The sequence below is a fragment of the Leptonotus elevatus genome, chromosome 2 (assembly GCF_054856555.1).
Source record: "Leptonotus elevatus isolate MCC_2025b chromosome 2, RoL_Lele_1.0, whole genome shotgun sequence".
Lineage (NCBI taxonomy): Eukaryota > Metazoa > Chordata > Actinopteri > Syngnathiformes > Syngnathidae > Leptonotus > Leptonotus elevatus.
Window position 1 is genome coordinate 31,738,637 of NC_141240.1, and position 143,318 is coordinate 31,881,954.

Below are 143,318 nucleotides of genomic sequence, written 5' to 3' on the forward strand. Positions count from 1 at the left end.
AGGTGGCAAAATGTGAAGAAGTACATATAGCTTACTTGTGTTTAAAAAAGAAAAAAAGGAAAATATTCTGGTAAAAGTAGAAGTACTGATACACCAACATGAAGAAACCTCCATAGTGTTGTTGTTTTTTAATAAATAAAAAAGATTTTGGGGGAATCAAAATTTGTCATATTTTTTTCTGTTTTAATACTTACAAATAAATTATATATAAATAAATAAATCAACAAATACATTAATTAATTCATATAAAATCAATCATTATTTCAGTTTTCATAGCGAGTTTAATAGTCAGTATGAAAACCATCAAAGTGTTGATTCTGCAGTCGTTGCTGCAACCCGAGTGCGCGTGTCTTTGCTCCACCCTTGCTCTGACGTCACCACCCCCCACATCACTTTCAGACAGCAGCAGGCAGTCTCCTCCAGTGTAAAACAGTCCAGTGAACTGAAACTTCTGGACCAGGAAGAGAGATTTCATTTGATCTATCAACCTTGCTATCTTGAATCTTAAAATGAAGGAACGTAAAAACAAGAACAAGAAATTGAGGTGAGCAATTATTGTGGATTATTAGTTTGTCACAATGGACCGTTCTTTTTAGTGGTCAGTTGTTTACAATTATTTGAAATGTGCTTCCCCCACCACTTCTGATAATATAATTACAGTCAAATATGTTTATTTTTTGTTTTTGCTAGAACAAGTCCACAGTGTTCTTAAAATATTATAAATATGAGATGACTATGAATTAAAAATGTATTTACAATTAAAAGTAACTGAGTGTGAAGTGTAATGATAAAGATTTTCATTAATTTTTCCATCGCACTCAGCCTTGGATTAATTCAATCGAATTTGATGAATACCGTATTCATGCTTCAGCTAATTAGCAAGTCTTAGCCCTGCCAGTAAGGTCACCTGGTAATCTGAAAATCCTTAACTTTGCACACACACACACACACACACCCACACACACACACACACACACACACACACACACACACACACACACACACACACACACACACACACACACACACACACACGCAAAAGTTTGTTTTACTATCTTTGTGGGGCCATCTCATTGACATAATGCATTTCCTAGCCCCTTCCCCTAACCCCAACCATCAAAAATGATTGCCTACCCCCATTCCTTACCCTAACCTCAACCATAACCCAATTCAAACCTAAACTCTAAAACCAAGTCTTGACCCTCAAAAAGAGGTCTGGGGACCACCAAAATGTCCCCACAATTGGAAGTTAAACCTGGAAAAACACACGTGTATGGGCCCCACAATGTAGCAAAGACAAACACACGCACGCAGTTATATTACACGCACACACTGCCAAACACACACTCTGCCCTTTCTTGTATATGGTTCATTTTCACCTTCATGTAAGACTCACCTTCTTCTGCTTCTTCTTATGTACTGTACATATGTGTCACATGTACTAAATAAGAAGTGTGTGTGTGTGGCTACCACAAATTTGCGGAAAGTGCCAACATAAATCATGATTGCCTCACACATTAGTGGAATGCTGTCACACACACCACTGAAACACTCTGATACACACTTCAGAAACATTTTACACGCATTACTGACATTTTCTTTCATTCACACCCACTATTTATTTTTATTTTTTTTGCCTTTATATATGACTAAGCTCTCACACATTACTTAAACTCTCTCTCTTCTCTTAGGAATTGCTTTCACAGACACTACAGATTTTTTTTACGGCCACACGTACAACTGAAACAGAAACCCTCTCACATATATTTAAATATATTTCAGTAATGGGGACAAGTGTGTTATTGTGAACTATCAAGCAGTTGCGATGGATGTCTATTTATAAACACATCTGGATGCTGATAAATAATTCTTACAGATTATAAAATAATAACATGTCCACCCTGCTGTTATTTATAATCATTAAATCCCGACCACCCTTCCTTCCTGCCACCGATGTAACAAAGGGTTACGAAAGGAAAGTTTAAAAAAAAAAAATGTACACTGTAGTTTAGTGGGTTAAGGTTATTTTTCATGTAAATGCAAAACTCCATTTCAAACACCTTCTCATTCATTTACAGATGAAAAGCATTGAATGATTGAAGAACCCAATGAGGGTCGCTCATGACTGCCAATCGAATCATCAGCATGACAAGCAGCAATCACCTCCTCCCTCGCTGCAAGTCTGAGGGGATGCTCGTGGATCTCGGCGAGGAGGGTCCAGTCGGCCTCACACAAGTCAGAGGTCAACATGAAATGTTCTCTTCGGGTACGATCAATGTGAACAATCATTCATTTGCCCTGTAATTGCATCACACCAAGGGACTCTTGGGGTATACAAAATATAGAAAAGTATTGAGTTACAATGTGGCTATAAACTATTATGCAAAGTATCTCACTGGTTGAACTTCAAATGCTCCATATGCGCTAATGAGCTCAGCTAAAAATAGTACATTATGCGTTGAATTGCACACCTCTGCTGTTAAAGTTGTTTTTTCTTAGAGGTGCTTTGATTATGAAATTAATTACAACTTCAAAGGAAATTGTTTTCCCTTTTTATGCTAAGGAATACAAGCTACAACTGGAGGAAGCCAGGCCACATGCAGGAAGGGGGAATTTTTTTTTTGTTCTAAAACCATTCCTTCTTCTGCGAAGACTACATGACTTTAGAGTGTCTGTAGCATTTGCGTCCACTTTTAAAGAACACTAATGTAAGCTCACAAACACTGTTGTAGGTGATGAAGATGTTTCATCTCAACATCTCATATAAAAAGCTCTCTGCGATAATCTTTCATGATATTGCATAAAAAAAATTAAAGATTCCTGTTTGACATGCTTGCAACAACAGCCTCATCAAAGTTGTAGCATAAAGAGAACACTATTGACAAAATTTGCATATCATTGGCATTTTTTCTAGACAAAAATACAGAGTGTATGGAATATCTCAAAACTAGAGCCAATTCGTAAAAGCGACACAACAAAAAAGTAAAACCATTGAAACTTTCTTGGCACCAAAATGTGTTGACCAGTGTTATAGATACAAAGTAGACCAGCTAAGATATTCAGATTTACATGAAAACCTTATCTGAAACACTCACTGTCTAATAGTAGAATTGAGTATTGATTTGTACCATGAAAAATGTCCATATATATTATTTAACTATTATTATTGGCTTTTGCTTTCAGTGCCTTCTCCCAGTGCCTTAAGACTGGACACATCTGCCTCCTATGGAGCTGCACAGGAAGTGGTCGCCATCAAGGATTATTTGCCCAGAAGTTTAACCACCCTGAAATTCTCCAAAGGTGATCGACTCTTTGTTCTGGACACGTCAGGCGGCGAGTGGTGGTACGCACACAATAACAGAGAGATGGGATACATCCCTGCTGCTTATGTCAAACTGATCAACTTCAGGAACTGTTCACTCAGTGACAGCGGAATGATTGACAGTCTTGGAGAGGAAGAGAGGGAGCTGAATGACTTTGAAGGGTTAGGAGAGTGGACAGGTGAGACTTTTAATCCCCCTCCAACTAAAATCAAGCATCCATTTTCTGATAACTCCGTCATACATCCCTTAGATCAGAACTACAAAGAAGCAAGCGTAACAAACTCTTCAAATTTGACTCTTTTTGACACACTTGCATGCCCAAGTGGCTCCAACTTTGACACCAATAATATCAAGTTTAGTGGCGTCAGCAGTTATCCCAACCTTCACAGCGATAATCCTCTTTTAAGGAGTAAGCGTTCCCAAAGTCTTTCCCAACTCTCGGTTCTACATGCACAATCAAATCCAACCATACCTTCCTCTTGTTTCTTCACGGGCTTGAAGGCACCATCGCCAGAGCAGTTCCAGAGTCGTGAGGACTTCAGAACAGCATGGCTGAACCACCGAAAGCTGGCCAGGTCATGCCATGACCTGGAATCGTTGGGCCAGAGTCCAGGGTGGGGTCAGACCCAACCGATTGAGACCAGCATTGTGTGTGGGTTGGATAGCAGTGGAGGTGTTGTTCAACTGCCGGACACCAACATCACCATGCACATTCCTGAAGGTCACGTATGCCAGGGAGACCACCAGCAGATCTCCATGAGAGCCTTACTGGATCTTCCCTTGGAGCTCAACAATGACCGTTGCACCACTGTCAGCCCAGTGGTGGAGATCAAGCTCAGCAACATGGAGACAAAGTCTTTTGTCACTTTGGAGATTAAAGTATCAGTCACTGTTAACAAGGACAGTGGCCACTCTGCCGAGGTACTTTGTGTACGGAGCGACTGCAAAGATGGGCCTTACACACCCATTCCCGGTTGCTACGTTTATAAGGACATGGTCCAAGTACGCCTGGACAGTCTTGAGCCGTGCATGTATGTGGCGGTTGTGGTGCAGTCACTGTACATCAGTCACAACATGACTGTGTGGGATCACATGCAGAGAAAGGTAACACTTGGTGTTTATGGACCTAAGCACATCCACCCTTTCTTTAAGACAGTCGTGGCCGTGTTTGGGCATGACTGTGCCCCTAAGACTTTACTGGTGAGCGATGTGGGTCGCTTAGCTTGCTCCACCCCTCCAGTCACCCTTCAGCTGTGGGGGAAGCAACATTTTGCGCTGGGGTTCCCCCAGGACCTCCAAGTGGGGTTGTACCCCAATGTATCCAACTATCAGGTAAAAGCCTGCGATGGTGCTGGGGTGATCCGAGGATTCCAACTTAAACTGGGCAAGGTCAGCCGGCTCCTTTATATGATGTCATCGCATGACCCCAATATCATCTCAGACTTTACTCTTCGGGTCCAAGTCAAGGACACGCTGGACTGCATCCTCAGCCAGTTCTGCATCCAAACGCCACAACCTCCGCCAAAGTCTGGAGCAAGGACGACGGGACAAAGGAGATTCTTGAAAAAAAGAGAGATGGACAAGATCACCCTGTCGCCACTGGCTATCACCTCTAAATACCCCAAATTTCAGGACCGCTGTATCACCAGCCTAAAATTTGGCAAGCTGATAAAAACGGTAATACGGCAGCACAAGAGCAACTACCTACTGGAGTACAAGAAGGGCGATGTGATTGCCCTGCTCAGTGAAGAGAAGATTAAGCTAAGAGGGCAGTTGCGCTCAAAAGAGTGGTACATCGGATACTATCAGGGCAAGATGGGGCTGGTCCATGCCAAGAACGTTTTGGTTTTGGGAAAGGTGAAGCCCATTCATTGGTGTGGACCGGACCTAACGACAATGATGCTGCTGGAGCAAATCCTCAAGCCTTGCAAATTTCTTACATATATTTATGCCTCTGTAAGAACGGTTCTGATGGAGAATGTGGGAAACTGGAGGGCGTTCGCTGATGCGCTTGGCTATGGGAACTTGTCACTTAATTACTTCTGTCGGACCGAGTTGGACAATGAGCCGGAGAAGGTAGCATGTGTTCTGGAGAAACTCAAAGAGGAGTGCACCAATATGAAGAACAAGGAGAGGAAGTCGTTTCAGAGAGAGCTCATGATGGTGAGTAAAAGTGTCATCGTAGCAACAAGTTGATTGTGAAACAACTTTGTAACTTTTACGTGATCTGGAACGTTCTAAAACTACACTTCACAATTCACACAAGAGACTTTCACAGTGCATTCTGAGTGCATCACAGGCAAAACTCTTTCAGGGGAAATTCATCTGAGCGGTACATTAGCTAAACCAAAGTGTGTGTTTACACAGTCGATCCAGGATCCCCCCATTGACGTGTGGTGAGGTCGGAACAACAGCGGCAATTGTTTTCCACAAAAAGGGGCATGGACAGTGAATCACAAGTGTAAAACTTCACTCTGGTCATGGCTGTTAGCATTCTGCCTCTATTACGGTTCTAATACTACATCAGAAGCATGCACATTGAGGGGGTTGCATTTGATACCCCTCATCCCGCATGCGTACCTTATATTAAAAGCAACGCTGCAAATGCTGTCTTAGATGGCCACTGTGAAAGATGCTACAGTCTCCATTCTCCAGTTTTACTTTGTCCTTGATGGATATAGTTTTGTAAATACAGTATGTTGTTTGTTTGGTCTTCATTTTTACCAGCAAGAGACTATCTAGGTTTAAATAAAACTGAATTCACAGACAATGTTGAGCATTTCAATATTCCTGTGCTTTGGACTGTAGTTTAAACCGTCCTGATCTCATCCTTATCTGGCCTGGAATGTGTGTTTCCCAGTAACTTCGGGATGTGGTTCCAACTTCCTCTCAGAGGGGGGAACCATCACCAGGCTTACATAGTTATTGCTCAATCAAACATTTCCAGTCCCTGAAAGAAAATCCTTGACCAATAAACAAGCCTCTCATTCTTTCTTGTTGAAGCCGGATTATAATTTGTGAGCAGCTTTGGGCCAGAACCCGGTTGCCATATGGGGATTTTCCCATGAAAAGTTGTGGGAAGTGATAACTGATACTGAGAGAAGACAAAGAAAGTGGACGCACCCCCATCATGATCAGTTTCATCACCTCATTTAGAAACACACAAAATCTGTTTACTTTTTTTTCATCTTAAAAACAAGGTGAATGCTATTTCTTCATCTACCCACTACACTCACTAACAGCTGCAAAATCATATCAAATTTGTCATGATACGTCTTCCTTCCTCACAACAAGTGCTTCCATGTGAAATATGAGCAGGAGGCTTGCAGCGGCATCCGACACTGGTTAGGCAGATCTCTTCAAGCACCAGATTGGGTTACAACTGACAAGCCTTTATTAACAGAATCATGCACTCAAACACATCTAAAAATGTATAGATGGACCATTGAGAATTGTTCAGACAGATAAAAAGTTTTCCTTGATCAGCATGATCACTACTGACCGCCATCTAAGTGTATCATGCTGATTACGGAGGATAATGGAAACCTCAACAACTTTTGGTTGTTGGTCAGGTTCTGCCTCTTCAGACCTCCTGATCTTTGTTTTGAAACTGTTACCGGTTTCATGTGACGTCTTGCACGCCAATCCTTTCCGGCTTAAATGACACGACTGTCCAAAACAAAGCTGTTTCATTGCATGTAAGGCCATCGGGCACATGCCGCAGTGTACGTGCGTATGCGTTTGTCTTGCTATATTTAGAATCAAGCCTTCATGCAGCTTAAACAGCAGATTAAGGACCGCACGTTAGAAGAGTGCCACTATGCTCGGCCAGGTGGCAGAAGGAGAGCGTAAGCATGTAAGCGATCTCAGAGAGTTTTCCAAGTCCGTTCTCTCCCTGGGAGACATTGAGTTAAAACTAACCTTGTGGGTGTCAGGATTTTCGGGGGGTTTCCTGTACATTTTCATGTGTTGTTAAGAACCTAATTTGAGGTAATATTTAGGGAAATTTTAGGAAAAGCATCATATTCAAGCTTACATATAAACATTTTGTTTTGTCATAAGCAGAAGTCCATGCAAAATAATACGATGCATGACATTTATTTGTGTACAACTTCAGTCCAGTTTTTAATATTTTATTGACCCAAAAATTATTTAATGAAGGAACAAAAGCATGAATGTTGAGTTAAATATTACCATCCCCCCTGATCCAACACGTTCAAAAATTCAACCACAACAATTTTTTTTAAATCACTGCTTCCATCCAAAAATACCAACCTATTTCCATTGGAAATGTTAAATAATCCTGGAATTTTGCATCGCAAATCAGGTCTGACATCAAACAATGTTATGCCCTCTTGAGGTCACGCTTCCTTAACCCTACCTGCCACCCCATCAGGCCTTGCTCAAGATGGACTGCCAGGGTCTTGTTGCCAGATTGGTTCTGGACTTTGTCCTGCTGACCACGGCGGTGGAGGTGGCATCCCGCTGGAGAGAACTTGCAGAGAAACTGGCCAGAGTGTCCAGACAGCAGATGGAGGCTTATGAGGCACCGCACCGTGATAAAAGCGGCGTGCTGGACAATGAGGTGAGAACACGCTACTTGTTTATTATCATTTACGTCAGACATCAAAAATTATTTGCACTGCCGGCAACCAAAGCCATCAAATAATGTAGAGGTAATTCAGGTAAGTAGGGTTGCAAAAGGGTGTAATTTTTCTGGAACGTTTACTGGGGATTGCGTATTTTGGGAAATATTCCAAATTGGAAACTTTCCAGGAAAATTATGGGAATTATTTTACATATATGGGAATTAATGCCAATTTAATCTCACATACACATCAGTTTACACATCGCAATGTGTGACCAAGGCAAGTGTTGGTATGTAGTGTTACCTGGAGGGGTGATGATATTGATTGCCTTGTGAAAAGAAAATAGACAAACAAATTAAAAGCTTTTGGCCCTTCAATGTCATTGTTGCTTATTGAAAATACTGTATTATGGACCATTTCATAATGTTTGTGAACTTGACTATGACTAAGCTAACTTGAACCTATGACAATTGTGTTGTGTTTGGGCTTATGTCACCAGATCGACCTTAAAACTGATTTAGCTATTTTTTCATTTTCTTTAAAAATCAAAATGAATCCAGCAGAATCTATGGGTGAGGAAGATAAATCAAGTGGATGTTTTAAATAGTTGTACGGGTAATTTAGCCAAACACAATAGCTAGCCTGCTAGCTAATGTCAGCTCTGTAACATGCCAAGCATTGGTGTCAAAACTCAAAAGTGCACATCTGTGCCATTAATAAGAGCAACAGAAAAGTCAATGAATTACCCATTTCTTTAATGATCATGTTAATGATATGTGAATTTCCACCATATGGATTTTTGAATCAACTTACCTGCTAAATGTAAATTACAGCCAGCATTGCGTCTCTCTTCCTAGCAACTTTGTGTACCTCATGTCACATGTGACATTGTGGTGAAATTTACTAGTGCACACAAGAACAGTAGCAAGTTCTTTTTAATGATTGACCAAAGTTGCCTCTGTTTAACATAAACATTGTCCTTTCCCTGGATCCCACCAGTCTATGTGGAAACCAGCCTACGACTTCCTGTTAACGTGGGCAGCGCACGTAGGGGACAGCTATCGTGATGTCATCCAGGAGCTCCATGTGGGTCTGGACAAGATGAGGAACCCAATCACTAAGAGGTGGAAGCACCTGACTGGCACGCTTATCCTCGTCAACTGCCTCGACATCCTCCGAAGTGCCGCCTTCTGTCCCACTGGCTATGGCGACTTTGCCGTCTGATTTGCCGTGGTTACCAGTGACCAGGGCCAGTCAAGCATTTGCTCCTGCTTACACATGGACCTGTGTCATGTGACCAGGAAGGTCTCTTTTCCACCAGCGCAGTATTGAGCCTTTCTAATGGTGAACAAACCTTTCCTCCAAGGTCCGCATACAGAAAAATTAAAGGTTGCAAGGGCCACTTTGATATTCTTTGACTTTGTCAAACACGCTAAAACCAATCCATCAAGTAATTAAACAGGGTGCCCTAAAAGTCACTACTCACTTGCTTTTTTCAATTTGATTTCTGGTTGTGAGGCGAGTAGGATTTGATGCAGTTTTATTCAGCTTTGCCCATAGCTCGCCATTGACATCGGAGCAGCATTGCTAAATTGAAGAAAGATATTTTTCTGGTCACCTCCTCACAGCTATCTGAGAGATGATACCTGATATAAAATAGGAAAAGGGAAATGTTTAGTGACCTTTGGGACACTGCTACATCACAGCTTTGGATTTCTCAGGATTTGGGGTTGGCCGGCTACCCTATATCCCACTAGAATAGCTTAGCCTCTGCATTCACCAGAAACCAAATCACACTTCCACATTCAGAACCAAAATAAGAACACCCCAAAATAAAAATAAAAAGTATAATCGTTTTCTATTGTGTACTGCATGGCATGTCACTCATTGGCGTTTGTATGTCGACAAACTGCTGCTGCTTTTAAATCTAAATGTAAGAGTTTCTGAGAGAAAATTTACAATATGCATTTGTTTTTCATAATGCGTTTGTAAAATTCACTGCTGAATATGTAACTGTATTTCGTGTTTGTTGCTGCCTCTTGGCCAATACAATCCTTGATTATTATAATTTTTTAATCAATGTTATATTTCTGGTCAAATAAAGGTTAAATAAAAAAAAAGTATGGTGAATTTGCGCCCCCTCGTGGAGTTCAATCATGTCCCTGAAACGATTAACTGTAACTGGCCTCAGCGTCATAAACAATCATAGTTGGAAACCACCACATATCATAAAAGGATGATTTTGCCTCAAGGAAGGCAATCATGCTACATGGGATACAAAGTCAAAGGGTTAGTAAACCCTAACCCTGATTCATTTGATGGGATTATAAAGAAGGTAAATAATGAACTATTAACATATTCTTTTGCACACACCTATATGTATCTATTTGTTTACATTTGTTCTGCAGTCACAATGACAGTTAACATATTTGTGTTTGGAGAAAGGCCGATTCCATTTTGTATTCTTTAGGCTGCATAATTGCGAACCATGTAGTGTAAATCCAGCCTGAAACACTGCAAACCAAATTTAATGAGTGACCTTTGCTCTGTTGTGACCCACGAGCGCCACATTCTTACAAAACTCCACTGCCATCTCGTGGCTACAAAAATATAACGACCGCTTGAATTAAACAAGCCGTAAGGTAAAAACAAAAGTTTTTAATTGCATGATTAAGAATAAATAAATAAATAATAACCCATAACACACAAGGGGGGTGTTTGGTACTATTGCCTAGTGAAATTAAACCTTTCCCGCATTGCAAGGATCTGGAGTCTCGGATAGGATGTGGACAGAGGAAATAGCGCACGCAAGATTTCAGAACAAAAGCATTTGACTTTCCATTGTCAAGTAGCCATCATAATGGTAATGCGGCTTTTCTTTTGTTTGCTCCTGAAACCGGATATCAATTCTCATCCATCCCACTGCAACCATTCTGGTGGCTACATGTCTTTTTATTTTTTATTTTTTTTAATCCACGCGTCACGCACGCACTCGTGTGGGTTAGCAAACTCCGCACGACGACATTGCAGATACACGAGGGGGACATAATGTGACATTTCTGCGGTTTGTCGCTATGCTCGTGGAGTGACGCCACGCCACGACCATGCAGGGATGCGGAGGTTAAGGAGGTTGAGGAGATTAGAGATTGAGGCTGCCGGAGTGCCTCTGCGCCACCCTCCTGAGCCGCTGCGAAGGCGGCCCGGGGTTTCAGCATTCTTCCATCCCCAACTTCATGCCGTGCTTGCAGGATGGGGACTAGTTTCTCCAACCTGGCAGCCTTCCAATCCCTGCACATCGTCATGCTAGGCTTGGACTCTGCGGGCAAAACCACCGTGCTCTACCGGCTCCGGTTCAACGAGTTCGTCAACACGGTGCCCACCATCGGCTTCAACACGGAGAGGATCCGGCTGGGCGGCGCGGGCACATCCAGGGGCATCAGCTGCCACTTCTGGGATGTCGGCGGCCAAGAGAAGCTTCGTCCCCTGTGGAAACCCTACAGCCGCTGCACGGACGGCATCGTGTACGTCGTGGATTCGGTGGACGCCGAGAGGCTGGAGGAGGCCCGGGCCGAGCTGCACAAGATCACCCGCTTCTCCGAGAACCACGGAACCCCGCTGCTGGTCATCGCCAACAAGCAGGACCTGCCGCGGGCTCTGGACGTGGCGGACATCGAGCAACAACTGGCCCTGTCCGAACTGAGCCCGTCCACGCCGTACCACGTCCAGCCCGCCTGCGCCATCATCGGTGAGGGTCTGCACGAGGGCATGGACAAGTTGCACGAGATGATCGTCAAGAGGAGGAAATCGCTCAAGCAGAAGAAGAGGAGGCAATGAGGGAAGCAACAATATTCCATTTACCTGACAGCATGGGACACATTGCAAGTCTGTGTGTATGATCCTTTAGAATATTTAGAGATGTCAAATATAGCCCTAGGGTTAAATGCAAACGATTATTTAGTGCTTAACACATTTAGTGGACCATGCACCTGTCATGAAAGTCAGTTGCTGAATTTGAGGTGGCTCAATGGGCCTTAAGCATAACTTAATCTAACTACTAAAACAGTATTTTTTCCCCCGTTATTTGACATCTTAAGTCATGCCAAAAATAGAAAAATAGCCCCATGAGCTAAATGCAAATAATTATTTCAAGGGGCTAGTCTGTGCATACTTACGAGACCACCTGTCATGAAATCAGCATAGGAGAGCATCCGGCATAATGGAGCGCTTAAAAAAAACCTGTATAGCAATAATAGTTTGATATTCATATTAAAAATAGCCATCCATCCATCTTTGAGACTGTTTAGCCTGTTCAGGGTTGTGGACAAGGGAAGATTATCCTCGCTGAGGCAAAATGGAATAGACTAGACTACACTCTATATTTTGGTTAAAGAGATTCTGCAGATTAGTGAATCAATCATTACCGAAACTATTCATTTAAAGAAAAAAATTATAGAGAGAGATACTCCCTAAAAGTGATTGTTACAGCAGCATAAATCAAATTGCTAAAAACATATAATAAAATACATAATACGAAACTGTTATACACAATGATATTTTTGAGCAATAAAGTTGGATGTGTTTTTTTTATCTTTAGCTGAGCAGCAGATATTTGCATCTATAATTATGATTATTATTTACAACAAGTGTGTAGCATTATTATATTTGATTGATTGATTGATTGATTGGTTTTATTAAACTTATAAAAATAAACACATTACAAGTATAAAATATAAGTTAAAGTGAAAAAAAAAACAAGAATAGGAAGGGAAAAAAATCAGTAATTTTTACTGTTTAAAAGGGAGCAGATGTGGTATTAAAATCACATCTATTACATTTCTTAAACACTGCAAATCAATTTAACAATGTTTTGTTTGCAGGGAACACATTTCACCACCTCCAAATTAAAATGACATGCGTACGCATGAGCAATCTTAAACATACAAGATGAACAGTGACTGCAAGCTTCTGACCCTGTGGGAACATAAGCACCTCTTTCATCCATTGTGGATGTCAGACACAAGAACGTGGCGTTTGTGTCTCGTGGGGTCCCAGAAAAGACGATCCCTGCACCTGGATTCCAGGAAGACGAGATGATGTCAAGGTCTGAAGCCTTAAAAACAAAACAAAAAAACCTCGTATTAACTCATTCACTGCCATTGACGGCGAAAGGCGTCAAAAATTGATTTGAACTATTTCAATTAGTTTAACATTTGAAAACATAGACATTTTTTATTAACATTTGTGATTAATCAACTAGTGAAGTCATGCAATTAATTATGATTTAAAAAATATATATTTTCTTTTTTTTCTTTTTTAAAAAAAGAAAAAGAAAATATTAAAAATGTTCTTAATTAATCGCATGATTTCACTAGTTAACTCACACTTAATCACAAATGTTTTATATCTGTTCTAAATTTACAAAAAAAAAATCTCGGTTTTCATACTCTTGTTAACAAAAGTGGGAAAAAATGCTAAACTTAATTGAAATCGAAATGAATTTTTGACATTTATAGCCGTAAATAGCGGTGAATGAGTTAATGGGGACTTCCTACAAGGAATGAATGGAAGGAGGCCTGAAGGCCTTTTAACTTGAATGACTGTTATTGTAGCATCTCGTGAAAGCTGATTTTTAAGCGCCATACTTTCAATCAGTGAGACATTTGCACTTTTGTTGGCGGAGTTGTCATTTACTTCCACTTCATCTCTTCCAAATGTAACCAACAAGTAGCAAAAGATGCTGCATGCAAGCTAAAGATGAACGATGGCTGGTGATGTGCCAAATAATTTCATGTCTTTTCTTCATCATTACAGCTTGAGCAAAGTTTTAGATCAAGGTCCAAACTGCAGTAGCATAACAACATTTGTCTTTACAATGATGAATAAAGATAATTGCATTTCAGAAGTCAAAATGTTTTCTTCCACTTTCTGCTATGCGTCAAGATCCGATTTGACAACATATCCTCAAGTAACTGCCTTAAAAATGTCATCTTATTACATATTTATTTCTGAATGTGGAAATCTGCTTAGTGAAGGGGCGGATCTATACGAGTGGAATACAACCCCCCCATCCTGACAAACAAAACTATCTACCTCACCACCTTTGAAAAACATATAAACAATAAATAATCGCTTGGATTAGTTTAAAGAAAAATTTGGAAACCCCTGGTTTAGACTTTTAACTCACTTCTGTTGGTTACAAATGTTTACTTTTTAGACTGAGGAATTCTAACATTTTGATTGTCAAGCCTCTTGCATTAACATATTTGTTCTAAAATGACTTCCTATTCAGTTCTTAATCAACAAAGCAGGCTGGAGAATTGGTGTAATTATCCATACATATTTTACTGGACATCAGTGAGCAATAAGTGTCTTGTTGCCACATGGATTTTCAAAAAAACAGATTGGCTTTGCTCATAGTTGAATGTCACATGTTCATGCGGCCAAACAGCCAATCAAAATCTGGACTGGGGATTTCCACGTTTCGAATGAAGTGGAACTGCAGAAAGTTACACTATGAGGTCTTGAAAGTTGATTGAACGTAATTGTCAGCAAAACCGAATGTGCTGGGAGATGGCAAAATGCATTGAACAAATATTTTGAGAATTAAATGCTTTTTGATTGATTGTGGGGTTTTTTTTCATGTTAAACAATTCAAATCTAATAGCCCATTAGAAACGTTTGAGTACTTTTACGTGTGAGTACTTTTTTCACCTTTGTGTGCCCAATGTCCTGCAAAAGTACTTAGTAGAAATACAGATTATGGGGAAAAAAATAAAGATGAAGATGACCAGTATATTGATGGTGGCCTCACATACACACGCCATTGGTCGTCTGTTGCCATGCAGGGCGCTTCATGGTCCGCTGGGAGCAAATTGGGGTTCAGCGTCTTGCTCAAGGACACTTGGACATATTCACCAGGGGTGAGCATCGAACCCACAACCTCACCGATGGAAATGACTACTCTACCACTGGGCCATGCCGCCCCAAGACCCGAGGCCTGTTTTACTGACAGCTAAGTACGAGTGCCGCAAATCCAAATGTAGGAAGAAAGTCAAGCTGCATGTTTCGAAATTTTAGCAAAGGTCAAAAGAGAACACTTGTATTTTCACAGACTCCCTGAAATATACCATACTATACTATAGCGCACCACATTTGACCCCTCTGTCTATGTCCTGTGTTCGGCGGTGTTACATTCCTTTGAAGATGTTAATTTTTTTTTAGAAGATGTGCTTCGCCAGATTAATCCATTATGTTTCTTTAAAGGATCGTCGATTACTCGCGGCTGCCACCTCTGGCCCAAAGCGTAACTGCAACATCTGCATGTGTCAGGCTCGTTCATGGTGCGACAGCCACAATTGACAAACGAAGACATGATTTCGAATTAGGTAAGAACAACTCCGCCCCTCCCCTCCCCAAAGAAACTGTGGAGTGTGAGGGTTCGCACACTCTACTATAAAGGGTAAATAAAAGCTGATAGGTGCAGTCAGAGTAAATCAGTCAGGGCTCTTCATACTCATCTGGGCATTGGTGGAGCATGCATGATGTAGGAAAAGCTTTAATATTACCTTTTTAAATTGCACAATAAATTGTAAATTGGTTTTCGTCATTATCAACATCTTCTGGCGTAATACCCCAACATTTTAAACATACATTGGTGCAACCCCCTTTCAAAAAAGATGGTCTTGGTAGAGGTGTGCTGTTGAGTTTTAGATCGGACCAGACGTGACTGGAGGTACCGAGAACTAAGCGGAGGCTCAGGGGCGATTTAGCAAGCCGCCCTCTCTGTCCATTTTTAAAAATTGTTTTAAAACACATTTTTATTCTATGACTTGACTCAGCATAAGACATGGTTTTTACTTTTTACAATACAGTGATGGTTGTTTTTATGAAGTGAGTAAATTAAGTTGTGTTGATCTTCTCCATGCTGTCCCCGTTGTGCCTTATAGACCCTAGATCTCAATCTAGCAATCAAGATTTTGAAGTGGGAGTTAGTTTGCAGTTACACAACATGTCTTTTGTCCACATTTGCCACCCTTGTTTTTTCTTGGTAATGGTACATTCCAAGCATTAAAACTTCCAACCCATAACATTTCATGCTAAATTAACACTTCACTATGGATAAGTCATGCTACCAGCATAGCAGCCGTGGCTAACGTTGGCGTGTTTACTAGGGATGTAACTTACGAAAACATTACGATACGATATAATCACGATATGAAGGTCACTATACGATAATTATCACAATATAGTGGGGAGGTTGGCGATACAAAAAGTCACAATAGTGTAACAAAAAAAAAAAGCTCATACTTAAAAAAACAAAAAACAATATTGTGCTTTTGTACATTACAGCAATGCATATAAATAACCTAAAATCTCTAATAACACTTAATAGGCACATGCTTGCTAATGCATGCACATGTTGAGTCCTCCACATATTGACTCGGTTCCCAAGCATATTACGTGTCCCTTTAGCATGGATTTTAAACACAGTTGGGCCAAAACATGCCATTTGAAAATTAAACGGCACCAAAAAACTAGCCACCAGAGGGTGCTAGAACTGCAAAAATTTAAATTAACCTGACGTTTTAAACAGATGTGCTACTTTTACTATGGTGACCTAGTGTCTACAGTGCTAATTCTGCTTTAGTATTGCTATCAAGACTGTGTCATCTGGTTGGCCTGTGAACGCCTCTGGATCCCCACTGTAAGAGTTGAATGAATGGCTGGGGAGAGCGAGCTGTTGCCCCCACAACCCGACCCCGGATAAGCAGAAGTGACTGGATGGATGTCAAGCTTTCTGTCCCTGATCGGTTTCCTCCGACGCGGCAGTTTATATCAAATTAGATATATGCTCTTGGCCAGACGAACGACTCGCTGAGGTGGAAAGGTGCTGCCCTGATCACGCTTGATCAGTAGCGTCAGGATATAATGTCTTGTCTCAAACTGGAGATGTTATGTTTCTCTATCGGCAAGTCAAAAGGGAAATTCCATGACACTTGGGATTCTTTTCTAACCTACTTTCATAATACTCAAACCATATCATCATGAGGTGAGATTCGATGTGGCCCTAGGCATATGATACTCAAAGAACAAGCTTAAAATTACATAAGATCTAGTCTGTGAGATGTGCTGCCAATTGACCTTTTTTTCTTTTCTTTTTTCTGTTGTAACGTTGTTCAAGACTGTCGGGTCATTATTACTTCTGAATGCTATTGTTTGCTATGTGAAATGTTATGTTTTGTTTTGTTTTTTTGTTTTCCCTTCTTATTCTTATCTTAGGTTGTTGTCTCTTTTATACTTGTCTATGTGGGAATGTGTGTGAGGGGAAAAAAAGTTAAATAAAGATACTTGAAATAGAGGGAGTGAACATGTGACATGTTGCCCCACCAATGGGTAAGTTGTCACACTATATGAGATATGATGTCACACTGGATTTTGCAACTAATGAAACAAGAACAAAAATATCCTTTTTCTCCTGTTTTGTTTTTGTTTGTTTGTTTTTACAGCCAGAACAAAATGTTTGTCATTGATCTTTAAACAAAACCAATTTCTTCACTCTTCAGACTCTGAAGGGCAATTATGGCATATTTAAATGGAGTTGCCAGAAGTGTGTTTTTCATTGGCCCATACAAACTCCAAAATGACTGAGACAAGTTGCCCTAAACTACTACCATGTTGGCTAATACTTAGTTATAGTAATAGTAGACTGAGGCATGACAAGATGCCTAAATCTCTCCTCTAACGAGTCCACATGATTTGCTGCTAGAATTTGCCTATGTATGACGCCTGTTTCAAAATATATGAAGTTGAACATTTTTACTTTGGGTTGTGTCATCTCAGCTCACAATGTGCTATTCACTACACAACTCCTGACCCTTTATACAGTAGCCCCGGTCTCCCTATATAAAAAAAAAAACATACAGATAATAATAAATGAATAAATAAATAAACCCCACTCTCTACAAAGGAATTACACAAGAAAAATGATAAATAATAACAAAACACATAAATCAACAATCGTGCAGGGTGATATGAATATAGTTCTCTCAGACCTTTTTTTGCAGGAGACTGTTAAATGTCACGGTCTACTCTTTTGTTTCATAGGCCTATTGGTGCGGTTGTTAGATGAACGCCAAACACTAATTTTTTTGTACACTTACAACAGCTTACCTTCATACAAAGATATTCAGTTGAAAAACTTATAAAGTTGATGTAGAAAATGACCTTCGAATGGTGACCAAAATGCATAAAGCTGAGCTGCATGTCTTTTAAATTCTGCTGAATCACACTCAAGAAGATGAATTGTTTTTTAAGGAAAGATATCATGCTTGCAAAAGTTTCATGCATTTGCAAGTTGCTATCCATAAAACTGGGCACCACACTCGACATGTACACTCGGTCATCGTGGATGAAAAAAACGTTTTTTTAACATGTTAATATCTTATTTTAATGTGAAACCATTGACCTTCCGATTCAATTGTATAAAGTAGCTCCAGCAGAAGGATACGGTGAAGCGCAGTTGTTAGTCGTACCAGACTAACCAGAGTTTGACAGTTTACTTATTTAGTTCATTGGCCGCTATGGAGAAGAGCAGTCAAATGCGAGAGAGATTAATCATTGATAAAAAGAAAAAAATAATAAGTTGGGTAACAGTTGAACAATTTATCACACCAACTTGTGATATGATGGCTACGCCCCTGCGACTGAAGTCTGCGCACTGGAGTCACAAACATACGCACAGTTTTTAACTCTGTGGTATCATCAGCAAGGCTTATTGCCACATTGAAAATCAACTCGAACATTTCTACCGTGAAGATGTCCACAGGCACAGAAGGAGAAACTTTGTGCTTCTTTGTCAATGGAAAAAAGGTAGGTTTGTCCATTGTTTATCTTTTCCTTTTATTTTTTTTAGTCCCAGTGTATTGTGTTGGATTTATAAATGCATTCACTGCTCACTTCATTAAGTACACCTGTACAACCTAACAAGATCCCTCCTTTTGACCCTAATACGTGCACAAGGTGCACACAACTTAGTATTATATTAGCTTTGAAAATGCATTTTGGGCAGTTGTAACTTTAAACGTTACAATTGTAAATGCAATAGGTAAATAAAACATACACATCTGGATAGCTGTACAGTAGGTAGAAATTCGCTCGTGTCATTTCAACTAAACTTTCTTTAGAGGACTTTAAAAACAACCATTAAGTAGGTTTAAGTAACTTAAGTAGCTTAAGTAACAACATAAAAACAGTAAACACAACAAAACAGTAAAACAATGCCAAGTCTCAAGGAATAAAAATTTCTTGTAGCGAGTTCTAAAAATGGACAGAGAGGGGGCTTGCCTACCATTCAGTGGTAGAGAGGTCATTCCCTTTGATGTTTCTTGTTTGCCGTCACGCCAATGATTAAACAGACAACAATATTGTGAAGGGAGGCTCTCTTTATCCAGCTTCCTCCCACATGTACAGTACATGTGGGAGTCAAATGTGTACAAAAAGCAAATATTTCAAAACTATTACCGTATATCAAATTATTACACCAAAAATACAAATATGTTACACCCCTCAAAAAACACACACAAAAATATGAGAAACAAAAATAGATAGAAATATGCAATATTATAAGTATCCAGACAATTTTAATAACCTTTTTTGTTAGAAATATATTCACAGTACAGGCAGTGGTCACATTTAAGCGTAACTTTAAAATATAAGCAGAACATAAGTAACAACAATTTATCACTTTGCCAACATCAGATCAGCCTACTGACTTTTCTCAGAAATATATTTACAAAAGTTAAATAAGTTTATATATGTGTTTATATGTTGGCCAGCGTGTTGGGCACCATATAGTGTAGTTAAAAGTGCTATATAAAAAGCAGCCCATTTATCATTTACCAACAAAGACAAATACAGTTTAAAAAAATTTTTTATTCACAATAAATAGTCGGAGATCTTTTTTTTACTGGAGAGCTCAGTATTGTTCATTCAGTAATTTTACCGATTTGACATGTCATCATCATTGCGCGCTCTCTTTTTTTTCTTCTTTTTTTTCCTTTTGTATGTGGGTGAGAATGTGTATGTGCATGTGCGTGTGTGTGTGCGTGCGTGCGTGAGAGTGTGTATTCATTAGTTCACCAAAAACCTATTAAAAATCCCATACTGTTCACCTAAACCGAATACTTCAGAGTCGAGAGGTTGTCAGGAGACCCGAGGAAGGATCAAAGAAAAGAAAGGAAAGTGAAATCCAGCACCAACCAGACATTACCTACTTACTACCCACCGGGTTACCAACCAGAGTCTTTCACCAACCTCAGAAACATTTAAATTCCAACAATATTGTCATTCTGAGCATGTATTTGTTTTTCTTCTTGGGGGTCTCTTGTTTTTCCCAGAGCTGTGTGCATGCATGCTTGCATGTACAGCAAGTACAAAATAATTGACAAAATAAAAAATGTCAGCTTGCATTTTTCATGCCTTTTCTCCCCTTCCACGAAGTTGTATTCTTGCAATTGTAGAAGCGTGAAAGTGACTTGACTTGTGCAATCAACAGGTGACAGAGAAACATGTTGATCCTGAGACCACGCTATTGTCCTTCCTCAGGCTGAAGTGTATCCTTCTATACTGCATGCACAGATTACAACTAGATTACTGTATGCGATAAAATTGTTCATGTTACAAATCATGCGTTTGTCTTCCACATGTTAATGATTATTGCTACTTGACCATGACGGGAAGTGAGGCTGACCGGGACCAAATACGGTTGCGGTGGAGGAGGCTGCGGGGCCTGCACAGTGATGGTTTCACGCTATCGACCTGCCAACAAAACCTTTTGGTATCCTTCAAAATGAGACTGTCTTCCGCTACTTTTGTTCTATAGCCAAATAACATTTGGTTCATAATTTAAGTTCTCATGGTTGGTACAATTTGCTGCATACTACACTGAATACTGATAATTAATATGTGTTAATTGCAGCGTCGAGATGCAGATCAAGGTAAAACATTCTAAGAGAGGACAAAGGTGAAATACACTTGCCAAATTCAATCAGACTTTGGACATGACACCTCAGTTTGGATTAGTATTGCAACATAACCATAAAAATAGGCTTGAAGAAAAAAAAAGATGATGTACAATAATAGGGTACAATGACAGATAAAACTATTGAATGCAATGTCTGAACTGAAATGCTGTTAAATTACTTGAATTCGATTTTTGAAATGTAGCATTTGAGACATGAAGTTGGAATGGTTTGAATTGGCAAAGAAAAGTGGAAGGAGGTGATTAGTATGTAAAATCTATCTGAATTTAGGGGATTTTAGTGTCAAACAAACAGTGAATTTTACTATAAAAGTGGGCACTTTTCTGAATGGGGCAAAACATTTTACATCACATTCATTAAATTGAATAGGTGGAAAATGTGCAATTCTGGAATGTGTGAACTACTACCCGGCCAAATGCCCTGAATTTTGTGAATCATTTTATGTCGGAATTGAGAATTATGTTAGAGAATTGGAAGGAGTAGAACAATGAAAAGAATAATGATACATTTGTTGGGGTAGGTTAACATACAGTTGGTGTGAATTTTATTCAGCAGTGACAGGACTAATGATTTTTCTCTAATTGAAATCACTCACACAAATGGAAACTTTAGGACAGTGGTGTCCAACCTAAGGTCAGAGGACTGTGTGTGGTTCGCAGTTTTACTAGTAGGCAGCATGAAAATTTGAGGGTATTAAAAAAGAAGTGGGGTTGTGACACCCACATGCCCCCAGGGGTGTTGCCACAGTTACCTTATTAACTCATTCACTGCCAATGACGGTTATAGATGTCAAAAAATCATTTTAACTATTTCTATTAGTTTAAAAAAAAAATCTACTTTTGTTAACAAGAGTATGAAAACCTAGATTTTTTAAAATTGTACATTTAGAACAGGTATAAAATTTATGATTAATCGTGAGTTAACTATTGAAGTCATGCGATTAATTATTAGTAAATGATGCCCCTAATTTTTTAAATAATCATCTCGTCAGGCAATACATTTTTTTTAATTGTTATTAATCGCATGACTTCACTAGTTAACTCGCAATTAATCACAAATTTTATATCTGTTCTAAATGTACATTTCCATAGTCTTGTTAACAAAAGAAATAGTTCAAATGAATTTTTGACGTTTATAGCCGTCAATGGCAGTGAATGAGTTAAGCAGTATACATACATTTTATGAGACACTATTAAGATGAACACAGTAACGCAAGACAGTAAGCCCTATTTAACACTTATCTGTATGAGTCGAAATACCTTTACAATCACATCAAGTCATTACTCTGCCAACGCCTGCCTGCTTCCACTCTGCCAGCTTCATGGAGCCGCCATCACCACAGTGGAAGGCATCGGTAGCACTAAAACCAGGATCCACCCGGTCCAGGTCTGGCCTCGATGCCGCATGTGATAACTTAATGTACAATCATGGTAGCATCTCTTTGTTGTGTAGTGATGTTTTGAGTTGGCTCACTTCGAGTGTGATCATTGGGCTTATAGGCTACAGATCAACCTTGAACTTGGTAAACTGTTAAAGAAAGGGAAAAAAAGAAAATTGAGATAATGCACCAGGAGACTCCAAGCTTACCTTAAAATTATACAGAAAGATCCTAGGCTGCTTTCGAAACAACTACCGGTAGTTCATCAGCGCTACTGCAGGGCCACAAAATATGTCCAAACATTTGCGTATAATTGACCCATTGAAATGCATTTGGGAAAATTTGACTTTTTGTAACACCCCCCCCCCCCAAAAAAAAAAACAATGCTTCAAAAATGCTAATAAACTTCCAATATGTGTTTTTCACAAAATACTAACATTAGTAGAAGAAGAAAAAAATCCCAGCAAAGACATTTTTGAGAACAAAAAAGTGAACTCTTTTTGTGCCACCAGTTGCCAGAGAGTCTTACTTTGAGTAAATGAAGTTCCTCAACAATGCAACTGCAAATAGGCGAATTTGCAAATGCACAGATTCACTGTCCCGTACAACCTGTAACAACACATTCGAACAGAATGGCCAACTCAATATAGAGAGTAGCGACTGTATCGTGTGGGTTGGGAGTGATTCTGAATCTGAACACAGGCCATCAGCATTGCATGATGCGTTTCCAGGAGCGAATAGCGAAAGCACACGGCTCACAGTGCGGCTTCTGCACGCCGGGTATGGTGATGTCCATGTACACCCTCCTTCGGAATAACCCTCAGCCCAGCATGGAGGACATCACTCAGGCACTAGCCGGTATACTTCTTGACTGACATTAATGACGTATATTGTGCTTAACATGTTTCATTTGACTTTTGCCCTCATGGTTCAGGTAATCTGTGCCGCTGCACTGGCTATCGTGCAATCATAGATGGCTGCAGGACCTTCTGTCAGGTATGTCTGCTACCGTCCAAGTGAATTCATAGAAGAAGAAAAAATTGTAGGTAAACATTGAAACTGAGAAAGTGTTTCATCCAAGCAGGAGGCCAACTGCTGTCAACTCAACGGAGGCACAAACTGTGGCAGTGAGAAAGAAAAAAAGGATGTCAGTTGATGTGGTGACCTTTCGCTGACATTTCTTTTCATGGCATTTCCCATGAAAAACCGTTTGAAATGATTTCACTTGAAAAATGTCATGACATCCCTTGAAGCTAGCGTGATGAATTCTTTATTCATCCTTGGCATGTTTTACAGGAAACTCCTTTGTTGTTTGATAAGTCTGAGTTCCTACCCTTGGACCAAACACAAGACCTGATCTTTCCCCCAGAACTGATAGTAAGTATCTTCACACACAAAGAGTTCCATTGTGGACGAGTGGCTGCATTAGAATCTCCGCTTGAGTGGAGTTTGCATGCTCCAGGTTCTCTGGCTTCCTCCCACATTCTAAAACCATACCTCTGAAGCTAATTGAAAACTCTACGTTGTCTATAGGTTTTTCTTTACGAACCATGCAATTGGCTAGTCCGGGGTGTACCCTGCTTACCTGGATATATGTAGAGAGTGATGGGCCTCTCAACTGGCCTGATATATTCTTGTCCCCAGCTGATGGCGGAGGCCTCCAGCCCACGGACCCTCACTTTTCGTGGGGAGAGGATCACATGCGTGTCCCCTGTCCTGCTGGAGGAGCTGGTCCAGCTGAAGACCAGCAACCCGGAAGCTCCGCTGATCATGGGGAACACTAATATAGGTCTAAACGAAAATACCATCATCTGAGGATTCAACAAGCTAAGAAGAATCTTCTGTGCGTGTGCTGACTTCTGTATTCTGTTTTAAAGGTCCAGATGTTAAATTTAAGGGCGTTGTGCATCCATTGATGATTTCTCCTATCCGAGTCTTGGAGCTGTTTGAGGTGACGGAGACGAAACACGGTGGGTGATATCCATTAGACTTTGCTTTTCCAGCCAATGATAGTTCACGTCACTAGTCCTTGGTTCCTTGCAGGTGTTTGGGTGGGAACGGGCTTCACCCTCACAGAAGTCTGGGCTATTTTGAAGAAGATGTGCCATCAGCTTCCAGAGGACAAGACGGAGCTGTTCAGAGCGCTGATCCAACAGCTGGGGAATCTGGGGAGCCAGCAGATCCGTAATGTTGCCGTAAGTATACAACTTTCACCCACATGAATATGCTTGGGGGTTACTGAACAACAGGAAGAACCATGTGACAAACGTTTTGCTTTTTTAGACTCTTGGAGGAAACATCATGAGTGCATATCCAAACTCAGACCTGAACCCAATTCTGGCTGCTGGGAATTGCAGCGTGAGCACCATCTGCTGTGGTGAGATTCTGACAACTGGACCTTCGGACACTTTAGCTGATCTGTTCTGGCTGACATGTATTTCTATTGTCCCTCACCAGGAGGACGGCGAGAGATTCCTCTCAATCAGGAATTCTTTGTGACATTTGGAAAAACGGTGCTGAAGCCAGAGGAAATCGTTGTCTCTGTGTTGATCCCTTTTTCCAGAAAGGTGCAAATGTTTCCTTTGAGAATACCTAAAAAGTAGACACATTGAATTCAGCATAAAATATATGGTCCCATGCCATGTTTGTACTGCAGGGAGAGCTTGTTCGAGCATTTCGCCAGGCTCCAAGAAAGGAGAGTGCCTTTGCCACAGTAACAACGGGAATGCGAGTGTTGTTTTCTGAAGGATTCAGAGTAGTGGAGGATGTCAGCATATACTTTGGTGGTGTAGGACCGACAATAGCCAAAGCCACCAAAACCTGCGCCACTATAATTGCACGGTCAGCCATGTTTGATTTGGGACCACAAAATAAAGCAGCAATAATACCATACACATATATAATCAAATAATTATTATTCTTTATTATTGTTTTCTGATCTTTTTCTATAATTTAAACTATTTTGGCCAGTCAGCAAGTGTTCTTGAGGAAGTTCCACGTTTAAGAGTGTATTTATTTAATGGTGCCAATCTATGGATGAATCTTCTTCAGACCTTGGAATGATGAAACCCTCGACCGGGCTTATGACATGCTGATGAAGGAATTTGACCTCTCTCCATCCATTCCGGGAGGAAAAGCGGAATTTCGTCGCTCTCTGACTGTTAGCTTCCTCTTCAAATTCAACCTAGAAGTCCTGCAGAACCTCAGGAAGATGGTAATCGCTTGCCTCAAGGTCTATCGGGTTTACATTGCGGAAGTTTTAAATAATTGTATTTTCGCAGAATGTGATTAAAGACGTTGTTGTGGAGAAGATGGAGCCACTGCCCAGAGAAATCCAGCTGAGCAAGCAGGAGTTCCAGGTATGGTTTGGCGACATGACCCAAAAGCCTTGTCGAGGTGTTGGAGGAGTTGAGCTGGGTTTCAACCGTGTAGCAATAAGATCGTTATAATGTGAATAACATAAGCAATGAAGAGGGTGAGTCACAGACGGGAGCCTTGAAGCATACTGATGAATGGTGAATGATTTCGATGGAATGAACTGAGACAAATTAGGATTTAAACGAGTGATTTGACATACCATCGGACATGAGTCTATTGAAGAGAATATGGTAGGATATGGTGTTAAAGGTTGTACTCGGATGCAGGGAAAAAATTAGGTTGAGAAACTGACCATTTTTTTAATATAATTTTTGGGTGTTGCTTTTAAGAAAAACAGGTGAAACCATCTTGTAATTTCATTCATTCATTTTAATTTCAGTACGCTTTTCAGGATATTTTACATTCTATATTTTTCTTGTGTTTATTTCAGACAACATATCCCAATTGACATCAATAACAAAGACATAAAGAAAAGTACATATTAAATGTTGAAACAAAATGCCTAAAGGGGCGTGGGAAGAAGATAACTTTTTTTTTCTTTGTTTGATGCAAACCATCATATCTTTAAAACTATTGCTGAATAAAGCTATTGCAATTAAATAGTGTCAGATGTTGTGTAAATATGAATTTAGTTTTAGTTTTGCTGTAATTACAGTAACAAGGTTGCAAATCAAGGCTAATGTTGGAGTTTTTGCTCAAGAGTATATACTAGCTCTAGCTATGGTATTGTCTTTTTCTGATGAGGAACAGGGTTGCATTGTTGGATTGAGTGACACTCATAGAATAAATGACTTAATTTAGGTCTAGGGCCTACCCACAATTAAAACAATTAGCTTGATGATGTCATTTTTTCTGAGTCATGTAGCTCAAATAAATATTTTCAGAGCATTTTTTTTTAAAATAAAGTGTGTGTTATAAAATATTATGCTTTATTAATTAAAAGGAAGACATTTAAACAAAATCCTACACTAAAAACAGTTGACTTGTTATATTTTGGAATAAGGGATGGTGGGAAAAATTTTTTTTTTAGGTTATGCTCAAGAGCTATTTCGGATTCTAGATAATGGTTAGCATTCACTTTTATGACAGCTGCTATTACATTTCTTAGCATAACTATAATTTACACAACAAATGCATTATGTGTCTGTATTTTGCACTTGGATTATTTGTAATGTAATAAAGGGGACAGACAATGCAACCCAATTCTGGAATACCAATTCTGCTTCCAGGTCAGATTTTTATACCTTTCATTTCTCTTGGTCATATACTGTAAAACAATGGATACCTGTTCTTCAGCATGTGTCTGCTGGCCAAAGCGACCAGGACCCCGTGGGCCGCCCCGTCATCCATAGCTCTGCCATAAACCAGGCTACGGGCGAAGCAATTTACTGCGATGACCTCCCACAGACAGATGGCGAGCTTTTCTTGGCTCTGGTCACCAGTTCACGGGCGCATGCTAAGATCACGTGAGGAAAACAATCCTGGACATTTTCCCATCTTCCTCCTGCTTCACACAGTTTTGTCTTCTTTTTTTTAAAGGAATGTGGACGTGAGTAGCGCGCTGCTACTTCCAGGTGTTTTTGATGTCATCACCGCAAAAGATATTCCTGGGAAGAAAACTCATGTCATTTTAGGTTATGATGAAGAATTCCTCGCTCAGACACAGGTAAATAACAGGTGCCCACAGGCGTACTAAACAGTGGGCGGTTTGTGAATACTGCATATAGTTTGGGAATGAGTGGATTAGCGTTTGATTCAAAACATGTCAGAAATAGGCAGAAAGATTGTCAGCTGATATCAACTTCCGTCCAACTAACTAGCCTCTCATACACAACAGGGCTGCCCCCTGTCGCATGCAGGGGGGAAAGGAAAGGAAAAAAACAGCAGAGGGCGTGCACGAGAGAGGTGGACTCTTAACTGACAGTTGCGACATCCAATTAGCGCACAGAAACAACAGCGCCGTTTCAAACATTGACAGACCCCGTTTTTCATTGATACTTTTTCTTAGAGTGAGAAATTAAAGTTAAAGTTGCAATATATAATTTTTTTCCCCAAAAAAATAACTTTACAGTAAGCCTTTTATTTGACCATTTATGCCTGAAATGCCTTCTAATTAGTAGATTAACACCTGAGCTTTTCACAATGGGTACTCCTGCAAGCCTCTGGCCAATATTTTTCAGACTAAAATCTGGTTAGATATATATATATTTTTTCCACTCACACAAACATGCACGCAGACAAACATGGTCTCCCAGGCGGGGAAGCGAACCCACGCCAACCTGCATCCAAGGCAAGTGACAGTTCCACTCCCACCTAGAGCCCGGAATCGGGTTAGAATTTCCCGCGCCCTATCTGCGGATGTGCCTTAAAGTGCGTGGCGTGTATGTGAGGAACGGTATATGCAGTTTCATTTTTGTATCAGCAGGTAGCAGTAGCGATTCGAAATGGAATATTCTACGTTCAGTAGCTTTAAACTGAGAGCGGGAGAGAGGGAGTAATTGCATCATTCTCACGGTCAATGCGTGACTGTTGACAGCCCTGTGTTATCCTTGAATGTCGTTTTGCTTAAAACTCATAAGTAATTGGTTTGCTGTCATGGAGGACTGAGTAAATCAGAACATGTTAACGTTTAAAAAGCTGAAATAACAGGATTTGGTCTTCTTCAAATAAACATTCTTGCTTCAAATTCTATTTTGCTTATATGTGCGATCAGCTTTTTTCTTTGGCCTCTAATTGAATGTGAAAAGATTTCCCTTTACTCACAAAAACTGGCTGCCTTCAGAAATGATGGCTACTTCCCTGCATGTTCACATACTGCTTCTGTGTATGTGTCCAGGTGTCATGCATCGGTCAGATAGTGTGTGCTGTCTTGGCGGACAGTAGAGCTCATGCCAAAAGAGGCGCGTTAGCGGTGAACATCAGTTATGAAGACCTGCCAGAACCCATTTTTACTATTGAGGTGTGTTTACAGTAACCTCTTTCGAAAGCATTACAGCATCTAATTGACGGTGAAACTGAGCCAAGTGCTCCGCCTCACTGTGAAACAGGACGCCATCAAGAGGTCATCCTACTTCGAGCCAAGGAGGAAGATCGAGAGAGGAAACGTGGAAGAGGCCTTCAAAAGTGTTGATCTGGTTCATGAAGGTAAACGGCGTTCCACCTCTGGGCAGTAAATGACTTCTAAATGTCAACCTTAATTGGATTTTTGTTCAGGGATGATCCATATTGGCGGCCAGGAGCATTTCTACATGGAGACCCAGAGCATGCTGGTTATACCAGTGGGAGAGCATGCAGAGTTTAAAATTTATGCATCTTCTCAGGCACCGACATCACTTCAGGTGTACTTTAAATCTGTCTGCCATGCATTTCCTCCCTCACAACATCAACTCATATTTCCTGTCTTTAGATCGCTGTCTCCGAGACGTTGGCCATCCCAGCCAACCGAGTTAGCTGTCATGTCAAGAGACTGGGTGGAGGATTTGGAGGGAAAGTCGTTAAAACCACCATATTGGCTTGTATCACTTCTGTAGCTGCATGGAAGTAGGTCTTCATACATCAAAAACACACAAAAGAATGGATGTTCTTTAAGTCAAGAACATCACCAAAAAGGTTTGATGTTTTCCTCTTAGGAGTAATCGTCCTGTCCGCTGCGTTCTGGAACGAGGTGAGGACATGCTGATTACTGGCGGAAGACATCCAGCGCTGGGAAAGTACAAGGTATTGGACACATTTGCTGAAAACTGAAGCCTGGTGAAGTTTAGCTGCTTGTAAGCAAGGGTCTTTCTTTTAGGTTGGCTTCCAGAAAGATGGAAGGATCCTGGCGGCAGACTTCCAAATTTGGACCAATGCTGGCAACACAGTTGATGAATCCATCTTTGTACGTAGCATTAGTTCACTCCTAACCCAATTTCAACCAAGCAGTTTAATTCAGCTTAGTTTACATTTGCACATTTTGACAATACACATTTTCACAAAAAAAATACCAAAAAAGGATTAATATTGGTTAACAGAGAATATTCCAATAAGTGTGACAACAGGAATGAAATGGAGAAAAACACAAAATATGGCTTTAAATAAAGCTTAAATTCTTGTAATAAGCAAACACGTCAAAAAGGTAACAATGTTGGTTGTAAACATTCTTATTCATTGTTGCGCTCCTATAGCGTCCCAGTAATGATTATGATGGATTGAGCTACATGAATCAAGTTTACGAACAAAAAAATGAAATTATCTGTACCGCTCAGTGACAATGTTTTGAATGCAATACTCAAATGAGTCAGACCCAGATGTTGCTGATCTTGCAGGTGGCGGAGAAGATCCTGCTTCATCTAGATAACGCCTACAACATTCCAAATCTGCGTGGCCGAGCTGCCGCCTGCAGAACCAACCTGCCATCCAACACCTCCTTCAGAGGCTTTGGGGTGCCTCAGGGTGTCTGCATTGTAGAGAACTTGATCAACGATGTGGGGCTAGTGCTACAGTGTCCTGCACACCAGGTCAAATTATAAAATTGCATGTTCACAGTAGCATCTTGACTTACGAGTTCCCCAATGAACAACTTTTCGAGTTACGAGCCGTCCGTCATTCGATTTTTTTTGCTTTGCGCTGCAAGCAAAAATGCTACAATATAATGCATAACACCATGGATAGTAACAAAACTAACACTGATATTGTGGTAGTTCAAAACTTTCAACAACTGACATTGGAGTACAATTGGTGCGCAACAAATTTGGAATGTGCATATAATATGTACAGACGTATTCACCGGCTCTGAAGCTTGTAGCGGTCTCCTCATGTTTTATCATCAAAACCCATATGTACGTCAGGGTCATAATAATCTGGGATTTTTTACTTTAAATTTTTGAAGAAAAAAATTTGTGTTGTGCTTTTATTTTGACATGTTAAAATGGCAGGGAGGCAGGGATGAGTTGAACAGGTGAAACAGTCTGAAACGTTTTTTGAAACTGGAGGTAATAACAAAGAAAATCTATTATTTTGAAAATATTATGGGAGTCATGATGAGCAAAACTATTGGAACGGTTTGAATTGATCAGAAATTGTACAAATTAGAGGGAAAACAAAAAAAGGCGTAATTTCTGTCTTTTATTTTGAAATTTTGGAAAGAATTGTGGTAGGAGTGAGCAAAACGTTTTTAAAAAAAGTTGGAACGGTTGGAATTGGTAAAAAATGTGTATTAGTGGGTGAAACTAAATAAACCTTAATTTTCGACTTTTACTTTCAAATTTTGACAAAAAATCGTGGTAAGGATGAACTGAATAGTTTGAAGTTGGAATGGTTTATTAAATGAAATTTTGAAAAAAAAAAACATTGTGGAAATTAGAGGTAATAACAAACAAACAAAATTAATGTTGGGCATTTATTTTGAAATTTTGGAAAATAGTTTTACATTATTTTTATTATTTCACACATTTTTGGTTCTGAATGGATTAATGGCTTTTTCATTCACTGATTTTGTTCATACTGAATCAAAAATTCAATTCGGGGTAAAGTAATAACATTTGCTTTAATTTGTTTATTCCAAAATAAAAAGTTACTTGGATGTAACTTTTTTATTTGGCATGGTAAAAATAAATGTATTTGGTTTATATTAAATTGAAAATGATGCTTTCAACCAAATCCTTACTATAACAAGTAAACCTAAAAAATTCAGCTGTAAGAAATTACAGCATTTTTTTTGTTTAGTCCAATAAAACACATTTTTTCAGTGTTCCTTTCGATGAAAAAGGCTGACTTTAAATGCGAGTGATTTGGCACTGCAGTGTATATGACTCAAAGGTCTAAACAATGCATTATTGATAGGTTCGGGAGATCAACATGTACAAGGGGCTGTCACTCACCCCCTACAAGGTGGAATTCAGTCCAGAGAACTTGCTGCGTTGCTGGGACGAATGTAAGGCCAAGTCAGACTTCTGTGATCGCCGGATTGCTGTGGACACGTTCAACCAGCAGAACCGCTGGAAGAAGAGGGGGCTCGCCATCATCCCCATCAAATATGGCATAGCATTTTCGGAGGGTGTCATGAATCAAGTAAGTTGTTACTGTTGATGCGTTGTCTCCCAAAACAATGTGGAACATGTTCTGTGTATTTAGGCTGCTGCTCTAGTGAATATCTATCAGGATGGATCTGTTCTGGTTGCTCATGGCGGAACAGAGATGGGTCAAGGAGTCCATACCAAAATGCAACAGGTAGGGAGTTGATGGCTAAACAGCAGAAATTTCGGAATATTCTCTCTATGCTTGCTTGCGGGCAGGTGGCGAGCCGGGAACTTCACATCCCAACGTCAAAAATATACATCAATGAAACCAACACCAGCACAGTTCCCAACACGTTTCTCACTGCCGCCTCCTTTGGCACCGATTCCAATGGCATGGCTGTTAAGGTCTAGTCCCTTTTCCTACTTTTTATTCCTTACTAAACTAACACACTAAGGGTTGGATTTCAGATTTAAATAATTTAGACGTAGGGTCCCCCCATGGACGATGCAGTATGCAACTGCGCATGGAGTGGCGGCGGCCCTGACCCTTTACTGTTGTTTTAATTCAACTCTCGGTGATCTCGGTATGGTTCCAAGTGCACTGCAGAGCCATGTGACATGACAACCATCCTACCTCAGTCCTCTGCAACTTATATATGAGCTAATGTTGACCCTAAATAGCTCATCTTTTGTATTCTGTGATGCAACATTCGCTTAAAGAATATATTTTTGATTAACCTTTTTTAATGCAGAAAAAAAGTCAAGTCATCTTTATGTGAACGTAAAGAACATCCTGTTCATTTTTAACAGGCCATTCACATCTCTGTTCAATTTACCACTGATTCATGCACAGCCCTACATCATACTACACAGTATTTAATATGTTCATTATTTCTTTCTTTAGAAAGCCTGCCAGACACTTTACCAGCGACTGCAGCCAATCCGACAGAAGAACCCGAAAGGAACTTGGGAGAGTTGGGTGGGATCAGATGAAAAATGTGATTGATGCAGGCTGTGTCACACACACACAACAACTTTAAAGTACTTCATGACTTTCTCTGCAGGTCACCGAAGCCGTTATGGAGAAGATCAGTTTGTCTGCTACTGGATTTCACAGGTAAGCCTCTAACATATCATCCATTTATCATCTTTGAAATGCGACTATCAGATGTGACATTTTTAAAGATACACAACAGTACAGTACATTTACACACTGTTAGAGAAAACCAAGCCAATTTTAGGAGGCCAAAATGTATGATCTATGGTGCTAGTGGGAGACCATATGTGAGTAAATATATACAAAGCTTCAGATATACTGTAACATCGCTCAAATTAAGTGAAAATAATTGGTCTGCCGTAGTTGTAGAAATAATTCAGTGCCTTAGGAGTGGCACTATTTACTTCCAGAGCTGTTAGCTAGCCCCTTATTGTACTAGCTGCTAGCAGGTCGAAGCTAGCGAGGATTCCGAAGTAGCAATTGTTAGAGTAGACAATATTAAGTATTGTACTCTTTGCGTGTTCAATTAACTGAATGGTGAGATTCTGTTGAAGAAGTTCCTTTGCAAAGGTATTAATTACCAGAAGCTTCTGATCGCACAAATGAAGTCACCCAAGCAGTGCTCTGTTCAAATGTGTTCCTTCTCTCCAGCCCACATCATTATTTATTCACAAAGAGGGTTCATAAAAAGGTCAGCCCACAACACACCTGGTTACAACTGAATGAATACAAGAGAATCCGTTCCCATGGGTATAAATCAGATTAGAAAAAATACAATAATAATAAGCCTGACTCCCTTCCGACACAGCAGAATCCCAGCCCTCCCATTAGATAACGAATGAATAGACAGACCCGTTGCTCTTTCTCATGAAAGTAACACAGATAAAAATATAGGTCTATTCATACAGCCATACTGAGTTAACATAATTATACCTACATCTATACAGCTATAACTAATAACAAAATGGTTAAAATGTAAAATAAAACAGTAAAAATGTATACAAAGTTATCATTATACAAGAAGTGAATTATTCGTTTTAGCTTTAATCTACTGGAAACTGGGTTACAGCGCAAGTTATGGGGTAAATTTCCATGAATTTAGAATAAATAAATCAGCTCCATGTAAAACTTGGTGTATTTCTTTACAGTAGATTATCTTTTGTTTTATAAAGTTAGTCCTACAGTGCTGTTTTTCTTCATTAGTAAAAATGCAACAAAAAATTTGATTTTTGATGGCCTAAAACATTTTAATTGAGTGATGAAATAAGATTCCAATTTGAATTACAGTCCGGAACAAATCAAACAACTGTGCATTCGAACATACTGCCTTCCGCGTTTACAGGGGTCCAGACAGCTACATGGACTGGGAGAAGATGGAGGGTCAGCCCTACCCTTACTACACAAATGGGGTCTGCTGTAGTGAGGTGGAGGTGGACTGCCTAACAGGAGACTACAGGGTCTGTTAAGCACCGAGTATCACTCTGTTGCTATGTAGCAGACACTCACGTGTTGTCTTTTGGTCCTGGTAGACTGTGAGGACAAACATTGTGGTTGATGTTGGCCAAAGCTTGAACCCGTCCGTGGACATTGGCCAGGTGAGGCTGCCCAAGACTTGAAGCAACCCAGACCGGCCTGTTGTTGTTTTTCCTAAAGAGTAATGCAATTTATTATAGTTTGTAAAGTACCAATAATTTATTTTGTCGCAAATTGCCTCATACAGATAGAAGGCGCATTCATGCAAGGTTTGGGGCTATACACAATGGAGGAGTTAAAGTTTTCCCCCTGCGGCCTCCTGTACACTCGCGGTCCATCTCAGTACAAGATCCCTGCTGTGTGCGACATGCCGCTGAGCTTTAACATCTATCTCCTATCTGACTGCTACAATCCCCATGCTGTCTACTCCTCCAAGGTCAGAGGTTGTGCTGAACAGGTATATGTTTATTGGTGAACTGTCTGTTTTTATTCCTTTTCTGTTATCTATTCAGGGTATCGGCGAACCCATCCTGTTTTTGGGAAGCACAGTGTTCTTTGCAATTAAAGATGCTGTTGCAGCAGCACGCAAAGAGGTCGGCCTTACAGGTTCATTTTCATTGGACAGCCCAGCTACTGCGGAGAGGATTAGCCTTGCGTGTGCATCACCCTTAACCCAGGGGTGAAGCTGTCTTCTTAATATACAGGGTGATTAAAACAACTACTTGAAATAGTTGTGTTTTACTTGTGTGTTTGTTCTTTCATAAATGAGAATTGAATCTGTATTTTTTTGTTCCAATATCAAAACAAGCTGAAGAAACAATTGTCATTAATTTTGTACTGTTTTCAATAATGATTTATACTCTTTTTTGTTTGTTTGTTTGTTTGTTTGTTTGTTTGTTTGTTTGGTTGGTTGGACTTTCAGAATCAAGACAACAAAACAGGATGTCTCCAACCCTGGGCCATAAAAAGCTTAGTCATCTAACGTAACTGTGGAACAAGTTGCTAAGTCTCTGATTATTAGAATATGTACTCTGCTTACTTTTCGTTTAAATGTGACTATTATATGCTGTCTGCGATTGGCTGGCAACCAGTTCAGGGTGTACCCCGCCTACTGCTCGAAGCCAGCTGGGATAGGCTCCAGCTCTCCTTGTGAGAACAAGCGGTTAAGAAAATGGATGGATATTATATGCTGTTTTGACGCTTCAATATGATACAAATAAAAATTTGTGAAAATCCTTGTGCTTATCTACATCAACATGAACAATGAGAAGGTGTGTGTCAGCCTAAACCCAATAGCTTCTAGCATTAAATGATTCGTTCCCAACTGTATATTTACATGTAACAGCATTTTACCTTATTCTTATGGGCTATCACTACTTGCCACTAAACCCACACGTTATAACTTACATATGAAACGAAACGGGGAGACCTCGAGCACCCCTAAGAACACAACTAAAACAAAAAATATAATACAAAAATAAAACAATCCAAAGTACATGCCTTACATACACTATGTAACACAATTCTTAATATTACAGTAAGACTTGAAGTAAGTATTAATTCAAATTAAAAAATAGTTTGAATAATGGAGTTGATTTTTAGAAATGTACACTATGGACGTGAAACTTTCTCAAAATATACAAATAATCGTACTGTACTAATACCACAGTAGTTTCTTCGTTTTGTTTTTTGTTTTAATCCTTTAATTCAAAGACAGTGATTATTTTCCTCTCAACCATCAAACGTAATCTGATATTTTGTTTTGCACAGTATTCAAAATAAACAATAATAAAACATTTTGTCCGAAGCGGAAGTGACTGTTAAAAGCGCATGCGCAGAGGGTGGAGCCTGCGGAAGTCCTGACGGGAAGGTCTTTTGTTTGGAGTTCTCACATTCGCGACACTCCGTTCGACTTCTCTGGTTCATAACCGTTTTTTATCTGCATTCATTTCGGTGAGTACACGCGTGTGCGTTGACTTTGTTTGATGTCACACGTCATCACTTCATTAAAGACGACAAGGCATGTGATTCGATGGCGTAAAAAATTAAATATAATCGTAGTTACACGTTTAGTGTTGCCGTCATGGGCGACGTTCGGTGGCTCGTTACGCTAAATTAGCCCAATTTACGGATTTTCTCTACTTGCCTGGTACGTTGTAAAGATTGTTAGATGACACTACGCCTACATTTTTCACGTGAAAAATGCACTTGCAAATAAATCTCGCCATATAAATTCCGTCGGCCGTCTGTTTAGTAGTGTAGATTAACGAGCTCGTTCGAGGGCCCAGCTAACCTGTGCTAGCTCAGCGCATGGTGAGGCCCTAAGGGAGCTAAGGCTAACAGCTAAAGCCATTAGCCAGGTAAATTTAATTTCAATCGTGTAAGAAGCATTTAGCTTATTTCGCCCGACACAGTTATAGCTCCGTGTAATGCCTTAGCTGTTAATATTTAACTATGGTTTTACACAATTCAAGTACCGTAATTGCACCCGGAAACCAAATCGTTTGACTTCACGTTTGCAACCCTCTTAAACCTGGTGTCATCTTTTTTAAAGGTGTCTTTTATGAATAATCAAAAGCAGCAAAAGCCAACGCTTACAGGCCAGCGTTTCAAAACTAGGAAAAGAGGTTGGTGAAACTTCTGCATGCGTATCACTTGGGTCGTTCTGCTTTCTAACAAGTGCGCACTCCCTCCGCAGATGAAAAGGAGAGGTTTGACCCTACTCAGTTTCAAGAAAGTATCGTACAAGGCTTGAACCAAACTGGCAGTGACTTGGAGGCGGTTGCGAAGTTCCTTGATGCCTCTGGCGCCAAGCTTGACTACCGCCGCTATGCTGAGACACTCTTTGACATCCTGGTGGCTGGTGGAATGCTGGGTATATTTTGTGGACGTGCTCTGAACAATCCTTTTTTAAAACTGAGATCTGTTTTCTTAATCATATTTGTGTTGTCATGCAGCGCCAGGTGGGACTCTGTCTGACGACATGACCCGCACTGAGTTTTGTCTCTTTACGGCACAAGAAGACCTGGAGACAATGCAAGCATATGCTCAGGTAGGCAGGAAGTTTGAATATGAACCTGCAAGTAGGAGTGGGCGTTTTTATTTAGCTCCATGTTGCATTTAAGATTATTTTATTATAATGAAGAAGTTATGGTGTGATTTTTTTTTTTGTTGTTGTTGAAGATGCTTCATCTTTTAATCAATTAAATGTTTAGTGTAGAATCTCCATATTAGTCTCTGGTGGGTGTGTCCCCTAGGGCAGGAATAGGCAAGTTTGGTCCTAGAGAGCCTGCATGTTTTCGGTGTCTCCTGCCTCCAAACCCAGGTGTTTCAAATCATCAGCTCATCATTACGTTGTGCAGGAGCCTCTCAGCTGTGTGTGAGGAGGGAGACCTCAAAAACATGCAGGACTGCGGCTCTCTAGGACCGAATTTGTCTATCCCTGCCCTAGGGGGTGATCACAATAGGGTTGCTTTTGTTGGCAGGCGTGGCTGGTGAATGTCTATCCCGCATAACAACAGATCATTCACCTGACTTGTGGAGAACCGCTTTTAATGGCCGCTCTTTTTGTCGAATGCCGTTACCTGAATGACTGAGAATTGACACAGTAATTCCATATTGGATACTTTCCGTGGTAATTGAGAGTGCTTTTCAAGATATTCAAAACTTAAATACAAACAAAATGGATAGCTGTTCTTGCTGACATGAGATGGCATTACAGAACCTTAACTGCTCTATTCTTTTCACTTAAGCAGCAGCAGCATCTGGAGCTTGTTTCTCAGATTTTTGCTTGCAACACAAATCAAATAATCAACAAAGCAACAGTGCATAACTGACAGGGTTTAAATTCACTATGTAGCACTAACCTTCCATTTTGAGAATTCCTGGTTTATTATCGTTATTTGCTATGGAAATTTTCCAACTATAAATTCCCGCAACTTTACCCGTCTCCGTTGAGCGCTTACTATAAATGTTCTCCAAAACGTTCCCCCGCAGGTTTTTAACAAGCTGATCAGGCGTTACAAGTACCTGGAGAAGGGTTTTGAGGAGGAAATCAAGAAGGTGAGCACATTTTATAAAGGCTGAGTTGGTAGTGGATGTATGTAAAGGGTGCGTGGTATGGGTTGGACAAATGAGCGTGATTGTTTCGCACCTTCCGGTGCAACATTTTGTTAAGACAACAGCCTACACATTGGCAAAGTGTCTATTTTCATGTAACCATCATTTTATTGTGTGATTCTGCATAGTTGCTGCTGTTTCTGAAAGGGTTCACTGAGTCTGAGCGCAACAAGCTGGCCATGCTGACTGGCATTCTTCTGGCCAATGGCAACATATCAGCCTCCATCCTCAACAGCCTCTTTAACGAAAACCTTGTCAAAGAGGGTAAGGGGCCGGTGTGCCATGCTGAGCACTTGTGCGTGGACGTGTCCTTGTAACCGCCGCACTCTTCTGTTCAGGCGTGTCTGCAGCCTTTGCCGTCAAGTTGTTCAAGTCTTGGATCAATGAGAAAGACATCAACTCTGTAGCTGGCAGTCTCCGCAAAGTGGGCATGGACAACAGACTGATGGTACGATATTTTGTGAGGAAGTGTTCTTTTCTTCTTGCCTTTGCTGACGCTGGTGCCTCTTTCCCAAAGGAACTTTTTCCTGCCAACAAGCGGAGCTGTGAGCATTTTTCTAAGTACTTCACTGACGCCGGGCTGAAGGAGCTGTCCGACTTCGCCCGCAACCAGCAATCCATCGGTGCCCGCAAAGAGCTGCAGAAGGAGCTCCAGGAGCAGATGTCTCGCGGAGACCCACTCAAAGAGGCAAGGCAACCGACCCGGGAGAGACGACTTACTGGTTGTTGCGCCGGATCAGGGTTTAACGATGGTCTCCTGCCACCACAGATCATTGCTTTCACCAGGGAGGAGATGAAAAAGGCCAACCTCTCAGAGCAGGCAATGATCAGCATCATCTGGACTTGTGTGATGAGCTCTGTGGAGTGGAATAAAAAGGAAGAGCTGGTGACCGAACAAGCCATCAAACACTTGAAGGTTTGTCACTCCCCGTGTCCGTTTATGATTTTGCGCTGGTTCATCAGAGGTGATGTGAAGTGACACTCTTCTCGACAGCAATACAGCCCTCTGCTGAAGTCCTTCACCTCCCAGGGTCTTTCTGAGCTCAGCCTGCTGCTGAAGATCCAAGAGTACTGCTACGATAACATCCACTTCATGAAGGCCTTTCAGAAGATCGTGGTGCTCCTCTATAAAGGTCTGCGACATGCACACACCACATAACTGCAACTGTTACGAAGTGCGTGTGGCTCTGAAACTAGATTTCATGAAATGACGACCACCTGCAACTAGATTTGTTGTGATTGGAAAATAAAATATTTCGCAGCTGAAAGTTCCATGCTGCATCTTAGTTTGATAAATGACATTTCAAGGTACCAAGCGAAATCCGACAGCCACCGCCAAGCAATCACAATACTGTATTTACAGTAGAAATAGACTATGTTTTTTTCATGGCCGATTCTGATGTCGATTAGTCAATGAGGCCGTGAGACGATATTCATATTTTCTATTCTTAGTTGTAATGTCCTCAAGAATGTTTACTGAACAACTTTTCAAAATGACTTTTAATTTTTGTATCAGACAATAGACATCCTTTTAAATTCCTAACAAAATGTTCAGGGATTTCCCAAGGTTATCAGTACGTCTAAAAAAAAAAAAAGTCAATTGGTGACTTAAACAAGTAAATACCATAGTTTTCTACAGTAAATATTTATTTTTCCAAAAGTTAAAAATACCTGAAATCGTAAGCTTTAAAAAAATTTTTTTAATGTTTAACAAAAGGTTCCCAGGGTCAGCAAGCCTCTCTTATAAAGCTAACTAAAAATTTGAATAAGTAGTCCCCCGAGATTAAAATGATTTTAGATTTACTTTATAGCGGCCATCAGATTATTTATTTTTAAAGGCCGATACCGATATTCGTCAAAATGCCCAATATCAGCGCCTCTATCCCTAATTTACAATAGTTTTTTTCCCTTTTTGTTCTTTTTTTACAAAGTAATACTTAATTGTAGAATATTTATAATTTCATATTGTTAGTCCAGCAGAATCATTGCATCCCCCTACTAAACTATGTGAGAAATCAAAATGCCACATTACTTTAGTTATTGATACCTTATATTAATCTGTCTGTTTTGTAGCAACTGCCCCCAAAAAATCATGTTCAAACACGATTTTATTTTGCTGAAAATCAGCTAATTTAATTGGTATGCTGTAATTGATTAGAATAGTACGTCTCTGCTGACAGTTGTTACCATCAGTATGGGGCTTACTCTACTCGTGATGCAATACAAAAACCATGAGCTGACTGTGCAGTCTCGGAGGCGGAAATTAATGCATGCAAACCTCCGTTGCTGATGAGCTTCTTTCTGCAACAAAGCATTACGGCTATCGATTTTTCACAAGACAGGCCTACTCAAATGTATCTAACTAACCAACTGTCACCCATTGGCTAAAAACAAACAAAAACACCCAGACATTTTCCCGCAGCATCTAGAGGTGGCGTTAACATTTCTCACAGTTGAAGTTCCAATAGAGTACAAAAAAAAAGTGCTTTTTGCAACACATAAGATTGGTAGATAATTTGTAAATATAACAGACCATGTAGGGACTGACAAAGAGTTGGTAAACTAAATTTGTGACCAAATACAATATATACTTGTGACTTAAAAGTGAAATGTTGAGTTTCTGCTGCAGGAGTGCAGTCATTGAAACGAGGCTGTCGTGCAAACACACTCTCCTTTATTCTCATTGGTTTCCTCTTTTTATTATTAGCATATGGCTACAGTAGCTGTGGCAGTCAAATTTTTCTTTGACAATTGCACTATGATGCCTTTTATTTTGTCTGCGGTTCAATAATTTGTAGCGTCTCAAAGTGTTGTTTTCCAAGGGTATATTTTTGTGGTTGGGGGGCCTTAGTCTAGTTCTGTGTCAGCGCTCTGTGTGTAGAGACCTTAATGTCCTCTTATTGCCCCCAATTGATTTTTGCACCTTTTCCTCAGCGGATGTATTGAGTGAAGAGGCCATCCTGAAGTGGTACTCCGAGGCCCACCTCGCCAAGGGGAAGAGTGTCTTCCTCGAGCAAATGAAAAAGTTCGTGGAATGGTTGAAGAATGCAGAAGAAGGTGAGAAAGTAAAGTGGCACTCAAAATGAATGCAGACAAGTCCAAATGGGAAATATTTGCAGATTGTTTTCATTTTCTGGACACGGACACTTATCTAATTAATTATTATGCTGGTAATTGTATAATAACTTTGATTCCTTAAGCGTCTGTGTACTCTCAAAACTTTGTCGCTGTGTGTACGTGTATCACTTCAGTCTAGTTATTGAATTGCAGCTTTATTTTCACAAGCAATGCATTGGTGAGCGCGTTGCAAATTGCAATTCATGTGGCGGAAATAACCCGGCCGGATGTCACTTATTTTTTATTTATTACCTTTAATCTTTATCTTGAATGATTGTCTTATTTGTATTGATTGTTATACACAAACCTTTATATTTGTTAAAAGTAAAAAAAAAAAAAAATATATATATATATATATATATATATATATATATATTTTTTTTTAGACTACAACTGGTGAAATGGTATACCCCTAAATGTTACTTAAAGCACTTTTGTATTCAATTGAATTTATTTATTTGCATTTCACGGTAATCCTTGAAAATAAGTTTTACAATCACATAGTTTTATTGGGAATTTTCTGGCCACTCGATTTTGTTTCATTTTATTTGTTGTAATACATTTAATTGTGTGTTCTATACAAATAGAAAAAAGCTAATTGCCATTTATTTCATATCATTTTAACCCATTAAGGCCTAAAGTGCCTGCCAAAACATACTTGACTAAAACCTATGGGTTGTTTGGAAATTCAACAATCTGTTTCAATGCCTACTAAATAATTGATATCTCGGCTCCTGAAGCAGATCGAAACATAATTCCAAAATATTCAAGAGTTTACACCTGTGGCATAAACTTCATAAATCCGGGATTTATAAAGAACTAAAATAAGTATTTATTACTTTTTCTTTTTATTTTACTGATCACTAGGCCGAGTTTTTATTTATTTTTTTCTGCCAATTTTTTTTGTATCAACCTAAAAAAAATCCGTATGAGTTGTGCAGGTCCCTTTGGACATTGGTTATGGTTGCGGTCAAGTCATTCAAAACTTGATTTATTTTCCTCCCCCTGCAGAATCTGAATCGGATGAAGAGGAAGCGGACTGAAAATCTTAGACATCCTGAGATGAAACCCCACGCTAACCCCCACTTTTTTTTTTTTTTTTTTTAAATGAGTAGAAAAGGGATAGGTAAAATCTCAATGCCCTTCTGACTTTTCTACTTCCTATAGTTCTCACCCTCACAACCTGCACATGTTATTTTAGAACTATTTTATTTTATTTTTTTAAGGGCTAGGTCCTCCTTTGTAACTGGTGTGTTGTCCTCTTCAGTTATCACTCTTGTAGTGCCCTCTAATTTGGACAGCAAACATTCCGTGTGATCTTGTGGCTTCTGCTTGCTTCGGTTGTCACTCTGAGTTCACAACAATTTACCACAAGACTGTGAGGCCAACTGACAAATTTTTGCCAAAGTTCTTTTTTTCTTTTTTTTCTTGTCTTTTGTTTTCATTTATTTTCTGCCCCTAAAGCTTAAACTTGGCCCAGATGATTTTGGCTCTTCTCACTCAAACTCCGCCTGCCTTTTGTATTTTGTCCCGTGTGTTGTGGTCACACTGGTTAGTCCATTGAAAGACACGCCCCATATATTGCCTCGCCAGCAATCAGATTATTGGTTTCTACTTTCTTTAATCTGATGTAAACCAATTGACTTTTTTTTATGAAATAAAGCTTATGAAATTATCGCATTTGTTTTTAGTTGACCAAAGAAGCATTCAGCACAGATGCACACCACACCACTGATGTAAGGAAATCCAGGTTTTTCCTGCAATTTAGCATGCAGCATGTTTTTGCTCATTTTCTGTGCAAGACACTAGCTGAATGATGACACTTGTTTATGATACAAAAATATTTATTTTGCAGAAAATGATTTGATGTGCAAAGGTATCAAGCCACACAATACAGTAATGTTACACATTTGATGTTGAGGTAAACATGTTTGAGGTAGTGCAACATTTCTTAGGCGGATTATACATTTGTGTTCTAAATATGCACAATTTTCATGCACTTTGTATGAAAGAGCCTTCCTTGTGCATCGGCACACAAAAGTGATGTGAATTGTGCAAAAATAAACATTTGATTAAGTTAGACTTCTGCAGCAGTACCTACTGAGGGGGTTGGTGGGACCAAAATAGTGTAACCTTACACATGGGCTCAGGTTGCAGCTCAACCAAAACACAGGTTGGTTGACAGGCGCAAACGATGGGATCAGAAAGTGCTTTCCAGTAGTGATTTTTTTTACTCTCTAACTTTTAAGCTAAGAATAAATATATTTAAATATGTACAAATGTAAACTTGCATGACGGCTCCATGTGGATCTGAGGCTTTACACTTTAGTTGAACGCTTCCCGCTGTCTCTGAGCTGCAGAGACAAAAAAAAAACAAAGTCATTTATAATAAAGTGCAAAGCAACAGAACTGAAGTCACATGTTGAAATAATCAGTTAATGTCTACTGCAAGATGAAACATTTACTTGAGCACTCTAGTAAAATGTATGATTTGGAACATTAATGGAACTTTATTTTCAGATGTTTGTGTTCGGCTGGCTGCAATATCTTGGTCATTGGGAGAGACCAGTGTTGAGATTCATGTAATTATGTTAAAAACAAACAAACGTGGGCATGAGAAAAGTCCGGACACTGTTGGTGTACTTTTTGCAGGTATCTATACTTGAGTATTTCTGACAACTTTTTTGCATTCCATATATTTGAAAACATCTACTTTTTTACTTGTATAGGCTTGATTAAAAAAAAAATATTCAGCCTGTGTGGATGATTGCATAACTTAACAAAATATATATAACGAGAGAAGGAAGGCAAGGTTTTGTGAATAAGGGATAAGAGCGAGAAAGAACACAACCCATAATACAAGAGGCTAAATATTCCCCATCCGTGACCTTATTTAAAATAATTTGTTGACAACTGTTGCAGAATTAGGCCTACTGCATGTGTTTAGTGCCATCCTTAAAGCTACCATTTTGTGCCATTTTATCTGATTCCGGCGCCTTCATAATGGTCGTCCACTATCACCTTCACCAAATGCACCAAAAGGAATAAAACTACACTTCCTGTATGATAAATGCTAATGTAAAGGGAGATCTTGTTTAATTAAAAAAAAAAAATACATTTTAATTTTGTTTAGTGCTTATAGTCTCCCTGCATGTTCTTGGTTAATTGGCACCCGTGAATTCCCATATTTGTAGATATTTTGTAAAACTTTTTTTTTCATATTTGATATTTGGGGGATGAGCAAACCCCCGTTTTTTAAAAAATATATAAAACGCTCATTGAAGCTGCGATATATTTAAGCTAAATTCAAGGATCAATGGAGCGAGAAAAAAACAATGTTTTGGGATATATTTATAATATCTCATAATAGGTCTTCAACTGTTCGCGGATTTTCACTTCTCCCTGACTGGTCATTGTCCCTATATATATGCCCCGCGAATAACGGGGGTCTACTGTATAAATAGAGTTGAGTTGCAAAAAAATTCTACTCTGACGGGTTTTGACAGTTGACATTCATAATCACTTTTGTACTTAGACATATTTCACAATGAACTTTGTATCTTTATTTAGGAATACGTTTTAGAATAGTGTTGTTTTTTGTATTAAAGAACAGTGCGAGCTTCCCCCCCCCCCCCCCCCCCCCTTGGGGCATGATCCTAGTTGGCCCACAGTACACCCAACCACATCACTGACCTGCTTCCTCTGGTTGCTCAGACAAAAGGTGCAGATCGCCCGCAGCGGCGGCGCGCTCCGCTGCGCGGGTCCGTGCACGCCGGCCTGGTGGCGGAGGCACGGCTGCACGTCGCGGCTTTCCTCCCCCAGCACCAACACGTTGGCGAGGTGTGAGATGTAGCTGCACGCCAGACGCAGCGTCTCCACCTTGGAGAGCTTCCGGTCGGCAGGCTCCGTCGGGATGAGCGTGCGCAGGGTGGTGAAGGCCGTGTTGACGCTGTGCGTCCTGTCACGCTCCCTCGCGTTGGCCGCCTGCCTCTGTTTACTCGCGCCAGGTAGACGCGCCTCTCTGCCGCGTCTCCGCCTTCTCCTCCGCCTGGTCGGTTCCGGCTCCTTATCGCGACGTGGGCTACAACCACCGGTTGACTTCCCGTCCGATCCGTCGCTCTCGCTGTCCTGGTCCTCTGGGTCGGACGCGAAGCCGTCGGCGCGCTCGCTGTTGGCAGACTTCATCGTGGCAGCCTGACGTGTGAACGCGGCGTGCGCATCACTTTATCCTCAGGGGTGAAAATAGCACCGAGTGGCCCGAGCAGCTGCTCCTGATCCGGTGACTGAGGGGTCCGCTCCGGATCAGCATAGCATTTCTGCTGAATGACGGCTGCTTTCTGGGTCGCCAGCCCACGTCGGAGAAGGGAAGACAGGTGGAGCGTGCAGGAAGAGGAGGGGGTGGGGGTGTGTGGGGGTGGGGGTGTGTGGGGGGGACACCTGTTTCTGCTTTGCTGGAAGAAGCGGGTTTAAGTTGTGCTCTCGTGGTGGGAAGTAACATCAGATATAAATTAAGAAGACATAAGAAACGTAACTGAAAATCCTATCAATATCACCTATACGTGTTCTTTGTATAGCTGCTTTATATTCCACTTTTGTCAAACGAGGCACTGAGAGGCCTATGTGGTACATACTGCTACCTTATATGGAGACAGGGTTCGATTCCCGGTCAGTGCCCTAATAACAGCTAACACTGGTCCTATGCCAATTGGAATCTGTTCTACGTTCACAATAATCCGCCAGGCCGGACCAGTATTTCATCCCACCATCAGGGCCAACAGGTGGTCATCAGTTGACAGATCTAACCCTACTGTTCCATTAACTGAACACCGCTCGGGTTCTCGTCATGGATTAAGGGTGGGGAGGTTGCGGCTTACCTTATAGTTTCTCCAAAACCACGCCCTTCCAGGTCTCACCATGCCCGCACGTGAGCACTGAAGTCCCCCCAGTAAAACAATGGAGTCTACAGCACTGTTCTCCAGCACCCCCTTCCAAGGACTCCAAAAAGGGAAGGCAGAAGAAAGCGGCCCACTCGTCCACCAGGGTGAACCCAACAGGCACTGACATGGTGGGGCAATACTTATATACAGTGCTGCTCAAAAGTTTGTGAACCCTGCAGGCATGTTCAGACTTTTTGCATAACATATTAAAATAACCTTATTAAATGTTTAGTCATATCCAAATTTACAATGCTGACATTGAAAATAATGTACTTGAATAAAAAAAATGATAATATTGTCATTCATTCTTGAACAAAAGTGTCTAGCATAAACTGCCCGCTTCCGGTCCCTCCACAGTATTTTGAAATCATTTAAATCAGGATTTTGACTGGGCACATCCAAAACATGAATCTTGTTGTTCTTTAGACATTCCTTGGTTGTATTGCGGGAATGCTTTGGATTATTGTCATGTTGCATGATCCAATGTTCTTGTGGTTCTTGCTGATATTTTTAGAAGGTCGTCCACTTCTAGGCTGGATTGTAGTCATTTTTAGTGTTCTGTCGTTGCAGATGATCTGCTTCACAGTGGAATGATGAAGCTCTTAACTCTTTCTTTAATTTTTTAGATGACTTTATAGCTTTGCCAAGACAGATGTGCTGTCACTTCCCACTTCCTGAGGGCCCCTGAGATTTCTCTTCCTCTCAGCATGACTGACCCGTATGGGTTCACCTGAGTAGACTAAAGTGACGTGGTTTTGTCAGTGATGCACAATTTCTTTGCTAAACCTCTCATTTCATTGGTCCATTTCGGTAGTTAGTTTAGTTACCAATTTGTCTTACCTGATCCTGCTTGACTGCTTGTTTTAAGCAATGTAGCTCAGGGTTCACTTACTTTTGCACCTATACCGGTACATGAATTGATCAAAAACTCTTTTTAATTTAGTTTTGACTACAAAATTGATTTAAAAAACAAGAACAATGCATTGAAATGCTAAACCTACACCTGTTATTTCATATAAAATGTAATGGTTCAGATTGCACAACAAAATCAGGTTGAAACAATTGGAAAGTCAAAATTGCTCAAGAGGTTCACAAACTTTTGAGCAGCAGATGGCGGAGTGGAACCGTCACTTGCCTTCGTTGCAGGTTGGCGTGGATTCGCTTCCACGCCTGGGAGACCATGTTTGTCTGTTTGAAAAAAAAAAAAGAAGACCAATCATGGCTCAGTTGGCTGACCAAACCCAGAAATTATGTGAGCCATTGGTCGTTGCTTCCTCAGCACAACAGATGTGGAAACATGTACATGATAAATAATGAAGTTATTGATTCTGGACAAAATATGAACTTTTTAATGGCTCAATGGATCAAGTAGCCTATCCCTTCTCCAGACAGAGGGTGGCAGTGCAGTTGTTGTTGTAGAATCTTTTCCGATCCCATTCAAGATGAAGGACATACAATTAATTTTTTTGAACAAAATGTACCCAACTAAGGAATATCTAAAATATTAATTCAAAATTGGAATGGGGATGTGTGTGTTCTGTGGAATTGAAAACGAAGACTTTTAACATCTTTTTTTCTCTTTTGTTATACAATTCAGAGTTTTTGGAAGGATCTTCAAGGTTGGTTGCAACACAAGGGTATTCAATTTGCTGTGCTGTCAATTAAAGTGATACAATTTGGAATGAACATCAGCAATAGAAAACTTGACTTTGGTGTCAATGTTCTTCTGGTAATGAGTAAGCACTTTATTCACAAATTTCGTTAAACAAAAAATTAATCCTATTATGGCTCACCGGAAGAATGAGATCTGTCTCTTTGCAAAATCTTTAAGGTTTATGTTTCAGAAAAATGCCCATACTTTTTTTTTTTCGAATGACTGATTTAATTTAAAATATTTGTGGGATACTTTTCTTTTTGACAATTTATAACAATGCCCCTTGTTCTGTTTGTTTGCTTCTTTTTTCTTTTTGTTTGTGTGTGTGTGTATATATATATATATATATATATATCTTGAAATTGACTTGTAACATTATGCGGTGCTTACATTTTTTTGTATTGTTTTTTAGGTGTGTTGAATAAAAAAAAAGTTGTTTTTGTAGAAAATGTCCCTGCCACCAGAGGGCAGCAGATCTTATCTGAATTTTAGAAATAAACTTTCATTTCGAAATGCGAAACGTTCCCAATAAAAAGGCAAGTGACGCTCAAAGGATGGCCATCATATGGCTGGATTATTCTTGAAAGCGTTGAGTAATGACCTTTGGATCACCATCGTAGCAGCTGCACAAGCCTCCACTCTGGTCTCAGTAGAGCTCGAAATCAGCAACAAACGCTCCAGCAAATCTCAGCTTTCATCATTCACTGGCCATCACAAGTGTGGTGGAAGTGGTGCAGAGCTAATGTGGCCTCATTAAGCTTTTAATCCTCATTTCCTTGAGACCTGCTGGCCCTGAACCTGAGCAGCAAAGTCAAACGGTTCTCTGCTGCTGCCTCACTGCAGGGCAGGCCGTACAAATGACAAAGAGCAAAAGTGCACTTTTATTCAGCAAAATAAAATGCAAGTATAAAGGAGTAATCAGATATGAGCACAAATGTAATATTTTAAAGGATTTAAATCACAGTAGCCTATATTCATGCAAGACAAGTAAAAGTTACAACATTCATAACACTCTTTCTCTTGATGGAAACACAACCACATATTGTTATTCTTAAATGTTTTTATATATATATATATATATATATATATATTTTTTTTTTACAAAACAAGCACTACACAACATCATAAATTCAACTAGATTAAGATTATATATATATATATATATATATATGTATATATATACACACACACAACTGAGACCAGCAACAAATAAATACATGGAAAGCTGAGTTTAACAATGAAATGTTACTGACCCTTTTAAGTTAAATATGAGATTTTTTTTTTTTTAAGTGATGTTTTCAAGAATCGTATCAGCCTTCGGGTGGGCACAGACAGCGCGTCAAGCTAGCCTTGTTCAGCAAAGAGATAGCTGCTTTAATTCGACTGACACGCTCTCCTGGAACCGCAAGTCTTTTTCTTCAGCTGCAATTGGCTGAGAGACAGTGGAGGATGAAGATTCGCTGACGCCTCGGGATCGCCACAATCTTGACTCATTTTCTAGGCGGACAGCTGGAAACACCAAAATATCAGGATTAGAACTTTCACATTTTGTAAATCTTTTCATGGGACAACATTGAAGAAAATGACGCTTACTGACAGTGCATTGAAAGTAATCAGTTTATAGCTTGTATTAAGGTATACATTTACTTTCCCCTCAAAACAACAATATTGCCGGAGACCGATAACACCAAATTTATCATACCTCTTCCTTATTGAAATCTGAGACCTAATAACACTAATGAGTCACATGACACAGGGAGCTAATTGGGCCCTATTTGTATTCATTAAAATGTTTGTAAAACCCAATTCAAGTTAGCCTTAGTTAATCATAATTTTTTTGAAACCAACAGTATGAAATTGTCTATGGAGACTGCTCTTCATTACATAGGTCGCATTGTGTCACACTGAAAGTGACGGATTGCTTGAGTAATATCCAATTTGAACAACCAGTGGATCAGTATGAAAAGCACCTCTGATTGTGGTCTACACCCATCTTGTTTTTTGCTGTTCCGACCTCAGAAAACCAGTGTGGATATGAAAAGTACTGGATTAAGAGCTAGCAGTCAAGGCCTAAGAAATTAGAAAGCCAAAGGCAAATTTCTCCTACCTTCCTTGAGCAAGGAGCACCTGAGAATCCACTACGACATGCGCACACGTTGGGCCTCACACAACGGCTGCCGTACAGACACTTTTGTTGACAATGAGCTGAGGGATGGCACACAGTAAAATGATCCAAGCAGACATAAGGAAATGCAGTGTTGATGCTGGGTTTTGCTATAGGTGATCTGGCATCATGTGACTGGTAGTGGTGGAGAAGTCAGTCCTTAGATCAGGGATGGGCAACTCAGAGTGGCTCCTTGATTTGACTTTTCAAAAAAAAAAAAAATGCAGATTTTCCACAAAAAACAGGGGGGGGGGGTGTCTAAAGTTATGACAATATATTGAAAATAAATATGCGAACCCACGGGTCCCAAAGTTAAGTTAAGTTAAGTTGTAATGTCACCATTCACCTATAGATGGCAGCCACGTCTTAGTGCTTTTAGTAAACCGGGTCTTATACTGCATGCCCTATACTGTACTACAATGTGAGTAGACCTGATATTTTTTTTTGCACATCTGGAATGACATACAGGACAAACGCAGTACCTCAATAATATTAACATTTAAGTTGATTCTTGTGAAAAAATGTACAAAAGGAGTTATTGCATTTGCACTATATGCAAGAGAGCTCACAAGCGTTTATGATCGCTCATGTGGCATTCAGTCTGGTGACTGGTGAGTGTGCTTCTTGACCTACTTAATGTGTGTGCTTTAAAGATAACGTGAATGCGTGGCGCACTTTCATGATTGATACTCACGGATGTGGCACAACATTCCATGCCAGCCCGGTGTGCAGTGGCAGGTGTTTGGCCCCACACATTCAGCCCCGTTCAGGCACTTTTGCTCACAGCTGGCTGGAAGGACAAAACAGCCACAGAGAGCTTTGCCGTGTGTAAACAAATGTGAAGCATCACGTACACACGCACACACAGCACTTCTTACGTTTGTCACATCTCTTTCCTCGCCAACCTGATGGACAGTCACAAACATCGGGACCAACACAGCGTCCGCCGTTTATGCACCTCTGCTCGCACACACCTGGAGAGAAGGTGAGAGACAGTGGTCGGAAGTAAAGTACTAATACTTTGTTACTGTACTTAAAAAAAGAAAACAAAATAAGTAAGGTGTACTTTAAAAAACGTTTTTTTGTTTGTCAGTTTACAATGTTAGCAAAGCCAAGGGAACAGGTTGCTTTTTTCATAATGGATAAAATGCTTCTTATGCTCACCTAAATTAACAGAAATACAGAATTCCCCGTCTAACAGCTTAGATGAATTGTTAGCAAAGTCAAAACATCAGTGTTCTTTGATGTCTAGGCTAACACGTGCTAGCTAACTTTGCTAATTAGCCAACTCACAGCTACGTAAACCACTGAAATTAACTAAATGTAGAAAATTTAATAAAACTAAACAATTTTAAATGCTCACTTTTTAAATACTTTCACACTTTTAATTGGGCTGAAAATACATATGAGCAGCAAATGCAGACACAATACTTTTACTCAATATTTTACTTTTCACTTTACCAAGTTGTTTTAAGGTACATTAAGGTGCATATACTCTTTCCCACACATCACTTTAAGACGCTTTACACAAGACTGCTACTTGCCAAGATTGCAGTGGAAAAGCAGCTAATGACTCACTTTGTTCACAGCGTCTCCCGGTGTATCCCTGCGGGCACGAACAGACATTACTTCTTATGCACAGACCACCGTTCTTGCAAGGTGGTGTGCAGATGGCTGCAAATGGATGAGATACCATCAGTGGTTCTGCAGTCAAAGGATAGGCGCACTTGTCATCTTGATGCACGTACCGTTTTGACACTGGGCACCGTAGAAACCGCGCGGACACTCGCAAGTGTTGGGCCGAACGCACAAACCGCCATTCAGGCAGACTGGGGAGCAATGAGCTAGGGAAAACCAACATTATCATGGAGACAGAGTAGGGATTCAGTACTACTTGGGAACGTTTTTGAACCGTCACTAAATGAAAACGCCTGACCCACATTAATGTTGTACCTTGGCATACACATTTCAGTATCATTAAAATTCCCGACTTCTATGACTATCCAAGTAGTGCTTTTTGTTCATATTGTTGCATGTCTAAAAATGTAACACATATTACACTACTGTATTGTGTACACGAGTAGTCTCTCAACTCAACTCCGCTTTAATTACAGACCACTTAAAAAAATGCAGAAAAAAATTATAATAAGTAAAAAATAGTAATAACAATACTTTTAGTCAGGGAATAAGAGGCAGTTCACAATTCAAAATTGGAACTTGTTCAATGTAAAATTGCTGACAAGCAAAATAAAGAGATCAACTTCATAAAAAAAAAAATCTTCTCTTTATGCATAAAACACATACAGCAAAACCATGGCCCAAAAACTGTATAAGTACGGCCCACACAGTGGGCTTCCTTAACAGTTGCACCCGTTGTACACATACTAATTCAGTATCCATGCTCACCAGTCTCACAGGAAGGTCCACTCCAACCACTCTGACACCTGCACTCATCTGGCGAGACGCACCAGCCACCATTGTGACAGTGGCGGTTGCAAACCACTATGATCAACAACAAAAACATATGTGTATGCGTAACTCTTCAAAATGGCTAAGTGAGCTTTATCATAGATTCAAAAGGTAAGAAACATATTACAGTCGTACCTTGGCTTGAACACTCAACTTGGATACCAAATCACTATTTCCCATTGAAATAAATTGAAATTCCATCAATCCGTTGCAGCCCTCCACGAAACACCACAAAGTGTTTATAATAAAGAAAATAGCTAAGTATTGTATAAAAAAACATAATTAAAGAGAACGTAAAGCCCTGAATTAGTTTTATAAAGTGCAATTACTGTACGTTGGGACAAGCTGAGTCACAACATTAACAGTTGTATTGTTGTATGTTTGACTTAAAAAATACTGTACGACCGCTCTTTACTCAAAAATATGTTTTAGCACTCTTAAGTCAAGTTACCACTGTATATCGCTCACAAAATGCATGTGAATGTTGAGAGAGGTGTTTGCAAAACAAAAATACCCCAAACAAAAATAACTACCACTGCAGATCTTAAATTCTTAGTGAAATTTTTGATGCCAATCATCTCTCACAGGAACAATAATAGAAGTTCCAGTGAACTCACTGGTCTCACATTGCGGGCCAACAAAACCGTAAGGACATGAGCACGTCTGCAATCCAATGCATGTGCCTCCATTTTCACACGCCAACCTGCACACAGCTACACACATTGTTGTTTATTAGCGGCAAAAAAGTGCAAGGAAGTTTTGTTGGACCCAGATGATGAATCTTTACCTTCCTGACAAGTCTCTCCATGAAACCCAGTGGGACACTGACAAATCCCTGGAGCGATACATGCTCCCCCATTCGCACACTCTGGTTCACAGATCGCTGGGAAAAAAACAAGATTGAAAGAGTTGATGTCATGATCTGTGATGTTAGTCCTTTGGTTTACCACTAATATAGACCATTAATTTTTTTCTGTTGAGAATTTGTTTGGATTTGTTTTCCAGTGTCTTTTTCATGTTCGTACTAACTCCAGCCACTCGTGCCGTGTCCAGTTGAGTCTCGTTGTCTTGCAAGACTGTTAGTATTTAGTTCCCTGTTTTCTTTTAGTCAAGTCTGATTTCATTGACCAATGTCATGTTTCTTTCTACTTTGTATCACAGTTTGTTTTATATTAGGCTATGTGCTTTAGTTTATAGTATTTTTTTTTTAAATCCTGCACTTGGTTGCCTTTTTGTAATAAATACTTTAGAACCTGTATCCCCGCACCTCGGTCCACCTGCTGTTTTGCCTTAACTACAGCATGATAATCGCTCAAATGTGAGTTAATTTAAGGCAAGGTCAAGGTTAATTTAAGGCAAGGTCAACCCAGAGTATGTAAATTGAATGGACAATTTACCAGTTTGACAGTCGGAACCAGAGTAACCTGCCTTGCAGAGACAAGTGTTGGGAGCCGCACACTCCATGTTCCGTCCGCACGTGTGCTTGCAAACAGCTTAGAACACATGAGCAGAGGACAATTGAGACAGAAGTGATACTGAATCAAATCAGGGTTAACTAATAAACTCAAACCAACCTCGACACATCTTTCCATCTCCAGTGAAACCAACAGGACAGCGGCCACAGTGGAAACTGCCATCCAATGCTGTCTCGCACTGGACACCAGGAAAACATGGCTGGTCAGCGCATGGCACCATGTGTTCCTTTTCTGTCACATGACCAGGTGTGCTCTGGAGAAGTGGGGTTTGGTGTGGAGTTGTCAGGGTCAATGCCGCCTCATCCCTGTCTGCAGACAACTCAGACTCAGGCAGCGAGTAAGACAAAGCTCCAAAAGTTTCCTGAAGAGGCCGTGCAGGTCTTGTCCAAGGCTTGGACCGGGTAGATGCGATGTAGTTGAGAAGTGGGTGTGCTGTCTGTTTGGGTTTTGTCACAAGGTCAGATTGAGTGATTCGCCGAGGAGATGTTGGAGTTACTTTGTAGGGTGCGGCTCGTTCAGAAAGCTAAGACATGACCACAAACAGAAGACGGTTTAGTTTAGGAATCATGTGATGCTTTCATCACTCACTTTTGGGACTGTCACGTACCTCAAACCCCTTGGAGGGTGTGGCTTTGTCTCTGTTGGTGGCAGCAATAGAGAGGGAAGTAACCGTTGATCTAACAACATCAACAGTGCCCACCTCTCTCCTTCCGGTACCACCTCCCCTCCCTACAGGTGAAGTCTGACGTAGTGCGGTATCTCTGGTGACAGACAACCGTTTGATGCCGTCTCTGATAGGCAGAGCGGGCAAGTGTAGGCTGGACACCTTGATGCTGCTGAGCGAGGATTGGGTCCTTTGGCCTGCTGTCTGATGTGAAAGGTGATTGGATGCTGAAGAAGCACAGAAGATGACAAGATTACGACTGAGTCCACTGGGCTCCCACTGTGTTGACCTCCTTACCCGCCTTGGCGCTCTTCATGCAGATTCGCCCATTACCGTGAAGGCCGGGTGGGCAGCGGCCACAAACGTAGCCGACATGCGGCGGGCGTCTGTTGATGCATTGAACCCCGGGGAAGCAAGGCCTGCTGGTGCACGTTGCTGTGTACATTGACAGGAAGATAATATGAAATACTGAGGCAAAAGCTCCTTTAAGAGACAAGTCCTGGTTCCACTCGTTTTATTACAACTATTGTCGGAGGCCTCCAAATTAAACCTGATGTTCCTCACCTGCAGCTGGTTTTCCTGAGTTTTGCATCACATTGGTTTTCTTCTCATTAGTAGTGCTGATTTGTGGCAGACCAACCTTGACTGGGTCAGATGCTATCCCGGTTGTATTCTTGGAAGTGCCACCGGCTGTATGTATCTGCAAGACAGAGCTCAGGCTATTTCCTGAAGCTGTCCTCCGCGTTGTGGGTTGAGCCCGTGGCAGTGTAAGGAGTTCCTCTCTTGGCATAATCTTGGCAACCTGGATTCTCGGGTGAAGTGTAGTTGGGTTCTGCATCAGAAGTTCTTTAACCTTGTAGACAGTAGTTCTCTGAGCCAATGTGGGAGTGACGGTGACTGGCCTCGTGTGCACTATATGAAGGAGACTGATTATGTTTTGAGCATTCACTGGGTCCAAAATATGTAAAAGTATGAATATCCGTACCAGTGCATTTTGTACCATTTCCCAGCATGCCTTTAGGACAAAGACCACAGTTGTAGGAACCATGGCTGTTAAGACAGTGGACTCCTGGGAAACAGGGCATCTGCTTACACTCATCTATATCTTCCTGGCATGTTGAACCTGCAGAGAGATGGAAGTTAAAGTAAACCACAGGACAGAAGATCCAAAATAAACCTGGGTACCTGTTAGCCCATCAGGACAGTTGCATCTGAATCCGCCATCAGTGTTAATGCATGTTCCGTCTACGCAAGGTGCTGATAAACATTTGTCTGCATCTTCAAGGCAAAATGTGCCCTGTTTTCCTTCAGGGCATACACACAGGTACTTTCCACTGCCAGCAGGGAAGGTGAAATCGGTTGCACATGTGCCTCCATTCTGACATCCACATGGCAGCACATGGATCTGTACGGGAGCAAACCAGAAAAGTACATCTGACAAATTATACTTCACCTTATTTTATTATTATTATTATTCTTTTTTATTATATGGAGCTACCTGAACTGTGAAGGTGCTTTGGGCATTGCACTCATCTGATAACGTAAAGTGAAAGGTTGACTGCATCCGCTCCTCTTCAGGAGGTAATGGGACATTCCAAATAAGGAGCCCAGCAGGCGAGAGGATGGCACCCTTTGGTCCGTTGACCATCTGAAAGAGCAGGGCTGAGCCTTCTGGGTCTGATGCAGCGAACTGGAAGACAAAGTTCTCTCCGGCGAATGTGCGCAGCTCGCCCTGAGGTTGATGGAAGGTGGGAGGCTGGTTGACTGGAAAAGATATTGTTTATAACTAACAGTAATTTGTCACTATTGGTAAGTGTTAACATGATCAACCATGTCATTTACTTCCTGTGGAGGATAAACAACAAGTATATGCTGGGAAACCTAAACCTCAGCCCCTTTCATCTGCTAATTGAGGCAAGCAGGCTCCCAGTGGGCTGACCTCACAGTTAGAGCAACTGTTGTCTTTCTTTTAGCAGCAGGATCTTTCTAGAACACCAATGCTGTGATGTCATAAAAGGACGCAAGCGCAGACGTGGACCCCTGCTGACTGTTTAGGCCTGCAGCCATATGAGTATGTTTGTGGTAATTGTCGACATTCCTGCAGTCACTTAGCGACGGATCTCCCCACTAATGACAGGACAATGAACACTTATGGAGGCACAACGCTGTACCTTGGTTGAGTGACCAGGTAAATTTTGAGGTGTCTGGGTCACAGAGTAGGCATGGACTTCCTGGATTTGTGTCTCCTTCTGCAAAGCACATTCCGTCAATGTTACACGTCCGGTCCTGCCAGAGACACATTCACAAAGAAACAGACCATCATAAGCTATATTCTTGTTTTGCAGCTTGTGGTGAGCTGGTAGGCTGTCTTTGCGACCTTCTTCAAAACCTATTTAAGTGACAAGAAACCTCCAGTTGGCTATTTTACGGCCACACCCAGCTGCTATCTCTAGGGAAAGGGCAAACAATGTCTGCTTTCGCCATCAGTGGACCCCCACTGACCATCACTTTCCAGTCCACAAAGACAATTCACCATTTGTTAACAGAGGAAGATCAATAGGTTGTGGAATGGCTTTCTGTTTTCCATGCAAGTTACCTTTAATTTACAGATTCCTGAGCGAGTTGCTGTGCACACCTGACAAATGCCATCGTAGATTGTCAGTACCTTGGCTATACTGTACTGGGAGTCATCGTTGGTCACCTGAGGAAAATGTTCTGGGAACAGTTAACACTGCATAAACAGTTAAGAGCCAACCATAGTTATTATGATTTAAAGCAACTGTACCCTAATCTCCCAACGATCATATGGTTTGTCATTCATCATAAAGTCTTCTGTGCTGATGGTTGCACTGCTTAATGAGGGGAGACCACAATCCAAAGCTTTGGAGCTGAGGAAAGTGGCTCTTGTTCGCTGTTTTTCCCCTGGAAGCCAAACGCCATTCACATACTGGAGAGGCACATGTCCACATTTAGAGAAGAATATGTCTGTATGTATCTTTGGGAAATACTTGAGCCATCTTTCCACCAAGCACTACGGCTCAGGTCTTTACAAGATGGTTTGGAACCATAATCCATGATCTAGCTTGTGTTTCTATCATATAGGCGTGTTTTCATTGATGGTGATATTGGCAACAGTTTGTGTAGTAAATGGTGTGACATCATAGCATCATGTCACAGAGTAACTTACCATTGACATTGGAAGCACTAAATATTGCATACCATGCTGAACTGAGTCAAACTGCTTGATGGAAACATGGGCTTGAAAGTAACCTGGAGGCCACTCACCTTCAGTCTGGTGGCATGGCAGCTCAGGTCAGGTGACTCGATAAAGCCCAGACCGAAGACTCGTACTTTCTGGCAGTCAAATGATCTGAGGTCACATAGGCCACCATTTTCCAGATCAATTAGCTCTACTGGCTGGCCTTCGTAAATAAAAAACAGAGACAGGAATTTTCAGTAAAGAGCATTAAATTCAAAGTATGGTGATGGAAGAAACTCACCGATGGTTACGCTGCAGTCATATGAACTGAAGCTTCGGTGACATTGGCAGCCAAATTCTGTGCACTCTCCATTGCCGTTGCAGAAATTGGGGCAACGCAGTGCTGTCACCACCTCCACTGGGCCCCCTGGGTGACCTAGCACACCATGGTCTTTCTGGGCCCTGTTTTCCAGCAGCCTCCTCTCACACTCGTTTGCCAGGTAGGGTAGCATTGCCTCATCCCAGCCCAGGTCATCTTTTAATTGAAGGTCAAGGATGCAGAGATTCACAGCCTCTTCAAGGCGACGTCCCAGCAGCTCACGGCACACAGTGCCAACTGTGGAATTGGACAAAGCTATGTGGCACACCTCCAGTGCTTTGCCAGAGGTCAGGCCACTTGGTGTGGGCCACTGAGGTTGGACTTCTCGTCGCACTTTTACCAGGTGATCCTCTGGGAAGAAGTAGGCAAGGTGCTCCAGGTCAGCCTGGCTGATGCTTTGAGTGGCTGACTGTAACTTAAACATTGTCTCTCTCCTGAGTCTGTCATCAGATAGTTGGTGGTCATCTCTGAATTCATTATTGTGGATATTGTAATGATGGGCCCTCCCCTCCAAGGGATGACTGGAGGATATGTTCATGATGATTCCCCCTCTTTCGGGACTCTTGACATATTCCTTTGTGGTGTCCAGTGAGGGAAAGACAGAAGTATAATCCACATTGTCCTGTACAATGCAGTCAGACTGAGTGGCTGGACCAGACATATACCTGGCTCCTTCATGAGAGGACAGAAAAGAACTGTATCCTTTCTGACACCGGCAGAAAGGTCTTCTTTCCTCTTGTCTGGAACCTGGGGGCGTTTTATCGAATAAACTCTCACCAGGAGCTATCCTAACCCAAACATGTACAAGTAAGTCAAAGCCCAACAACACACCAAAAATAAAAGATCATGACACCCACCTCCAGCTCTCTATGAATGCATGCAAGTCATCATGGGCACCTTGATAGCCATAAATGTCATTGTTGCTATTGCGATCAAAGGTGCCGCAAAGGCCTTGTGTTTTGCCGAAGTCAACACTTGGTGCCCGGACAGACAAGCTCATCCCCCAGTCGCCAACATCGGCTCGGATAAACGCCCCAGAAGGAAAGACAACCTGCGATAGGAGTGTCAACAGCTAATGCTACTCTTTCTAGGACATTTCACAACATTTGTAAACAATAGGTGCAAGGTTACTTCTGGGAGGTCGAACACCTGGACCGTAGTGACCACTACAGACCTGAACCAAGCCCATGACATAAACTTTTAGTGTGTGGAGTTGCGCCACCAGAGGCTACCAAGACACCAAAACTGCCTGGTGGTGGAGTAACAATTTCTAAATGGACAGACTGAGAAAATCTCCATCTTTGGGTTTGTGGAAGACATTTTCTCGCAGGAATGTATCTTGACTACATTATGAAAGCTTAATGGTTAGCGTTCAATCTAACATTAGCTCGCACTACAGTGCACTTTCTATTTCATTGTCCGAAGAGCAAGTCTGTGGCATTAATCCATGCAACAGAAAAGTCAAGCTCAAGTAATCATTGTTTGTACGATAAAAGGGAAATAGATTTATCTATCACTGCCTAACAAAATCTAAATCAAACACCAAAAGAGTAAGTAAGTAAGTAAGCTTTACTTGTATAGCGTTTTTCACAGACACAAAATCACAAAGCGCTTTACAGGGTTTAAAACCGCACACACACAAATTCACGCACCAGTGGTCTGCTGCTGCCACGCATGGCACTACCAGGTTCACTGGGAGCAAATCGGGGTTCAGTGTCTTGCTCAAGGACACTTCGACATGGTCACTAGGGGTGAGGATCTAACTCACAACCTCGCGGATGGGAGACGACCACTCTACCACTGAGTCATGCCACCACAAAGAACTACTCAATAGTAAGGCTAGGCTAGTGGTGGTTCTTGGTGGTACCATGACCAAAGTTATGGCATTTCATTTATTTCTCCTGATTTAATTAGCCATGCAGTCCCTCATTGATGATGTTAACGCATATTTAAACCACGGCGGTGGAGGAAAATGGCTTGTATCATCATTTAAGCTATTTGAAATACGTTCTCAATCACCCAGCCAAATGATATGGGAGGCTTTGTTTACTTTTGGTGCCATTAAAGAATGCTTCAGCTTTTGGCACCAGGCAGTCCGTGTTAGTGCTGTTCCGATACCGTTTTTTGGCCCCCGATACAGATTCCGATACCCAGCTTTGCAGTATCGGCCGATGCCGATACCATGCCGATACCAAATTAGTTTTTCTCAACCTGAAAAAGCTGTCCTGCCATTGGTTCAGAGCATTCAAGGGCCAATATGATATCTTAGCTCGGCATGCAGTGAACATGTCACACATCAGTGAATGTCGTGCATGAGCAAAATACAAGGTGCTGCATCCAAAGTCCTATATTAGCGTCAGAATTAATGGTATCGGCATGTTACTTGTTAGTGCTCACCGATACCACTGTTTTAATGCAGTATCGGGGCCTCTGACGACACCAGTATCGGTATCGGAACAACACTATCACGTGTGATGTCATGGTGAAATGTACTATGTCACGCAAATATTGATGTTTCATCTGATTTGAGAGACTGGATACTTACAGTGACTTTTTTTCCCTGGTGAGATTCCAACACGCGGACACGGAGCTCGTTGCCCTGCTCGCCACCAAGCACTTTGACAGTGATCTTTGGCCTCGTTTCCTGCTGTTGGCCATTGCACATGTCAACGGCGGCAACATCATTACCCTCTCGCGCCGCAATGCCACAGCTGCATGCCACGGCGTAATGCCGGCTGCCGCACTCCCACTGCCGAGTGTGGACCTCAAAGTCCCTAGCGAGGCTCCGGTACAGCACAAAGGTGCCAGTCTCGTGGTTGTCGTAGTGCCTGCACAAATATGTGAGAGAAAGCTGGTAAATGTGACTGTTGATACGGTCTCTCTTTCCTTTAAATACCTGCCATCCAGCGTAATGATATGTGGATCCGTCAGTGAGTAGCAGATAGAGGAGGGAACGTCCTGAACTGTGACCTGCAGGAAGGCAGAAGGAGAACAAAGAAGGGGCTTGCCCAATGACATTTTAACCCCTGGCTTTGATGTTTTCATGAAAGACATATGGAGAAGTTGTCTCAGAACCAACAAGACCCCCAAACCTAACATGATGATCATGTAAGAACATGATCCTGCACATTACCTTTCTAAAAGCTTGTGCCTATGTAAACAGAGAATACTGTTCTTTTAATTTAGTCGTACTCTAATTATACATTAAATTGAATCACCTTCATTAAAGTCTTGACCTTCAGTGATCCGACAACATTCCTCAAGGACCCCCTTACTCACGCTGAAGAGGATTTGGAGGCTTTTCAAGACCCCTGTCTCCAGTAAGGCAATTGCCCACATCACTTCACAAGGATCAAGAGTTTCTTGTCTTACTGAAAGTGGCCTATTTTGATTGAGTCAGGGGGGCCTTGTGCGATTGTATATCCTGCCCTACACACTGCTGAGCCAATTGTGAGTCCACCGGTTGTTATGGCTGGCGGCGGGGTGTGTGCCTACTAGTTGCGGAATCAGAGCCCGGAATGTAGAAAAAAAGCAAGCACCTGTCAAGACAGTTGGTCCATTTCTGGCCATTTGTAAGTCAGCCAAAAGGGGAATCCACAGATTTGTCAAATTTAAAAACGGCTCACTCACAAATACATTTGCAGAGATAGCCATTTAACAAAATATTTACTTGTTTGTCCAGTTTCAGGTCTTTTAAGAAGAAGACGCAACATCACTTTTGCTTAAATCTCTCAGGATTAAAAAACAACATGAAAAACACTTAAATATGTGTTCTCATCAACTCTTGGAAGAAGCGAAGGAAGATGCCGGCACCAAAATTAAACTCACTTTTAGTGATGTTGGAATGTAGCTCCTCCACAGTTGCGATGTACTATCTTCAGGCAGGAAGCTGATCAAACTGATCCGGTTTCCATCGCGCGTGAAGTCAGTGACGGCGGTGACGAAGAATGACGTCTGGCCGCAGCTTCCCTCGCTGCAGGCAGTCGGACGAAGCTGCACCTGACAGGCAGACAGCGCCACATTGGAGACTTCATGTCCGAGGCCATCTGTGGACACGAGGGATAAGAAGGTGACAGATGACAAATAACCCATAAGGTGCAATGATGTGTAAGGCAGCAATGTTATGTTTAGTATACAGTGTATGAAGCTATTTTTTCTCTGTAATAGGTACATGTTGATTTGTGAGAAGCGGCTAAATGCACCTGGCTCGTGCACACCCAGCACTAGAGGGAGTCCACAATGGTTGATGTCGTAGCAAGGGAGAGGCACAGTGCTGTGGACTCTGACCTCATGCTCCTCGCCATTCTCCGCGATGTGAAGCGACTCCACAGAAAACTGGAGAAAAGCAGACTGAGATTTGCTTCTTTTCTGCCTTCACTTCAAACAAGAATGCCTGTTCACCTTCAGCCCGGCGTAGAAAGCCTCACTCTCCCTGGGAGAAGATCGACTGTGGTTGACATTGACTCGGAATGTGGACACGCTGCACAAGAACTGCAAGACAAACACATCAACAATCTTGACTTGTGAGCTCTCACGTGCAGTTTTGTTTTTCCAGGACCAGACAATATGTTTGTCATCCATCAAAACATTTCCCCACCAGCACAGTGACAACTTTAAACTGACCTTGGACCCTGCTCCCCAATCACCTTATGTAGGGAAAGGCCCTGGGAGCAAGCCCACTGGAGCATGTTACAGACACGACTAATCCTACCCCAGAGTCCAAATATGGCAACCCGGCGGTCCACAGCTGTGCGGCGGTGAGCTGTGAGTATGATCTCACCTCAGTGTCACTTCTTCATATTTCTTGGTGACCAGTAATTGCTCCAGGAAATGAACTGATAAACACATTATCATGTTTTTATCAACAGTGTGCGTAATGCTAAAAGATGTTTCCTGTTCTTTGAGGGAGACAATTGTGACACCCAGGGCGTGCAAAAAGCATGTTGCCACTCGTTTCTTAGACTGACGAGAAGATTACAACCTTGTACATGGCAGTGTGACATTATTTTAATGTTTAAAGCAGGGGAGTTCAGACTTTTTCCTCTGAGGGATATAGAATGTTGAAAGGATGGAAAGCCCAACTGGACTTTTTTCATTTATTAGGCAAGTATTTGGCGTTAGTTACCTTGAAAAACTGCTACATCACAGTTTTCTGTAAAAGGAGATGAGACTGCCCCAATGTCACACTCGAATAGATTCACTTCTGCACTGGGCAGACCTCCACATCCAGAACCAAAACGAGCAATATGTACTAAGCTGACCATTTTAAAAGCATTTACTTGAGAATCATTAATGTTAAATGTTCACAAATCGGACCTTGACAGAGCAGAAAACCATTTTTCCTTCTGAAACGGCATTTTCTTTATTCACTAGTGCATCAAGAAGGCTGATAATGACCCCCAGGTTGCAGTTTAGACATCCTTGATTCAAACATTTAAATCAACAGAAAAGAACAACTACTGGGAGTAAAGGAAGCATAGCTAACCTGCAACATCTTTTACAACCCCGCAGCACCCCTCCCAGTCCTGTCTGTTCTCTGGAGCGCTTAACCCTGGCTGTTAGGGGTCAACTCCATCCACCAAAGGGTCAAAGTGAAAACGGCATCTGGTAAGCATTACCGTCTCTCCAAGTCTGAAGTGAACGCCGTCCATCTCCACCAGTGAGAAGGGCTTCAATGTGGACTCTTGGTGGATCTCGGCCTTCATGCTGTGGCTGATGTGCCGTGCCCAAACCACATGGAAGCCAAGCGGTTCATTGAATGGCGGCGGGATGAAGGAGCACCTCAAGTAGACGCTGTGGCCGATTAGCTCTGAGCAGATGAGCGGCCGAGACGGCAACGATGGCAACATTGCTATCGGTAAGGAGGCAATCACACAGTTAGAGCAGCTGCAGATGCCCGACAACAGTTATTCTTCTCAAGTGAGTTCACCTTTGCACCGACCGTTGACCTCCACCTCATCCGGTGGGCAGAATCCGGGCGCCAAAGTTGGAGCAACTAAACAACAGAGAGATCTGTGTTACACATATACCAACACTCCCAACAGGACTGTGAAGCAGATGCCGACACCTTGGGCGCAGTATCCCATGCATCCTTGAGTGGGTTGCAGATAGTAGAGCAGGAAGTTGCCACAGTTGCGGATCGTGATGGGGATGCGGAAGAGACAGCAGTCTTTGGTGCTGCCATGGAAGAACTGCCAGGTGGCACATGCGGACAACTGGAGGACGTCGCCGGGCAGCGGTAAGGACTTGTCCTTCAGTGAGAGCCATACGGGTGCCTGCGTGCCGCAATGATTCATCTGCCAAAGAGAAAATGTAACAAGGGCTCATGTATCATTGTGCTCTCCTTCCTCTTCCTCATCTTACCTCATTATCTAAAATTCTAAACTTATTTTTTTTCTAATAACTTCATGGCTATTGCTGTGGCCATTATTAGGTGTGCTTTTGTCATGTATCTGCTATCTGTAGTTGTCTACCCTCTATCTAACCCCATCCCTATCTCTTTCTACCCTGTATCTATATCTATCTTGTATCTAACCCAAACCCTATCTACCTTCTGTCTAACGCTATCTAAATCTCTATTTACGCTGTATCTAACCATAACCCTATGTCATCTGCCTCTCCATCTCCTCCCAACCAGCCAAGACACACTGTCACCCCATCGAAACTAGGTTGAATTGGAGGCTTTTCTTAATGTAAAAGGAGTGTGGTTCTACCTTTAGATAAGCTCTGTTGTACTTTGCCGTTCTAAAAATAAAATCAACTTGACTTATGCTTATCATCCCGGCAGGAGGCACAGGAACTTGAAGATACCTCTACGCAGGTGGTCGGCATCTCGGCCGGCTTGTTGTTGATCTTGAATCGGTACCATCCCGGTGCCAGCGAGTGGTCACAGACCAGGTCCTGGATGGCTGTATTCTGGATTTCAGTGGAGTCGAAGTCTACGCTCCGGTAAGGGTTCCGCAGCGTGCGATGGCCACCTGGGAAACACTCTGGCGCTGAAGAGACAGAGAGGAAATGCTTTTTAGTTTTTTATTAATTTGATTACCAGTGTTGCCAACTTGGCGACTTTCTCACTAAATCTGGCGACTCTCTAAAGTCTCTTGGTGAGTTGTTTTGGGTCAAAAGCAACTAGCGACAAATTTAGCGACTGGTGTTCTTTATTCATTTTGTCTCTCTTCCCTACATTATCCATTACTACTACATGCGGCATGGCTCAGTGGTAGAGTGGCTGTCTTCCAACCCAGAGTTTGTGGGTTCAATCCCATGCCATTGTGACCACGTTGAAGTATCCTTGAGCAAGATACTCAACATCCATTTGTTACTGATGCTGCGTCAGAATGAATAGTCAAATGTAAAGTGCCTTGCAAGGTGGAAAAGTGCTACATAAATCAAGTACCATTGACAATTAGGCAATGGCGTCATTTAGCTACTTTCCTTACTAGGGACTCAGCAACACAGCTGATTACCACCACTCATGATTCCCTATTACAGGTGAAGAAGTCTCACTATGTAGGTCAGTGAAGTTGTGATGATGGACACAATTAACTCCTCAAAGTGTGCTGGTGTTAAAAACAGTAATCTTAGCACAAAACATTACAAGTGAGATACTCAGCATTTTTTCAGTTCCCAGGTGTCTTAGCAGCATGTCTGGGACATGTTTTTGTCTAAATACCACGAGGCTCAAGAATTACAGTATTTCTATGACTGTTTATTTCTTCATGCAAGTGAGATAGATATTTTAAATAACATTAACCAGGAATTTGATCAATTTAAATTGAGCTTTTAATAGGGAACTTAAAAGTGGTTGTGAAAAATATATGTAAGACTTAATCCTTAAACAGATTTCATACAATAATATTTGAATGAATATGAAGACCCTATTGCCTGAAAGGGGTTAACAACAATGCAGAGGCTATACACAAGCAAGCTCGAGGTAAGATGCTTTTTATTTGCATGTTGAATGGGATTTTTATTTTTTTTATTCTGGCTCTTTTCAGTTAACGTCAGAACTGGGCCAGAAGCGAGTCGACATTGTAATCTAAGCAAAAGAGAACAGGATGTTCTTTCCCCTCCTTCAGAATAAGTTACCTTCCATGGAGCAAAACAAACACAGGGAATTTGGTTAGCTTGACTGGGTGGCAGTTCATTGCTAACCTAAACAGCCTTTTAAAAGCTGATGTTTGCCTCAACACTGACTTGCTGAGAGGTCAAAGGTCCTCCAAACAGACATGTCAGATGAGAGACAATGGTTGAGACTTTGGCTCCTGGCTAAACTGCTTCAATTGGGGGCTTAATGAGTTTACAGAGTCTCAGGGGAAGGGGGCTCCTTAACCGGCCCCTGTGGAGTGAAGGAGGGCAGGGAGTGCGAGTTTGGGGGGCCCGGCTGCCCAGATGTGCTCCTCCAGTTACTTACGGCACAAGATAATTATCGGGGAGCGTGGCCTTACCACAACTACAGTTTTAGTTTTTCCCCCCCCAGAGGGGCCATCACTCAGCACTCAGACAGGGACCAAGAACATTTAGATGGTTTAAGATGGTCTAGAAATATCCATGGAGCTCTTTACTTTACGATGCTGACATTAAACTTTACAACTGCAAGCTGCTTTGATGTCTCACAGGAAAAAATTATATGAGCAAGATGGCTATGCGAGTCACGGTGTTATGCGCGTGCAGTAACAACAGAGCGGGAAAAAACTGAAAAAAGAAAACAAGAACACACAGGAATGACGCTGTTTTCAGTGCGTCTGAAAAGGGGAGTCCAAATTATGGCCAGTGGGCTATTTGCGGCCCACCCTCTGCTTTTTAACAGCCCGCAGTATATTCTACACATTTCATTGGGGGAAAAAAACAAAACACAACTCATTCAACTTTGGGGCTCTTCACATTTCATTATATATATAATTCTAATTATAGAATTATTTTTTAACCATCAATCAATTTTCTTAACCGCTTGTCCTCACAAGGGTCGCGGGGGGCACTGTAGTCTATCCCAGCTGGCTTTGGGCATTAGGTGGGATACACCCTGAGCTGGTTGCCAGCCAATTGCAGATTATTTTTCAACCTTTTACCTTAAATATTAATGACCTGTTTAATAAAAAAAAGTGACCAAATGTAATTGATGAACTGCTGTCACTAACAACATGGCTGTGAACAGAGATGAGCTACTTTACAAAAGCACAGTAAGTTTTGACTTTCATCATTGCTTAAAAAGAAGAAGAAAAAGGCAATGCTCAAAGTTAACAAAGAGGAAAGAGCTACCTTGACTTACGAGTGTTCCAACTTGAGTTTTTCGAGTTAAAAATCGTTGCTTGGGGTTGACTTGATTTCTCTTGTTTTGTTGCGAGACACATTTTGAGCTTCAGATACGCCACAGCTTGACTGGCGTGAAAAAAATAAGACACTAATAATTCAATGTAAACTACTGCCAAAAACATAATTTTTTGTACTTAAATTTTTTTTTTTTTACATATAACAGCGCCCTCAATGGGCAACTGTACATTTACATTAAAGTTCAGTGGTATTTTTCTTTATTAAAAACATGTAACAAAAATGTTTTGGGATGGATTAATGGCATATGAAATTATTTGACTAAGAAAAATGTATTTGATATGGGTAATTTTAAAACTATTTTACCTATCTCCAAGTATGTGGCCGCCGGATTTACAGTGTGAGAACAGTCAGACAAATAACGTTGTAAGTAAACATTGTTGATGGGGACACTCGCAGTATGAATGTTTGCATGAATGGTTGTCCATGTGACCGGAAGTCACTTGGGATAACCTCCAGCTCCCTGTGACCCCCAAGAAAGCATGAAAACGGATGAACACGCGTATAATGATTCGGAATTCACTCACCGTGTTGCGCAAACGCCCGCGCCACAAGAAGCAGCATTAACAAATCAGATCTCAAACTGTACGCTGGACTGTTCATGACTGCGTGGGAAAAACAAGCAAAAGGTGGCCTTCAGTCGCACGGTTCCATCGGAGGTCTGGCGCAAAAGTTGCAAAAGGCGAGGCGGGCAGTGGTCTCGAGCCTGAATTTCGCGCAGATTTTCCTAGACTGCGGTGCTTTGCTGTTGTGCAAGATGTTCAAGTAGGAAGGGGGGGGGGGGGGCAACCAGGAGCGGTGGAGGAGGAACCCCATCAGTCATTATCAGCTCCTTCAACGAGGTGAAAGGATGGGTGGAATGTAGAGATTAGAGAGAAACCACGTCATTTTCCCATGGTGTTATATTTCATATTAACTTTGTTCGGAATGTGTCAAACAGGAACTCGACTTACTGCAAAATTGATATGGCGTGTTACAGTTGACCGTTTCTCCAAATGTAAGATTTTTTGGCTCAATTGTAGCTGTGTCGTTAATTCCCACCATTGGTGGTACGGAGCTAAATATCAGGTGCTGCGAAGAAGAAGAAAGGGGAAAAAAATCACAGTCTAGAGCAGAAACAGGTGTGCACTCATCTTCTCAGTCACACTATGAACGTGTGAGATTTTCTCACGGCACGTTTTTTTCACGGCTCTGATAACACCTGGTCTTGTTTCAAAACATCTTTCTGTTGTTTGTAATTCAGAGCAAAAGCTTCCTGTGGGTAATAACCATCTTATTATTTTATCCTATTTTATATATATTTTTTATTTATCTTATTATTTGTTGTCTATATGTTGGCCTATGTTGTTTTTCTTTTTAGCCTGCGTGGTTGCGTGTATATAGGCTATATAGCCTACACTGTTTTTTCCCCTAAGCTTTGTTTTATGTTGTCTTTTTTTATGGTGCAATGCTGAAGGCAGGGATTCTGCTGAAGTTCGAGTGTCATTGTGTATACAACAACAAATAAAGTTTTATTCTATTCTATTCCATTCTAATACTGATCGTTATGGGCTACTTATCAAGCCGCTGGGACATGTGGAGGTACAAGTAACGACGACAGCAATAGGACAATCAAAATAAAGAGAGAAACTATCTGTGCAGAGAAGTTTTATTGTGACAATAGTTAAAATGGATATTGTTTATAATTTACAGAAAAAGTTTTACATTTGTATTCATGCACTTCTCAATATGTACTACTTTTACTTTAGTAAATGATTGAATTCGTGACACTATCAGGGAGGTGTTGCTGCCATCGCGTGGATATTTGAGAGAATTGCCTACACGGGCGAGGTGACGTCACGAGTTTTGGATTCAGGAAGTCCATGTGCCTTCTATTTAAAAAACAAAACCAAACACACAAACAAAAGCTCTGTCTATATGAACAATAATATACATAATGTGTAGTGAATAAATATATATTTTTTGGATCACTTAAGTGAATAATGATAATTTCCCACACTACACATGATCTCTCACGACACAAAATATGGCTGCACTGGAATAGACCCCTAAAATATCCAAGCTACATGAAGATCTTGACAGACAAGAAGCAGTGCACTCAATGAAGAAGGCTTATCAACAAGCATGTTTGAGTTTGAGGTCATAGCAATAATTAACTGAAGGGAAAGATTCAGAGGTGAAAGAGCGCCTGGGATCAGTTGATTGGCTGCCGGCAGAAGAGGAACATCTGCAACTCGACTGTGAGTTTCAATTTTTATGGTTGCCAGTTGACCCGTGTATTTCTTCATTACTCTTTTACTTAGGTTTAGGCTATCTGTTGTCTCTATGTAGTAACAGAATGTGGGTCATGGAAAAGTAACTACAACACAAAGCGTATACTAGGCCCCCCGGTCTTCGAGTAACCCTATACAACCTGTTTTTCATGTTAAATATAATATATATATATATATATATATATATATATATATATATATATATATATATATATATATATATGTATGTATGTGTGTGTTAAAATAATAATAATAATATTAACTTATTTATGTGCATGCAAAAATAACTGAGATGTTTCCATTATGTAATAACAACAACAACGATTAAAAGAGAATAAAAAGGGACATCAGACTGAGGATTTTTTAAAATCCTTATTTGGGGTACAAGGTGCAGCGTGTGTGAGCGTATTTCAACCGTCAATATGTGCGTGAGGTTTGTGGACTGAACTTGTGGAGCTGCCGTACTGTGACGTCATCGACAGGCGAGCAGGACCCGGATACAATTTTGCAGCCGGGGCTCCGTCACTTGCCTTCGGTGCAGGTTGGCGTGAGTTCGCTTCCCCGCCTGGGAGATCATATATATATGTGTGTGAGCGCACCAAAAATAAGTAAATAAATACCAATCTTGCTGCCCGACCACTTCACATAAACTCATGGTACTACACCGGTGCTGCAACTACTTGCCGAAGTTGACTGAATATACAAATACATTTCAACTTTGAGATGCATTTGGCTGTTTTTCAGGTAAACATGCGGTTGGCAGTTTTGAGATTGTAAGTTTAAATCTGACCTGTGGATGTCGCATGTTTTCCCCATGAGAAGCAGCAATGGACCAGGTTACTGGCTTGACTGCGAGAGAGACTGTGGAGAAGATCGCCGCTTTACTAGGCTGCTCTACGACCTCTGAGCGGGTGGCGGTGTTCTTGGACGACCATGACGAGTTAAGACACCTCAGAGAGAACTTTTTGGTGCCCAAAATAGCAGACTTGCCTACCTGTGAGTCGACGATATACTTTGTATTTGTATATTTCTATTTTATTTTTTCCTCCTTTCCTTTTATTGTGAAAAAAACCCCAGTAGAAACGCAGCAACACAAGAACACAAAATACAGAGACAAGCAATTACAAGACAGCAACACCCCTGACATCTATTGCTGCTACTAATACTATTGCTACTTCTACTTCTACTATTACTAATAATAATTAGGAATGGGCAATTACCTATACCAGGTATGAATGGTTGATTTTGATTGATTGCTTTTTATTTGGTGACGATAGAACACAATCAAAACTTCCAATCACTCAGTCTGGTACCACCGAGGATTAAAACACAATAAAGCCAGAGGGCTTATTTCCATTGTGATCCTCGACACACAGGACAAAATATAACATTAAAGGGCAACATCATTTCATAAACAAAGTTCATAAGTTGAGTTCAAATAATCAACCATTAAAGTAAAAACTATATTCACAATTAATTAAAACATAATAAAACAAATAAAACCTCGTATTTTTCATATAAAAATTGAATAATGGCAACAGTAGCATAATAAAGGTACTTAACTCATTCACTGCCATAAATTAATAAAACAAAAAGATTATTAAATATTAGGGGCAAGAGGCGATTACAATTTTTTATTGTAATTAATCGCATGACTTCACTAGTTAACTCACGATTAATCACACATTTTATATCTGTTCTAAATGTACAATGAAAACATTCTAGGTTTTCATACTTTTGTTAACAAAAGTGGGAAAAAATGTTAAACTAATAGAAATAGTTCAAATGAATTTTTGACGTTTATAGCCGTCAATGGCAGTGAATTAATTCAAAAATATATTATTAAAAATTCGGGGGATCAGGCGATTAGTTTTTAATCGTAATTATTGCATGACTTCACTAGTTAACTCGCGATTATTCACAAATTTCTTATCTGTTCTAATTGTACAAAAAAAAATTCTATGTTTTCATACTCTTGTTAAAAAAAAGTGGGAAAAAATGTTAAACTAATAGAAATAGTTGAAATGATTTTTTTTTTACGTTTATAGCCGTCAATGGCAGTGAATGAGTTAATAGCTTATAAAAATACAAAATTGATTATTTAAGAAGAATAAAAAGGTTCATTTGAGTATTTAAGAGGGGTTTTGTAGCCACAATTTGAGGGCTATTTTAAAAATACTTATTTTTAGTTCCCTTGGCAGTTACTTCCATTGTATTGCTGCACTGTACAAAAAAACATTAGGGTTTTGAATTTGCAAAAATCAGATGGACTCTTATAGAATAGTGATGAGTTTGGCAGACAATGGAAAAAATATTTTGCAGGTACTTGGGAACCTTGTTTGAAATGATTTTAAAAGTAAGCAGCATTTTCATATAAATAATGCGTTTCTCTACCGTTAACGAGTTTAATTTAATGCCAGGAAGCATGTTATTACATTACTGATCCCACTGCTTTTAGAAGTTGCTCTTATAACCTTCAATTATTCTGTCTGCTGCTCTTGGAGGAAAAGTTTAGACACCTCTAATACAGAAGCAGTTTACAACATTGTTGAAGTGTCTTAAGTGTGATTTTGACGCTATGACCCACAGCCGATCTGTCGCTAGTCGATGGCACCAAAGACAGCATCTACATGGTGGGCAACTCGCTGGGCCTGCAGTCCAAAATGGTGAAGAAGTACTTGGAGGAGGAGCTGGACAAGTGGGCCAAAATGTACAGCAACTTATTTCTGCCACAATGATGAAAAACATTCAAACTTTGTTTGATGAAGTGTGTATTTGTCAGGGGCGCGCACGGCCATACGGAGGGGTCACGACCTTGGGCCTGGGCTGAGAACAACCTGGAGGTGCTCATGGCAAGAGTTGTTGGTAACGTTGAGCAATATAAATTAATTGGGTTTGCTAGATTGGTAGAGCATGAGCAGGCTTTTAAACTTTTTTTGTTGTTGTAAATAGTGCAATACGTGGGATACAGGTAGCTGTGGCAGGCTGGCAGCTAAATTTAACCCTCTGTGCTCCTTTTGTATTTTAGCTTTGTTAAAGCAAATGTAATGAAACTTCCCAATGATGTGGATTTTTGTCTGATTTGAGATATTTTATATATACATATCAATCATTTAATGTTTAGAATAAATTAATTAGTACCTTTTGACTCTATCATGGCCTCTTTTGGTCATTTGAAACCTATGAAAGCTTTTTATTTTTATTTTTGAAATTCCTTGTTTTTGATTGGATTGACACACAATTGGGGTAATATAATATGGGTTTCATTCAAGACTCATCACCTACAAATATATCATTGATCAATTTTTGGACAAGGGAGCAGTTTGAGCAAAACAAGAAAGTTTTGTAGAGTCAGACTTCAAGTAAAATTTCCTGATGATTGCTTTTGTGATGTATTTTATTTTATTCCAGGAGCGCAACCAGAAGAGGTGGCGTTGATGAACGGGCTGACAGTCAACTTACACCTGCTGATGGTACGGAAGCAGACAAATGCACTACTGAAAAAAAATTGCTATTTTTCTTCACTAAAATCTGACTTTGCTTTGGTAGCTTTCCTTCTACCAACCCACGGCTGCGCGGCACAAGATCATTCTGGAAGACAAAGCCTTCCCATCAGATCACGTGTGTGACTTTATTTGTCTCACTTCAACCACAAGTTGACTTTTATGATGTTCATGTTGTCCATTTGACTGCTTTGCCAGATTGACATAATGCTATTATGCTCTCTGTCTTTTGCTAGTACGCTGTCGAGTCTCAGATCAGACTCAGAGGATTTGACCCAGAGCAGAGCATGTTGCTGCTGAAACCAAGACTGGTATGTCCTGTTGATGAGAAATTAAAAATAACAATTATTACATACGCACAATTGCCCCTGTATTTAATTTTTATCATGATACATTTTTTAAGAATACAGTCTAAGTGATAACTTAATCTCGGTTTCCAGGGGGAGGAGATTCTACGAACTGAGGACATCCTGGACGTGATTGAGAAAGAAGGTGCCTCTGTGGCTTTAGTGATGCTCAGTGGAGTTCAGTACTACACCGGTCAGCTGTTCAACATGGCTGCCATCACCAAGGCTGCCCAGAACAAGGTGAGACAAACTCGCATAATTAGCCTCCAATTCACTTGTTGTTAAACAACGTTTGTTGGCCCAGGGCTGCTCGGTGGGCTTCGACCTGGCCCACGCAGCAGGAAATATTGATCTGAAGCTGCACGACTGGGGAGTGGACTTCGCTTGTTGGTGCTCTTACAAGGTCATCACGCACGCTCAAGTAATACATTGACAATAGCCATGTATGAGGGGCAACGTTGTATATTTGTGTCCATGTTTGTTCAGTATTTGAACTCGGGTTGTGGTGGGATTGCTGGAGCATTCATCCATGAGAAACACCAATACACTGTCAAACCTGCGTAAGTGCACTGTTATGTTTCCCCTTAGACAAATTCTTATATGGGGGGGGGGGGGGTGTCTGGTTGGGAAAATAACACGCACACACACACACGTAAGTTTGTTTTACTATCTTTGTGGAGCCATCTCATTGTCATAATGCTTTTCCTAGCCCCTTCCCCTAACTCCAACCATCAAAAATGATTCCCTACCCCTATTCCTTACCCTAACTTCAACCATAACCCAATTCAAACCTAAACTCTAAAACCAAGTCTTGACCCTCAAAAAGAGGTCTAAACTTGTGGGGCCCAGCAAAATGGCCCCACATGGATGGGTGGGCAACTGAAGCTCTGAACAAATGGTGTCGCGTTCACGCTGCACTCACATTGGTTGATACATAGCTGATATTTTCCCATAATGGGAAGAGGCCCAATCACATTCTCACATTCACATATGTGTTTTTCCTACCTCTTTACACTGTCATGACACATACGTGAATTGTGTCACTTAAACCAGTGGTTCTCAAATGGGGGTACGTGTTATGGTGTTTGTGCTGCTAGTACAGGTACATAAAAATACATAGTGGATTTGCGTTTGTTCTTGGAGCCTTTTATTAATCAAAAATACATTTAAAATGTAGCATCTATGCAAAAATGCTTTAAAATAATAAAGTATCCAAATATTCAGGTTCATAGTCCTCTCCCCAAAACAGAATGGTTTGACCCAACCTGTCAAACGTCACCTAGTATCACCTGTGAATCATTTCAAAACTTTATTTCAAATTAACTTACTGTAGTGATTTCTTTTTGGGAGCCCACTAAACAAATTAAGTTCCAAAGTATAGGAATAATCAGACAATGGTGACACAACACTATTTTACGTCATTGTGGTTTTTCAACCAAAAATGCTTTGCGCTGGTTGGGGGGTACTTGTCTGAAAAACATTGCACAGGGGGCACATCACTGAAAAAAGGTTGAGAACCACTGACTTAAACCATGCAGTGTAAGCCCAACCCTAGTAGTGTCACGACCCTCGATGTGACATGTTGTACTTTTGTGTGCTTGCAGGCTGATGGGGTGGTGGGGTCATGACTTAAAAACTCGTTTCCAGATGGACAATGGTAAACAAGCATCTCTTCCACAACTGCAACATTGCCATCTTTTGGTATCAATGTGCACTACACTTAACAAAAATACAAAGCATAAACCAATACAATACAGTATTTGTTTTGAATAGCCTGGTGGACGGATTATTTTTTTCAAATGTTAAATGTCAACAAATACAGATTATAAGTGTCTGTGTGTGTGTGTGTGTGTGTGTGTGTGTGTGTGTGTGTGTGTGTGTGTCTGTGTGTCTGTCTGTGTGTATGTATGTGTGCAGAGTTGGAACTGCAGCCTGGAGTGAACGGATTCAGACTGTCCAACCAGCCCGTTCTCCTTGTGTGCCCCCTGCAGGCCAGTTTGGAGGTACTGCTGCCCACTTGGTCTGTACAGCACATTCACTTCTTGTGTGTGCGTATGTGCGTGTATGTGCATGCACATGTGTGTCTGAGCAATGACATGTAATATATTTCAATACATATTGAGAGCATTTCTGTCGTGTGTGTGACCTTTTATACAATATACAAGAAAATAATAAACACTGTCAATTTTAATGGTGACAGGACAGTGTTGTTTGTCTTGCAGATTTTTAACATGACCAGCATGCAGATGCTATGCAAAAAGTCTGTGTTGCTAACAGGCTACTTAGAGTACCTAATTGGCCACTACTATAAGGAAGATCCCGCCCATCCCTGCAAACCTCACGTGCGCATCATAACGCCGTCTGACCCGCAACAGAGAGGCTGCCAGCTGTCACTCTGCTTCTCTGTGCCCATCCAGAAAGTCTTCCAGGAGCTAGAGAAGAGGGGTGTGGTTGTAAGTAGCCTTGAATTACCATCAGATTGCGCAATACAGTGATATTGCGGGGGTTGCATTCCAGACCCACACACAATAGGTGAACACCTGAGAGACCATAGAACAAAAGTATTTTATTTAGCTCATTTAATTAACTCGTTCACTGCCATTGACGGCTATAAACGTCAAAAAATTCATTTGAACTATTTCTATTAGTTTAACATTTTTTCCCCACTTTTGTTAACAAGAGTAAAAAAAAAAACTATAAAAAACTTTTATTGTACATTTAGAACAGATATCAAATTTTTGATTAATCGTGAGTTAACTAGTGAAGTCATGCAATTATTTTCAATTAAGAATTTTAGCCCCGAATTTTTAATAATCTTTTCTTTTTTTTTTCTTTTATCAATTCACTGCCATTGACTGCTATAAAAGTAAAAAAATCATTACACATTTTTTTCCTCTTTTGTTAGCAAGAATATGAAAACCTAGAATTTGTTTATTGTACATTTAGAACAGATATAAAATTTGTGATTAATCGTGAGTTAACTATTGAAGTCATGTGATTAATTACGATAAAAGAAATTAACCGCCTGAAGCCCGAATTTTTATTAATCTTTTATTTTAATTTTTATGAATTTATGGCAGTGAATGAGTTAATTGTATTTAACAAATTTAAACTTGTTAACTCATTAAATGCCAAGAATGACTTAAGAAGTCCATTAGAATCAAAACACAAACCATTTAATTCTTTACATTTTATTTATGTTATTAATATTATTTTTTATAAAGTATATTATTATAGAATACTACTTTCATTATTAAAATACACAACATGGTTTTGTTATTTTTGGGAGGCCTTAACAGATTAATGGCATTTTCATTCATTTCAATGGGGAAAGAACATTTACAATACGTGTTTTAAGTTAAGAGCATGGTCATGGAATGATTTAAACTCACATCTCAAGGCACCTTAGTGTATTAGTACTAGTAGTTTGTACATCCCTGCTTTTCATTCACATATGCGGGAAACTATATGATATTGTGTTTGCTGTTTTTTCCCCCTAGTGTGACATGCGTCATCCGAGCGTGTTGCGCATCGCCCCGGTGCCACTCTACAACTCTTTCAGAGACGTCCATCGCTTCCTCGAAAGTTTGCAAGCGGCAATGGCTACCAGCTTCCAGTGAGCCACCTACAAGCAGCCTGCTTGCATCATCAGGAAGTCCAATAAAGACTCTTAAAGAAAATTTAAAAGAAGCTCAAATCCTTGCAGCTATTGTTTGTATTTTTTGACTTAGTATGAGGTCAACAATACATATGAGACGATTGCAAATGATCACTGATATTCCTTTAACATAAAAAATAATAAATAAAACAAAACTACACTTTCTCAATGATTCTCAAAATGTGGTATGCAGGCTCCCTCTAGTGGTACATGAACATTCACTGAATTAAATGTTCAAACGGCATCACTTTTCACCATCGTGAACAAAAAAAAAAAAAAAATCCAGTTCTGTACATTGTTTAAATAGTTTTATTTAACTTACGTGCAATGCATTTTTTTTAATTCATAAATATAAATTAATTTCAATTTCATTGTTAAAAATATTACAGTAATTTAAATATGCATTTTAGAAATAAAACCTCTCCCCCAGTTTTGATGAAAACGGTGTGGTGTTTTTTTTTTCTTTTCTTTTTTTCCAGTTGGCACTCGGTGTAAATAGTTTGCTTTAAATTACAATATTTGGACTATGGGAGTTCAAATACAGTAATTTATTAACTCAAAACAATAATATTTGTTTTACTGAAACACATAACCTATAAATAGCAATGTGAAGTCAGAGAAACGGATCATTTGGCTGAGGTCTCTTTTTTCCCCCCAAAGCTTTTGTGCTTTACTTGTTATCTGCAAGCAAACCGCACTTTCTGTGTGCTGTTTGAAAAAAAATAAAAATATTTTTGTGTGTGTATATATCTCATCAAATATTTGATGCACCTTGACCAGACACAAACAGAAACTGACAATGTGTGTGTGTGTGTGTGCGTGCTATTTGTAGCTCATCTGGGTTATGTTGACTGTGGTGAAATGACAAGGTAGCACAACTGGAGGCGTCAGCTGTGTTCCAGGAGAGGCCAAAGAAGTCAATCCTGGCTGACAGTGACTTCGGGATACTCAGTGACAAGCTTGCACACTTAAGAATTTGGAAATTAACCTATGAGGATGTGCGTGTAGACACGCGCGCGCGCGCACACACACACACACACACACACACACACACACACACACACACACACACACACACACACACACACACACACACACACACACGCACCCCCCCCCCCCCCACACACACACACACACATGCACGCATTTATGCACGCACCCGCAGATTTTTGTCTTGACCTTTTTGGTTATTTTGACCATTTTTGATTCATTAATTTCAAACGAAATACTCCAAATATTATATATATATATGAATTTGATTTGATATTTGAGAATTTTACTTTTCCTCAAACATGTGCAAACTGTTGAAATATTTAAAAAAAAAATTGTATTTTTTTAAAGAGCTCAGTATTGTTCATTCGGTAATTTTGTCATCATCATTGCTCTCTTTTTTAAATTATTTATTTTATTTTATTTTTTGATTATTTTGAATGTGTGTGAGAATGTGTGTGTGCGTGCGTGTGAGTGTAAACTGTTGAAATTTTAAGTGCATTCGTTTGTATATGGTTGCTGAACAGTTTCCAATTGGCCAGGAGAGGGCAGCTCAGCACCATGTTATAAACCACTCATTGAATCTGTGCCCTTTACCACTAGTTACATTTACTTGATCTATTGATGGTCAAACTGGGATGAATTATGTGGTATTATTTATAATGTAGCTATTTTGAAAGGTGATTTGGTGAGCTCTTCAAAATACAGTACAACGCTGCTGGACCACTTACAGCTCGGTTAAGGAGAAGGCTTTTAAATTCTATTTAAAATTTTACAGGGAGGCAAATTGTTAAACTGTAGACAGCATATATGAACAGTCTGAACTGAAGCAGCAACATCCTGGACTATAGCTGGAGTGTCTTTGGAGAGTGAGATACTCAGCTCTATGGCGTTCATTTTTAAGCCCAGTGACCAACCCATTTAGTCAGCCACAAATGAGAAAGTATAGTTTTTCTTCAACTTTATCACTGTTGGCTCAGTGGCTCAACTCAACACAAATAGTTCACCGTGGCAGCTATTATTGAGAATACTTCACTGTAATGCTGTAATGGCTCATGAAAATCACCAAATTCAAAGTTTTCTCCTACTGCCAGTGCCACCTTCCCTTTTTCTGTTTGTATGCCTCTCTGCCTTCAGTTTTGCTCCAGTAAGTGAAAAGCATGCTTGACTGGTTTGAAATTAGGACACTGACGGGTTCATTAAAGAACATTCCATTCATTTGCCTTTAACAAAATTTAGCTTTCACAGTTTGTTTAGCGTCCTTGTGCATTTGCATACAGTTTGGCTGAATGTCAGCAGAAAGTTAAGTCCAATACACCTCTGAATTAATCTTAGCACCAAAATATCCCAAGTTGGGCCGCAGAGACATATGTGCAGTCATGTGACTGCCTGGCTCCCATTGATTGGTTAAATGGAGTTAAATGTCACCTCGCAGTCACTTTGTTTTGGTGAAACAGTCATTTGACACAAGTTTCTTTCTCACGAACCAACTATTTAATGCGAACACAAATGAATACCTGTAAATAAAAGTACCATTTGTGAGTGGAATCTAGCTCAATGTAGTATACTTAAAAGTAGCATTTCATTTACTGCCATTGACGGCTATAGACGTCAAAAATTCATTTAAACTATTTCTAGTACATTTTTTCTACTTTTGTTAACAAGAGTATGAAAACCTAGTAATTTTTTATTGTACATTTTAAACAGATATAACATTTGTGATTAATCGTGAGTTAAGTATTGAAGTCATGCGATTAAAACAATAAAAAAATGTAACCACCTGACGCGATTAAAAAAAGTATTAAAAATTAGGGGTGTCAGGTGATAATTTTTTTTAATCGTAATTAATTGCATGACTTCACTAGTTAACTCACGATTAATCACAAATTTTATATCTGTTCGAAATGTACAATAAAAAAATTCTAGGTTTTCATACTCTTGTTAACAAAAGTGGGAAAAATGTTAAACTAATAGAAATAGATCAAATATATTTTTGACGTCTATAGCCGTCAATGGCAATGAATGAATTAACAAAAGTACTCAAGTAGAAGTAGAATACAGTATATGTTGCATTAAAACCAAGCAGCTGATCAGGGGAAAGGATGAAGAAGAGGAAGATGGCCAACAGGTGGGTGTTTGGTGTCATGCTTGCAGTTTACACTAGGGGAAAAAATGGAGCTCTAATTTGTTGTAATTTAATTTACTACGGTAGTTAATCTCAGATTATATATGTGATAAGGTTGAAATCGTGAATTTGGAGTTAAACATTTTTTTTTGTCTTGGTCAAAAATTTAAATTTAATTTAAAATGATAATTTAGTATCAAAAGCTAATTTGAATTTTATTTCTTCTTTTCACTTTTTTACTTCCAATTTCTTTCAACTTTTGGTCCCCTCTGACCTGTCTTGTCCTTTTCCTTCATTACTTTTCTTTCAAGATGCTCAAGTGCAAACCACTTGCCCATTGTACTGTCCCTAGTATTTCCTATGCTTTCCATGAGTGGTTCCTTTCTAATTTATCCTTTCCTTGGTTCCTGCTGACCTACTTTATCATTCTTCTTTTTCTTTTGTTTCTTCCTTATTTCTTTCTTCTGTCTTTCTTGTTTGCTTTCTTTCTGTTTTCTTCCAAAATACAAACACAACCTGTGAAGTAGTTGTCCATACCAGTAATTATATATATAAAAAAACAAACACATTTACCCACTAAAACAAACAATTTCATCAGAAAGGCATCCAGAATGGATTTAGTATGATGCCACATGACCACGTGACATGAAAACCTTTGGGTTGAAGAGAAACATCTACTTAAGGGAAACAGAAAATGGGTGAATGTACATAAATTGCTTTGTTTTATGTTATATATTAGATATATTATTAGATATTGTAAACTTGGATGCTGGACTGGAAAACCGCGCGTCCTAGATTATTTTAGCGCTAGCTAGCTAGTAGTATGACAGACACGACACGGATAGATTTAAAACTTTACCAAAAGCGAAACAACAACCGTTCTGCCATTGTCCAGGCAAGAGCGAGAGATCGTGGAGATTAAAGTAAGTTATTTTAAACTTAAAAGGAAAATGTTTCAGTAGGTTAGCGTGTCGACGGCAGGCTCCGATATGCTTTCAAAAAAGTGACTATGAAGCTTGGCAAAGTGCTTTAGACAACATATGGTGTAGATAAAGTGCCATATACTGTAAGTGCACTCTATTTACCACTGTGATCAAATTGGATTTTAATTTTGGGAACTATGACGTGTTTCGTGGCAAAAGTACAATTAGTATCCCATTTGAATTCGGGATTTGATAGTTAAATGGGAAATGAATATGCGAATATGCATTTGGAGTCCAAGCTATAGCTAATAAATACCATAGCTGTACTGTAGCTTATGTATGTGAATATGACTAACACTGCTTGTACATGCATTACTGTATGCATATAACATTATTGCACAGTATCCAGAAGTATTTTTCTCACCCAAAGTGGAGCGTTGCTATATGAGTAATGAATGGTATAAAAGTTGATGTAAAATGTTGTTTCTGGCAACAAAGTTAAATGAGTCTTTTGGAGAAAGAGAAATAGTAATAGCTGGAGTTCTTCTGCTGCTGCAGAACGTCATGCAGAAGATGTGAAGGCTTCTTTCTCCATGACGGAGTGAAGTTTGCACGGTGATCTCTGGTCCTTCGCAGACTCAAACGTCTCCATCTTCAGTCCCAAAGAAAGCACATGCCGAGGCGGGGTGGCGCCAGTGGCCGTGGACGGTAAGCGCTCTCCCCACAGCGGCAGATAAAGATGAGGTCAGCACCTCAGCACATGAAAACAGGAAAGCAATGCTGGTCCAATCAAAAGTTCTATTAACCTGAAGCACCGAGAGCTAATTGAGGGGCGGGCGAGCTACACGGCCAGCAACACGGCGATGCTAGCCGGCGTGGTGGCGTGACACATTTGACGTATTTGTAATTATGAGGGATAATAAGGAGTCAAAGCAGGCAAACAGCTGAGCAGAAGGTTTGGACCAGAACACAAGGATTCTTCCAACCTTTGATAACCCACATGAGTATTACACATATAGTAGTTGAGGGGGTGGAGGGCTAGAAGCTTTCTAAACGTGGACGCTGGCGGTGGAGCTGATGGCGGCTCCTCTGATGCTCTCTTATCTCCTCCCTAGGGTGAAAGATGTTCTAATCTGTCACCGCAATACTCTTAAACCCTGGTGCGGCGATTGGACCAACTTTTGTTCGCTATAATCCTCCACGCCGGCGAGGGGAGGTCATGTTTGTCACAAATGTGCCAACCCCCTCCCCCCACAGCTCCGTCCACCCCACCCGTGGGCTTAATTTGGAGTTTAAAATGCATTTGGAAGACGGTATAAACACTGAGCACATGAAGCAGTTTGCTGGATTGCAACAAAAAAGGAAGTCTCAATGCTGAATTTGAAGAAAAACAAATGCATTTATTAAACTATGACTTTTTACACCAAGCACCACTTCAAAAAAAGACTTAGCTCTCCTAGCACGAGCATAATGAGCAACACTGAAATATTATTGTAGTCCTAAATGTTCAGCAAAATTGTGGAAGAAGTTTTTTGTCTAAGAGCTTAAACATTGCGCTTAAATATCCAAACATAAATAGTTATAAAGCACGATTTAATTAAAATGTACTGCTCATAAAAGTAACAAAATTAATGTTTGAAAACAAACCGTTATAAAAGATGAAATGCCAATAAATTGTATTTAAAAGTTAAATACAATGGAACTGTACTTAAAGGCGCATTGTGCCGTTTAAAAATCTAATGTTAAAGCTTTTTTTACATCATGCATGCTCCACCAATGCCTAGATGAGTACAACGAACCCTGACTGTTTTACTCTGACTGCATCTATCAGCTTTTATCTTCTTTTGTCTTCTTGCGGATCCTCACACTCCACAGTTTATTTAGGGAGGGGAGAGACGAAGTTTTTCTTACCTCCTTTGAAGTCATGTCTTCGTTTGTCAACTGTGGCTGTCGCTTTAAGATCGTGTACTTGCTCGCAAAAAAAAGCGACAAATTGCACAAAAATCCTTTAACAAATCTACTGTACTGTTTTGGATTTGAAAAAAAAGAAAGAAAGAAAGAAAAAAAGCCACTCTAACATTATAGGCACATTGGGCATTTTGAACATTTATTTCAGTGGATCTTTTACATACCACTAGAGGGAGCTGCAACCACTAACTTTGAAAATAACTGTACTAGCATTTCATGGTAAATAAATGGTAAATAGAGTGCACTTATATAAAGCGCTTCATTTACATCGGAGAGTACTAGAGTCCAGAGAGTAGATTTTCAACATTTCAGTTATTATTATTATTATTTTTTAATAACTTCTCTGCCAGTTTGTGTTTTTGTTGGGGGGGCTGGATTAATATAATTAAATAATTGGTGTAATGGGGTAGATGCCACGGACTTCTGACTTCCAGGTTTTACACATCAGCGCCGTTTTCGGCCACTGCTGGCTGCGTTCCAACACTCGCACCCCCACCCCTGCGCCCCCGAACCGCGCGCTCCCGCTCATCGGCGGGAGGGTGTCTCGGCTATCTGAAATGCTTCGGACACAGAGACAGACACTACACACTCGCAGCCTCGCACCCGTCGACGGGAACGCGCAACCGAGGGGCACAAAGGCGGAAGCGCAAGTACTGGGACGCGGCCCACACGTCGGAAACCGGAAACGGAAACAAAGTCGGAAGTCCCGCCTCCTCCGGGGCATATAGTCAATTGCTACTCATATTACAGCCATTATTTTGAATTAACTTATTATTATTTTTTGTTCTGTTCTTGCTTGCTCGATAGAGTGGTAGCTAACTTCTCAAACAATTGAGCAAAAAGTCGAAATAATTGTGGAGTTTGTGTGTAATCCACCGTGGAGACCCGGTTTTTGCTGGCACACACACCGTGAGTCCCTCCCTTCCCTTCACGGTAAGATGAGGGAATGTCAATGGGCCCTCGAGCGAGCTGAACCCGAGCGCCGATCAATTGATGCCTGACACCTCGGCAGGGTTAATATTTGCTTTATCAATGAGGTGCCTCTCTCTCTTCACTACTTGTAATGTTTACAAGTGTATTGAGTCAGACGTCACATTTTTCTTCATAGTCATCATTAAGATGGTCAAACAAAACATTTTACATTCAACATCTCCTGCAATTTTTTCCCTCTTAAATTTGATTTAAATTCCTCCTCATTGCTTCTGATTGTATTCGTTTTTACTTCATTTGTTTCTATATTATTAATACGGGTGAATTTAGCTGCTGTGACAATTTACTTTTCCTGACGGAATGAATAAAGTACCTTATTGGATGTCTTTGCAGCTCTGTGTGCGATTTGGCATCATGTGCAATAATGCCTGTGCTGTCAAAAGTAACTTTACTCTTCACATCTCAGTTCAATTTAAGGTCATGAAGAGAGAAAAAAAAAACGACAAATCACCTCACCACCAACAGGTGAGGTTGCATTGTTCCATGACCTTCATGCTCTTAGTGTCATTGAGTCCTTGCTGCTCCAGCTTTGAAATGTGTTTTGGTTACAGCAAGAAGAAATGTAAATATTTGAAAGGATTGTCATCATTGTTACCTTGCGTCTATTTACGCTGGGCTCGTGACGCAACTCAACTGTGTACACTGTTTACATATAATTCTGTTTACACAGTTTCAATCTCACTGAAATATTTCCTGCTGTGGTGGCACATATTCCAGCATGCGACTCCAGCTGCGCTCCTTTGTAATTATGGACCTTAATTATTATTTTTTTTTTAATAATTTTCTTCTTCTTCTTCTTTTTTTTTTAAATGTAAGCAGCTGATGCTCTCAGATGTCATATGGCAGTGGCCTTGCGTAACAATAGTTTGTTTCCAAATGATTCCTGAACAAACTTTCAGCTAACAAAGCATCAAGCACTTTATGCCTTCCACATGATCACGTTTTAATAATATTACATAAGTCTTTCTTGTAGCTTTTGTCCACATTGCACATTTCTACATTTATATGTGAATAATGAATGAATACTGACCTAATTAACGCATATGCACAAAAACTACGGAGACAAAATCTTCATTCCAGACATTGAGGTAAAGATCTTGTATTATTTTTCTATTTAAAAAAAACAAACATAATTACCCTCATATTTCATATAACTTCTTAGTGAATGATAGATAATAATAACAAATAATGTTTATGACAAAATCTATGGCGGTGGATAACAGTAGTTCATCAATTTTTTATTAATTTTTTAGCTTTTTGTTGATCTGTCCATCCATCCATCTATCCATTTTCTATACCACTGGTCTTTATTATGGATTTGGCTAACTGGAGGCTATCTCAGTTGACTTTGGTCGCAGGGCTCATATAAGGGGGGGAAAAAAAACATTCACACTCACATTCCTACATACTGACTAGGGCTGCACGGTATTGGAAAATCATGCGATATAGTTGCTGAATATAGTGATATCAATATTATTGCAATATTTATCATGTACCTAAAAAAATTACTTTTTATTATCTAATGAAATACATTTTTTTTTCATGCAGCAAGATAAGCAACCTCAATATATTCACAGTTAATTAATTGTAATTACCTCTCGATAGTGTTCAGTTAACTATTGGATGGCGGTGCACATTTTAGTTAGTGGCTGACTGGTCAAATTCAGATAAAAGCATAAAATTCCATATTAACTTTATTGCATGTCTTTGTGATATGCATATTGCGTGGGCCAATATCGCGATATTAATATCTTTTTTATATATATTGTGCATCCCTAATACGGACCATTAAGAGTCTTCAATGAACCCAACATGTTTTCGGAATGTAAGAGGAAGTAAATACAAATTGTACACAAGAGTTGTTTTTGACTCTTGACTGTGAGTCAGACATTCTACTAAGTGCAATTCTAGTTTGTTCATTTGACTCCACATTACGAGGAAGTGTTAACTTGCCAACATGTCCGATGGCTAAAAAAACGTTTTGCTTTTCAGCATGTGTAAAAATAGAAGCATCACATTTCGGATATCTGCAAATTATATTTTACAAATTAATCCCCCTTAGAAAGTGATTTTTATCTTATTTTGAAGGGTGCATCGCGTTGATGCTGATTGATAGAATAATTCACAGCTTGGTGCGACCACACGCCACCGCCGCTGTGATCTCTCTCCACAACGCCGTGCGGACTTAAAGATCTATGAAAAGAGGCAATTTACAATTATCACGGTTGGATCTGTGGTGCTGTCAGGCGAGCGGGACACGAGCGCTGTTGTTAATCTCTCCGAGTGGCTGGCATGATGATGATGCCGTGCATATGCAACTTCAATTTGTGCACTTCAAACCAGAGCGAAATGAAGATGTCCAGAAGATGTGTGCACTTACTTCTTTTGTGTCACATTTTGCATCCTTGACAGGAAGTCAGTGCCCTCAATGACCCTGTGACACCAGCAGTTTGACATGCTTTATGATACTGTAAGAAAAAAAATATGTAGCATAAAGCATCCACATTTTACCTAATTACAACGGTAAATAACATGCACTCTTATTTAAGTAATCATCATGTCGGAGTAGAAAACCATTTTTAAGTCGTCACATAGAATTAACCTGAGAGGTCCTTGAGAGAACTACTACTACTAATCGCTGAGACTTTGGAGAAAGGAGCTTCAGAACAAAATAGAGGAGATCCTTTCTTTCTCACGCACACGCTTGTCGGTGAAGCATTGAGCAGAAGCATTCATCGAGTTGAGCAACATGGATGCAGCATGCTCTCATGTTAGCACTTCATGGCCAAGCACATTCTTCCTGTCGCTTTGGCTAAATGATGAGCGGAGCTTTTGTGGTCTTCCTGTTTATGTGCAGGTCGGTGTTGAGGTGAGATCCATCTCAGTATGTGTAAACACTCCTCCATGGACGCCCACTGTTAACACAAAATCACCTCAGAAGTACACTGCCAGTCAAAAGTTGGGATACAGTTTCTTGTTCCATCGCACTAGAAACTTTAACTTGAAGTGTGGGCTACATCGGCATCCTTCCTGTGGCCCAAAATAAATTTACTGACACCAACTGATGCAATGATCCTATGCTTTAATAACGAAGGAAATAACTTTAATGCAAAATGTAAATATTAAACATACTAAAACATGAGAGAATGTGAAGAACTTAACTCTTTTACTGCCACACGTTATCCAAAAAACAACTCCGAAAATGCCAACCGATTTTAAGCATTTTAACTCATCTTTCAAGGAAAACTGAATATTACGTACTTTAACTACACAAACATGCTGTGTACCAAATGAAAGGTCGCGTTCCATTCTTTCATTATTAAAGTATGTTTCTACTGTTCTTCAGTAATCACCATTTGAAAATAGGTAATTTGAGTGACATTGTGCGAAAATTGAAAAGAAAAGGAGAAAACGAGCTTTTTGTGAAAAGATACTGAGTAGGCAGCGTTGCGCAACAACTTCCACTGCCCATTGTGAAAAAAAAAAATCGTAGTAAACGTCAATTAACGTTTTTGGCGGCATTCATTTGGATTTTAGTAAACGTCATCAAAAGTTTTTGGCCGGTAAAAGAGTTAACTGGTTTTAGTGGGTGACTTGAGGACCGCTGCCTAGCTTCGACTGGCCATTTTCCACGTCCCTTCCACGCTCCTGCCAGAGTTTTATTTGTGTGTTTGACTGCTTGTCCAGTGTGGCTCTCCTTTTTTTCCCACTTCACTCAAGTGACAGTGTATCTACTGCTCATTTGTAAATCTGGTTTTGGCTCGCAATATAAAGCAACAAAAGTGAATGCTTGTTAATAGAAAAACTCACGAATTGGGACACCCGTGCAATACTGTACGATTATTAGGGAAGCACCAATACCACAGTTTTCAGACCAAGTACAAACGCAAGTACATTTGAGTACTAAATACAGATACCCAAGAATCCCATTATGTCTTGCAAATTGTGATGAAAATTATTTTAAATGAAATTAAATATTATTAAAAAATGCAAACTTTGGCACAAGTTTCACTCGACTATAACATTTTTCAGTGGAACTTTGAACACATTTTCGTTGACATTTTAATGTCCAACTACATTTTTGTCAGGACAACTGAAATGAAACATTGTCACACCATCACTTACTTCTCTTCACTCGAGACTGAGAGGCAGATTTTTATTAATGAAAGTGTGCTATATGTATTAACCTTGAATTAACACAGTTAGCATACTGCTCAAAAGAAGGAACCATTGATTAATGAACCATTTACAGTCACTATACAGGTACTATACTGTACTTAGACTTGCATAGAACCAGGCTGCTCCGTTTTGCAAAGCATCATTTCCAGTCAGTTAAAAGCGATGTTACCCAGATAGGTTGGCAAAGTGATATTTGTGTTGTAGTTTTCAGAGCCGGAGTCCAAGTATGAGTACAGATGTTTTAATTAAACATGAGGTTCTGGTTCTTGGGTGTATTTGTATAAGAAGCCTTCCTTGTGCAAACGGATGGCGATCCCTGGCTTACTATCATTTAGCAATAATGTCTGAGGAACTGAACTATATAGTGATGTTGTTGCAGAATGCTACCCCGCGATGGCGACTACAACATACTGCAGGCTTAAAACCCTCATTGACCGCAATCACTGAGTTTCTTTCGAGAGAGATTAATCAGGATTGACTCTTTGCTCTCAAATTGTTCTCTCATTTGTTTAATTGAAACTGGACAGAGAGTCTTAATGTTCTTCAGTGCAATCACAGTGACTTTGTGTCTCTGAGCATCCAATTTCATCAACACAAGCTGCCACGGGCAAAAGACCCTCATCTTTTTACTTTTCAATTTTTCTTTTATTATTACTGACTCAAAAGATACAAGCAGAAGAATAAAAACATACACAAAACAAATTACCACTCAACAAGAAACTCACCCATTTTCTATCCTCCACATAATAAACACAGTCGTCACTATCTTTTTGTTTATTAGGGCCCGGAATTGGTGATGCAGACTTTTGCTCAGTGTGTTGACATGTGGACTCCTGGGTTTTGGGGCGAAAGGAATAGTACAAATCAATCTACTGCTCAAACGTATTGCTTTTGTTTCTTCCTTCTTTGTCTTAAATTGTTTCACATTTGGTAAAATAAATAAATAAATAAATAAATAAATAAATAAATAAATAAAAGTGCTTGTTTTTTTGTTTTTGAGTTTCATTAAATGCAGAGATAAGAGATGTATAGAGATAAGATAAGAAAAATGCATGAGGTAGCCCAAAGTTTTTTTTCATTCCCAATCTTAACATGAACCATCTATTAAAAACAGAAAAGAAGAAGAGACAATAAAGGAAATTAAATCATCTGCTGCTTATCCTTGCTTGGCATGTACTGGAGCCTATCATTTACAATATATCTGTCTAACAGAACTGACATGTCACATTCTTTTGAAACATACACTGAAAAATAAAACAAAAATAATTAAAGAAAGAACACGACATAGCATTAAGACAAAACTTACTTGCTCATACACCTAAATAAGCATGAGTGACATGAAGTACTTTTCCAGTGGCATCCATGTTTCAGCCTACATTATTTTCCAGTCTAAGCACTATTATCTGACTCTGGCCATCTCAAACCTGTTTAGCCTCAGTTTGCAGAGCGGGGGTGGTGGCACAGATGCTGCAGAGGACTTTGGTGTGTCACTATTTGCAAGTGTCTGCGGGGCCGCAGCGTCCTGCAGGCGGGCAGCGTCGGAGAGGAACACGTGCTTGTTGGCGCTGAAGGGGTCTGCGAGCGGGATCGAAGCCAGGGTCAGGAGGTCTGCACCATGTCCTGAAAGAAAACTGCGACCTACTTTTTCAACCAAACAACCTGACACATCGCCTCGCTCGCAAAGTCAAAAAGGCCACAAGAGAGCACAAATCTCAAAACCTCAAGTAACAAGTCGCAAGTTCAAGAGGTTGCGGGTATGATCAGGACTCTGGTCAAATTCAGACTTCGTGCCCCAATGAAGTATTTGAAAGTTTTTCTAAAAATACACTTTTAGAATCATTCTTGTCCATTCAAATAGACCTTTTTATAATGTTTGTAAAAACACAAGAGACAAGGTACTTTAATTTCAGAATGTGCTTGAATAATGCTGATATGAAGCGAAAATTGTCACAAAAATTCGTTGGGCCCTAAAGTGCGCTTGGCGTAGAAACTGGCGTATCTTCATTTTTGTGCGGGGGCAAATATTTTTGGGAATTTGGCAAACCATGTTGCACGAGGGCGTTTTCTATTCCAAGCTTTTGGCGTACCCTGACATTTTGGTGACAGGGAGTAGACTACAATTTAGACAAGCTAAAAGCAGGTCTAAATTGTGGCGCAGGCAAGGAAACATGATTTTAGTGGATTTGATCGAGGTGCAGGCAAATTATTATTATTATCATCATCTTTTTTATATTGTATTTTTATAAAGTAAAAGCAGTTCTCTGACTGGCACAACTATGAGGTTTGGGGATTTTCACATATGGACGCATGATGGGAGCAGATTATGGTCTCCAGGTGCCCACTCCACAGCGGTTAACATCATCAAGTGGCGATCTTCTTCTTACAGGTTCTTTTAAATGCACTTTGTGCGTGCCAATATCATGCATTGGATGACAAACAAGTCGGCTGTGTTCCCTCTCACAACGGCACACAATACGGCAAATGCCCTCTTGCACACAATGCACTTTGCGCTGGTCACAAAAATAAGGCCCGTTGTGGTTGAGATTGATCTGAAATTAATCCATCTGAACTTGTGGGTGAGGATGGTAAATTAAGTAGATGTCAAAAACAGTTGTACAGAAATTGCAAGATTGACAGATAGTGTAGCAGCCCCCACTAAAAAGACAAAGTGAGAATCAAACTTCATCATCTTTGTGGAAAACATTTTCTCACAGCATTATATGCAATTTTTGAATGGGCTGTGAGTAATTTATCAAAACATAATGGCCATCCTGCTAAAAGACTACAGCATGCTATCCATTATGTGACATTAATCTGAGCAACAGAAGAGTCAGTCCCTATCAATGATCATGTTAATTAGGTCAGATTTTTTTAAATCATGTCTGCTTTTGAATCAACTAAACCGTTGAAACTTAAATTACTGGTCAAATGACAAAGAAGGGTTTGTTTACTGAGACCCCTGTAAGTAAATGTGATTTCATGGAGAAAAGGTTAATGGGTCATCACCAAATTGTCTCACGTCAACTAAGAGGATTATGCTGCCATGGCAACAGCATATATCACTCATTCTGGAACTTCCTGCTTCGCTCCCAAAGACACCACCACGTAGCATGTACTGTTAAAATGCAAAATAGAAGCAAGTGCATCCAGTGAACGCGACCTCGCCAACGTGGACACGCACGCAGAGAGACGTGCGTCCGGCCCGTAGCACTTCAAATCCTCTCAGCTCAGGATCACCCCGCCGCTGGTTTCAAGTCGGACTCTGAGGCGTGCTGGAGATCTTATAGGGTTTGAAGTTGAGACGCACGGCGCCAGCCGCGTCTCCTTTCACCTCGCAGCATTTTGAACCGCCCAAAGGAAACAAGAGAAGTATCAAGCAGAAAAACAGAGCATCACCAGGAGGCAAAACTGGTTCGTGTCTGCGGCTGCTTTGGATCACTACATCGCCAGCCAGCAAATCAAAGATGATGCTGTTAAAATCTCCCTCAGACCTGATCTGGTTCTTCTGCTCTCAAGCCTCCAAGGTCTTTCATAGCGGTGAAAACATGTCAGAATACATGAAAGAGGCAAATTTGCCTCACCAGCTAAGGAGCTGGGAAGGGTCCATCACATGGAGACAGACCAGATAACAATCTCTCTGCCTTCTTGTTCCTCTACTCATCCTCTTCTAGGTCCATTAAACCAGTGATTCTTTTTTTACACCAAGTATCACCAACAAATAAATAAAAACTTGCTTCTCAAAGTACCACCATCATGACCAACATTAAAATACAGTAGCGAGAAATAGGTTTTGTTCCTAAAAAATTATTTCATTTTTTTAAGCTATTGTATCATGATGAACAGTTTGATCATTAATACTTTACACAGTTAAATAGACTTTCAAAACAGTTGGGTCAAAAATAACCCAACTATGGGTCAAAAATTGACTGATCCTCTAGTTTGGGTCAAGAAATGGGACTTTTAGTGTAAAACAACTCATTAATATTGATCAGATCTTTTTTACTTGGGTCAAAAAATTGGGTCAAATTGACCCATTAAGTAGATTGGTCCATTTTTGATCCATAATTGGGTTACTTTTGACCCAACTGAGTGTACAACTGAAAGGTACTTGGGCAGTGAGCCTGCTTAGCACGGATGGTATTCCTTTGAAAGTCACTGTATGGACCAATTACAATCTTAAAATATAATTATATATATTTTATAATTATATACTTGTGCACAATACAATGTAATTTAAAAAGTATTGGAACAGTGAGGTCATTTTATTGCTGTAGGGCGAAACTATTGGATTTTACTTCAAAAGATGAATATGAGAAAATAAATGGTTAATTTCCATGTACAATGCATATACAGCTGATAGGTAACTTAGTAGCACCTTGTGTCTGATCGAAACCATTTTTAATTTGAACAAAAGTAAATCTGATATCTGAGAGGTGGGTTGCTCCTGTATCCTAATGCAAACACTAAATAGCGCTAAATGTCCATGCCCAGTTTCAGATTTAGGAGTAACCGACATGAAAACCACAGAGTTGTCTTTAAGTGAAAAACTAAACTTGAGAAGCTGAAATAAGATGGAAAATCAATTAACAATTGAATAATTGAAATAAACCACTGGTGGTGGCGTAATTTATGTACAACAGGATTTGATGACAGAAACATTTCGAGAGCTGTAAAGGAAAATACAAAGCTGTTAGTGATACAGAAGGAAACAAAATACAAAAAAAGTCAGGAATGATGCAAACCAGTCATTAGCAAGAACAATAAGAAGGAAAAAAGTAGAGAGACAAGCTTGAAAAAGCCTCAGATAAAGTGTTACGGACTGCTGATCCAAAAATGAACATTTACCAAAGTGGCGGAAAGTCAGATACTTGGAGAAAGAAAAAAAACTGCTCATGATCGCAAACAAACAAGCTCATTTGTGAAACACAGTGAAACTAATGTCATAGTTTGTGCTTGTGTCTTCAGGGACGCGCTCGCTAAACTTCACTGTTGATGTAACACAAGATGGCAACTTAACAGCCTACAGAAACAATTTGTCTGCCAATTTAAAGAAATTTCACTCAGAGTAAACAAAGGACTTTTTATTTTTTTTTATGGGAAAAAGCGGCTAAGTCAGCCTCCAGACAATGGAGCGTGTTTTACCTTTTGAATAAGACACTGAAGGGAGTAAGCCTCCAAAGAAACAACTGAAAGAGTTTGTGATAAAAAATACAGTTTACTTTTTTTATGTATTTGCTATTGACATTTTGACATTGATTCATTTCTTTTACTCTTCACAACTTAAAATGTTAAAAATTGAGACACCTTTTTCTCATTTGGCAACCTTGAGAGAGGAAGCTGAGATGTGGGCAGCCATGGGTACAGTGATTGAAAAACGACACAATTATTTTTTTTCTCTGAAGTATAAATGTTTATATACAGTAAACTGTATAACATTAAAATGCACGCATTTCAAGCGACTGTGGGAAGCCAGAGGTGAGCCGCCGCAGCATGAGCGTGCTACTCGTCATATTGACAATGTGGAGAGTAAATAACGAGGAACGGGGAGGAAATGAAGGCGCCGCCCGCTTAAGACCTTATTGCTTTTGAGTGCTTCTTTACTGTTTCCGTATTTTGACTGAAATCTTAATGCAGTGAGGATTAAAAGGATTACAACATAATCTTGAATAATCCAAAGTACCACGGACGAAGGAGCGCTTGTAATCACAGTGTAAAAGCTGTCCGGAGGTCTGACAACATTGTCAGTCACGTTGAGGATTAAATATTTGTGGCAAAACTTTTATTAATGTAGGGGGGTGGGTCAGTTTATTAAGAGACATCTCGCAGCAAGCTCTGGCCAGATCACTGCCTGCAGGACAAAACCCAGGCAGATGAGGGCGAGACCTACAAGCAGATTTACTCCTCCAATTTTTGTTTTTGATGAGCGCTCGGCAGATTCATTACACATGTGGAGCACGGGGACGTCTGAGGAGGGAAAATCAATTTTTATTAGCTTTACTGAAATGCTGTCACGCCGTCCATTAGCTCCTCCATTAATTCATATTTTTGCCAAGTAGATGCTGCGTGTATATTTTAAGGCTTATGTACAGCATCACTAGAAATCATCTTTGCAGCTAAATAAGCATTTCATCAATGCTGTTTGTTGGCTGCATATGAGGGATCTGACACTTCTATTGACATTCCTGCTACAAATATAGATGAATACAAGAAGCTGTGCGTGCACAGAAAGGCAAATCTGGAAAGGCCACGCTGATGTAGACAGTGCTGCCCCCTAGTGCACACCAGCTGCACCGCCGCACAACCGGACAACAGCTGGACAAGTGTTTGAGCCTGAGAGAAGCTGCCAGCTGGTTAATTTTTTATCTGCCTTGAAGCTGTAATGAGGTTGTGCCCTGGAGAGGCAGGCAAGTGGAAATGTATTAATGCCTTAAAAAAAACCCACACACACACACCTTTTGCAGCCATGACAGAAAAGCAGGAAAAGACTGTTAAACAATGAAAGTGCAGTGAATTCCCAGAAGTGGAAAACAAGCACACGTGACTGCAAGAAGAGCAATTCCTACAGCTTATGAGTAGGATGCAGCAATGAACTCAAAGTAACTGGAAGGTGAGGAATGGCCAAATATTTAGCAGTTCCTCTTGGATTTTGTTGGATTTTTCTTTGGCCCAGTCGTTGACAAATGAAGGATGGTATTTTTATTTTCAGAGCTAGCTATTCGATCACAGTTTCAGCAAAACTCCTGGTCAGCAGTCTCTAATTGGTTGTTTTTCTTGAGGTGCAGTGTTTTCTTAAAAATCTAATTAGAGCATAACAATGAGGCAAGAGAGGGCTGATTATTATAATATATATATATTTTTTTACATACTGACAGTTTTAACAAATACATATGACAAACTGATGAAATTTTAATTGTACACCATGCGAAACTCGCACAACTTGGTCGAATTCACATCAATTGTTTGCTCGTCAGACCCACATCAGGAATCGTGTGAATGCCAAAGTTCCACCGCCTTAATGTGGCACATCCGCATACGCACTCTAGCAGTTTGATATTGCAGCAACATTATATTGTGTTTTGTCCCTGTCCTGTCCCTGAAGGACACACAGAACCATGACACAAAACCGTGAAACCATTACATCCTCAACGGAAGATCCTGTCACTGTCACAACTCAGGACTGTACCTCAATTGTTACTCACCTTGGGGCCTTTGTGGGTCATGACCTGCTGCGCTTCCCACAGGAAGTGTCCAGCAAAGAAAAGGATGCAGTGGAAGCTTATCAAAGGAGGTGAGCACCATTTTGAATTGTCAGCTGCTGCCAGAGATCACACAGATGTTAACCCAGCATTCATTTCATGGGCCTTTTTGAAACAGGCATTTTCAAGTATGAAAATGCAGTGATACCTTGATGTACAAGTTTAAGTCAGAGGCACAACTGCTACACTGGCACGCTAACAGAGAGAACAGTCAGAATTTTCCCTGGTGCATCCGGGCTCTCGCCTCTGCTGTTGTAGGGCGGGGACGGGGTCTATCGGCTGCGAGCAGAGCGGCCTCCATGGCTAACCACTACACCAGAGACCCCTTTGGTTCCTCTCTTAGAAAGCCATGGCAGCCTGACATCAAGGTTCACTGGCCTGTCAACATTCAGTGGCATACGAGCGGCGAGGGAAAAAGAAAAGCCCGTCGCTCTGCGTGGAGAAAACAGAGCGACTACTTATGTGGCTTTTCTCTGCAGCCAAATAAGAAACACTCGAGTACATCAGACAGAAGACTTTGACAAATAGAACTGTATCCCGTCTCCCTCGGGCACTGCATCCCGCCCTCCAGTTCGTGGGCTCTGTTTGGAGGAGACGGTTCAGACCCCCGACTAATAAACAACGAGGGGATCAGACAGACATTGCATGTACTTCGCTAATGATCCACCTACCAGAACATTTGATGACAAAGGCTTTAAAAAAAAGTTTGGCAGCCCAAATATTTGCTGGTGAACTTTTTATTTGTATTTATTTATTTTACTGCGAAACATGATACTCACATGTATCAATAGGCCAACAATTGTGCCTTTTGGATCTATCGTGGCCACTTTTGACCAACTGAAACCAGAGAGAAAAAAATATATATATATACATATTTTTTTTATTTTTTATTGTATTTTTTTTATAAAGAGCTCAGTATTGTTCATTCGGAAATGTCATCATCATTGCTCTTTACTTATTTATTTATTATTATTTTTATATATATATATATATATATATATATATATATAATTTTTTTTTTTTGTATGTGCGTGCGTGCGTGTGTGCGTGCGTGCGTGTATTTGTTAGCTCACCAAAAACCTATTAGAAAAAATCCCATACCGTTCACCTAAACCGAACACCGCCGTCAGGAGACCTGAGGGGACCAAAGAAAACCAAGGAAGGTGAAACCAAGCACCGACCAGACACCACCCACCGGGCCACCCACCAGAATTCTTCCCCAACCCAAGAAACATCTAAATTCCAACAAATCCCCCCAAAAAAAAAAAATCAGGGAGACCTCAAGAGACCGAAGGAGAGACTGAGGAAAGGAAGGAAGGACAGACGAAGCCGAGTGAGATCCACAGACACCAGCCTCCACCGATTCAATGACCTGAGGAGGAAGCAGATTGTATCTGAGTTTCGATAGATGCTGGTGTGGTGGATTTGGCATGCATGAAAATCTCCACCAAAGAGGGGAGCCGTCGACCCCTGCCAGGAATAAAAAATATAAAATATATTTTTTAATTCCTTGTTGTTTACGAAACGAGTCATACAATTTTGGTGAAGTTGGTTTAATTTAAGACTCAACACGAATAATGTTGAGCAATTTCATGTAATCACATTAATTTCCAAAAGAGGTGTTTAATGGCTAACTGCTCTCCAATGGAACAAAGGAATGACACAAATGTCATTTTAAAAAGTAGAGATACACTATGCTGACAATGAAGATACTGTACATTTTAATTCTGACTGTAAAAATTACCATTAGTAAGTTAAGAAAAAAAGTTGACTGCACGGAGAACAGGGCTGGACTGGCCATCTGGCATTGAGGGCAGCTGCCTGGTGGGATGGCGTCGAACCTTGCTCAAAACATTCATAATACACGCAGGAAATAATCTAAGTAAAAATCATCTTTTGGAATCCTGAAGAGTTAAGAGATTTTTGTGTAATTGTGCTTTTGTAGATATGACTTGATTGAATGGGCTATTAATTGCAGTATGAAAAATGGTGCCTGCTCTGAAGGGCTGTTTGCTAGCAAATGCATGAGATAGAGGTACAATCTAAGAAAAGCAATGGCAAATAAAATGGCGTTATCGTTCTAGTAAATTGAGATGAGCAAAATGTTAGACTTGACACCAATGGGAAGAACTGCTTTTCATCTGATAACGAAAAAGCAGAGGCAAATATTTCTGGGTTAATGATTCAAATATTCTTGAAGGTGAACTGTGGGGGTGGTGTGAATGTGAGGCACAGGTCACATGATTCAAGTTGTCTCCCCATCATCTTTTGGTTTCCACATGCGTGTCACCTGTCGGTCCAATTAGGCCCATTGACCGGCTGCTCCATGTAGCCTGACTAGGGGAGGGAAAGAGGCATCAGTCACCGGTGGTGGGCAGCAGTGTCACGGTCCATTTGATGTCGCCGAGTTGACATGATCGGCCCCTCCAGCTTCTGGCGGCACAAGGGGGGACAGACATATTTTCGGAAACATGCAGGTTGATCCATTGAGACTGAAACACTTTCAATTTCCACGTGTCCACTTCAGCTGCAGACATCCATCTTTGCCCTTCATCATGTTTACAACATGAAAAACTGGGATTTACCCAACTTTTTATTGTAATATATTTTACCCTGAAAATATATGATTAATTAAAACACAAACATTAAAATAAATATTTTGGCTTTAACAAGTTTTGTTCTGACCAACCAATCAGAGGTCGATGATGTCATCGACGGCCATTGAGCTGAACTGGCTCGACCTGTGAGAACCAATTTGAAATCTGACTAGTTAAAGCAATGATTCCCAACATGGGGTCAGCCAGCACTAGATTAAACACTATTGAAAATAGATGAATGGAAATAATTCATTGTAATTTGAGTAAATTTGTTATTTCAGAATTGTGTATGAAACTGGTAGCCCTTTTACATTACTCATTACCCTAGTAATAGCTTTTAATTTCAAAAAGGTTTTTGACCCCTGCAGCAAAACACACCAATTTCTCATAGTTGAAATTACACGGACCAGCACTACTGATTCTGAAGGTCCTGGCAGAGGTTGATTGACAAGGCAACACATAGATGCTTGATTCTGATTGGACAAAAAAATAAATAATCCAAGTTCCACATACACATACTAGAAACAGTGGAAGAGAAATGTTAGAAAATGAAGACAATAGACTGTGTACACTAAAATAATACAATTTCATGGAACAGATTTAATAATTTATGTTGTAATTGAGGTTTTATGGTGTTGAAAGTTTGGAATTAATTATTCCAAATATTATTTGCTCTCAATAGGAAATTTTGTTTTCAATAATGAGAGATGATTGACAAGGCAACACATAGATGCTTGATTCTGATTGGACAAAAAAATAAATAATCCAAGTTCCACATACACATACTAGAAACAGTGGAAGAGAAATGTTAGAAAATGAAGACAATAGACTGTGTACACTAAAATAATACAATTTCATGGAACAGATTTAATAATTTATGTTGTAATTGAGGTTTTATGGTGTTGAAAGTTTGGAATTAATTATTCCAAATATTATTTGCTCTCAATAGGAAATTTTGTTTTCAATAATGAGAGATGCATCCGTACCTCTCTTTCGGGTGTGGCTCTACACTTGTCCGCCTTTTTTTCCCGAGCAACTCTCTGTGCACCGCTGCCTTGTCTCTGCCACGTCTCTCTTCTTAAAAAAGATGCCGTGCTTGAATGCGCTCCGTGTCCATGCCCGCCGCCCTAATCCGGGCTGCCTCTGAGTTTAATCCTCCTCATTTAGGCAGCTGCACTGCTGTGGAACCATAGGAAAGCACTGCGAGAGACACTTTCAACTGTTGTGACGGCACCTTAACATGCCAGTATGCCTTTGCTGTATTTTAATGCAGCTGTGAATAATGCATGGGGGGCAGCGAGCATGACAACGTGCACTGCTGGCGTCATAGCGTGTGTGAGCTAGCGTAGAACAAAACAAGCTGCAAAACATGGCTCGTGCTGCACATCAATCAGAAACCTGCTAAGGATTTGAACTCCCCCAGTTCTGACATTCCACGATTTATTGCCAAAGTACAAAACCAAGTTAGCTTGTCTTGTAGTTAGCCTTCATTACAGATGATGGCCCTAAAAGAAAAACATTTATAAAAAACAAAAACAAAACAAGGATTGTGGTTGGTGGCAGTGAGGTTTGAGCTTTGGGGGATGAAAAGTATTAGATAACTTTATTGGCCCTAAGAAGACAATGATGACAAAAACAACAGATTGCAAATAAAAATAAAATGATAATGGCCATACTTCTAGTTTATCACTAAAACAAGCAAATTATTTTTCACTTTGTCACGTTTGGTTCTTTTGTGGGCTTTATCATAGCCTATTTCCAGAAGACAAAGTAATCTTCATTCCTTCACATAAACCTATCAACCATTTGTTCAAGAAAGAGCAGTGTTAGGGATTATAGATTATATCAGAGTTTTTGTACAATCTGATTTCAGCTTAATCTGCCAAGGGTCTTCAGAATCAGTTGTGCTGGCCGATATTGTAAATTAATGTTATTGTGAAGAGAACTTTTGACTTGATTTTCACTTTCAGAGGTGAATTAAATAAGGTAACTTAACTCTCCACGGAAGGTTCCAAATTCAGGAAGACTGTCCAGTGATAGCGTGGACTAAAAAACTGGCCAATAACGGTATAGACAGACCACAGAAGAAGACATGCTTTCAACGGAATGGATCAAGAATACATGCTGACGAGGTAGTGAACTCGAAGAGGAAACAGCCATGAAGGTCAAAAACCACAAGAATCTGAAGACTGTTCATCAGGCTCTAAAAAGCCCACCACGATGCCTGCTTTTTGCCTCACCTACATCGAGCACCTCCAGCCTGCCTCACGCTCATAATGGGCCATGATTGTCAAAGCAGGACGTGCTCGGTAATGAGCCCTTGTCAAGCGAGGTCAGCTCAGAAGACAAATAAATAGGAAATTGCTCCCTGCGAGGTTTCTCACTGTCACCAGCCGCTAGTTACCTTGAGCTCTAAAAAGGTGTTTACTCGACTCCCGTCCTGCTTTTTGGAGCGTTCTCAAAGCTGCTTAATTGCCAACTCGGTCTCAGGAGTTCATGCACTCAAGTGCAGGTGCAACATCCAAGACAAATAATTAGCAAACAGTTTTATGTTACACCCACTATTAAATAGAGTTGTGGAAAGGCTGGGTTAGTCCAGCCTGGGAAAGGAAAAAAACATAGTTATATATATATATATATATATATATATATATATATATATATATATATATATATATATATACATATATTAACATGGAATCAAGGCTTTTACTTGACATAATATGGAAATGTGACACTACAATGATGATGAAAATGAAAATGTACAACATTTTGTATTCTATTTTGCACATACAAAAAATACACAAAACAAAAATCCAGCCAATGCATGGACAACAGTACTGTATTAAACATTATTATGCAAACTATCATGCAGAAGCACCCACAGCCTCCATGGCTTTGAATTCGGTAGAAGCTAATGGTAGCAGCTTCCCTCGTTCCCTTTGGAATCGGCTTCGCACAAAGTACATTTAAAAGGAACTCATGTAAAGTTGGTCACTGTACATTGCTTCCGTCTGTGACATCACCCTCCCAAATCCGTTTTGTGGCAGGGTGGTGTTTCAAAAAAATGTTTAATATTATAACAATTTGTTCAATGAATTGATTTCTCCATGATTTAGTTCTCAATGTTCCACACTGTTGTCATACCTATGCCTGAATACGACACCACACACGTCCGTGGAGCTCAGAATCTGTCTGCCTGTACCCGGATTAAATCCACCATATTCGTGTTACACCAGCCGCGCCACAACTTAGACCTGTTTTTTTTTAGCTGATCTAAATTCTAGTCTACTTTCTGTCAAGTATGCCAGGGGGGTGTAACCCAAAATGTCTTTGGTCCACCGCACAGGTGCAACAGAGTCTGCAAAATCCTCAAGCACGGTTAGCTAGACTTGCCCCTGCACGAAAATGAACATGTGCCAGTTTTTACGCCAAGCGCACGTGCCCCTGTCTATGAAAATAGTGCCCCAATAGTCCCTTGTCCTTTGGCTCTGGAAAATGATGAAAAGCAGGTTACACAAGGTTATGTTCAGACCAGTGAAAACTTTTGATGCATTTTGTAATTTCCTCCAACGGTGTGATTCCTCCTCCTCAGCCTCCCTGTGGTCTTTCTCATCCACGCTCTTCAGTTACAGTTCTTTTTTTGCCCGCCTTCCAGAGACATGTCGTTGTTGGCAACGCTTATGTAATAACAGATGGAAGCGAGAAATTAACGTGCCTTCCTTTTCTCGTTACTCTCGTCTCTCCATTTATTTTTAATGCCGCGAGCGTCTCTTTGTCTCTCACCGTGTGCGTTTGCGTGACCCCTGCAGCACCTGTCTGGAGCGAATCACCGCAGTTGCGTGCCTAATTAGCACACAAAAAAAATGGTGGCACAAAAGCGAGGAGCGTCAGTGGGGAGGAAAGTGTGCAGGACGCAATTAGGCTTTGTTGGCATGCACCGCAGATGAGAATCAAACGAGGAAGAAGAGGAAGAGGAACGGTTGGTGTATACTGTATGCGCGCCACTTTTCCCTCCCTCATCATTTTGTCTGGGAGGTTTGTGTAAAACCTCTCAAGTCAGGATGGCCTTTTATACTGTAGTGACAGATTGTAACTAACTACACGCACTACGCTTGTATTACACGTAATGAGAGTAATGACATCTACGACTGCTTGGGGAAGACTCAAGCGGCGGTGTTCAACAAGCGCAACATGAAGGATCAATAAATTTTCTTCTAACTAGAAATCATTCTTTTATATGTGAGTTGCTGTGCAAGTTGCGTTGGCGGTTGCTCAACTCAGTGCCTTAGCTACGTGTGGGCTAAACAACCAAGCAACGGTGGAAAGGTTTATTTATCAACCTGTCAGTCTTTTTTACTGGATGGATGGAGATGGTGAGGGGTCGGACCTAAGTCTGATGAGAACCAATCAAAGCTACTCAGCGACATTGAGAGGGAGTAAATGGCTCTTTAATATCTTCATACATAACATAAGGGGGAAAAAACGAGTACTGCAATGGATAAAACAAAAGAGAGCGGAGGCGAGGCGGAGAGGAATTATGCAGCGTGTCAAAAGCCGTCGTCTTTTTATCTAATGGCTGCGGCGGCTGTAATGCATCCATGTGGCCCTCGCATTAATAATTGAACAGACGCCGGGGCGGCACCTGCTGGGAACCCAAATCATTGCTGCGGCTTTGAACAAAGCGCTGTGACATTACAGCGACGATAGCGTTGACGAAAAATAGAGAGGAGGGGACAAAAGTGGGGTTGGGGTGGCAAAGGCTGCCCAAGGCTACACAGTAATGAGTGCGTCTCCGCAGAGGTCTATTTGAAAAGTGCATCTTGTCTTAATAAAAGTCTCAAAGTGTCATTTACTCGAGAAAGAGGAACAACACAGCCGCAAGCCTGATGAAATCAATCACTTGACTGAAAGAGTTCCTCAGGTTGGGTTGACCCAAAATCTTTAGCTAGATTAGCATCAATCAATCAATCAATCAATCAACCAATCAATCAATCAATCAATCAATCAATCAATCATGCATTCATCCCAGCTCAAGCCCTTTTCACACTGCATTTATCATCCAACTCATTGTGTATGTGGTGAGGATGGAGTGTTGCTGGGCGGCGTGGAGTGGTGCGGCACAGCGAGGACTTCTATCGTGACGGCAAGGTGCGACAAATGGAAAAACGCTCTACTCTGGAGCTCGGGGTGAATTAGTCTTATTATATAATAGGAGTGTTAAAAAAAATCGATTCAGCAATATATTGCAATATTACAGTGCACAATTCTCAAATCGATTCAATATGCAGCCAAATCGATGTTTAAACATAAATTTTTGATGGAAATATTCAACAAAACGTCTTAGTTAGGGTTAGGGTTCACACTTTAAGCATGAAAGAATGTTATATTAATGAAGCACTAAGCCTTCATATTTTATTTCAGTGCTTTTCAAACATTAAACAGACTGCAACCTGTTTGTTAAATACAGTGGTTTAGTTATAAGCGTGAAGTTTCAGATAAATAAATACATTTTTATACAAATATAACAGTGTGCATAATAATAATAATAATAATAATACATCAGATTTATATATTGCATTTCTAGACACTCAAAGATGCTTTACAATGGAATGGATACATTATTCATGCACTCACACATTCACACTGTGTTGGGGTAAGCTACTTAAGCAGCCAAAGCTGCTCTGGGGCAGGCTGACGGAAGCGTGGCTGCCAGTGTGCGCCTACGCCCCCTCCGACCACCACCAAACATTCACACCTTTAATACACCAGTGTGATTAGCACTGGAGGCAATGTGTGTGAAATGCCTTGCCCAAGGACATAACAATACAGCAGGGATCAAACAACCGACCTTCTGGTTACTGAACGACCATCTCTACACCCTGAGCCACGGCCTCCACTACATGTATAAGTTTACTGATGAGTATTTTCTAAATTTGAGTAAAATTTTTTTTTCGCAATAATCAATTTATAGATTTGTATCGGGATTAATCGGCAATGAATTGAATCCTGACCTATGAATCGTGATACGGATTGAATTTCCAGTTACTACGCAATTTACACCCCTATAATTTAATTGCATGAGTTCCAAGTATCCGAGACGTAAGCATTTCTCTGCTCTCATCCTCCTTCTTGAAATGAGCAAAGTTCGAGATGCAGTCTAATCAGCGGCAAAATCCCGCTTCCTGGTCGACTGCTACATCAGCACTTCCAAAATCTTTTGGTACACACACACACACACACACACACACACACACACACACACACACACACACACACACACACACACACACACACACACACACACACACACACACACACACACACACACACACACACACACACACACACACACACACACACACACACGCGCGCGCACGCACCCCCCCCCCCATATATATATATATATATATATATATATATATATATATATATATATATATATATATATATGACATAAACAGGACAGATTAATAAGGTGAGTCCACATGAGAAATACTCTGTTCTTCTAAGTTTTTGGATACTTTTGTTTTGCTACTGGACGAGAGATGCAGTTTAACGCCTCCCAACAAGATATCACATAAGATAAAGATCATCTCAGCCCAGAGGGCTTCCGTCTACATTTCGCTCGACAGCTCTCGAGCATCTCAAGCATGCAGCGGTTTTAATTTTTGATTTGCGCTCGGCTTGTACGCCAGTTGTCCCTCGGCTGCTGTCTCTCTGCCGTCCTGCGATGCGCCACTTGCCGAGATGCATGCAGGAAAGAAGAGGCCAAGAGGGCCTGGGGCTGGAGCCCTTCCTGGACCCCCAACCATTGATCCACTGGTCATTGAAGACCTCAGGTCAGCCGTTCCCTCTCAGTCTCCGCATGAAGGATTTGCCCTGCTACCGGATCATAGTGGAGGAGGAAGGATGCTTACATCCAACCATCCCACCCCGCCCCTTTTGTGTCTTGTGTAATCAACATTAAGAACGCAGCTGCAAGGAGGAGGATTGTTCACATACATTTAATCATGTTCATATACAGTATATAAGATCTTTTGTGTGTGTGTGTTGAAACAATCCGCAGTGTGGCACCGCACCAATGAACAATCTGGACATGTACGATTATTGTGAGAAACCCAATGCTTCTGTGTCCCTTTTAATAAAGTAAGGCTGTGGAGGACTTACAGATCTTCTGTTGTTGTATCATTGACTTACACATAGTTGCAAGAAAAAGTATGTGTACCATTTGAATGAAGTTGTGTTTCTACATAACTTGGTTCTAGAGTGTCATCTATACTGTAGAGTCTTCCAGAAATCTCTACAGTTCTGTACATCTCTGTTGACAAATATGTGATAAGTAAAACATTAAACAACAATGGATGTCACATGAAGACACCACAGAAGAAGCCACAATGTTAAAACATCCAAAACAAAACATTGCTACATGTTAGTAGTTTGCATAAAGGGACCCTGGATTTTCCACTGCGCATAATTGCGTGAACTAATGAAACCAAAGTTGAGTTTTTGGGGGAGAGAGGAACACACAATGCTATGTAGGGAGGACTAAAAGAAAAGCTTCAGCACACTATCAAAACCTCATCCAAACTCTTAAGTATGACGGAAGAGGCATTATGAAATGGGATTGCTTTGCCACTTCAGGGCCTGGACACAACGCTGTCATCAATGGAAAAAATGATTGCCAAGTTTATCAAGGCATTTTGTTTGATAACTTAAACCCATTCACACTCAGATTGTCACCGTCATTGAGTTTGAATGGTTTCCACAATGTGTGAAAGACAACCATGTCAACCACTACACTCGCAAAGACTTTGACTCAGTTTATGTGTCTATTTGTCAGGTTCAAATCCGAACGTTGACGCTTAGCTGGTCCACCTTCTTTCCGGTGTTTGTTTAGGATCTATAAATAATACAACGGCTTTGGGTACCGTGCAAATGCGACACAACGGTCTGTGTGGCACAACACTGGATTCCACCATCTGACTAATTACTGCAGCGCACAATCCAATCAGCCACCAGAGAACCTACGAGGACTGTGAGCACAGCCTTCCGTTAGTTGTTGCAGCCAGTTATAGTCATTTCAGTCATTTTTTTTTCTTATTGTCCGCATCCAAACAAACAGGAAACACAAATCGGTGGCTCTTCAAGATCCACCAGCCACAAAAACACATTCCAAGGCCGAGCAGAGCTGCCTCATTGCTGTCTAAAAACAAACCTATGCAGCTGCTGGTGTGCTCATGGCCGCAAAATGTATGAAATCAGGCACTGGTTAAAAACTACAATTACAGGTGATATACAATTGAAATCATAGGGGACCCTTTTTGTAAGGGAAAATTGTCCTAATTAGTGGTTTGGCGAGTGGCGGGGTGGAAGGAGGAAAGGCTAGCAAGAGACTGCAAGTCTTTGAGTGTGTGCGTTGTAGTGTGGGGGGGACGTAAACAGCTGCACCTGCTGCTGCGGCGCACGCTGCCACTGTTAATGATATCGGATGATATCATTAGGCAAAATGCTCATAAACAGATGTTGGAGGTGCCACAGACACGGTGTCAGCTGAGCCGTTTTGCATTCGTGTGAGCGTATTATTTATACAGGGCAGCTCAGTTTAGTTTGTTGTGTTAATGACCCCTCTGTCATTAACAGGATGTGAGGAAGAAGATGGGCTAGGGGGGGTTAGTGGAGTCAAACAGCACCTCAGAGCCATTGAGAAAGCCTTGGAGGCTAATCAGAGCTATGAAGAGCTGGCGGGATTCACCTGAGCTCCCATCAAGTCTTTAAAACAGGAACATTCAATTTACATAACTTGAGCTCTGTCTGACTGATTGAAAAGTGAGCCGCACACGTGTCAAAGTCAGCAAAGCTGTCTTAATTGTGAGCTAGCAACCCCCGTTTCGACCAGTGTTAATTATAGCATACTAATAGAGTAAGACTTAATGTTTATATATACAGTAAGATATATCTCTAATGTGAAGCTTAAATAATTTGAATAAAACAGGATGCTTATTTGTAACTAATTAAAAGCTGATGAAGCTGATGTGCAGTGACCCTAATTGTTGTTTTGGAAAGAGTATATGATGTATCCTGTAATTTATTAATTCTTCGAACTGCTTATCCTTACTAGGGCCTATACCAACTGTCCTTGGGTAAGAGGAAGAGTACACCCTGTACTGGCCGCCAGCCAGTTTTTATGTAGTAACAGATCTTTAGTTCTTTGCCATGAGGTGCCATGTTGAACGTTCGGTAAGCAGTATGAGAGAGTGTGCGAGCTAAAATACCAAATTGAACACACCTGCCCCCCTATTCACACCTGAGACATTGTAACACTAACGAGTCACATGACACTGGGGAGGGAAACAAACGACAGTAATTTCTGGACTATAAGCCGCTACTTTTTTCACTTGCATTTGAGCCTGCGGATAATACAAAGGTGCGGCTTATCCATCAGATTAAGGAAGCAGGCAGAGCAAAACAAATTTTTGAATGAATGAAATTGATTTTTCATTTTCCCCTTAAACAGCACTGCACCGCAAACAGGGATGCTTACTGTAAGGGAAATCACAGAAAGGGCTCAGCAATACTTCCAGAAAACATTGTGGGTGAACACAATCCACCATGCCAGCCGCCGTTGCCAAATGAAACTCTACAGTACAAAGAAGAAGCCATTTCTGAAGCAGGCCAAGAAGCGCAGGCGTTTCTCCGGGCCAGGGGTTATTTAAAATGGAGTGTAGCAAAGTGGAAACCTGTTTTGTGGTCAGACAAATCACGATTCAAAGTTCTTTGTGGAAAACTGGGGCGCTATATCATGTTGACAAGGACAACCCGAGTTGTTATCAGCACTCAGTTTATAAGCCTGCATCTGTGATGGTATAGGGTTGCATGAATGCGTGTGGCATGGGCGGCTTCCACATCTGGAAAGGCATCGTCAATGCAGAAAGGTATATTCAGATTGGAGAACAACATATGCTCCGATCCAGGCATCATCACTTTCAGAGAAGATCTTGCATTTCTCAACACGACATGGAGCACCAATTACAACATCATGGCTGTGTAGGAAAAGGATCCGGGTATTGAAATGGCCAGCCTGCAGTCCACTTCTTTCACTTATAGAGCACATTTGGCGCATCATAAAGAGAAAGGTGCAACAAAGAAAGCCCGAGACAGTTGAACAGTTAGAGAGACACGTGCTAGACAAGAATGGGACAGCATTCCTATTTCTAAACTTGAGAAACGTGTCTCCTCGATCCCCAGACGTTTGCAGACTGTTTTTAGAAGAAGAGGGGATGTCTCACTGTGGTGAAAATGGCCTTGCCCCAACTTTTTTTTTTAGATTTGTTGACACCATGACATTTTTAATCAACATAGTTTTCCCTTCAAATTATAAATTTTCTCAGTTTAAACTTTTGACCTGTTCTCTATGTTCTATTCTGAATAAAATATTAAAATGTGGCACTTCCACATAATTGCATTCAGTTTTTATTCACAATTTGTATAGTGTCATGTTTGGGTTCTGTTTTTCCTTGTGCGTCTCCCTTGGTCTTGTTAAGTGTAATCCTGCCCTTCCTCATGTCAACCAATCAGTGCCCTCAGCCACTTATGTCTTGACCCAGGTGTGTCTTGTTGTGTCGTTAGTGTGTGTATTTAGTCTCCTGTCTCCCCTCTGTCTTTGTCGATTCATTGTCGTTTTCCTCCCGTCATGCAGCCAGTTTTTTGCCTTGTTTTGTTTCATTGCCATTTGGAGTTCGCTTTTGTTTTGTATAATTAAATTCCCCTTTTAATTTTTTTTTTTTTTTACATCACTTCTGCCTCTTTGCCCTGCTTCCCTGCGTTTGGGACCGCAACCACCACTACCCCCGTGACATATAGTGTCCCAACTTTTTGGGAATTGGTTTGGTATTTCATACATAACTAAACCCCCTTCATTTCTATTCTTAGTTGGGGTTTTTTAATACAAAGATGTACACTATTATTTACTACATGAAAAAGTGTTTCCATTATTAAGTACACAATATCCAAACATTTTAAGATACCTGATCCTATGAATAACTGATTAGTTGATTCCCTGTAACCAACCTTATTTATTATTCTAATTGTTTTTTTCTGTAATTTAACAATTGGGTCTATATATTTTTTTTATACACATTGCCCCAAATTTCAGCACAATATGACATGTGAGGTAAAATAAGTGAAAAATACAATATGTGGAGGCCTTTCTTATTTAGAAAATCCTTGACTTTATAAAGAACAGCCACTGATTTTGCCGATTTCTGTTTCGTGATTTCCAACACTGTTTATTATCAATAATCACACCCAAAAACTTTTCACCCTCATTATGGAAAAGAAAGTAGCGGGAACCCGGTGAGGTAACATTAAAACACCTGCAGCTTACAGTCGGGTGCGGCTTATATGTGTAACAAACTCGAGTATTTCCCAAATTTTGCTAGCGCGGCTAATAGTCAGGTGTGCCGTATACTGTAACTGTGCTCAAATAGCACATTTTCACTTAGGGTTGTACTCACTTTTGTTGCCTGGGGTTTAGCTATTAATGGCTGTATTTGTATTTTTATTTTAAGGGAAGCATACTGTTGTATAAGTTCTACACTGACTGCTTTTGACTGTGTCAAAGTGTTATTTCTTCAGGGTTGTGCCACGAAAAGATATATTAAATTGAGGGGTGTACTCACCTTCGTGAGATAGTGTCTGCCGTGGTTTCTGTGTGCATGGTTTGATAGTGCCTATCTGAGGGGAGGTGGTGACCAGGATATGGAGAGGGTGCAAGTGCATCTTAAAGTTTGACTAGTACAAGTCTTAACACTGATAGAGGAGCAGAGAGCAGAGCGGTGAATAAACATTGTTGACAAACCGAGCGCAGAATATCAGCATAGAAGAGCCACAGGGCTAGAGAGCATGGAGATTCACTTTAAACAACCCTCTTACACGTGTTCAGAGATTTATGTAAAAGGTTAACATCCTAGTGTTATTCTGCTCAGGCACTGCCATTTCACCCACCCCACTTTATCCCACCTCCCTGGCTGGAAAAGGGAGAACAGGCGCCCATTTCCCTGCCACCATTATGCTCATTTGTCCTGTCAAGAGAATGACAGGCCGCTTGACTCTTCCCCAGATACGACCATTAGGTAACGCTGTCATCTAACAGGCAGCCATTCTGGCGCTCCCTAAAACCCCCTAATTATTTCCTTCACCAGAGACAAGCAGCGGTGGCTAGGTAATTTTTAACCTTTCACGTGCACCTGGGGATCTCTCCTCAGGGGAGCCAGGTGCCTGCGTGGCATTCAGTCATCAAAACATGACCTTTTATGGCCGTTCAGAGAGCAGTTGGCACCGAGTGCCATGCACCGGCTAATGCTAATGTTGATGACTAATTTATGCATCGGCGGGAAGTTTAGCAGAGCAACAATGTGACGGAGCAACGGAGAGGGGAGCGGGATCGAGGTGAGAAGGGGTGGGACTTTCGAGACAGCCGCTAGCTTGGTTGAAAAGGGAATTGATGGGGCTAATTATGTTGCAGGGAATACATTCGGCGTGACCGGCGAGCCTTTTTGGAATTTGTGGAGTGTACGGCGGCTAACGTGGCTGACCTTTACTTGTTAGAACCCAAATTGTGGGAGACCAGAGCGCATGCGAGATGTGGGAATAATCTATGACCTCATTGGAACCTTTCTTCAGTGGCAAAATACCACCTGAAACTTTCCAGCCACGATAAATGGGTGGCGAAAAGCAGTTAATTTCATGTTTATTGTGTGTCTACTTCATGTAAAGCTGTAAACTTGCCGCTCTGGTGTGTCGCTATGTGTATGAATGCAGTTTGAGGACCTGGTTATTTTCTCTAAGGTGCAGTTTAGCTTCCAATAATTAGCAGTGGTAGAAACAACCACTCGATACTGGTTATATTCCCCATGCATCTAGTATGGGTTCAGAACGTAATAGATGGTGTGTACGGATTACAAGAAACAAGCAAACATGTTTTTCCTGCCCGCAGAGAGAATATGGATGTGCGCGAAGGAACGAATTCCTCGCGCTCTGTCAGCCTGAGAGCGATGGCAAAGGCAGAACAGACATTTATGCGCGCACATTAAATAAACGCAGTGTGGCCTCAGGCTTCCTGCCGAGCTGACTTCATGTTTATGGTCTTCTCCAAATTCCTGCAAGTGCATCAATTCTTATTATGGCAAAGTGTTTTTGTGCGAGCAGACAAATAGACGCCTGGTGCCCAACCGGGCTAATCGGATCACAGCGAAGTGATGACGTGATTCTGCTTGAAGAAAATAATTGGGATGAATCCTCTGATCAACTCTTTGTTCATCATTTTGCGTTCCTCGCAAGCTTACGGCGAGGTGTTTGCCTCCGAGCAAGGCAGCGCAATAAAACTCACGCAAGTAAACACAAAGGAAGACGGATTTAAGCTGGTGCCTCCATTAGTGATTTATTCTGCGCTTTAATCGCATGCTCAAGCCGCCCGGCCGTCATTAAGCTGTGAAATGAGTCGTTCTGTCAGCGCTCACCTGAGTGCTGCACATTCAGCATGAATAATTAATAAACGTCGCCGCTGCTTTAATAACAAGCTTTATGTTTCTTGTTTTCCCTCCTCCGACACTCCTCTTGCTCCTCGGGAACACAGGCCTCCTCCTCCTCCCATTCCTCCTCCTGCTGCCACGAGATGAATGAGACGCGAGCCACCCAGGGGTGATCAGGCGGCCACAAGCCCTCGTCATCTGTCTCGCCATGCTGCCAGGCGCACGGAGGGAGGAAGAGGAGGAGAGCCAGGGTTCTTTCTTCATCTTGCCTTCCGTGCCTGGCTGGGAACCCAGTCAGAGGTGAGAAGGAGCTGCAGGCAGGTCGCCATCCTGCCAGATGCCCCCAGGCTCCAGATAAACTTCCATACGTCCATATTTATTTAATGCGGCGAGGAGGTGAGAGAGGAAGAGCGGCAGACTGGCTCGGCGAGAGGAGGGAGACGGCAAACTTTGCTACATATGGAGTGCTTCTTACAACTAATCAGCAGACTGTTGGACATTGCGGCCACAGGCGCCAGGTTGGCGAGCGTGGCCCAGGTCTTTGCTGCAGGCTGCACAGGTTGGCCTCCACTCTGCTGGGGAGCAGATGGCGAGCCAAAGCTTGTAGTCACACTTACCTTCCCACTAAATCCCAAATCCCTCCGTGGACGCTCCTCCAAGGCAGCTTCTTGGAGGCAGAAATGGGGGTTACAATCTGGACTAGCGCCTGGCTGCCAAAACACTCACAACACAGAAATGCAAATCAACTTATTTGTGTTGTCTGCCCGCCAAGGCGGCGCTTCTTTGCAAGTAATTAAGACACCTTGAAAAGTGTTTGAATAAGATCAATCATTGCATGTAACAATGGCGAGAAGAAGAACAGCAGAACGACGCACACGTGTGATGTCTTTTTTCTTCTTCATAATTCATCATTTTTTCTTCATAATGGCCACCCCTTCACCTCTCACGTGTTGGCCACCACTGAAGTCCAACGCTGAAACTTTATTGCTACCGGGGACCACTATCTGTTTAGAAGATACACACGCACACATTTGTACAGTTAGCTGGTGTAAGCAGCTCTGTATGGTTTGCAGATGCGGAGACACAATAAGTCAGGTGAGGCTGTATAAACATGCTCAATGTGTTTAAAAGCCCAAATAACACTGACTCATTTTAGCCTAAAAGTTTATGAGCTCAACTTTATGTGTTTGAGCAGAATTTATTTGGTTTATGCAGAGCAATAGACAAGAGCAGCTATTATTTACATCCGTAAATGGGCTGGAATGGAACCCTTTTTTTTTCTTCTTTTTTTTTAAAATAATAACTGTTTTCATCTCCTCAGCCCTAGAACACCAAGATGTTCTTCTGTTTGACATGTTTGCAGGAATATCTAAAATCATCTAGGGAGCATATTTCCAAATAAATGCTCCTAATTTCCAGCAACACCGACAGGCTTTCGCAGGCCTCTGGGACCAGCCAGGCGAAACAAATGACCTCCCCGCTATCGGACCAGATGTCCGTGCTGGGATGGGTTCAGATGGTCCCAGCGAGCAGTGAGGGAAAGGTCAGAGTCACACGGCGGGTTAAACTGGACCCATCACGCAAACTGGCACTGGCTGAAGCCGGCACCGGTCGGTGGGGATTATTTCAATTAGGTCTCACGCTGGTTTAATGCGGGATTACAACTGGGCTCAGAGCGGCAGGACACATCTGAACGGCGCGTACGGTTGCCCAGCCTGCTCTGCGGGATTACATGGCTGGAATACGACAAAGTGCCATGTTGGGAAATGAGCACACCAAATCCTGCAAAACAAACATCATTTTCATATTCAATGTTGTTATCAACGGAATGAAATGCAAAGATTGCCTAACCTACCTGCTGACAGTTCTTGCATCATCAGCATTACCTATAAGAAATTGTTGTTATTTAATAGGATTTGCTTGTCAATTTCAGTTTTTCTTTTAGCATAATGACACCTCGGAAGAGTCATAAACTGGCTTTGTTATGATAGTCTACCTGTCATCTGCAGGCTGCTGAAGCTTGACAAGGGGGCTTGTCTTTCAGGTCATGCTGCCATCTGTCAGGGCAGTCCTTTTCCTGCTCCTGCCCTTGCACATCAGTGCCCGATTGGCTGGAGCCGGAGCAGGGCGGGCGGGGCCACCCACTGCTGACACAAACAGAACAAATCTGCACCATAGCATCAAATTCAGACCTTTTGAGTGACTGTCGTGTTGAACACTCAACTTCTTTCGTCTACCTTTTGCCTTTAGCCTCACGTTATAAAGGTTTTCATGTCAATTTGGTGGATGCTAAAGACATAAAAGCATGAATTTACAAAGGTCGTGTATTGTGTGATTAGTGAACCCAGGCTATATTGTGGTTTACATTTTGCAGCCCTACTGTACTGTGGATTTTCTCGTTTTCAGGGCTCTTTGCAATGCATAATATAGTGCCATGTTATGCCACAACATGCTGCATGGCCAGCCAGCACTGAGTTTTAATGGAAGATATACAACGTAACAGAAGAAGAGCTAGAAGGAGAAGAGGCAGAGTAGGTCACCAACTAAACTCTCGTAATAGGCCTCGTTCCCACAGAATATAGAGAATATATGGCTGAGTGTTTTTGTATGTATTCTAGCTCTGTCTGTTAAAGTAGCAGTTGACTGACAATTTGTAATTACCGTAACATCAATGCTAATTTTCATTAGCCCATCTATGGTATTTTGCATGACATGTTATCATTAAGATAGCAACATTGTTTATATCACTTTTGTTTTGTGTCAGTTGTACCATCATCTTCAACTGGGAGTGACAAATAAATTGAAGTAAGTACAATTGGAATCGTAGTTGGAGAACAGTGTGAGTGAGAGGGTCTTTTCATCTCCTCAAAGTGATATTATGTGACAGCTGCCATTTCTTCATTCACTTCATTTTTGTGTTGATTCCAGGCAACATATCTCAATTGACATCGGTAACAAAAATGTAAAGAAAAGTACATGTTAAATAAAGAATGAAAGTGTGAAGAAGAAAACTTCACAGCGAAAGAGTGAGAACAGGCACTAAGAAATACTTTACTTTAATGGGAACAAACGTTGCGGGAGGGGTAAAAGTATAACATTTGTTTTATTAATACTTTTTTTATATGGTCCTTATATATTGATTTTCACCTGGGTGTGAAATTAATCATTTGCAGTAAATGAAGATCCACTGGACTTTACGTTGTAATCCCGTAAATCACATTTCCACCTCACTTGGGCTGTTTGACAACTGCTCATTGGGTGAACGATACAAAAGAGGGGGCCACTGTAAGTAACGGTCAACTGTACCCGTGATAATTGTGTCATGTATGACACACACAAACTGCTCCCCACCCCCTCCCCGTCTCTCCCACTGCAATAGTTCAGCTGTCTGGTCAATGGGACGCGGCGAGTGGCCAAGATAGCCATGCCTGCCATCCCCCTCTCCCAGACGGCCTCCTGTTCAGCTGCGCGACTCGCCACGGGTTTCGGCCAGGTCAGATGTTTGACACAGCCGACAACATGTTCGCTCCTCACCGCTGTTCACGCCTGGACGCCACCGTCCCTTTGCCAGTTCTCCGCCACCCTGTTGACACGGAAGGTCTAGTGCACATGTTCTGGAAAAATTAAAGCTAATGAAGCATTGATAATGAAAACCTGCTGTCCATTTTCTGAAACCTTTTTTATTAATTGTATGTAATATTATGTATACAAATTGTGCATATCAACAATTTTATACACTGTACAAATTGGTTGTGCAGTATAAGTCTTCTTTGCATCATTATATAGTACTATCATACTTCCCACAATGCATTAATTGTATAAATATTACCATAGCTTAATTAGACTACATTTTTCACTTAACACATACCAACAAGCAACATCTTAAACTAAATTTCTTTCTTTGCTTAGATTTAAATATATTTTATTCTAATTCATTCTCAATGCTGTTGTATTTGTTTTTATTTCTATTTGTTTCTATATTATGAATAGGAGTGTATATAAGTAAGTTGTTTCATCTTTTGGGGGACTGGCTAATTAGCTGCCATTTGTTGCTTGGATTAAAAACACAGGCATGCTCTTTGACAATGCGCTGTTTAGCGAACAGTAGCAGCAGGCTAATATTAAATACATACTGGTGAGAGAATGCCTTCCACAACTCCGCTCATGGAGGTTTGGTTCCCAGTCTGTCCCTGTAGAAGTGGCTCCTATGGACGCAGGCAGCGTTAGCGGCAAGTAGCTAGCGATTAACCGCTAAACTAGTGTCCCATATAGGCTAGCAAGAGCCGTCAGTCTTCTTTTCAAAGGTAGATGCAGTCCCAACATATCAATTTTTAACAAACCAGGCTTACTCCAATGTGCTGTTTTAGACTGCAAAATTGCTACAGTGGTTCTGACATCACTTAGTCTAATGATTTTAGAGAAGAAATTACAGTTTGCTGCTTCACACAGTCTAAATTTAGGAGAAATACATTTGATTATCAAAAAAATTAAAAACAATAGATTGTTTATTGCTCAGTGAAATTCCTTATATTCTTGTCTATTTATAATTGTTCTTTCACCAAACAAAAATGTATTTTTTTTTATTTGTATTGTATTACTTTGATACTTTCAATAGGATATCCGAATATCAAAATATTTGATAGCTACAGCCCTACTTTTCTGTACATCTATCTATTTACAATGTTCATTCCATTTATCCTCCTCACCTACAGGTTCTGCTTGATTCATATATTCATTCATTCCTTAATATTAGTTATACATAATGACGCAACGCATTTCTGTACGCAATTTAGGGCCACTGGCATTCTTCAACTTTAATCTACTTAAAATGCTCAACCAATCCATCAGTGTGAGTAGAGGCTTGGGAAACAATTATATAGTGTTTATTTATACACTATTTAAAAATCAGCTAGACGATAAAGCAAAAAGACAGGCTTTTTCTTCTTCTTTTAGCCACCCAATTTTAGAAAGTACGATATGTTGTACAATGAAGGAAAACAACATAGGCAGTGTTAGTTGTTAATTTTAGTATATGCTGGCCTGCTAATGAAGACAGCAGGCCACAAATGGCTACTGGGCCGTTGTTGGGACACTGCTAGTCTATTACATAAGTCACAGAGGTGCTCAATGAAATCTTTGCTAACCAACCAACTGGAATCGGAAGCGTCTGAGGTAGCAGAGCGCCACATTGCACTCTTGGACCTCCAGGAGGGTTGTGGATATGGGGGTGGGGGCTTGTGTGAAACTGCCGGCACTCCTCGCCTCCTCACATTCAACTCTTCCATTTTTTTTTTTTTTTTTTTGCACTTTGGCTCCCCCGGCGATGACGACGACACAATGGCCATACTGAGCGCCGGCGATTAACACATAAAAGCGACACGGGGAATCTCGCTGCGAGATACTAGCGCACATGACAGGGCAAAGCATTCATGGCGTGCCAGCCACTTCAGCGGGAGCCCCGCTATCTGATTGGTGATCTTTTGTTTTGCCATTGCCCTCGATTCGGGGAACGCGCCCAATCAGATTAGAGAGCGCAGCTTCACTTCAGGCTGCCAGAGATAAGTCAAAGCATCTCATCTCCCCTGCAGCAACCCTAATCATCTGCAAGAGGAAGTAGAATTCCACGTACATTCATCTGTGTCTCACTTTCATCGCGCAAACAAAGTTGCGCTCACTCAACCACACGGTGCGTTGACAGGGCCAAAAAGGTCACCTGGCTCACACAGCTGTTTGCCTACTCAGGACGCATGCTAGTTATATGGAATATAAGTCAGTGAAATATGTCTTGAAAAGGTAATAATCAAAAGAGGTGTAATTAACGCGTTCCATGAAATAGATACTTTACTCATCCACCGGATGACATTCACTGTTTCAGTAGGCTCCACTTTGAAAACAACACAAGGCAGAGCAGGCATGGACATTACTAATAATATTAAACATTATGCAAAAATTTTACATGTAGTATCTATGCATATCGTCTTTTAAAATACAGATATAAAACAAAAGTAAAAACAAAACAAAAGATACAGCAATAACATTTAGTAAAGGACTGAATACAGTATAATAAAAGAATAAGAAGAGTTTGTTTGTTAAAAGGTCATAGTTATTGACCCAAAATAACCATGTTGTCTTGTTCACGTCTGCCTCTAATTAGTAATAATTAATCAAATGCAAAGACACCAGAAAGCTTTTATCATACCACCTTTTTTTTTATTTTACAGCCTTGTGATGAAATCATTCATATTCATGTTTTGTTCAAAAAGCACAACTTTTTGCTAAAAAATCCGTCCTTGCATTTTCTATAGAGCTTGTCCTCGTTCTTGTCGCGGATAATTGGAGGCTATCCCAGCTGATTTGGGGTGAGAGGCGGGGTCCACCCAAGACTGGTCGCCAGCCAATTGCAGAATATAGATTTATATATTTTATGAAAACTAATGACACATTTTAAAAGTAGAGGGAAGGGCTCAATAAAAAGATAGTTAACAAATGCAAATGTATAATATTATTCTGAAGCAAAGCGTTTAAATAAAATGTGAATCCCCAAATTCTAAATTCTAAATATTTAATGGATCTTCTTTCTTCTTTGAGATGTTTCTTTATGACAAGGCACATTTTTATTTCTTACATGCACAAGTGTGTAGAATTTGGTGGAAAATGATCATCATTTAAGAATAAGCATGTAACATAATAACGCAAATGCAAAAATTGGAGCGGGTGGTGTGAATGCTTTTTGAACTGCAACGGAAGAGCCTTTCGGCCTCATCACGTCAATCTACTTTGTCACTGATGCCTGCTCAGTTATCCAAGAAGCACAACCTTGACGATAAGCTAGATAGAAACTTCTTCAAACATTTTTCCATTCTGAAGAGTACTATTATTCTACACTGGATTATCACTACGGTGTAGCCATGTTTGTTTGTATCACTGTTTGTATTCCAATTTAGAAAAAGCAAATAAGAAAAAAAAAATTGTGGCTGCACACAGTAATTATTCATTTTTCTGATATCAGAAAAGCAAATCTACAGTGGATTGTGACCTACTGTAGGAATGCTGCATTCCAGTATTTCTATTTTGCCAGAATAGTCACAGTGCATATTTGTTGACAGATTTAAAAAAGAAAAAAACTGTGAGAGCAAATAAAAAATAAATTGTGTTTGTCTGCGTCAGAGCTGAAAAGTGAGCACGGCAGTGAGAGACTGCGTTCAAACTGCAGGGAGCAGCAGTCGTCTTCCAAACAGGCCGAGCTGGAAACAGAATGGCAACGCTCCCCATCAAGAGGAGGACGACTGAGTGAGGAGGGAGGAATGCATGTTGTGGGGGTTGGGGTGGGGGGTACGTGACGTGTAATTGTAGACTACATACCAACAAACGCTCGTCAAATGCTCCTCATTTACATCACTTGCAAAAGTATTAGATGATTGTTTTAGCATGCTGCACTCACTCACTCACTCACTCACTCACTCACTCACTCACTTATAAAAATTAAATGTCAGTAATCATGTTAGCTAAAGCTGTGTTTGTTCTCATGTGCTGTTCTACTAAAATAATAATAATAATAATAATAATATTGAATGTAGCCTACGGTAAGTGAAAATACTAATTCCTAAAATTGGATTAAACATTTTGGGCCCATAACTTTATGAATAAAATAAAGCGTGTGCGGGACTAGAACCTTCTCTCTGCTCAAGCAGAAGTGGAAGTTTTGTTCCTTGATAATGAGAGTATCTGTATAACAAACCAGCCACGACATTATGATGGCATGAAGAAATACAAATCTTTATTTTGAGCATACAGTGCAAAAAGCAATTCAAACATTTACATTATTTTTTCAGATTCAAATACTGTGTAACATCATTCTGAAAAAGAGAGTTCAACTTATTTAAATCCTACCCCTCAGTATTACTAAACATGAATTATCCATAAACAAATGCAATCCGACATACTGTAGTACATATTAAAATGTATGCACAAACTCCACATTTCCCGCAAAATCAAAAAATCGAAAATTCATAATAGATAACTTGTAAAATATATACATCTGTCTCCTAAATTCGTATCCGCTCTGTAACATATTTTTTTACACATTCTTTTAAAAGTGTTTGTTTGCACAATAAAACAATGAATACAAGAGTTGCATAAAAAAATATCTGTCTTTATAAAAATATAAATGTTCTGTTTTGATTTGCGTCAAGAATATTTTAGCACTATGTTAATTACTGTTTTGTGTTTTGCGGTGGTAGAACTGTACTGCTTTATAATATATTTACATACAAAGTTACACGTGATTAAAAAATATCAGGAATAGCTCTCAGTATGATGCAGTACAGTTGTACCCCACTGTGCAAGTTCTCAGAATGATATGGCTGCTTAGTGTGTGTATATACAGATATAGCCTATATGCAGAACAAAGCAAATTAGTTTTGATTCCTTCCTCACTGACTGTAGAAAGTAAACATGAACTTCTTGGGGGTTTGAATTCTGCTTGCCATGTTAGCAGGTAAGGATCTCTCTCTCTCTCTCTCTCTCTCTCTCTCTCTCTCTCTCTCTCTCTCTCTCTCTCTCTCTCCCTCTCTCTCTCTCCCCATCTATTTCAGGGGTGCCATGGCCACTCCTTTCTTGCTCTGTGACCCCCCCCCCACACATAGGAATTTTTTGGGGGATATTTGAGATTTTTCTGCCATTTTCACATGGGTGCAGTATTTTCGATCACTTGACACTATTTTATTTATTTTATTTATCTGAATATTTTAAAAAATAGAAATAGAATTGGACAGAATACAATCTAAAAAAATAACAACCAAAATCATACTTTTACACCAAAGCAAGCCGAGAAGTCATTGTTTGTCATACAATTCACAGTCACGGTTTCATGAAATAAATTATAATATTTATATAGTCAAAATAGACATTGGTTATTGTAATAAATTTTATTTTTAATTTGTGTGTAATTTCCATTTTTCTCTGAGGCAAAAGTAATTACTTTTGATTAGGATCACATCACAATTTTAGATGTTAACTAAATTATAAATACAATCAGATTCAAATTATTCAAACAAATTAATTTTATTTAGTCATTTTGTTTCCTTGTTAGCCCAAAGTATCCCATTCCAGTGTGGAAATTGAGTCTTCTTTTTGAGTCTTCTTGAGGATTGCTTACATTCTATTAATTCCGGCAAATTTAGTAGGTCATTTAGTAGAATGATCAGGAATGTGTTTCAAAATCTCCTCGCGATTGTGTAACTAAAGCGGCTTTTGAAGGCATTCAGCGCAAAGCCGTATATCAAGCGTGTGTGGGAAATGAACATTCAACATGATTGAACGGTTTCCATTTCCAAGTGTTCACTGGGCTTCCATACGCACGGGCCACGTACCTGAAGAAGAGCGCTCATGGCTGTGTCGCCAGCTGCCACGAGAACAAGACGCACTGCTAAATAAGTGCTGGCTGATAACAGAGCCAATGCACTGTCAAATGTGCTTTATAATGCTGACATTTATAGATCACTTTTTAGTGTCGGGCCGGCTTGGAAATAAAGTCGGCCATGATTCATGTCTCTGCCGCGTCAGTCTTACATTAATATTATGACCATATCCATCATGTTGGCCATCTATAATGAACAGATGCTGTAAAACACCATTTGGCATGACAGGAGAGGCGGCGGTGGTGGCGGTGGGTTCCATTGATGCCTTGCAAACGGGATTGACAATGCAGCAGGAAATGATAGAAATAACAAAAAGTTAGAGGAGGAGCTTCATCAGATGTGTCAAAAGTAGCAATGGGGTTTGTATGGGGATCATATAGTGTCACATACCTGCCGGTGAACTCTAAATATTTTAATTTTTTTAGGTACATTTTGGTGAATATGCGTCATGATTTCCTCACGACTTGGAGAAATGAGCTTTGACATCACAGCGTGATATTCGTGCTTTGTTCACCATGCACACATGGAAGCTGATAGATGACCTCAGGATTCACATGTCAAACATGGCAAAGATTCCCAGAAGGTAAACTGAGAGGAGGCAGTTCAAATCGCACCTTACGCCAAAAATACTCCACAGCTCCGCCCTCGGTGGACTATTTCCTGTCATCTGACATTGTAACAGGATACCTGTAATGTCTGCAAGTGGGAGCCATGTGTAAGTCTCCTTGAGCTGATGAGCACATTTGATAATATTTTACAGCTGAACAAGATGATCAATCAGGGGTGTCCAAATTTTTCGTTCCGAGGGCCATATGAAGAAAAACCGATGGAGGCTAGGACCACTTTTAATTTACACTAAACACACTAAAACAATCCATCAGTGTAGGTAAAGACATTCACCTATGCTTTTTCTATACCATTTATCCTGTCCTGTGTCAGGGCTGAGCTAAGGATATCACATGCAGTTGACTTTGGACAAAAAGGCAGAAAAGACTCTGGACTGGTCGCCATTCAGTTGCAGGACACACATACAGTATCATGCTCACATTCACACCGTCACTGCGCAGGAACTGAACCTATGCTGGCTATGACAATGTCAGGTAAATGCACCCTGCCACTACCAAGGATATTATAGTTAATGAAAAACTGACAAAATAAACAAGACCAAAATTGAAAAGACGTTTTTGTTAACTAAATAAAATAAAATAAAAACGTTTAAAAAAAGAGAGAACAAAGACAACGAACTGCATTTGTTTTCTTAAGTTTGTAAAACCAAGTTAAACTAATAATAATGATAATAAAAATGTTCTTTGTTTTCTGAAGCAAAGTCAAACATTTTTCAGAATTTTGTATCCCACCAGAACAGATCCACGCTGTATTAACAGCTGAATCACAGTACCACATTCATAACCAAAACAAGAGCAATCTGTACTAATGAAAGTAAGCAAAGAAAGTAGAGCAAACACACAGTTTCTGCTGTTATATGGACATTATCAAATACTGCACACTGTAAAACCAACGTCCACACCTCTTCTCTTCTCCTGCCTTGCCATCCCGTGTATTGTGTAAGCACTAGTACAATGCAATCAAATAGACTGCCAATGATTAATTTTGGTATATTTGCCGCAGGCCGGAGTTTGGACACCCTTGTATCAGATGGTGGGAAGTTTTACTCTCACAACCTGAGCAGTGACTGAGGATCCTGCCCGTCTTGCACTGCTTCCTCCTTTCTCACGCTTTTATCACAAACAGAAGCTTCAAACGATGTCATTTGTGCAGATGTGTGCATGCAAAGACACCAACGCTTGCTCTAGGAAATTCACATTTATGCCGTCTTTCGCTCTAATACAACAAATAAGAAATGGCGATCCCGGCCCCGGGAACCGCTGAGGCCGGCGCTGTGATGTTGGAGCATAAGCCTCTCCCTTTAAAAAAAACAACATGTTTGATTCTCCATACTCCAATATTGACCAGCAGTCTCTGTTTGATGTATGCATGACCCCCACTCATCCCAAAGCCCCCGCATGCTTCCCCCCCCAGCACCGCACAAACCCAATGTTTGGGCTTAACTTGTTAGTTCTGCTGTCGGAGTAGCTGCTGATGCCCCGAGATATTAGCGCACGATGGACTGCTCGCTGATGGGTGACGGGTGCGTTGTGTGTTTACACAGGAAGGCTCAGTGTGTTTGCCATCACACAGAAATATTGCCACTGTACTCACTGAACTTTTTTTTTGGATGACTGTAAGAGCCAGGAAGACGATGGGGACATAAATGAAAATGCAAACTTCCTTTTTGAAAAGTTTCAACTTTCAAGTGATCACCAGGGTTGTCCAAAATGTAGCTCAAAGGCTGCAGGCAGAAAAATGGAAGGATGCGAGGTCCACTGACATTCTTCACCTTAAATTTACTTAACATGAACAGTGTCGGTACAGATATGCAAAGCAATTACACATTACTGTTTATATATATATATATATATATATATATATATATATATATGTGTCTTAGTGCTGTCGTTAACTAATTAATTAATCACAATTAATCATGTATTAACACAGATTAATCCCACTATTAATTTTGACCACAGATGATCCTTTATCTGACTGCGGATGATTACGTTAAAGGTAGCATAGGTTGTGGCGACCAGAAAAAAGAATGAACCGCACACTAACAGGACTCAAATCTGATTTGAGGTGAGCCTGATGACGTTGAACGCGAAACGCCTCAAATAAGCTCTTTTTTTGAGTGAAGTTCTGTCAGTGTGCGGGGGATTCATGTTTCTGGTTGCCATACACATGAGCTCCTGCTGCCCACGAGCACCTGACCACTGGTGGCTGTGCAAAGATATTTCTCCATTGATTGCAGCATAGGTTGTGTCCATCAAAGTAAAGCATTTAAGTTTGCGTATAACACACTTAGAATATTTGTTTATGTCAAACTATTGGAGTCATTTATTTTAATTTTAAATTATGCAACTAATTAACGCATTATAAAAAGGAGGATGAGTGTGTGCAGTGGATAATTTTTTTTGAAGACGTCCTCATAACATTAAATGTTGAAAAAATTAACACACAACAGGTGCTCTTTAAATTTGGCAGGGAAAAGATGTTGATAAAAAAGCGATTAATTGTGAGCAAAATTCTAAGATGTGATTAATCTGATTAAAACATTTAATTGCTTGACAGCTCTAATAATATATATATATATATATATATATATATTATTATTAGCAGTTGCTCACCAAACAAAATAAACTTAAGTTGAATAACCAGTGTAGTAGTGTTGAGTCATCAATGGCCCTAATAATGCATGTTTTGAGAATCTTGCAGTACACCCACACAAGCATGATAAAATGAAATGCAGGGTCTATTTCATTTACAGGTATACATGAACTTATTCACTGCTATTGACAGCTATAGACGTCAAAAATTCATTTGAACAATTTCTATTAGTTTACCTTTTTTTTTCAATTTTTGTTAACAAGAGTATGAAAACCTATATTTTTTTGGTACATTTTGAACAGAAAATATTAATCTTGAGTTAACTAGTGAAGTCATGCGATTAATTACGATTACAAATTTTAATCGCCTGATGCCCCTATTTTTAAATAATATTTTCTTTAAAAAAAATACAAATTTATAATTTTTTAATTTTTAATAATCTTTTTTTTTTTAAAGAAAAGATTATTGAAAATTAGGGGTGTCAGGTGATTACAATGTTTTTATCGTAATTAATCGCATGACTTCACTAGTTAACTCACGATTAATTTTATATCTGTTCTAATACAATAATAAAAATCTAGGTTTTCATACTCTTGTTAACAAAAATGGGAAAAAAAAGTTCAAATAAATTTTTGACGTCTATAGCCGACAATGGCAGTGAATGAGTTAAAATGATAGTGATGATATATTTTAATACATTTCATCATCATAACAACCCTCTGATGCAAACCAGAACTATGATGTGGCCCAGTGAAAATTAGTTTGACACCGCTCAGATGAAGATAATGTTTTTGTTTTAGCATCCAAAACACAGCATATCTTCCTGTTTCAAGCTAAAAAACAAATACAAATGGAACCTCCTGGTCAACCTATTTGTGAGTGATTCCAGTATCAGCCCACACAGCAATCATAAAAGAACACAAACAGCAAAAGTAGCAGCTGTATAACATGAAGAGAGGCCAGGAATGAGATTTATCATAATTTTCTCTTTCAAGTCCTCGCAGACATGCTAGCATGTCACCTGACGAGCATAAAGTTGTAAAAGGAGAAAGAGGCTGCTATTGTTAGCTTGGCAGACTTGTGGCCTGCAGATGACAGGAAGAGCGGCCTACCATGAGGAATGCCTTTGTTGATTCCATCCAGAGGAAATTCATTTCTTGTGATTTTTCATAAATACCGCCTATGGGCACAGACATTGGCGCCTTCAGGCTAAAAGCAGGACACAAAATGGAAATGTACTGTGTCATTTGATGATCACGCTAGAGCAGTGATATCACGCGAGTAAACATACCATTTGTGAGGAGTGTATCTGGAATCTCCCCTGCACCCGGTGCTCGTCGAATTGAGCTGGTACTCACCAGCCGGTGGCACCTGACAAAGTTCAGTGGCTCTGCAATCAGTGGAGGACAATTATTCTGACCTGAAGACATCCAATGTAATAAAATCAGAACATGTAACCTGGGATGAATAAAACGTTTGTGGCCCTTCACCATCATCAAAGTGCTCATCCGCAACAGCTTGAGTCAGGGAATGCGCATACTGCACAAGCTGCTTTTCCTGAAGAACTTATTGAATCATCTTCCCGTTGATGAAAACAAAACCTGACTGGATTAAAGCGTATTACTCCCTCTAATAAGCAAACTTTATGCACCTCTACAACTGCTTACTGTGCTTGGTCTCTTGCAAAGCAAGTGGGGCAAGGCTGCTCACACTGAAATTAAAGTCCATTACCATGATAATAAAATGTGTCCACTTGGTAAAGAGACCATGTGGTCCATGAAAGGACTGCCCGTTCCGCCAAACTCTTGTTGATGTAGTCGGGTTTGGCGGCGGCGCCTTGTTCTTGGAATCGCTATCAAATGGCACATGAATACTATAATCGGAGCAATTTTCCAAACATCTTCAACTTCCACCACACAGAAACGGATCCAGGAGTGCGGCAACAAAACCGGGCCGCGTGTCAACTTCTGATTCCAAAACGTTAATGATGTAGATCAAAAGCGGCTACTGAGACGACGCACTTTTGTGTTCTCCGAGTCCGTTTCAAGCGGCGCCTTTGAGTGCTGACTGAATGCCCAGAGAGGGTTTGATTAAACAGGTATGTGAGCTCATTTCAACATATTGAAGACACTAATTGCTACTGAATGCTGTGCGGTGCGAGGCGCTGGATGGGGATGCAGAGGAAACACTCATCAACTAGAGCAGAGCCACATTTTTCTATTCGAGTGGGTCCAACAAACACAATCTAGGTTTCATGTTAAATGAACATCATTTGCCTTATTTTCCTAATCAAATTCCACGGGGAGGATTCAGAGGCCCACCAGGGTTCAAAGAGGCTCTGAAACATCTGCTGGACCCTCCAAGCTGGAATAATTCAAATGTCATTGTTGTGTCAAGAGTTAAGTTTAATTCATTGGTGCGGCATGTGGCATGCACGTCTGCACCACACATTCAACATTTCTAGGTTTGAACCTTGTCTCTGACCTCTCTGAGTGGAGTTCTCATGTTCTCACTATATTTGTGAGTTTCCTTTGGGTACTCTGAATTCCGTCCACGTTCGACAGAAAAAAACACCCAGGTGAAGTTAATTTAAGACTTGAAATTGTTCATAGGTGTGAATGTGAGTGGTTATTCGATGACACGTGCACTGAAATTGACTGGTGGCAAGTCCAGGTTATGCCGTATCCCTCAGTCATCTGGTATAAGATCCAATTCACCCATGACCCTACACTCTAACGATGGATTGGTTAAAATAACAACAATCTAGTAAATTAAGTTCATATTGGCTTGATTAACCAATAGATTGGTCAGACATTGACCATTCCGGGTGGTTACAGGCATACCAATTTTGTTGGTCAGCCAAACAACCAATGAAATTGGCTACAATAGGAAGTAAGTCTAGATAGATCACTTGGAAATATAAAAAAATAAATATATGTATTGTATCAATTTATTGTATTCTTAATGTATGTATGTATTATTTAAGTGATTACAATCTATTATATAAATATAGTGTTTTAAATGGAAATGTGTGTCTAGCGAGATCACTCGGTGTGACCAGCTCAGTGGCCTACTGGTAGAGTGTCTGCCCTGAGACTGGGAGGTTGTGGGTTCAATAACCTGGCCGGGTCTTACCAAAGATTGTAAAAATGGGACCCATTTGCCTCCCTGCTTGACACTCAGCATTATGCGTTGGAATTAGCTCGCCAAATGATTCCCGAGCGCAGCCCCTGCTGCTGCTCAGAGGATGGGTCAAATGTGGATTATAAATTTTGCCCTACTTAGGTGGTGTGGTGCTTTTTTTCGGGAAACCTACGGGTCACGGGATTCACGAAAAAATGTCAGCCAGAATTGGGACGTTAGATCACCAAATGATTCCCAAACGCAGCCCCTGCTGCTGCTCACCGCTCCCTCAGGGGATGGGTCAAATGCAGAGATCAAATTTCGCCCCAATTAGGTGGGTGTAACAATCAGTGGTACTTCTTTTCAAGGGATTCACAAAAATATGTCAGCCTCTAACAAAGATTAACCAATATCTTGGTCGGAATGACCAATTTGTATCTGTTGGCTCAATCACCAACATATATTGGTTGAAAACACCTACCGTTCTAGAATGGTTGCTTTAACTAAAGGATCTGTCGGACACATAACTACCAGCTACATTGGTCAAATGTAACCGGTTGCTTTAACCAAAGGATCTGTCGGACACATAACGACCAGCTACATTGGTCAAATGTAACCGGTTGCTTTAACCAAAGGATCTGTCGGACACATAACTACCAGCTACATTGGTCAAATGTAACCTTTTTTTTGGTAAAATTGACTAATCTGTTTTTAGGGTGTAAAAACGGATTAACAGTAAAAAATGGATGGATGGAGTTTACATTTAGCCATTTCTATTATGACATGATCCAAGCCCGAGGTTACCTTTGTCACAGTAACATGTTTTGGACGAGGTGATGACAATCTTGTGTTGACCTCCTGAACAAGTCGTACATGAATAATTACACGGCAGGCTGACACGTGAATGCATGCTTGTGTAATTATTCATCTTTTGCAGTCATTTTGATGTAAATAAATGATAGGTGAGCTTCTCCCCTGACTCCCTGTGGCATTTGACTTTGGTTGGGGTCCTCCTTGCACGCTTTCCCTGTTGTGATGTGGACCGAGAACACTTTTGACACATCTCTTGAAACACACTTCTAATTTTTGCCCGAGGCACTCGTGATGACGCGCGCTGACACTGAGGTCTGACAACATGACTTCTCTCCTCCTCTGGCCAAAGATGCTGCAAAGCTGAAGCCTTGCCCGCCTCCAGAACAGAGAATCGGGGTATCTTGGGATTGCGTCGTTCCCCTCCCCTTATGGGACATCAGTTTGAATTAACACCACCGTCGTCTGACTCTCAAGGCATGGCCCCTGACAGCGGCGGTGCTCACACACCAGGTGCTGGTGTCTGCACCGAGGTGCTTATGACACCTACCTGCTTTTCAGCCACGCCCTGTCAAGGGAGCCAGCTTTAATTAATGTGATGATCAAAGCAGGAAAAGCAAGTTTAGCCCCGAGGAAGCGATCCCAGTGAGCTGCGTCTTCACTCGCTAATTATTAGCATTAAGGTAGACGGCGCTTAGGCATACATGACTACTTCAAAGATTTGATTGGGGTGCAGTTGGTTACAAGAGCAGAGAGCCCGGAGGATGTGGTGGTGACATCAAAACATCAGTGTGGATAAATCTGCTGGTGGAAAGCTTTCAGCCACCAGGTAACCTTCCTTTATCCGCTCTGACAACGCCTCCTTGCTGTAAACTACTTGTGGGAATTTACATGTGATGCAGGGGAAAAGAAGACATTTTTACATTTTTATTTATTTATTTTGTAATATTAAATTGCTGTTGTCTTAATAAAGTAACACCAGGGCTTGTTTGTTGTTTGGCCTGACGTGAACTCCGATGGAGACAGAATTGAAAAGCAAAACAATACTTGAAATGGCAGACTCTTTCTGGTAGATCTGTTGACCAAATCCAGATGTGATGATGTGATGCAGATTTTTATTAAGTGATCAATCTCACCCAGTGCGATCTGAAGAAGTTATCTGTTACAGGAATCTTATTAGTACTGCTTGTAAACAAGATTTGGGAATTTCCCTGTCACAAGTTGAGCTGAGGCATTTAAGAGGAAGGCAAAATAATCTGATCTGTTCATTTGTACTACTTCATGTATCAATGTGCTTTCCAACATCATTCCCTGTCTTCTCTCTAAATGATACTCCCCCCACATTTAGTTGACTTTTAGTGACCACACTGCATTGTTGTTTTTCCCCCAATCTTGCCACACGAGTGTCCTCAAGTTTGGAGTCTTTTTGAGTTCTCCGAATATGACCTTGAGCCAGCCTCTTCAGACAGGCCTAAAGAAAAAAAGACTCTCACTGACTGCTGCGAGAGTAATGAGATTTGTTAGGAAGAAATGTTCTACTGAGGTACAGTCGCTGAAGTACTTTAAGTGGATCACCATGGCCAATTTTTAAATATCTGACCAGACTGAATTGGCGCAGTGTCTACGTAAAAGCCGTGTAATGACAAGTTAAATCAATCCGTCGGAGTTTGTTGTCGTGCTGGATGAGTAAAAACAGGCCCGCAGTAGCCAGCATTGCTGGGTTTCCCCCCCATTGGTGTGAATGAATAGAATAGAATATGAATAGAGCGGAACAGAACAACACTGGGGCTGACACACAGGCCTCATTGAATCATGTGATGGGGGGGAATTTTTGATAGTTGCCATCATTGACCAGACAAAAGGCCCCAGTGTGTGCTGCCGTTCAGAAATGGCACTTACCTCCAGGCAAAGTCAAATATCCACAAAGAAACTTCCTGGTTTCAAACACGAGTTGCTAATCATACTCAGCTGACCTTTGCTAACCTGCTTGTAATCAGCTGAAAGCCACCTGCAAAGTCACAACATGATGGAACGACTGCACTGGAAAAGAGATCCCTGAAAAAAGAAGCCACATCCAGGAATCTGTGACAAACAATGAGAAGCTGAAGCTCAACTCGGCCATTTTGAAGTGACACTCAATTATTGCAACCAACTGACTTACGTGAACATATTTAAGGCCTGAAAAATGGATGGAGATGAGACGTGACCTTTGTCCATTTTCCTCAAATTGTCCAATTTGGCCTTTATGAGCCTCCATTGCCTGAGAGCTTTGAATTCCTCTTTACTGTGAACAAGAGACGCGCTTGTTTGCTAGAGTCGCCATTCTCCATGGAGATTGAGAGCAGATATTAATCACTGGTAGGACACACCGAGGGAAAAAATATCACTTATGTGTCGCGCTCTAATGAGTCAGTGTGACAAAACTGTGGAACACGGTGGCCCTTTGTGTCCCTTCCCATTCCCAGGAATGTTGCTCGTCTTATGACTGGAGGTGGGGTTGTAGAGGTGAATGACATCGGCAGTCGGCCTCACATTTGAATGCCGACACAGTGGCACCTTGTGTTCCTCTTCCACCCCCGTCGCCTCCCCTCTGAGGCCTGGATTGTGTTCGCTGCCTCAAAGAATACCTCCTTTTCTCTGTCCTCCTCAGCAGCTGCCCCGCATGTAGAGGAGAAAATGACTGTGTATTGTGATGAATGGCACTTGACCCCTGGAACTTGCTCAAGCGAGGCCGCATTTACATTAGCCAGATCTCACGCACACACTTGTTCACATCCGGGAGAGCTGGCCGACGTGGGTACTCACTGCTGCTAAGGTGCCGCAAATGAAGATTAAATATTTGTTACCGGTAGACATCCGTGATGGCAGGGGTGCCTCACCAAGAACCCTTTTGTTACATGATGAATTACTGCATCTGCAATTAACAATTAGCTGGAGCTGTCAAACAGTCGGTCTAAGTTGGCTGACTAATTGAGCGGCTGGTTGTCCATTGTATCTACCGAGAAAGCAACAGACGAGGGAATGCTTGGAGATTCTTTCATCTCCTCTCAGGCCTATTACTGCGGTGAAGATGTGCCTGCTATCAGCTGCTCAGTGCTAGGCTAATTTGGCATGAATATTCATAGTGCAGTCAACTTTACAAGCTTAACTTCATTGGACATGTTCAGAAAAGTCTCAACGCTGCAAGAACTTCAAGGTGCTGCTAAAACTAAATCTTTCCAATATATATCCATTTTCTATACCACTTGTCCACATCGGGGTCTATCCCATCTTACTAAACCCACACAAGCATGTAGAGAACATGCAAACTTATACTGGAAGGGCAGAACTGGAGGCCAAGAACCTCTTAATTTTAAGGCAGACGTGCTGACCACTATTCCTTTTTGCCCATCAATCCAACATAAATACTTTAAACTTTTCAAGATGAAATTGCATTTTTGTGCTCTTGATCCAGTTCAAGGCTTGTTTTGTACTTTTCATGCCCCTCCACGTGACCTGCCTAATGAATCCTCTCACTACTGGAAACAAAGTTCAGACAGAGCCAAGTTTTGGAACAGAGAATATAAGAACCTGTGATGCTATACAACTCTAAAGAGCTTCCTCATCGACTTTTTATCCCCGGTGTCCATGGGAAGAAGCAAGACAGAACAGCTGTGACAGCATGCCATGGCTCCTAATAAAAGGTTTGCCCATAGGCAGGGAGTCCACCGACTTGATGCTGAAGTGAATTGTTCCCTTGTTGAAAAGCGAAAAGGCCCAGGAGGAGCTGCGCTGTCGACTGTGGGACACGTCCAAAAATTTGACAGCGTTATGAAAACCCTTCGCCTGCTTTGTTTTTTACCCTCTGCAGACCCATCATACTCCCGTCAACCCCCAGACTGGCCCATGTCATTGTTCGGACCCCAAGAGTTCAAAGTGGTTCTTTGGGAGTGGCTCAGTGTGCACCATCACCATGTAATGAAATTAGCCATTGCCGCTAAACATGTTTCAATCAAAGAGTGCGAGCCAAGAACTTGTGACCACCGTTTATGAATCACCTCTTTTAGCCGCCAGCCTGGCACTTTGTTCTCATTGCCATTGAGCCGTCATTCAGACAGGTAGTCCCACCGAGAGACGGTTAAGGCCTGGCGGCTGAGACCTAGTGGCGGAGGCCAAGCCAAATGTGACTTCAGACTCTTTGCATTTGGTGCAGTTGTTTAACTCAATAATTAGAATTGTTACATTCTGGTTGGGAAACAAAACAAAAAAAGGACTAAAACTCTAAATTATTTGTCTGAATGTTTTTTTGTGGGAAATTGGAAAACCAAAATTCACCACAAGAAATGAATCCTCTAAAACAAATGGGAGCTAAATTGGAGAGTCAAATGAGATTGGAACATGGAACAAAAAAAAAACCTTGTAAGTTTTTCCTCATAGGTGGAATCGAGGCAATTGGACTCTGTGGTTTTTGAAGACTTCTCACCTTTAATCCATTTAACTTGTGGGTTGGAAGAGATATGAACGAAGCCATTTATGCTACTCTAGAGAGAACCTCCCTAAACAGAGGAGTTTTGTGTGATCACCTATCAGCTTATTATAATTTCTTTGACATTCTTCCGCCAGAGATTGTCTAATTTCCTAGGACCGGTGGCCATTATTTAGCTGTTAAAGAAGAAGAGTCCAATTCCTGGATTTAACTTTTGTGTATTAGCATGACCTGGATGACTAGAATCCACACAGACATACTCCTCATACACTAAACTAAAACACATAAACATAAATTCAAAGTGCCAACTGATAGTGTTAATTCCGTGAAGATATTCAGGCCCCGTCCACACGAAAGCCCGTTTCAATGTACCCACACAAGTTTCTTACCGTTTAGGCCCTTCGACCACACGACGGCGCGGTTTCGGAGCTTGAAAACGATCACTTTTGAAACCCGGCTCCAGTGTGGAAAGATTTCAAAACGCGCCCCCGCACGCTTCCGTCTGGAACCGTGAACCGCCAGTCTGTCAACAACAATGGCAGATATAGCCGTGTCGTAGTCATTTTGCGCAACCTCTTTAGCTTGCTTATGCAATAAAATTGTTTGCTTCTTTATTCCCACGTTCAACAAGCGGTGTTGTACTTGAATCACCCGCCATTGTCACTTCTCCTGTGTTCATCTTCTTCCTGTTGTTTTGATTAATTCGATACATGCAAAGTCATGTTTGTTCTGTAAATTGCAATAAAGAAAAAAAAAAGAAATAATCGTCTTCTTCGCTGATTCTTCTTATTCGCTTTCTGTTAACTCCCTATGGCTGCTCTACAGCACCACTCCAGACTTGGCATATACATTACAGTCGTTAAACATCCTCTGCGTCTTCTTTTGGACACACGCATGTCTTGAAATGCTTCTGCGTGTACGAGATTTGTTTGAAGAACGAAGCTGGCTTTGCTTCCGTCTGGACAACTGAGGAAAAGTAAACCCAAATCATTTCCATCCTCCTTTCTGTTGAAACATTAATCTGATTGCCACCATGTGTGGGAGATGAACCCGGGTGCACTCAATTATCTCATCATCAGGTGTGTGAAGCAATCGAGGGCACAGCAAGTCATTAGGACAACAATTGGCATAACACTAATTTTGCAATTGCAATTTTTGTTTTTGTAAAATATATTTCATTGTCTAAAAAGACCAGTTAAATTTTTTTTTTTTTTTATCTGCTGGCTAAATGTGAAATAGTAGAAAGTGTTTGTCATGGTGAGGAAAAATGTCTGTTTGAACTTGGTATTAACTTAAGAAATGTTACAGTTGTATTCATACACAATGTTTATTAGGCACTTTCTCCAGGTGATTGTTAATTGTGTGTGTGTTTGTGTGTGTGGGGGTTCACACCTGAAAACCTGCTGTTTGCTGGAATACAGATTTGTGTCTTGTTTTTGCCTCTAGGCTTGAGCGCTTACACACACACAGGCTGGTGGCTTTGAATCACTGGCAACACGCTGCTAATTTATTTGTGCTGAGCATTATGGGAATTAATGTACCTGACATTCTGTGACAACAGTCAGCGCTTTGTGGGTCTTTTCACATTTGCACATTACACACTCTTGCTGTACTGGCGTCCATCGCACTACCTTGCTGGCAGCACACACACACACACACGCACCCACACACACACACACACACACACACACACACACACACTCAATTGGCTCTGAACCTCTAGGTGCACAAGGCTGTTAGCGGCGCCTGATGATAGCAGCAAACATTAACATAATAATTAGTGTCTTGTAATTGTTTCATTAAAACCAGTTGTTCCATTTCTCCTCTTGTTCTCCCCGAAGACGCAAGATGGAGTTTGGACGACAGCCAAAAGCAAGTCTCGTTGCATGTTTGTGCCGGCTCAACATCATTCAAAGCTCGTCTGCAAGCAGGGTGGACCATCGCCCGCTGCGGCCCTATGAGATGTGATGTTTTGTGTGTGTGTGTGTGTGTGTGTGTGTGTGTGTGTGTAGAAGGTGTGCATGTGTTTAGTGGTGGTACACCTATGTGGCAAATCTCAGTAGGAGCTTGAATGACAAAACAGCTGATAGCTGACTTTTTCAGAAATAGACGTAAATCTATAAAAAAAAAAAAAGAAGCAAAGCATCACACTCTAGCAGCCTCATTACCATGATAATAAAGAAAAACCTGTGATGTAATTCAAATTTAAATGTGGCAGATGTACTTTACAGTACTTCTTAATTGCAATAATTAAGAAAAAAAAAGAAGTGGAAATGTAAGGATGGTAAAATCTTCTAAAGGAGTTGCTGATTGGTTCCTAAGCCATCAACCTCCACTTGTGAGCTCCCCGTGTCTTGTGACAGCAGGGCTGGTTGAGGTAATTATTTGTTGTTGTTTTTATGTTTCAGAACATCTGACTGCTTGGGTCGACACGCTTTTGAAAATGTCACATTTGGACAAGATATTGATGACCTCATGCCAGAACAAAGGGGAGCTTTTATTTTGCAGTTAGAGTACAGAACACCTGGTCTATTAGCGTGTTTTCACTGAGAAACCGCATAAACCAACTGCAACCGTAGCTTTCAGTCACCGTGACGGTCACAGTGCCAAGACCGAGAAGGGTGCTGTTGGCAATGGAAGTCATACATAGATAATGTCAAAAGGAAAATGTAAACAATTATGGGTATACTCTCTAAAACTAAGGATGTCCTGAACAAGAAATCATTATACACATTATATTGTTCATTATTATTACCATATCTGACTGATTGTGTGGAAATCTGGGGAAATACATAAAACAAATACCGATCCTGTTTTCAAACTGCAAAAAAGAGCCATAAGAATTCTTAATCCATCAAAATATACAGAACCAACTCACTCTCTATTTATTAAATCAAATACGATGACATTTTACAATTAAGTTGAATTTAAAATAGCACAAATAATGTATAAAGTACACAACAATCTACTCTGCCACAGTACTCAGAAGCTGTTTGAGTGAGAGAGTCCTTATAACATAAGGTCTACAAAAAAATTAAAACAAGAACAAATATTAAGCAAAAGTGTCTTTCTGTAAAATGTGTTAATTTGTGGAATAATTTTGGAACTGACCTGAAAAGATGTCAGTCACTTGCTGAAAAATTGCCCAAAAATGGTTTAAAAGCAAAGTTGAAAAAAAAATACTTAAATCAGACATAAGCTGTTAAAAATGTATATATGCTGTAACTTCGGATGTATCAGTATGAGTGTAATGAAAATTGTATATGTGAGTATGAGGATATGATTCATAAATGTATTATGGTACAGTGGAACCTCAGAGTTTGAACGTCTCGGAACTCGTACAAATCGGACTTCAACCAAAAAATCGGAGTAAAAAATGCCGTGGAGTTTGAACTCATTCTCGGAGTTCGAACACGTCGAACGTACCTGGGTAACGGGTAGCCGAGTGAAGCCGAGCGATGACGAATGCTCACGTTGCGGTAGTTGAGACGATGCGCTGCTCATTTCCAGTCAGAGTGTTAATTCTCCCGGAGGTGCTCCATACATTTGCGAGTACATTTTGATTTTTCCACGACATTTTTCTTCGCCATGGGTTCAAAGAAAGACAACAGTGCCAGTGGCAGCAAAGAAAAACGTGCAGTGCTACGAACCACAGTGGATTTAGGAAGATTATCGCGCCGTTGTAACTATCGTGACTACTTCTGTAAATACTGGCACGAGGACCCCCCTTAGCGTTTCAATAATGTGCCTGAGGTTAAACAGCACACACAAGGACTCCTTACTAGTCTGACAATATGCCGAATGTAAAATACAAAAACTCAGCACTGAACTAAAGCAAGCATTAACTTACCATTTTTCATCCACTGATGCCATCACATCACAACAAAAAGGTAAGGTATTTTTTATTGTTTAAATACTGTACATGTAAATGTAATAAACATGAATATAAATTAAAATGGGAATTTTCTCTTTTTGGAGCTTGAGAAGGGATTAATTGCATTTACATTATTTCCTATGGGAAAAAATGTTTCAGGGGTTGAACAATTCACACTTTGAACACTTCACATGAACGAATTATGTTCAAACTCCGAGGTACCACTGTATATGCCTATGAATTTCATGTACACATATGTTGCTGGCAAATGTGCGTATGTTAAAGTGCACTTGTATATATGACTAGGTTTATTTATTTTGTTTTAACCTTATCATTGTATCAACATAAAACAAGACAGGGGTAGGACTAGATACGTTTTTAACGTTTTTCTTTTTTTTTTTAGTTTGGACACACCAAGTGATCGAGCATCCCACATTTACTAATGAATTTCGTTATAAACATATCAGTATAATACAAAGCAAAGTTCAATGGTCTAACTTTCTAAACAGAAGAAGGCCGGCCCTATGAGCGCCTGTTTAAGTAGATGAGCCACTCAAATCACAATGCGCATGTCCCAAGCTGCTCTCAATACAGAGCCATGGGGGCCACATTAACTGGGACCATCATCGAATTAAAGAACAGAACTGATGTCACGTGACGTCAAGACCCAATCAACACACGCTCAGTTTTGGCGGATAGCAGTATACAGCAGTAAACTATAGATTGGTTTTCATCACGAGCAAAAAGACTATATACATAATTGCAAACTTACAGTATGAATGAAGTAGATTCGTTGAAGACGTCATCGCTCAAGAGAGAGTGACCACCTTATAGCAGCACATCTTGTGGACAGCATACTTTTCAGTAATTTCAGCAAAACATTTCCATGTGCTGAATTTGAATCGGCAAGTAAAATCTGGCCAATTGAAAATAAAGTTAAGATAGAAACTGAGCTGAATGAACAGCACTGGTCAGTAGCATATTTATTTTGAACTAGGGCTGCTCGATTCCGAAAAAAATAATAATCCCAATAATTTTTTGGTAATAATTGAAATCACGATTATTAAAATTATTATTATTATTATTTTTATACAAAACAAGAACATTTTTAAACATTTAAAAATATTAAGAGAAATACAATTATTTGAAACACTATAATTATGTAAGTTCCTTTTGGAGCAAACAAGTCATTTTAAAATAAAAAAGGTGCAAAAATAGAAATTTAAACAACACAAAGTGAGTATTAATAATCGTTTATTTTTGTTTACGATTATGCCAATTTTGTAATTGTGGAGTGTAATAATTGAAATTGTAATAGAATTTTGATTAATTGTACAGCTCTATTTTGAACCATTCAAAGGTTTTATTCATAGTCCTAATTTGTAAGGCTATGAATAAATGGTAGGGTATTTCATTTATATAGCGTTTTCCTTACCTCATTTGAAGTCATGTCTTCGTTTGTCAACTGTGGCTGTACTGACACGAGCACCATGAACGAGCCTGACACAGATGCTGCAGTTATGCTTTGGGCCAGAGGTGGCAGTTGTGAGTAAAAACAAGTGACAAACTGCACAAAGAAATCCTTTAAGGCGAACGTCTTATTCGCTCAGTCAAGGGAGGTGCATTAATGCTTGTTTAGAAGTGTACGGCGGGGTGTGTTTACGCTTGTGTGTGTGTGTGTGTGTGGGTGTGTGTGTGTGTGTGTGCGCGTGACAGGCCGTGTCACCTAGTTGGATAGCACCGCCGCTGGAGATTTGACGTTTAGTGTTTTTTGACAAACTTGACGAGCGTCTTCTGCAGATCATTATCAAAGCATTTACGTCCAAATAATCAAGATGAATGTGCACCAAGACAATGGCCATCATTCTGCAGAACGGTGAATCTCGAGGATGCGGCAAGTGGGAGGAAGGCGGTGGGGCATACTTGGGGGTTACAGCACATATACGTTTCCATTTCCTCAAAGACGGATTTGTTGGCAGCCGAGGAATAAAGTGACATTGTTTCTTATTGAATTTAGGATGCAGAGAGCAATCTAAAACATTGATAAATAAATACAGGAAGTATGAATATTTTTGTTTGTTTGTTTGTTTGTTTGTGCCGGGTGTTTGTGCCCCCTGAACCCCACCCCCCTACCCCCCTCGCTTGACTGAATCGTGCACTGCAATTAACTCTGAGAGTGGTGTCTATAAATCAACTTCCTGAACTCTATGTGAAGGAGATGAGCTTTTTGAAATTAGCACCATCCGCCGCTACCGCCTGTATTGCGAGAGTGTGGAGGTGGCGGAGAGGGCTGGGATTCTGAAAATAATCAATATCAGATATTCAGAAACATGCTACAAACAAGTTTCAGAAAATCACGGTCATTCTTCAGTGCGCCACGGGGGGAGGCACCAGCTCTCTCCCTCTCGCTCTTCTTTTCGGTGTGTTCAGAGGAAAAGGGTGGTGTGCTTGGTGCCACGAAGTGCATCATTCATCATCACTCTCTTCCACAAAGCTGCATTATGCCCCTTTGCTGAAATTCCTTGAAGAGACACACTGATTAACACCGCAGTCCGAGTGCAGTAACATGGCTGCCACGGCGGCCGCCGTATTTGTTGACACATTCATGTTTCATTTGCGATTCGTCGTGTGCATCCTGCCTCTTCAAAAGTGTACACTAGGTTTGTGGGCACACTCCCTCTCAAGTGTGCCTGATAACGCTAATCCTGTTTACGCACCATTTCAAATATACCTAACGCCTCGCTCCACTTCAAGGCACATCTCCCTAGGAGAACCTCTGGCCCGGTGAACCGGCACACAAGAACAAAGAACCCCTCTCCCACCCCCAACCCTCGTCCATATTCCAGTTCCTGCTGAATATGGAAAAGCACAGCAGAGTCAACGCAGAGAAATTACCAGAACTATCTGGGCCATTGACAGGCCTCCCCTGTGGTCAAATGGACCCCTCCTCCCCTTCCTGCTTTCTGTGGCCCACTGTAGATAACCAGCTGGGAGGAGGCGCTGCTCTGGAATTTGGATGAGTGTGACCGTGGTGTCGCACTCTGCCCTTAAATGGATTTTCTGTCTACTAGCTTCAAGAGGAGTTTTTATTGCCGAAAATTGACCACGACTTTGTGTCGAGGTCAACCGAGGAAACTTTACTTTGTTCCGTGCTCAGATTAGACACCGTGCCACTGCTGCTAACGCCAGCCATCAACAACTGACCATCTACTCAAAAATATAAAACAGGGCTGTCCACAATTTCTGCTCTAATTTGTTAAATACGCTAAAACCAATTCAACAAGCAATTATATATTGTTTATGTATTACAGTTGTTTTGACTTTAACTGAACATTTTGGCCGAGTACATGACCCCATATCCTACCAGAACATAGAGAAGTTCTATACATTAATGACTAAAATAAGCACAATTTGTAGTAAGATGAGAAATATCAAAGCAGTTGCTGAGGATCATTAAAGAGTGTGACCAGACACAATAAGAGAAACAATGCGGCTTGAATGGTGACACGGTTCCAATTTACAAGTTTCGATAACTCACTCAGTCCGCCTAATATTGTACCTATTCTCTCCTGATTCTCACTAACTGCTGCGAATACTGCTGCAAATGGCCAAACTGACTCAATACATGCCCCCATGACACCCCTTAGCTGTCCAACAACATGCTTGATGTAAGAAAAAACTCAACGCCTGCTTACGGTCGTCAGCAAAACGGGAGTCCGTCAGACTGATAGCGATGATTCGGGTGACTGACGGAAACCCACTTCTGTCATTGTCCGTCAGTTTCTTTTTTCTTTTTAAGTTTTCCGTCATTCGTCAACAAAAAAACTAAATGAGCGTCAGTCAGTGACGGACTGGCTGACCTCTTGCCATTACTGACGGAATGTCCACCACTGATTATCATTGTTTATCACAATGAAGAGAGAGATGTTTTTGCTATTTTAGTTGAAAATACTTTCTTTGTGTATTGGCATATGTTGTTTAAAAACAATGGGCGGGAAGGCATTCCTGGTCTAAAACTATAGTGAAACATTTGATATTTTTCCATGTGTATCCTTCTCAGGAAGGTTTGGATTGTGCCGACCCGTTTAGCTGATGACGTTCTAAGTCCCCCTGACCCGCTGGCACCAAAGCGACCGATTTTTGGCATACCAACGGTGCCATGGGAGCTCCTGATTTGCCCCTCAAACCCATTGGCAGATGCTCTCATTGCACCACGTGGCCGGCTGGCCGGCGGCGAGCCTCCTCTGACATGTCATCGCCATCACGTCTTTTTGCTTGGGGTGTCGAACCTGCAGCTGAGCACACGTGTGATGGGGCAAGGAAGAAAAGAATGTGCGACACACGGCCAGAAATCATCTCTGAAATTAGGTTGAAAAAGGTTCATGGAAGGCAATATGTTCTCATCAATTATTTAGCTCTGTTTCATCGCCCACATTGGCTGATGAATGATTGATGCCGACATGTTGCAGCACAGAGCCTGCTTTTTATTTCAAATATAGCTTTAGTCACTTTAATGACAGGCTTCTCATGTTTTCATCACACATACTTTATATGTTTACATGACTTTCATATGTTCGGTAACATTACTGAAATGTTATGCCTGCAAATTGCTACTGTTAACCCTTACATAATGTTTGGATACAAATTGACCCATTTGATAGCCATGTCTACTATGCAAATACATTTTAGATCTATCACTACTTGTGTGTTAATTGAGGAAAATGGTGGTAGTGGTGGGATTCTTGAAACTGTGAAAGGGTAGGATTCATGTCATGAATGCATGTATGTTTTTTTTGTTTTTTTGTTTTGACTGTAGTAACAGTGTTGGAGAGTAAGCTTGATACAGTCCAGAGAACTATCTGTGTATCCACCACATTTGCACAAGTTCTCCGAGAAACACTTGCCAGTAGGTTTTTGAGGGGTCATGGTGGAATCTTCAAACCAGCAACACTTATTAATATCAGACAAACTACTTTATTTTGAAAATGTCTGGTCTTTATATATATATGATGAGGATATTCTTGGCCTGGAACATACTACTTACTCTATGTGTGAATGGAAAATGAACACAGTAAAAGGGTTAAGTTTATCAATGTCAAATGTTTAGACAGTGAATTCATGCTAATACATTATGTCCAAGAAATAAATTTTACTATTGTGTGGCTTTGCTTTCTGAACCCTGGAAAGGGCGCTGGCCATCTGCGCCTGTGTGTGTGCATGCTGCAGTCCAGCGTCCGCTGGGGAGGCTCGGCTGCTGCCCCACTTTTTTTGCTCTCATGTCGGATCGGGACCATCTGACGAGGCTAACGACTAGCGTATCGTGTCTAAATTTGGCTGCTGGCGGCCCAAGCCCTGCAGTTGTTTTCCAAGATACGTGGGGCAAGCGGTGATAATAAGAAAGGACATTTTAATTAGGCCCATTGCAACCTGGGAACGACATGCGGGTCCACTTACTATGCCAACCATCCCTTCATTTTTTGGGAATTTATGCACCGACAGTCTTGCTGCAGTTTAGAGACTTTGAATCTTGTATCTCTATGGTGTTTGTTTCTACTTTTTTGACACAAAGTGCAATTCTATTTTTCAAGTGTTTTATTATTTAAATACCTGCAAAGTGAAGGCATATATATGTTTCTAAATATATTGTAGATTGTTGAAGATAATCACTGAAAACATGCACAAAGACTGAGAACTATGTTGTACTGAATTGTGGAAATATAGTGGTTAACTGTTTTTCACTATTTTCCTTTTCCTGATGTTTTGGGCTTTGGCTAAAATGGGGCCCAGTGATGAAATGGATTGACATCCCCAATTGGTTGTGCCAGCTACTTTTTCTATTTGCATAACATGTGTCACATATGAATTAGAAACACCTCTGATACGATAGATCAACTAACACATAGAAAATATTGTAACAAATAGAAGCCAATCTTAAGTGGTCAACAGGTGAAAACCCCTACTTCAGATAAAATGACACGTAACTGCCTGAAGAACAGGGTGGGGATTGAAAAAGCAACAAAGATATTTATGTGACATACCTTTTTATAAATCCCATGAGTTTGCTTTGGTCATCTATAGTGGATTTCCATGAAAATTGAAACGTGTGGGGAAGCTGTTCGTGTATCACTAGCAGGCTACTACAAGTAGTAACGCAAAGACAACCCTTATAACTGCTGTTACTATTAACACCCACATCACAGTCCAGTACCGCCAATATTGCCTTGCAGTCCATTGCCCCAAAATTGTGCACAACACTTACGTTTCAGCTAATAGCTGCCTAATGGACTTAAAAAAAGAAGTTCAAAAATACATTTGCTTAGGCGCAGGTATTCATCTAATTCATATTTTAGTTGTGATAGTTTTGCAGGATTTGTGTTTTTCTTTTC

At 40.7% G+C, this 143,318-nt stretch overlaps 7 protein-coding genes and 2 long non-coding RNA genes across 21 annotated transcripts; 6 read left to right on the forward strand and 3 right to left on the reverse strand.

Moving 5' to 3' along the window:
* The first annotated feature begins 399 nt into the window (after positions 1–399).
* On the forward strand, positions 400–10,038 carry sh3bp4a (SH3-domain binding protein 4a). 3 transcript variants are annotated; one of them, XM_086070117.1, is made up of 6 exons: positions 400–544; positions 2,079–2,266; positions 3,184–3,501; positions 3,574–5,486; positions 7,720–7,908; positions 8,912–10,038. In XM_086070117.1, the coding sequence occupies exons 2-6, from the start codon at positions 2,122–2,124 to the stop codon at positions 9,134–9,136; spliced, it is 2,790 nt and encodes a 929-aa protein (XP_085926243.1). In that variant the 5' UTR covers positions 400–544; positions 2,079–2,121; the 3' UTR covers positions 9,137–10,038. The 3 variants fall into 3 exon arrangements, with proteins under 3 accessions (XP_085926243.1, XP_085926245.1, XP_085926242.1); XM_086070119.1 differs by having other exon boundaries at positions 3,184–3,343; positions 3,425–5,486; XM_086070116.1 differs by having other exon boundaries at positions 3,184–5,486.
* Positions 10,039–10,121: 83 nt separating this feature from the next.
* On the forward strand, positions 10,122–17,310 carry LOC147179621 (uncharacterized). The gene is made up of 3 exons (XR_015094249.1): positions 10,122–10,247; positions 14,758–14,928; positions 15,176–17,310. It is a non-coding gene; the product is annotated as an uncharacterized LOC147179621 (long non-coding RNA).
* arl4ca (ADP-ribosylation factor-like 4Ca) lies at positions 10,749–13,814 on the forward strand. The gene has a single exon (XM_086070120.1). It carries the CDS (start codon positions 11,162–11,164, stop codon positions 11,744–11,746), a length of 585 nt encoding a protein of 194 aa, XP_085926246.1. The 5' UTR covers positions 10,749–11,161; the 3' UTR covers positions 11,747–13,814.
* A 1,274-nt stretch (positions 17,311–18,584) lies between the features above and the next one.
* Positions 18,585–35,409, forward strand: aox6 (aldehyde oxidase 6). 3 transcript variants are annotated; one of them, XM_086070115.1, is made up of 35 exons: positions 18,587–18,781; positions 20,466–20,523; positions 20,651–20,747; positions 22,230–22,338; positions 23,062–23,188; positions 23,265–23,326; positions 23,415–23,477; positions 23,627–23,707; positions 23,975–24,119; positions 24,208–24,300; positions 24,374–24,525; positions 24,614–24,707; positions 24,788–24,897; positions 24,987–25,171; positions 25,382–25,544; positions 25,612–25,689; positions 27,005–27,174; positions 27,248–27,374; positions 28,545–28,667; positions 28,756–28,852; positions 28,922–29,046; positions 29,115–29,248; positions 29,338–29,425; positions 29,499–29,585; positions 30,013–30,204; positions 31,529–31,756; positions 31,820–31,915; positions 31,981–32,109; positions 32,609–32,683; positions 32,769–32,821; positions 34,044–34,158; positions 34,231–34,296; positions 34,422–34,610; positions 34,687–34,879; positions 35,097–35,409. In XM_086070115.1, exons 1-34 carry the CDS (start codon positions 18,728–18,730, stop codon positions 34,855–34,857), a joined length of 3,936 nt encoding a protein of 1,311 aa, XP_085926241.1. In that variant the 5' UTR covers positions 18,587–18,727; the 3' UTR covers positions 34,858–34,879; positions 35,097–35,409. The 3 variants fall into 3 exon arrangements, 2 of the variants coding, with proteins under 2 accessions (XP_085926241.1, XP_085926240.1); XM_086070114.1 differs by having other exon boundaries at positions 34,687–35,409; XR_015094248.1 differs by lacking the exons at positions 34,687–34,879; positions 35,097–35,409 and having other exon boundaries at positions 18,585–18,781; positions 32,609–32,702; positions 34,422–34,504.
* Positions 35,410–36,006: 597 nt separating this feature from the next.
* Positions 36,007–43,085, forward strand: bzw1a (basic leucine zipper and W2 domains 1a). Of its 2 annotated transcripts, none has more exons than XM_086069509.1 (12): positions 36,007–36,127; positions 36,729–36,801; positions 36,873–37,049; positions 37,132–37,226; positions 38,171–38,236; positions 38,422–38,557; positions 38,632–38,741; positions 38,811–38,981; positions 39,063–39,209; positions 39,288–39,426; positions 41,228–41,350; positions 42,422–43,085. In XM_086069509.1, exons 2-12 carry the CDS (start codon positions 36,738–36,740, stop codon positions 42,451–42,453), a joined length of 1,260 nt encoding a protein of 419 aa, XP_085925635.1. In that variant the 5' UTR covers positions 36,007–36,127; positions 36,729–36,737; the 3' UTR covers positions 42,454–43,085. The 2 variants fall into 2 exon arrangements, with proteins under 2 accessions (XP_085925635.1, XP_085925636.1); XM_086069510.1 differs by lacking the exon at positions 36,007–36,127 and adding an exon at positions 36,244–36,323.
* Positions 43,086–43,242: 157 nt separating this feature from the next.
* Positions 43,243–45,778, reverse strand: LOC147179625 (transcription factor 15-like). The gene is made up of 2 exons (XM_086069511.1): positions 45,104–45,778; positions 43,243–43,764 (listed from the first exon to the last, which is right to left on the reverse strand). Exons 1-2 carry the CDS (start codon positions 45,593–45,595, stop codon positions 43,729–43,731), a joined length of 528 nt encoding a protein of 175 aa, XP_085925637.1. The 5' UTR covers positions 45,596–45,778; the 3' UTR covers positions 43,243–43,728.
* A 3,253-nt stretch (positions 45,779–49,031) lies between these two features.
* On the reverse strand, positions 49,032–68,419 carry LOC147179626 (von Willebrand factor D and EGF domain-containing protein). 2 transcript variants are annotated; one of them, XM_086070124.1, is made up of 34 exons: positions 68,206–68,419; positions 65,162–65,346; positions 64,419–64,647; positions 64,281–64,346; positions 63,970–64,202; positions 62,753–62,842; positions 62,554–62,686; positions 62,180–62,397; positions 61,248–61,321; positions 60,897–61,179; positions 59,209–59,402; positions 58,274–59,139; positions 58,059–58,195; positions 57,559–57,720; positions 57,370–57,474; positions 56,945–57,059; positions 56,272–56,537; positions 55,959–56,178; positions 55,759–55,896; positions 55,576–55,685; positions 55,338–55,473; positions 55,071–55,208; positions 54,717–55,000; positions 54,209–54,632; positions 54,032–54,127; positions 53,422–53,517; positions 53,252–53,347; positions 52,572–52,667; positions 51,914–52,009; positions 51,744–51,839; positions 51,044–51,139; positions 50,860–50,982; positions 50,109–50,206; positions 49,032–49,510 (listed from the first exon to the last, which is right to left on the reverse strand). In XM_086070124.1, exons 1-34 carry the CDS (start codon positions 68,279–68,281, stop codon positions 49,499–49,501), a joined length of 5,787 nt encoding a protein of 1,928 aa, XP_085926250.1. In that variant the 5' UTR covers positions 68,282–68,419; the 3' UTR covers positions 49,032–49,498. The 2 variants fall into 2 exon arrangements, with proteins under 2 accessions (XP_085926250.1, XP_085926248.1); XM_086070122.1 differs by having other exon boundaries at positions 55,338–55,685.
* A 1,307-nt stretch (positions 68,420–69,726) lies between these two features.
* kynu (kynureninase) lies at positions 69,727–77,624 on the forward strand. 7 transcript variants are annotated; one of them, XM_086068631.1, is made up of 14 exons: positions 69,728–69,918; positions 70,771–70,947; positions 72,541–72,661; positions 72,734–72,816; positions 73,363–73,424; positions 73,501–73,572; positions 73,691–73,765; positions 73,895–74,041; positions 74,106–74,204; positions 74,288–74,361; positions 75,406–75,458; positions 75,719–75,804; positions 76,024–76,254; positions 77,302–77,624. In XM_086068631.1, exons 2-14 carry the CDS (start codon positions 70,779–70,781, stop codon positions 77,419–77,421), a joined length of 1,392 nt encoding a protein of 463 aa, XP_085924757.1. In that variant the 5' UTR covers positions 69,728–69,918; positions 70,771–70,778; the 3' UTR covers positions 77,422–77,624. The 7 variants fall into 7 exon arrangements, with proteins under 7 accessions (XP_085924760.1, XP_085924757.1, XP_085924755.1 ...); XM_086068629.1 differs by having other exon boundaries at positions 69,729–69,918; positions 70,774–70,947; XM_086068628.1 differs by having other exon boundaries at positions 69,729–69,918; positions 70,777–70,947.
* A 35,318-nt stretch (positions 77,625–112,942) lies between these two features.
* Positions 112,943–114,071, reverse strand: LOC147179628 (uncharacterized). Its single transcript, XR_015094239.1, has 3 exons — positions 114,016–114,071; positions 113,875–113,905; positions 112,943–113,801 (listed from the first exon to the last, which is right to left on the reverse strand). It is a non-coding gene; the product is annotated as an uncharacterized LOC147179628 (long non-coding RNA).
* Positions 114,072–143,318: the final 29,247 nt, after the last annotated feature.

What these genes read in the sequence shown, in the direction of transcription:
- aox6 (XM_086070114.1), top strand. Translation starts at nt 18,728, where the DNA reads ATGTCCACAGGCACAGAAGGAGAAACTTTGTGCTTCTTTGTCAATGGA. An exon ending in TGCAGAACCTCAGGAAGATG is followed by an intron (nt 25,545 to 25,611) that starts GTAATCGCTTGC and finishes GTATTTTCGCAG; the next exon opens with AATGTGATTAAAGACGTTGT. An exon ending in CGGGCGCATGCTAAGATCAC is followed by an intron (nt 27,175 to 27,247) that starts GTGAGGAAAACA and finishes TTTTTTTTAAAG; the next exon opens with GAATGTGGACGTGAGTAGCG.
- sh3bp4a (XM_086070116.1), top strand. Translation starts at nt 2,122, where the DNA reads ATGACTGCCAATCGAATCATCAGCATGACAAGCAGCAATCACCTCCTC. An exon ending in TTCAGAGAGAGCTCATGATG is followed by an intron (nt 5,487 to 7,719) that starts GTGAGTAAAAGT and finishes CCACCCCATCAG; the next exon opens with GCCTTGCTCAAGATGGACTG. An exon ending in GCGGCGTGCTGGACAATGAG is followed by an intron (nt 7,909 to 8,911) that starts GTGAGAACACGC and finishes GGATCCCACCAG; the next exon opens with TCTATGTGGAAACCAGCCTA.
- LOC147179625 (XM_086069511.1), bottom strand. Translation starts at nt 45,595, where the DNA reads ATGAAGTCTGCCAACAGCGAGCGCGCCGACGGCTTCGCGTCCGACCCA. An exon ending in TGAGCAACCAGAGGAAGCAG is followed by an intron (nt 43,765 to 45,103) that starts GTCAGTGATGTG and finishes TTGTCTCTGCAG; the next exon opens with CTCAGAGACAGCGGGAAGCG.
- arl4ca (XM_086070120.1), top strand. Translation starts at nt 11,162, where the DNA reads ATGGGGACTAGTTTCTCCAACCTGGCAGCCTTCCAATCCCTGCACATC.
- kynu (XM_086068631.1), top strand. Translation starts at nt 70,779, where the DNA reads ATGGACCAGGTTACTGGCTTGACTGCGAGAGAGACTGTGGAGAAGATC. An exon ending in TCAACTTACACCTGCTGATG is followed by an intron (nt 73,425 to 73,500) that starts GTACGGAAGCAG and finishes TTGCTTTGGTAG; the next exon opens with CTTTCCTTCTACCAACCCAC. An exon ending in CTTGTTGGTGCTCTTACAAG is followed by an intron (nt 74,205 to 74,287) that starts GTCATCACGCAC and finishes ATGTTTGTTCAG; the next exon opens with TATTTGAACTCGGGTTGTGG.
- bzw1a (XM_086069509.1), top strand. Translation starts at nt 36,738, where the DNA reads ATGAATAATCAAAAGCAGCAAAAGCCAACGCTTACAGGCCAGCGTTTC. An exon ending in TTTCAAAACTAGGAAAAGAG is followed by an intron (nt 36,802 to 36,872) that starts GTTGGTGAAACT and finishes CTCCCTCCGCAG; the next exon opens with ATGAAAAGGAGAGGTTTGAC. An exon ending in GCGGAGACCCACTCAAAGAG is followed by an intron (nt 38,982 to 39,062) that starts GCAAGGCAACCG and finishes CTGCCACCACAG; the next exon opens with ATCATTGCTTTCACCAGGGA.
- LOC147179626 (XM_086070122.1), bottom strand. Translation starts at nt 68,281, where the DNA reads ATGAACAGTCCAGCGTACAGTTTGAGATCTGATTTGTTAATGCTGCTT. An exon ending in ACTTCAGACTTGGAGAGACG is followed by an intron (nt 62,843 to 63,969) that starts GTAATGCTTACC and finishes TTTGTCTTGCAG; the next exon opens with TTCTTGTGCAGCGTGTCCAC. An exon ending in CGGTGCCCAGTGTCAAAACG is followed by an intron (nt 51,840 to 51,913) that starts GTACGTGCATCA and finishes ATCCATTTGCAG; the next exon opens with CCATCTGCACACCACCTTGC.